Source organism: Ostrinia nubilalis, chromosome 13 (genome assembly GCF_963855985.1).
Source record: "Ostrinia nubilalis chromosome 13, ilOstNubi1.1, whole genome shotgun sequence".
NCBI lineage: Eukaryota > Metazoa > Arthropoda > Insecta > Lepidoptera > Crambidae > Ostrinia > Ostrinia nubilalis.
This window is the reverse complement of record NC_087100.1, coordinates 9,445,146-9,569,451: the sequence shown is the minus strand read 5'-3', so window position 1 is coordinate 9,569,451 and position 124,306 is coordinate 9,445,146. Positions and strand designations below refer to the sequence as shown.

The 124,306-nt window shown below is 37.1% G+C and overlaps 4 protein-coding genes across 5 annotated transcripts; 1 reads left to right on the top strand and 3 right to left on the bottom strand.

Moving 5' to 3' along the window:
• Nucleotides 1-21,957: 21,957 nt before the first annotated feature.
• On the bottom strand, nucleotides 21,958-35,433 carry LOC135077614 (ethanolamine-phosphate cytidylyltransferase). 2 transcript variants are annotated; one of them, XM_063972166.1, is made up of 8 exons: nucleotides 35,271-35,433; nucleotides 34,555-34,805; nucleotides 34,408-34,474; nucleotides 34,251-34,328; nucleotides 33,446-33,605; nucleotides 28,410-28,598; nucleotides 26,341-26,499; nucleotides 21,958-24,805 (listed from the first exon to the last, which is right to left on the bottom strand). In XM_063972166.1, exons 1-8 carry the CDS (start codon nucleotides 35,321-35,323, stop codon nucleotides 24,605-24,607), a joined length of 1,158 nt encoding a protein of 385 aa, XP_063828236.1. In that variant the 5' UTR covers nucleotides 35,324-35,433; the 3' UTR covers nucleotides 21,958-24,604. The 2 variants fall into 2 exon arrangements, with proteins under 2 accessions (XP_063828236.1, XP_063828237.1); XM_063972167.1 differs by having other exon boundaries at nucleotides 33,446-33,602.
• Nucleotides 35,434-36,469: 1,036 nt separating this feature from the next.
• Nucleotides 36,470-40,296, bottom strand: LOC135077179 (meiotic recombination protein DMC1/LIM15 homolog). The gene is made up of 5 exons (XM_063971728.1): nucleotides 39,902-40,296; nucleotides 39,613-39,780; nucleotides 38,914-39,016; nucleotides 37,762-37,929; nucleotides 36,470-36,769 (listed from the first exon to the last, which is right to left on the bottom strand). Exons 1-5 carry the CDS (start codon nucleotides 40,222-40,224, stop codon nucleotides 36,512-36,514), a joined length of 1,020 nt encoding a protein of 339 aa, XP_063827798.1. The 5' UTR covers nucleotides 40,225-40,296; the 3' UTR covers nucleotides 36,470-36,511.
• Nucleotides 40,297-43,192: 2,896 nt separating this feature from the next.
• LOC135077311 (zinc finger CCCH domain-containing protein 18-like) lies at nucleotides 43,193-57,933 on the top strand. Its single transcript, XM_063971842.1, has 17 exons — nucleotides 43,193-43,548; nucleotides 44,310-45,092; nucleotides 45,176-45,333; nucleotides 45,539-45,682; nucleotides 45,935-46,070; nucleotides 46,907-47,057; nucleotides 47,390-47,542; nucleotides 48,225-48,378; nucleotides 48,892-49,073; nucleotides 51,366-51,531; nucleotides 52,207-52,424; nucleotides 53,481-53,546; nucleotides 55,347-55,500; nucleotides 56,151-56,238; nucleotides 56,710-56,827; nucleotides 57,107-57,189; nucleotides 57,310-57,933. The coding sequence occupies exons 2-17, from the start codon at nucleotides 44,312-44,314 to the stop codon at nucleotides 57,447-57,449; spliced, it is 2,892 nt and encodes a 963-aa protein (XP_063827912.1). The 5' UTR covers nucleotides 43,193-43,548; nucleotides 44,310-44,311; the 3' UTR covers nucleotides 57,450-57,933.
• Nucleotides 57,934-57,944: 11 nt separating this feature from the next.
• Nucleotides 57,945-61,279, bottom strand: LOC135077613 (ribonucleases P/MRP protein subunit POP1). The gene is made up of 4 exons (XM_063972165.1): nucleotides 59,751-61,279; nucleotides 59,308-59,669; nucleotides 58,902-59,180; nucleotides 57,945-58,255 (listed from the first exon to the last, which is right to left on the bottom strand). Exons 1-4 carry the CDS (start codon nucleotides 61,138-61,140, stop codon nucleotides 57,947-57,949), a joined length of 2,340 nt encoding a protein of 779 aa, XP_063828235.1. The 5' UTR covers nucleotides 61,141-61,279; the 3' UTR covers nucleotides 57,945-57,946.
• Nucleotides 61,280-124,306: the final 63,027 nt, after the last annotated feature.

Sequence of the window (124,306 nt, the reverse complement as noted above, 5' to 3'; positions counted from 1 at the left end):
ATGAGTTGAAGAGTTAGGTAAGTACTAAAGTTTAGTATTTGCCTAAATCTAACTAAAGTATAATATTGTTTGCAAGTATACATTGTGACAGTATTCAATGGTGAATCACAATCTTACTGCTTCAATAATTATGACATGGAATGTTAGACTTATTTTGCCAGGAAAACAAGCCAATGTGATAAGTATAGACATGATGATGTATCTATGCACAGGCTACAAACGCCGTCAGTGGGTCTTTTTTTTCATGGTAAGCAGTATAGACTTATCTAATCTCTATAACACAAAGTTAGCTAAGAAGTTCAAGATAAAGAAAGTTATCATAAAAATGAATTACCCAAAAGTATAGAAATAAGGGTTTACCTGCATAACCCTCAACAAATGCAGTTCAGAGTTGATCAACATGTTTAATAATAGATATCTTTTTAATGCGTAGTGTCTGGTTACCGCATAAACCGTGACAGTTGAAACCACTCGAGAAATTAATTATCATAGTTAAATTAACGGGCACACATTCACAGGCACATGAAATAATATTAAATTTAACTTCTATCTACACAAAAGAGAGCTGATAAATGTTGTGACATTTCAATTGAAATGTTAAAAGAAACAAAACGAAACAGATTGAAATTTAGAGTGGGCGGCTGCACAAAAAACTTACCTTTGTACACAATAATGTTGGTGTTAAATCGATTCACCAGGTAATCCAACTTCTTTAATTATGTCCAATATTTCACTATAATTCCGTTACACCACGTCACTTCTATAATTGATGCACAAATGTAGAAATAAATAGACGATCTTTGCATACTTTTCTTTCTGCCATTTTGAATTTTGCTCGAGTGAGAAGGATCTGTCGACTCCACAGATATGGATTAGAGTAGATACAGCAAGTTGATCGTCAAAGCGTGCCATTCCGATATGTCCAAATGGACATACATGGTCGAGTGATGTTCATGTAATCCGATTACAACAATCGGTTACGATGATTTTACGAGGACAGTAGTACGAACACGGTAGAAAGAAGAAATTATTTACGGATTGAGAATTGTAATTAACAGCACAAGTAACAAATAATTGATTAGAATAAAGTAGCAGTAGAAGAAGTATAAAGTAGCATTGTTTTTAATACATATCCTGCGATGTACTCTTAAGAGTTAAAACCATGGTCCCTGTATGTGGTGCACTCATACCGATCCCAAGGAATCGTACTTACTCATAACAATAAGACACACACTGATGCATGTATTCATGCACTTGACAAATTTATGTCTTGAAACGCTGGTAGGGTAAAAAAAATAACGAGATTTGATGATTTGTAAAAATTAATTTATTTTAAAAAGGTAAATAAAGATGTTTTTGGTTTTGTATTTAACAAATTATCAGTTTTATCGGAATTAATTAATTTTCGAATCGAGTCGCACGATATCATTCGATGACTTTGCAAATGCAATACGATGATACGATTACTTTTACGTTGCGGCAATCACTAAAATTCGCTAAAATGACACTAATGACGTTTAAAAAGTGGCACGCTCGGCTTCATACAATTTTTGACACATGCTGCATCTATCCATATCTGTGGTCGACTCAAAACAATATGAACAATTTGACAGCTTTTAAACCAATTACGATGATTCATGTGTGCCAGTGCCATGAAGCTACAGATAAAAATGGAGGCCAGACTCCCAATACCTACTTGAAGCACAAACTAAGTATCAGTATCTCGCTCTCTGTGGGCAGACTTGCTCTTTCTAAATAAACAAAAAATATAAAATTGCTCAAATTCTATGAAACCAATGTATATTTCTTGACATAGGTATCATTAAAAATGATAAGTGTAGTTACTGGTAAAACGTTTTAGGAAGAAATTACTGTAAAAAATGTGAAAAATGTTTACAATGATCCAATGTCGGAAATCACGAAATAAACACTTACGCGTGGAATCTTATGTCACTTCCAGGACAGCACGTACTACCGCAACCACGCACTACAAAATTTTGCACCAATTCTTGTGATAAAACAATGATTATTTCCTGTAAACAATCTCAAACGAAATTAACTGCTTAATAAACAAAATAGTAAACAACCGCCATGATGGGCCGGATTGGGCCGATGTTGCCACATGGTACCGATTACCCAGGAATTGGGATTGTAATTCCCTGATTCGCCAACACATTAAGCCTAAATGGCCGACAATTTTGTGATTTTTTATTTAACTAGGTAATCTTAGTTTCAAATATTAATTATTTATTTGTTTAACTTCTGATTTGGTTAGTGTATTGGCTATTTCGAAGAATTTACAAGGAGATTTAAATCAGAAGATAGCAATACTACAGTTCACACTAAAAAGAGAGGTAGGGCCGCAGAGAGCGAGATAGATATAAGTAGGTATTTGACTCAAGTTTTGTTCCAAACTCTGCCCTCCATTTTTATCTGTAGCTTCATGGCCAGTGCTAAGCGTTTTTTTTTTTTTTTTTTTTTTTTTTTTTCTGGCACGCACGGCTTGTGCATTTGCCAATGACGAGGTGTAAAGGTTGGGAAACGGATTTTAAAGGAAAATACCCGGGAAGAGCGAAAATTTTGAAGGATCAGGCAGGAATGGTGTTATTGTTTACAGGATAATAATAATTAATAACTAATCATATTACTATGTACATTAGACAGAAAATATGTTTATGACATAAAAAGGATAAAATATAGCCGTATCAGGCTATATTTTAATATCATAAGTAATAATAAACATAGAAATACATTTATATATATTTACATCATTAGAGGATAACAGACAAATTATGGATGTAGGTAGTTGGACACGGAGGGATATTAATGACTGGATAAAGGAAGAGGAATCATATTTTTGGCAGGCAAAGAAGATATGATTTAAATCGCCCACTTCATCTCCACATTCACAAGTATCATCAGAGATAATGTGAATTCGTGCCAAATGTTGAGGTGTACACACATGTCCCAGTCTCATACGAATAAGAATCGTAGTAGAAATTTTAGGTAAATAGGATTTGAAAAACCACGGTTTAATTGGGACAGTTGGTTGTATCTGTTTATAATGTTTTCCTTTGGTCTGACTACTAATGCTCCAGTCCTGTTCCCAGGATTGACGAAGATACACTTTAGGTAGAGCTACTAGATCGTGACAGTAATTTTTGTATGGGAAATTGTCACCACTAGACACCGCATCATTCGCAAATTTATCAGCCTTGACATTTCCCGTTATGTTGCAATGGCTTGGAATCCATACGAAAGCTACTTGTAATCCCAACGAAATACATTTATTATACAAGCTCCTACATTTCATAATTACTGGATAAAAAATATTAGATTTAAAAGGGTACTTAGCTAAGGCCTGAAGGGCACTTTTGGAATCTGAGAAAATTACGGACTTTTTAAGTTTCATCAAAAGAATATATTCTAAAGATTTGAGTATACCAACGCATTCCCCAGTAAATACTGAAGACTCAGGAGTTAATTTTATCATTTGATGAATTTTATACTGATGGTGAAAAACACCTACTCCAACAGGACCATCCTGGTGATGTTTTGAAGCATCGCAATATAAATGATGCCAATCAAACCAGTTATTTTCTAATACTAGATTGAACTTTGTATTAGCATATCTGTCCATCTTAGATATATTAATATCGAAGTAAATATTAAGGGATAATACTAATGAATCATAATCTGAAGAGAATATTGGGAGATAAAGTGAGTAGATGAAGATTAGGGTATCTGGATCCAACCATTCAGGATCCAGATACCCTAATCTTCATCTTTTCAACATCGTATATTTTATGATCAGACCTAGATTACTAGATTATCTAGACAATAAAAATCTCTATAATGTATACTCGAATCGAGAGTTTGACAAGCTTGCATTCAATTTCACTATCGTCATTTCGTTATTTGATCTACATTCTGCATCGACTCTAAGAATGTAAAGGTTGAACGATGGGTTGAAGTTTCTTCCTATTCGATGGTATTCTATTCGAATTATCTACTGCATTGCATTATCATAAAATAAAATCACCTTTTCTAATTAACTGTTTATTAAATTACATTATATTCATTCTTATTATTTATAAAATTACATACATTCATAAAAACATGTTATGTACTAGAAAAAAAATTAAAAAGGTTGAGACACAAAAATAGTTCCTATACTTTTGATAATATCTTTAACTCGAGCATAAATGTTATCATTGAACACGTTTTCCACAACGTGTTGAGCACAAATTTCTGCATTACACTGACACACAGATTTGGTAGAGTTTTCAAACTGTTCCGCATCGTAAATTTCTATTCGAATCACTTTTGCTCCATGCGATACCGTTCGAATACTCGAATACAATTTCTTCTGTTGGTTAATGATGATATCACCATATCGTTGATTTTCATTTTCCATATTGTTTATTATTCTTTGCACACTCGTAGGACTCATCCTTCCAGATGCTGGTGGTGAGAGCGGTGTATATGATGGTGAATAAGACCAATTTTCGTGCTGAAACAAATAAGTAATATGATTAGACATTTTTTTTACAAGTGTAAGAAAAAACATTTGTAAATAAATATTTTATAACTTACCGCCATTATTGCTAGCAATTATTCGTTCGTTATGCTTTAGGTACTAAAAAATACTAATTAATTCCACATCTCAGAACCCTTCCTTTATATTAAAAAGAGTGCTTACGAAATAGTTTAAACACCCGAGGTAATTGGTCTATATTACGTTATAAGCAGTTTTTAATAATAGACCTAACTTTACACTTTTCTATAAAGAATATTACGTTAGTAGTTTAGTGCTATGTAGAGCTTTTCTGTATTTGGTGCTGTCCAAATACGTACGCTGACGTCTGTTCAGTTGCTAGTCTATTAATGTTTGATCATGATACTAACTAATGTCTACGACTTTGTCCGGTATATTAAAAACTAATTTTTAGTTTACATGTTGAACATACTTCCGTATCCTACAGTTATACGTAAATACGAAACTTTGTATGTATAAAAGTTTTGTTACTCTTTTATAAAAATAACTGAACGGATTCTGATAAAACTTAACAGTTTTATAATAACAATATAGGTTATTAAATAAATATTTTAATAATGATAATTATATCCTTCTAATATTTTATACGTAAAGGTTTGCAGGTAAGTATAGATGTTTGTTAATCTCTCATACAAAAAAAAATACTGAACAGATTATGATAAAATTTTACATTATTATTATTGTTTTATATATCAGAATAACCTAAAGGCTATAATTCAATACAATCAACAACATATGGTAACGATCTATGACAAACTGAATTTTATATGGGTAAAGCCGCGAGAAAAAAGCTACTGCCTCTTAATCTTTTAGGATTAATCTATTTCCATACAAGTTTAATTTTGATCAGTAAATTTTTATAATGGTGTACAGACGTAAGAAACAAACAAACCCTTTGATATAATATTATAGACGACTAACTTTTGCTTGCGACTTCATCCACATGCATCACACAAACTGTATGACTTACTCCAACCCCCTTCAAATGTTATTTTATTAAGATAAAAAGTAGCTCGATCCTTACCCAAGCTCTATTCCATCTATCTTTATACCAAATTTCATCAAAATCGGTTTAATGGTTTAGCGTAATTAACAGATAAAGTTACTTATGCATAAAATATTATCTATAGTGATATTATAAATACGAAAGTTTGTATGTTTATATCAAGTTGTTAGGTACAATCATGCAGCAATCGTTGGATGGATTTGTATGTTTTTATATACATATATAGACTATGATCTGAACTAACACGTGTTGTTACTCTACGAATAATCGTGATCGAAACCATGTGATGATAGTTAGTTTACCAATATACTTATAGGAGAAGGTTAATAAATTAATAATGTAACCAAGTAAACATAGGGTGTAAGCATTGTTTAGATATTCTTCACTTGTCAACACTTTACATATTTAGAAAACTGCAGATTGCTACTTTTTAACATACGAACTTAACTAATAAGGAAAGGATCCACGTCACAAATCTTTTATTTAAATAGCTCAAGTGCTGAGTGAAAATCACACAGATCGATTGTTATCCTACGGGAAGCTAGTCATTTGAAGATCTCTAGTACCAGCCAGCCTCAGAAGAACCTAAAGGTTTTCTCAATAATAAAAAATGTAAGTACCAACTATTATTATCTACTCTGTATTGTTATTTTACTTACTGAATTGAATATACTTTTTAAAGCTACTACAAGACTCTTAGGTTCGATTCCTAGACTGAACATTCGTTTTCTGATCTATTCATGTTTTCTATTCTGATCTATTCATGTCTTCATTCATTTTGTATATTCAATTCATGCTATCTATTCTATTTATTGTCTTTATTCGTTTTCTCTATTCTAAGACTATGTCTTAATTAAATTTCTTTATTCGATTCATGTTCTCTATTCTTTTTTATTGTTTTAATTAATTTTCTGAATTCCATTCATGTCCTCTGTTCCGCTCATATTATCTATTTATTGTTTTTTGTTCATTTTCTGTATTCAATGAATATTCTCTTATATTCGTATTAAACTGTTTTTTTTTATTGTTTACAGGTCGAAATTGTTGACGAAGGATCTATTCCTCTCCAGTGACGACTCTGAAGTTGAGTCAAAACCTATAGAAAAGAAGTCTAATAAGCGCAGAAGCTCAAGCAAACCGAGAGAAGAGTCGAAGGTGAAAAAAACGAAGACAGCCATCACACCGTACACCCCACCACCTCGACTTACAGCGAACGATCTATTCGGTGAAGACAGCGATGAGGAACATCGGGTGAAACCGTCTACATCCAGCAAAAGCGGTAATATACCACCTCTACTTTCTTCTTTTACAAGAAGAGAATCAAGAGGGTTCTCCAAGCAAATAAGTGAGACAAAGGAGGGAAAGTATTATGTGGAATTAAAGATATATAACACGGAGGAGGTACAGAAAATAGCGCCAATGAATAGATGGCGATACGCCATCACAACTATTAAAATGAAACTTGATGAACATAAAGATTCATGGCATACTTTAAAGGAGTTCGTAAATCTAATAAAAAAGGACTTTAGGAATTGTCCAGTCTCATTGCTTGGGTCATACGAAAGTATCATATAATACGTTATAATATTACCTACTTACATTATTATTATATACTTACCTAAATAACTATGCTATTTACCTACTATAATCTAACCGAATAAGTTATGTGACAGATATTGTAATCTTTGTTCACTGTTATTTTAATTTATAGAATTAGTGTCTTCAATAAATATCAGTATTATTATTTATTTTTTCTTTTCACAGTTACTGTTGCACACCCTTACGAGACAGCAAGAGCTCAAAATTCTATATACTGTGACAAATGCAAAGTTCTAGTACTGAAAAGACAATATCCATATCATATGAAAACGAATATACATAAAGCTAATTCTTTATTGAATACACAGATTGAAAATATTAATATTGTTGCAACTGCATTCAGAAACAGAATTGTTACATACAGATTAAATGTCGATCAGCAAGTCGAGTACCTCGGCTTAGAGGCGATGCTGTATGACAACCAAGAACAATTAATAGATTTGATCAATTTATCGTTAAATAAACATGACTGCATTAAACTAAATTTTGAATTGTTTGCCTATTTTATGTTGCCAAAATCTGATGAAACACAATTAAAGTCGTTTAATACAAAATATATGATTGTATATAAGAATACTGATTTGAAAATGTTAATAACGAATATGATGAATACATTTAATGAAAAGTTAACCGAATTTCAACATTGTCAATCTGGGTGGACCTTTGTTTCGTTTAGTCATATCGAAATTAATATTAATAAATATTCTCCTATGAGAGGATACTGATAGCTTATAATATTTAATATACACACACGATTTTTATCATGAGATGCATAATGATATTCAAATGTATGATACTAGCAATTTTGACATAGATAACCCTTTTCACATACCACAAGTTAACCCCTAAAATATCCGGATTATGGAAACATGAAATGGGTGGACGAGTTGATTACAGAATTTACTGGTTTACGTGCAAAGTTATATTTTATAAATAAATAGTGTTAAAACTCAAATAAAAAAGCGAAAGGCGTGTCTAAGTCAGTAACTAAAAATCTTGAATCTATTGAACTAAAAGTCTTTCAGACTAAAAATGAAGTACTCAGAAGTAAAATGAATATGATAAAATCAATTAAGCATGTTTTATACTCTCAACAAGTAGATAAACAAGTTTTAGAGGGAAATGATGATAAAGTTCAAGTATTACAAGATCAGATTCACACCATACCATGGGGTCATTGTGATTCAATTCTTATGGATTAGTAACGATGTGAGAAAAGAATTGTATGAATAAATTAAGATTGTCAATGGAATAATAACCTGTTTCATAAATAAATTTCCTATATTAATAGATATTGTAACTAAATTATATTATAATTGATTATTTAATTTTAAGAATTATTATATTTTGAATAAAATGTGATGAATAAATGATTAAATGAAATACCATTGGTGTTTTTTTAACCGTAATCTTTTGTTTTCTGCTCATAGTAAAAACCACTACACCATTGCGATCGATGTCAGTTCATTAAAATCTATCAAACAATACAGTCATATATCAAACCTGTTATGAAATTTCTTAAACAAAAAGAATCACTTAAATTACAATGTATCGATCCTACATCAAGAAACGAGGTTAAACGTCATGGAAACTTACTACCAAACACTATACGCAGTATTGTCTGTGGTCCATCGAATTGTGGAAAAACTAACTTAGTTATCAGTTTATTGTTACACCAGAATGGACCACGTTTCCGTAACCTTTATGTATATTCAAAGTCTTTATATCAACCTAAATACTTATTTTTAGAAAAAGTATTGCAGAAGGTATCAGGCACATCTTATTACACGTATAATAATAATAGTGAAATTTTGAGTCCACACGAAGCTTCACCTAACTCAATTATAATATTTGACGATGTAGCTTGTGAAAATCAGAACAACATACGTGATTATTTCGCTATGGGTCGACATAAGAACATTGACTGTTTTTATATTAATCAAACTTATACTAAGATACCTAAGCAACTAGTAAGAGATAATGCAAACCTGATCATATTGTTTAAGCAAGATGATATAAATCTGAGACATATTTATGATGAACATGTAGGGTCTGATATGACATGGTCTCAGTTCCGTGAAATGTGCTCAACCGTATGGAGTAAACCTTTCAATTATGTTGTTATAAATAAAGACTGTGAACGAAATAAAGGCTGTTACAGAATGAAGTTTGATACATTTATACTAGTAGACTAAACCTTTTAAATAGCTGCTATATCACAAAGCCATCAGTTTAATTTGATTAGTTGAACAGAGTAGAATCAAACAATGGAACGAGATCTCAAGAAACAAATTGTAAAATCTGCTACAGCTGTAAAAAGAAAGGTAGAAATGATAAAAGATGCAAGAAATACAAAAGATCTGGCTTTGAAAACAATATTTAAGCCTATCGTTGATCCGCTTAATATGCTAACTAGAAAAACTAAAGAAAATAATAATTTAAATGAAGATCCAGAGCAAAATCGTCTTATAAAAAAAATTAAGTGCAGCGAAAGTGAGTCATCAATTACTTCAAGTGATGAATTTGAGGATCTTGTTAATAATGAAGAAAACTCTGATAACGATGTTTACACAACATCCAACAAAACCCTCACTACCTCGCTTTCTAAGGATGATTACGATGCGAATGATTTTTCGTTTAAATCACTTCAGTCATCACCAAGTATTCCAAATGATTCTTTATCATGGTCTATATCATCTGAAGTACTAAAAGATGTACCCTATGGTGTTCGAAATGAACATGGGAAACTTATGCTTGGTACAACTCGCGTCTATGACGATGATGACATCCTAAAAATCGGGAATCATAGTTTAAAAAAAACTCTTGGCTTAAAAGAGTTATTGTTTAAAAAGTTACCAAATTTAGATATCATAACAGAAGAGGACTTACACAATTATAAGTTAGTACTTATGGATACCAATGCCCACAAACGTAATTACGATCCATCTAAACCTATAAATAGTAACAAAGGATTTAAATATATGAATGTGATCAAACCTTTGTTTAAGTTCTCGAGAAATACAAGCGGTGTAGAAAGTCGAAGTAAAGGTGAAGGAATTGATATTTTGAAAGAAGTTAAGAAGGATACTGATTTGGTTTATTGGGATGATCCAAATGAATTAGTGGAAAGGTTAAAATTACTACTCGGATCATGGGCAGCTGGTAACACTGGAGTACAAAATGAAATTTATGCAATAATAGAGGAATTGTATGAAGCTGGTATCATAAAAGATATGAAATATAAAAAGCTTCCAACAGGAGGTTTTGGCAGTACCATTACACTACAGAAGCCGAGCAGACGGTAATGAATATAGATAAATTCGGTCACCATGTTCATAAGCGTTTAAGACTATCTGAATTTACTAATATTCTTACTGACACATTAGTAAAGTCAGATTCAGGTGATTTTGATTTAAAATCATCGAGATTAAAAGGACTATTAACTCCAGAAAAGGATAATGAAGCTGTAAACAAACAGTATGTGGATAAATGTGTCCAAGAACTTAAAAATGAATTGAAAATCATACAAAGTAATATAAAAAAATATCTTAATAATTTGGAAAAATCAACTACTAATAATTTGACTACATTTTATTACACGAAACAAGAAATTGATGTGATGATTGCTGCTAAATCTAACAAGAATGAGTAAACAAGATCTGGTAAACGAGCTTCATAAAGCAGTGAGAAGAAACTTCATCCGTCGACATACAATTATCAAAGGAATAGATGATTTATGGCAAGCTGACCTCATGGATTTTCAGAAATACTCAGCATTTAATAAAGGATATAAATTTATGTTCTAGTCGTAATTGATGCTTTGTCAAAATACGTATGGGTTAGACCATTGAAGTCTAAATCCAAACAAAATGTTACTAATGCAATGCATAGTATATTAATCGAATCGAGTCGAAAACCTAAAAATTTGCAAACCGATTTTGGTACTGAGTTTTATAACGATTCTTTCAAACAGTTAACTAAAAGTTATAACATAAATCATTATTCCACATACTCGATTAAAAAGGCAGCCATTGTGGAACGAGTAATAAGAACGATAAAATCTTATCTCTATAAACTATTTAGTTTATGTGGTCGATATCAATGGTTTAAAAATAATTTAGACACCGTTGTACAGCAATATAACAGCACTATACATCGCGTTACAAAATTTGAACCAATAGATGTCAACCACTCCAACGAGATTGTTGTTAGATCTAATATTATTAAAAATCAAAGGCCACAAACACGTCAACGATCAAATTTTCAAGTTGGTAACTTTGTTCGAATAAGTAAATTCAAAGGAGATTTTTATAAAGGTTATACGCCTAATTGGTCTACAGAAATTTTTCGTATTGTAAAAGTTAATCAAACAGTTCCTCAAACATATCAAATAGAAGACAAGCATAATCAAATTATTCTTGGTTCTTTTTATGGATATGAATTACAAAAAACTAAATTGACTGACCTTTATCTTATTGAGAAAGTTATAAGGAAGAAAGGAAACAAACTTTTTGTAAAATGGCTGGGTTTAAGTGATAAGGAAAACAGTTGGGTGGATAAAAGTGAAATTGTGGTGTAGTTATATAAATAACATAATTTTCACTCTTTAACTCACTTTATGATTATCGATGAAGGAAGGTAGTGGTATAATTGATACCTTGATAGATCATTTACCGTTTGAGTTACATTTACCTGGATATCAATATTGTGGTCCTGGAACTAAACTCGAGAAACGAATACTTAAAGGCGATCGAGGGATTAACAAATTGGATGAGGCTTGTATGCATCACGATATTGCTTACTCGAATAAAGATTCTAGTTCTCGACATAAGGCAGACTTAGAACTGTTAAATATGGCTAAAAGAAGGCTTAAATCAAAAGATACTGGAAAAGGAGAAAAAATTGCTTCATGGATAGTTAAAAATGCTATGAAAGCAAAAATCAAAGCAGGTCGAGGTATAACATCATTTAGGAAAGGGATACAGAAAATAAAATCAGAATTAAAAAGAAATAAATGTAAAGATAACCATTCTGCTATAAAATATGCATATGCAGCTGCAAAGAAACTTTTTGTTAATAAAAAAGGAATACGTTTACCTCGATGTATTCCTCTTCCAAAAAGTGGAGGGTTTTTACCACTTATTCCTATATTTGCGGGGCTATCGGCTTTAGGTTCTCTTGCTGGAGGAGCAGCTGGTATAGCAAAAGCTGTTAATGATTCTAAAGCTGCCCAAAAGAGTCTAAAGGAATCAGAAAGACATAACAGAATGATGGAAGCGATGGCTCTCGGTAAAGGGTTGTATATAAAACCACATAAAAATGGAGCAGGGCTATATCTGAATCCTTCAAAAAACTAATTATGCGGCTACCTAGACGTGCGCTCACCGATGTGGATATAATAGAACATGGAAGTAATATTCCATTCTTTCGTGGTGTATTCATGAGAGATACATTACCTGCAAAACCCAAGAAGACAGAATGTGCAATCATGAATTTGGATAGTAACAAAAATCCTGGTACACATTGGGTAGCCTTTGTAAAGCAAAATGATTATGTTGAATATTATGACAGTTTTGGTAATTTAAAACCACCGTTGGAATGAGTTCAATATTTGCGTAACTTACCTATAAAATATAATTATGTGCGACATCAAGCCTTTGGTACGATAAACTGTGGTCATTTGTGTCTGAAATTTTTAAGGAATTATTGGAAAAAGCATTTAAATAATGAAAATTATTAATAAAATTGTCAGTATAATAATGTCTTTCACTGTGTCTATAACGGGGACAGGAGCCTCATTAACAACCAATTATTCACCGACTTTAGAACTTCGGGGAGACTATGAATGTGGTCTTTTATATTTTTCAACCTTCAATTCTATTCCCAACATAGATGAAAGAAACAACAAGTTTTACTATGGTGAAAATGAAATCATTGAAATTCCAGAAGGATCTTACGAGCTTCAGGATATTTGTGATTATTTAAAAAATAACATCAAGAACACTGCATTACAACTAACTTGCAATAATAATACATTGAAAACAAATATCTATTGTTCTAAAGACATTCATTTCAATAAAAGTAAATCAATTGGTAAAATTTTAGGATTTGGAATGGAGACAATAAATGCAAATATAAGTACTGAATCACAGTATCCTGTAAGCATTCTATCAACGACTATTGTGCGGATCGAATGCGATGTAGTTAGTGGTTCATTTGTAAACGGGAAAGCTAGCCATATAATTTATGAATTCGTGCCTAATGTACCACCTGGTTATCGAATAATTGAAATACCTAAAAATTTAATTTATTTTCCTGTCAACCAAAGTTCTATAGTCGCTATTAATATAAGGCTCTTGGACGCTGAAAACAAAGAGATTAACTTAAGGGGTGAAGAAGTACAGCTGTATTTACATTTCAGAAAAAAATGATCAATTTCAATAAAAGCTCTTCTACATTGAGTACTTCAGTCAGTTCTAAAAGATCATTTCACAAAGACAGACCGCTTCAGCTAAAAAAGAAGCTAACCAAGACTAATAAAGAATTTCTAAAGTTAATTGGTTTGATAAAATGAATATTTTAAATATATCTCAGCAAACATCATACGATAACAGCATTGAAAGTTTTGAGTATCATTCATACAAACCATACGTGACAAGTTTTAACAAGAATGATGAAATACGAATACCTATCAACCAACAAGACTTGTACGTGTTACCTTCACTTAGTAATCTTTATATCGAAGGAAAAGTAATTGTGTATAACAGCACCACCAAAGAAAAAGTATCAAATGTACATTTCATAAATAATCCAGCTCTTTTTCTCTTCCAAGATATTAGATATGAACTAAATGGAGTAGAAATAGACAAAATTAAGAATGCAGGCATTACTACAACAATGAAGTCTTACCTATCGTTAAATGACAATGAATCTAAATGTAGTCGAGTTTGGGGCTGGTCAACCATAGGAACAAACAATGCCAACGGTGGATCATTTTCTGCATCTATACCGTTAAATAGGATACTAGGATTTGCCGAAGACTATGAAAAAATTATTATTAACTGTAAACATGAGTTAGTGTTACTAAGAAGTAATACTAATCTTAATGCGGTGAAGTTAAATGCAGGCGAAGTTGTGGATGACATTATAATCAATAAAATTATATGGCGAGTTCCACACATAAAAGTTTCGGACCGTGAAAGGATTAACCTATTGAAACACTTGGAGAAAGATCGAGCTATTCCATTAGCGTTCCGTAATTGGGATCTGTATGAATATCCATTACTACCTAAAACACGTAAGCATACTTGGTCTATAAAAACTTCTTCGCAAATAGAGAAACCACGATTTGTTGTCATTGCCTTACAAACCAACCGTAAACATAATGTTGCAATGTCAATGGCAGAGTTTGATCATTGTCATGTGCGTGATGTAAGAGTGTTTTTAAATTCATCATATTATCCGTATGAAGGACTAAATGTTAGTTTTTCAGAAGATAGGTATTCTTTATTATATGATCAGTATGCAAGATTTCAACAGTCGTATTACGGACGTCGGTCAGAGCCGTTGTTAAGTTTGAAAGAATTTAGAGACATAGCTCCTTTAATTGTTATCGACTGTTCGAGACAACACGAAACGTTAAAAGGTTCAATCGACGTGAGAGTTGAAATCGAAACAGACCAAGAAATACCAGATCAGACATCTGCTTATTGTTTGATTTTAAACGATTGTATATTCGAATACAAACCTTTGAGTAACATCGTTAAGAAAATATCATGAATAGCAATATAGTCATCGATCTGCAAGGATTTAAAAATAATAGAAATGAATTTATAATAAAAGAATTTGCTATAGCTACTCAAGAGCATACCCATCTATTTTTAGTCAAGCCTCCATACCCATTCTATTCATTAACTGTTGAAGAGAAAAGACAAGTTTGCTGGATTGAAAAGAACAGAGGGTATCGGTGGAACGAAGGACATATTGACTACAGAGAGTTTCAAAGAATTATCGTACCTTATTTAAAAGGTAAACATATTCTTGTGAAAGGAGATGAAAAGATTAAATGGGTGCATAATTTATGTGATCAAAATAGTGTAATGGACGTAACTTATCTAGGTGCTCCTAGTTTTAATACTCTTTACAATCTTTATTGTTTAGATAATCCTAAATTATTTAACTGTGTTATTCATGAAAAAATATGTGCATTAAAAAATGTAATATGTATAAAGAAATGGTGTGATGAAAAAAATGTAGCAATATGATTGTACTGTAGGTACTTATTATTATTCTAGTGTTACTTTAATTATTGTGTAAATAATGAGACCTAATTACTGTTTTATGAATATTTTAAATGATAAATAAATGTGTTTAATCAATAATAAACTGTTTCATTTTAGCTAAATCTAAATTATTTAATTAAAAAAAGTTTAATGTATTCAATTTTATTAAGAACTTAACTAAACACAAACCTCTTATTTAAGCTGAATTGTATTACTATTAACAAATACCCAGATATTATATCTTACTAGCTGACCCGGCGAACTTCGTACCGCCTTAGCGTAGAGATTTTCTTAATATTTTTTTCCGTAAGAACCATCCTTGGACTTCCACAAACATTTAAAAAAAAGAATTATCGAAATCGGTTCAGCCGTTCACACGTGATGCCGTGACAACGCGAAACGGGTTTCATTTTTATATATATAGATAGATTAATCAGTTTCATATACGTAATAAAAGTCTAAAGGTTTAGATATGATTTTATGATTTTTTTACACATTTACAGTTAAACGGATAGTTATATGGATGAAATTTCATAAATATAGAAAATAGTCTAAAACAACACATAGGGTACTTTAACAACATTTAGCTGACTCAATTACGTTAGAACGGGTGAACGGATATGAATAAAAATTTAATGAATTGAATTGTTATACATATGAAACTTTGAATGTTTAGTTTTTTATTATTATATTTTGTTTACTTTAATCGTATCAGAATAGCTGAACACTGAAATTTCACTAGCTCTCGCTTCGCTAGAGTTGCGTGCCATAGAGGCTCTCCTACTTATCGTAGATGAATTCTTTTAGCAAGTGATCAAGTCTCACAAATGAATGCAAGCTAGTCAAAACTCATGATTCAAGTATACATTTAAAAAGAGATTTTAATTTTCTAATCTAGTCTGATCATAAAATATATGCTATTGTAGTCTGATCATAAAATAAGTATATGCTGTTGAAAAGATGAGGATTAGGGTATCTGGATCCGTTCAACCTTTACATTCTTAGAGTCGATGCAGAATGTAGATCAAATAACGAAATGACGATGGTGAAATTGAATGTAAGCTTGTCAAACTCTCGATTCGAGTATACATTATAGAGATTTTTATTGTATGATCTAGATAATATGTAATAGTCTAGATAATCTAGTATCTAGGTCTGATCATAAAATATACGGTGTTGAAAAGATGAAGATTAGGGTATCTGGATCCTGAATGGTTGGATCCAGATGCCCTAATCTTCATCTACTAAAGTGATCTATGAGTAGGTGCTTGAAGAGATTTAAATTTTTGAAAGCTAATTATCAGACACGGAGGATTTTTATGTGTCCAATACGGAGAAGATTGAATATATTCGGATAAAGTTAGTAATCTGTGATAAAGGGGGTGTTGGGATAATTGCAAAGCACGAAATAAAAATTTATCACTAAGAAACTGTCGCCGGAGTCTTAAAGGAGGATCCACGCATTCTAGTTGTAAAGCATTATTGGGACTTGATTTCATTGCACCTACTACAGTGCGTAGTGCTTTTGTTTGAATGACGTCTAGTTTTCGTAGACCAACAACGCTGCATGGTTCCAGGAATTGCGTTCCATAATCAAGAATGCTTCTGATAATTGCATTATAGAGAAGTTTTAGTGAAAACGGATGAGCTCCCCACCATACTCCCCGCAGACATCTTAGAATATTAAGTAAGCGTTCGCATTTTGCACTAATATAATAGAAATGTGAAAGTCCTGTCAACTTTGAATCTAAAATAACACCCAAGAATTTGGCTTCGTTACTTATCGGTATTTGAATATTATCATAAAAAATTGTAATTGGTGGTGGGCATCTCATTCGTGAGAAAAGAACAACCGAACTTTTGGGCACGGATAGAGTCATGCCATTATTATCTAACCACAATTTTAGGACAGTAAGATTATAGTTCAATGTATTACATAAGATTTCAGTATTCTTTCCAGATACATACAAAAGTAAATCGTCAGCGTATTGGAGTACGTTAATGCCATTACCAAAGGAAGATTCCAGATCATGAGAGTAAATATTAAAAAGAAGAGGACTTAGAACGGAACCTTGAGGGAGCCCATTCCATAATAACCTCGTTCTCTTTTCCAAGTCTTCATTAAAAATATGTACACTTCTACCGACTAAGATATTTACAATAAAATTTATTAAAATCACGGGAACCTCTAATTTGTACAATTTTTCTACAAGTAGGGACAACACTACGTTATCGTACGCGGCGGAAATATCTAGAAAAGCTGCTAACAAATGTTCATTAATCGAAAACGCTAGTCTTATGTCAGTGGTGAATATTGCAATGCTGTCTGACGTGCTCCTACCTTTTCGAAATCCAAACTGACTATAGCTTAAAAATCCTTTACTCTCCACATACCACTCAAGTCGATTTTTAACTAAGTGCTCCGCAATTTTAGCCATAACCGAAGAAAGAGCTATAGGGCGATATGATTCTGCCTCTGAGGGGGATTTATTTGGTTTTAGTATAGGTAAAACTTCTTGAACTTTCCATGAAGGGGGTATATTTCCATTAAAAATTATTGAGTTAATTAAATTCAAAAAATAATTCAAAGAGGAATCCGAAAGCTGAGCAAGAAAAGAGTAAGGGATTCCATCAGGACCAGGTGATGAGTCCTTGACGTAAGTAAGAACACCTTTAAGTTCAGTTAAAGTGAAAGGAGCATTTAATCCGGATTGTACGTTTTCTGACATGGACATGAGCAAGGGAGTAATTAATTCCGGGACTGACGATGGAGCCAGTCTGTCTAAAAAATTATCAGTTAATGATGTAGGGAGAACTTTTGGGGTGGATTCCTTAAAAGCTGACCTAAATCGTCTAATGTTCGACCAAATTGCAGATGAAGGAGTATCCGGAGAGATGGAAAAGCAAAAATTCTTCCAACTATCCCATTTCTTTTGCTTAAAGAGTTTTCTAGTACTAGCGGTAACTTGCGAAAGATATTCAAAATTTTCTTCAGTCGAGTCCGAAACATACTTTTTCTCAGCTGCCTTTCTTTCTTTGATAGCGTCAGAGCATTCAGAGTCCCACCAAGGGGGAGCAGGTAATTTATTACGAGCAGGATTTTTCGAGGGGAAAGTTTCGTCAGCTGTCTCTAATAATAACGAAGCTAAAGCCTCTGCACATTCGTTATGATTGGAATTTATTATAGAAGGCAAAGACGAAATCTTTTCTTGAACTCTTTCTTTAAATAAATTCCAATCAGCGTTTTGCAATTTATGCTTTAGTCGAGGAGGGCGAGTGGGAGATATTTTTTGGTCAGTTGGAAAGGTAATTGTTATCGGATAGTGATCGCTTCCGTATGTAGAAGGTAAGGTCGACCACGTTAGAGAGGACGCAAGGCTGGGATTGCAGATTGTGAGGTCAGGAGCACTTACCCCCTCGTCAGGAAGGGTGCGCCGTGTAGGATTTCCAGTATTTAAGAAACATAAATTATTTCTATCCAAAAAGTCAAGAATGCGATTTCCATAGTGATTAGAAGTAGTGCTTCCCCAAGATTGGTGTTGAGCGTTAAAATCCCCCATTATTACAACAGGTTTAGGTATTACACTCAAAATTGGTTCGATTTCATCATAAATAGAAGTTGAGGGATGTGGAACATATATAGAAACAAAAGATATATTATTTACAGAAGCAGCGATAATCGAAAAATCATTACTATGCTGCGGAATAGGAATATGTACAAATGGCATTGGGTGCCTTATAAGTAAGGCAACCCCACCGTAGTTATCAAAGCGGTCTTCTCGAATACAAGAGAAACCGGAAATTTTAAAAATAGAGTCAGGCCGAAGCCAAGTTTCTTGTAGAGCTATTATAAACGGATTTAAAGAATTTATTATATAATTTAGGTCGCTTTTCTTATGATTAATGCTCCTGCAATTCCACTGCACTATTAGGGACTTTTTCCCCATAAACAGTAGAAATATTATTAACTAGTACATCATTTTTCGGTATGGCAACGTTGGACGGTAATATGTTGTTGTTATGTGTCAAAGATGTGATAAGCGCAATGATAAGGTCTCGAATAGAGAGGTTAGAAAGTGAACTATTTGAATCATGAGTTGAATCATTATCATTATTAAGAATGCTTCTACTGGGGGAGATAGGAGTACTGTAGTCTTTAGTTAGTGTTTCGTGTTCATGACGATCATAACCTTTACCAGGCCTATGCGGTGTTCTAGGCTTTATGAGAACTGTTTTTTTATATGAGGTGTTTAAAGTGTTTTGTTTATTAGTATGCGGTTGCTGTGGGCTGAGAGGAATCAAGGAATTTTGTTGGCCAGAACGCCCCGATACCAAAACATCAGCAAATGACTTTGATATCGGAGGATGTAATTTTAGTGCCTCTGAATAAGTTATGCAGCTTTTAGCCATGGATTCTTTGATACTTCTTTGCCTAACATATTCAGGACATTTCCTGCTCGTGGCCATATGAAGACCAGAGCACAAGAAGCAGGTTATGTTTTCTTCGTCAACATCACAAGTGTCACCAGTGTGTCCCATTCCGCATTTAAAACACCTCGCTAACGAACGGCATTGACTCCTAACATGTCCATATCGGCAGCACTGAAAACATTGTACTGTGGGGTAAATATACAGGTCCACAGGAAGAGAGTTGTAGCAAAGGAATATTCTTTTTGGCAAAATTTGACCATCAAATGTCACTACGACAGTTTCAATTGGCAAAAATTCAGTTTTGCCAATAGAAGTTGTCTTTTTCTTTAAGCGCCTTACCTTGATTATATTTCCACATCCTGTAGGAACACTAATATTATTCATAATATCCTCATCACTCCAGCTAACAGGTACACCTCTGATGACTCCCATCCGTGTCACATTGAATGTGGGTATGAATGCTTTGTAAGTATTTGATTTCAGCAAGTTACTGTTAAGGAAAGCGTTGGCATCCTCAAATTTAGAGAATGCAATTGAAATTCTATTCCTACCTATCCTTTTAAGACTGCCATTGACAATGTTTTTAATATTGTTTCTTTTGAGAAAATGCCCAAATGATACGGGGTGTAAGGTGCAATTTTCGTTTGGAGAGGATTGTTCTTTTTGCACATGAACTGTGTAAGGGGCTAAGTCAGTAGCTACATAAAGGTCTCTTCCTACAGGAGTACGTGTTTCACTAGCACCTAAAATTTCACTAGTCTTTTGACCTGGTACAAGTGTATCACCTACTTGTGAAGAATCAATAGGAGTTGAAGTGGTTTGCGTTAGAGTAGTAAGTTCATTAATACATTGGCATTCAAATTCACTAGCAGTGCCGCCTAAATTAGATTTTCGATTCCTTCTCCGTTTTTTGTTGCAGTGTTTACAAACTTTTTGCACAGAGGAACGTTTACGTTTATTCTTTGAATTTACATTCTTTCCAGACCCATCCGTGTCAAATAATGATCCATCGGTTTCCATATCGGTTAAATTATTAGAAATCGTAACAAAATTGGACGCCTGGGGGACTACGCCTCCCCCAGGGTCGTCAGGTTCACACATCACGAAAAAATCAAAATGCAATGACTTACCGAATAACTGATGAAATTACACAAGAACTACGTAAATACAGATAAAAAGTAACAAAATATATACAATACACCACTTATTTGATCCTTAATTCAAATTAATTTTACAAAAGCCAAAAAAAGACGCCTACTCAGTTCGCCGTTTCCCGCGCTTTTTTTCGTGCTAAGCGTTGATTGGCAGAAAGAGCTATCATTTTTCTTTTTTTATAAATTGAGCACTGAAAAGATATAGATGTTGCCAGATTAAAAAAAAAAAATATAACAGTGATGAATTGATATGATATGCGCCAACCTTAATTATTCTGACACTCGAGATTCGAGAAACAGCCCCCAAACAAACGTGACGTGAAGAGGAGACATCATTCTTCATGGCCATGACCATAATGACTTATTGCGAACAATTTAATGGTCTTCTTAACAGGCAAAAACAAATACTGATAATAACGGAATGATATTAATGTAGTGTAGAGATTTTAGTTTTGGAAGATTTGAACTTCCTTCTCTTGGGGAAAGTTGTGGCATTTAAGCCGTAGAATCAATCCATACAATCCAATCACACATTTTGTTTCATTTATCCATATTTGCAGGGACACCCTATATTCTGTCATAATAAAAAATAATAGTGGTTTAGCCACAGATATGGATTAGAGTGGTTGGTTAGCCGCCTAGGCGCAGACCGCCGATTTTTAGTCGGCCGATAGTTGAGCCCGATTATATTTTGTATGAAGAATCAATCGATGTAATGTGCGCACTTCCATACATGCACAATGCCAATACTGATTAACTGCCCGACTAAACTATCGGCTGACAAAAAATCGGCGGTCTGCGCCTTATAGTGAACCTTGAAAGGTTTAGGTTAATCTTCAAGGATTTTAAAATACCGAAAGCTGTTCGGAATTTATGTTTGAGGACTTGTGAACAAAAACTACAATAAAAATGAAAGTAAATAAAAGCTTGTAATAAAACCAAAATATTGTATTCTTCTATTTTTATTAAAAAGCTATAATCATCATTATTCCATTTAAAGTATGTTTTAATGCATATTAATATGTAAAAATATTTGAATACAAGAATAAGTTATGTAGTAGTAGTTCAAATTGTTTTGATTAAAATAGATAACACGCTACTTCTGCAAAGGCGAATCATTGAAATCCCATAATAAAGGCATAACGCATAACTGAGTAGGTTCCTACAACAGGATTATTCCCACCTCTCGTTCCCACCACTGGAACTCCTGTGTAGCCAGGATCTACAGCTTGACTGCCAATAAAAACTCAACCAGTGAAGGTCAAGTTTGTCCCGGTTCTACAGTAGTAGTTGTAGGTTCCTACAGTAGTGGAGCAGTGCAAGAGTGACACGTGACGTATTAGAGAGCTGGCCCTAAATCTCGCAGCATTTGACATAAAAAACACACACACTCCTCCCATACTATTCCACTAATGCTGGAACCTACTCAGATGTGCGTTATGCCTGTAACATGAATAACATTAAAACTTTTTAAATACATTTGAATTGAAAAATTTGTGACTGTCGGCCTATTACGACATATTGTGTATACAAAATATATTACATATTTAACTTTTCTATTTATTTATCATGATAATAGTATGCAGTATGGTTACTATGCGAGTTAGGTAGTCGAAAATTAGGCATTCAATACTTACATATTTTTATGCATTAGTGTAATAAAAATAAAATCTAGCGACAACAATATTTAATAACATTATACTACAAAACAAAGGCATATTTTCTATAAATAAATTGTATGATTATACTGGCCGAGACAATTAAAAATATTCCTTTGGGCCTGTATTAAACTATATCACTGTAAATGCATTGCACGGTGCTTATCAGCTAAAAGTATTACGCTGATTGAAGCCACGTACTGATGTGAATCTTCAGTTTATATCATACATAAACAGCCGCTTTTGGTTTGGTAAGTTACATCTAAAACGACATGCAATCATTATGGAATAGGGCTCAAAATTACAGTCATTTAGATCTATATCCATAATTATCCATTTACCAAAAGTTATCAAAAAATCTCTCAATTTCGAATCGAGCCCATATTTCCAATACTTTTCCAAACAAGTTTATACCCAGCACATTTGCTCGTTTCAATTACGTGGTGGATAAACACCTACTAAATTAAACAAAATTTAACATTCTAAAATAATAATTAATAGGCGGGCGGGCACGGAAAATGTTAATTAATAAAATATGATGGTACATTATTACTACTTAATATTATGAGAATTTTCTAATTTCAATTTGTCATCTTATAGAATAAAGGAGATATTTCATTTTTGTATGATGCTCTAGCCATTTCTACATTATCTTGAGAAAGAGAAATCTTTCACAGTACGCTAATGAGATATTTCTTTACTTTTAATGAGTATAGTTGTAATCGGGCCCTTAGGCCCGAAACGATCAGACCGAAAATGAAACATCTCTTTTACATGAAGAAAACTATCATTTTAAGAGATTACAGCGATTCTATATGTAATTGTGTTTTTTTTTTACTATCTCAAGTTTGAAAATATATAAATATGTAGATAATATTTTTTGTTGCTGATCTAGCCTATGCCCGCGGCTCCGCACGCGTTTATTTTAACACGAAATATTTTAGAGTTAAAAACATAACATAGTAAATACATCCATGAAACTAGGTAAGAGTGTATATTTCATTTAACTCAGAAGTTACAGAAGTTTCTCTTTCAACATATTATTTACAATCAAACAATCAGTACTCATTCCATCTTGAAACAGATTTCAAACCTACACACAAAATATTTTGACTAGATGTTGCATGGAAATTGCAATTAGGCAAAATGACAACTGAGATATACGATACTACGAAAAGCCGTACCCTCCACTTTGAATAAATCCTGTATTTATCTAGTATGCGCAAAGCTTAAAATTGTCATATTGACATTTCGTTTTACGCATTAAATATTTCGTTTAAGAAACGATAGCCATGAGTATTCTATCTTATGTGTCCCAAAAAGTAGATAATTAAGCATTACAGTGGAGGAGGTAGCCTTTCGTTCACACGATTAATTAAAAAGCGATAAATACATTGTTGAGATGCGTGGAATAAATCTTAGCAGGGATCTTTAAATATTTTGTTCAAAGGATTTAAATCGCCCTTTAAATCTATCGATTTCAAGGACGAGTCAATCTTTTGTACAGATTTACTTAAAAATCACTCGAGTAAATATATTTTGAAGAACGTGCGAGCCGCCGGTAGCTCCAGACAATTAATTTCCTATTTAGTCTGCTTACACGCATGTCGAAGTATTAAAATGGCAAGTGTGATCCATTCTAGAGTAAAAGACCTACTGAAGAATCCAACTAAAAATCCAATTACATAGTTGTATAATATTTCGATTTCATTTCAATTAATTCTAAAAGCAACGGTGTTAGTTCTGAGGGGCCAAATACTTATTGAAACTGTCCATCTGCTATTTTAAGTCCTCAGAATTAACAACGTTGTGTTTTGCAACAACACAAATAAATTTAATTCAATAAATACATTAATATTAAATGTCTAGATAGCACATTGAATCTATACATTATTACACATATATTTTTGGTTACACTAGTTATGAACTTCCGTCGCATTATTTTTGTGTTCGCCGTTTAAGGTACCGTTTTGCTTGACGTGGTCTTTCTGTATGGTTTTCATCATGTTTACCTCTTTTTGTTCTTTGCGGGAGTTCCGAAGTTCAAATTCAAGTCTGTGGCGGATTATTCGTTGAACTATGTCATCTGTGGTCATGGTGTTGCCAGAGTTTAAGATCTGAAAATAAAATTTTGCAATGCTATAAAAATCTTTTGATTGCTGCTGGTATTCAAGGGTTAAAGTATAGTTAAGTTTGGACATGTAGTCCACGATTATTATTCTTTTCACAAAATGTTATTTATGTATTTTCGTAAGTCTCATCTGATTCGTTTCACATTTGGTTTGTTCATCCGTTGCATTATTTGGCGCTTTCTTATCAATCCAAAATTACATAAATAATCATACCTCTTTTATCAATGCCATAAGGATGTAAATGTTCTTTTATCAATACGATAAAACATTATAGATATACTTATTATATCAACGTCGCATGTTATGATTACTTGATAACGGTTCAATTACGATATCAGTAGTAGAAGTGAGTACAGTAAATGCTCCCCCATACATTGTTAGTGCGAATATTCGTCCGATGAGTAATTAATAGCGTGTCACGCAATGACCAACGTAATCAAAACATTGTTTTCTAAAAGCGCACGTGTTTGATACGAATTTATTTATACACGAGTCGTAATTGCGATATATTTGACGCATTATACAAGTATAGTTCGTATCTAAACACGTTTCATGACTCGTTTTTTAGAAGAGGATCTCAATTTGACTGTTTGCAATAATTATTAAATTTAATGTTAATTTTTTGCATTTTGAACAAGTTTAATCTACTCATCATTCTACGAAAACAAACACATGAAATAAACCGAATTTATTGCGTAAGACGAACAGAGCATATCTGCATGATATTTAAGTGATAATAAAAATAATAATATGTAGGTATTATTCATATTTAAAAAATGAATGTATGTTGACCATTATAAAGAAGTTAATTTGACAAGTTTTCAGTTTGAAAGCATTCAGAATCTTTCTTTCTCATCCGAAAGACGTTCATTACCTACTGTATAAAAGCCCCCCAGTATTTTCACAAAACCACAAATCATATTGAGAAAAGAGAATTACCCCAGAGATGAGAAGTGACTGAGATAAAATTAAAAGTTAAGCGTCAAATAGTTCGTGACATCGAAAGTAGCCAAAAAGTTCGCACTCCATAAGATTGTGTTGTCAACTTTTTGTCCACATTGGGTACTTATCAAGAACTATTTGACGCTACTATTTAAAAACCCATAGAGAAAGAGAGAGGGGGACAGCACGAAATGGAGATGGAAAAAGAGATAGTTATGCATATTGTAATAACTGTGGGAAATGGGAGTTCTCCAATGAATAACACAGGAGTAAATATGATAACTGGTTGTATTTCTCTCACTAGAATAATTACACGTCTTAAACTATAATAGTTACACAACTGGTTCGTCTTCCGTCTTACCGCTTACGTCTTTCGTCTTACGTCGTCCACAACACCCTCTCTGCTTAGCAACAGGCTCCTCTTTTTTTTAACATTTAAACCACTATTCCTCGTTCCTCATTCATCACTTCCGTTTCCTGCATAGACCACCATTCAGCGTTCAAATCATAAACTATTTTTCATCCGTCATCCCACTGTTCCGTTACACACCAAACTCGTTAATCCTACATAACCGTACCTTAAAGCACCCCCGTTGCTTTGGCACCTTGTAAGGGTCGACGCCGCTTGCACCGGGCGCGATGGCGGTGAGCCCGTGGCAGACCAGCTTCACGCGGAAATGATCCATCAGCTCTACTGTCACGTCGTAGGGCGCGCCGATCACCACCTCGTGTACGTACTAGAATTTGAACATTGAGATGTAGGTTATAGGGTCTATTTTTATTTAAAATAGATAAAGTAATAAATAAATTGATCCAGTGAGAGCTATCGTTTCTGTGCTCAACAGTTAGCACCACTATCTTAGCGAGTGACATGACTTTTCTCTACAGAGGTCCACACCAATGAGGGCTATCGTTTTAGCGCTCACCAGTTAGCGCCACTGTAGAGTAAGGTCCTGTCACTTGCTAGCAGCGAAGACAGTGGCACAAACTGGTGAGAGCTAAAGTGGTAGGAGGACTATCGCATTTGCACTCATCAAGATGGCGCCACTGTAGAGTAAGGTCCTGTCAATAGCCAGGGGTGCCAACTGTTAAGTATAAAAACGATAGCCCTCATTAACTAGCCCCAAACTAACAAAACTCTTCAACTGCTTTTAACTTTAAACCAATGACATAAGAAAATTAAATGACCGTTGGGGAAATTCGTCATTCTACTCATATGTTAGGTTGACGCACTATTGATTGATACGGCGTCTAGAACTAGATAACGGATAAATTGGTAAAAGAAACCGCATTTGCTGCTCATGTTTATTTTATAAGCTAAAGTAATAGCTAAAAATGACCAATAAAAACATTTATAGCTGTAAAGATTAGCTTTAAATTAACGTTTAATTCGAAGTCGATTGACAGAATGTGACATTTCCGAGAAAATGCATCGGCATGCGTGTGTTCCGGCCATTGCGGGTGCTTGTGTTACTTTCTATACCAACTATTCAAAACCCGTTTGACACGATCTGTCCCATGTAAATATATGAACGCATACCTTATTAGATTATGGAGGTATCTGATCTACTTATAGTTCTTAATAGAGATGAGACGTATTTACTAGAACAGATCCACACACTAGGTATTTTACAGTACTAGGCGGCACCTATTCCATTTTTTAAAATACTTGATCCACCTAGTATTTTATAAATTACACGATTTCCGACCCTAACCTGAAAGTAATAGAGGTTATTATTGCGTAATCCGTAGTCGTGTATTACGCGCACCTAGTATTTCTCGCTAAGCTTATGTGCGAACGTAGAGATTCACTCCGTATCTGTCTGACCAAACAAATTTGAGCGCGACGAAGCAAACGCACACCAACGTAGTCAAACCATATTAATGTAAATAAGAAAAAAGTATGTAAATATTTTTATGAAATTGATATCTTTTAATTACGCCAACTTTTAAGTTGACAGTCCAAAGCCTGTTGAAGTATGAAGGGAGGAATTATTATTCAATTTCAAATTGCATTATTCATACTACGGTTGTATCTTTTCAAAGAAAATTGTATTTTAAAGTCATATTACTTGGATTAGTCCGCACTAGTCGCGTCAAGTATGCTAAATTACTACGTACTAGGTGGAACAGGTATTTGGATCGAGTATTAATAAATACTTGGAATAGGTGCACCTAGTATCAAATTTACCTAGTATAACCCATCTCTAGTTCTTAACTTATACTTCTACTGAGAAATTGATCTACTTATAGTTCTTATACTTCTATTGAGAAATTACGTGTGCGTGAAGTTCAAAACTTTGTTAATGTGAAAGGGTAAAGTTTTATTAAAAACTAGAATACTGTATGCCTAAGATGCGCGCCGCGATAAGCTTTTATCGTGCAAAATTAACGTTTTTTTTGTCACATTTGTCGTCTCCAATTATTTCATGGCGTGCATCCTACCCAAGCTGGACTGTAAATGCTTCGTACAAAAACTCTATGACGCTGAAATTAGCCGATTCTCTTTCGAATGGTCGATGTGAATTGTGAAATATTTACCCTCGGGTACTGCACACATTTTACATAAAAGAGAAACAACATCCATATTCTCATCTTTCGCATTTAACTATGTGACCTAGTTAGTAATTTAGTAAGATTGAATTACCTTGCAAGCCAGCACCGACAGCACCCGTTCATGGAGGTTCATAATTGGGTAGTTGGAGCCCTTGTACCGGTTGACTTCGAGATCAGTGTGGAGCCCCACGATCAGGAAGTCTCCCTGCTTGTGCGCCTGCTCCAGGAAATCCAAGTGTCCCACATGGAATAGATCGAACGCGCCCGCTACGTACACCACCTGTAGATTGGGAGTGGTTAAAGAAAGCAGGAAGAGAAGACCTTAAAGTGCTAATTATAAGTACTATTTTTAGTTTCACGAAAAATGCAAATTCATTTAACACCTTCAAATTAGACGCGTGAGTAGCGCTGTAGTGGCGCCTTAGTTTTTAATTTCATACAATTTCTAGAAATGTAATGGCCGCACGTCTTTTTCACGGTGTCACTTTGGTAGTAGCGCTGCAACTGCGCTTCTAAAAATTATATGAAAACTATTAGGTACAGTGTTGCCACTGCAGCGCTTCCTCACGTCTAAATTGAAGGCGCCCTAAGTAGTCAGAGGTTTCGATAACCCTAGACTTTTAGCAGTGGTTTTCACACGTGCGACACGCATGTTGACTCAAGATACCGTCACACATTGTTGAAAAAGCCTTCTGCCCGTTTTCACCACCAATTCATAATTTTTAAGGGACCCCTATGGTAACACAGAATTATGTTTTCATAGGGGTCACTTAAAAATTGGGGATTGATGGTGAAAACGGGCATTAGTTTTTTATTTGATTCTATTAAATTTAGAGGTTAAATGCAGTTTGAAAATTATAATAACTTGAAAAAATTGAACCCACGACCTTGAACCTTAAATGCAGTTGTTTGGAAAAACAATGGTTTGAGCGACTCATGAGCGAATTTCACTGACATGGTAACACAAACTCTATCAAACTCTATCCCCCTTACTAATAAAAAGTTACACAGTTGTTGATCACTGTTTTAAAATGACATTTCCATACTAAACGTCACTTTAAAACACTGATCACCGAGCGTGTAAGTTTTATTAAAAAGGGAGTATAAATCTAGCACCGCTGTAGGTCAAATTTAATGAAATAATAATTGTCGTACGCCATGAAAAGGTATAATTACACCTACACTGAAAAACCTATACCCACTGAAGAGCTCTGTAAATAAATTACAAATCGTTTTATCCATTTATCCACATGATTCACGATTTTAATCGTCAAAAGGAATTACATTCACTGCTTTGTATTGAAATCAAATAAGCGTATCAATAGATTGCTGACATACAGCGTGGGAACTGAAGAGGCATTCTGTTGTAATCAAAAGATAATAATGTGTATATTTTTATACTGAACATAATGTAATGAGATTTAAACATGAAGAATGAACATGAAGAATGAAAGTGTTAGCGAAAATAAAATTAGAATATATTTCTTTGCATTTTGTGGCTACTACGGCAAGCCTATTTCAAATTGAGGATTACCAGTAGGTATTACGCTGGCTTTGGCGTTTTCGATGCTAAATCAATAAATTGTTATTTTATTTATGCTATAACTAGCTTTTGCCAGCGGCTTCACCCGCGTGAAATTTAGTTTGTCACAGATCGTCATAAATTATATTCTGGGCTATAAACAATAAAACTGTAAAGTTTCATCAAAATCCGTTCATTAGTTTTTGAGTGAAAAAGTATAACAAACATCCTCCATACAAACTTTCGAATTTATAATAGTTTTATAGATTTTAACATTATGATCGTCAAAATTGTCTTAGTAATAAGCAAAGTATTGATAATATCAAGTTTATCACAAAAAATGCTTACAGAGGTCATCATACTTGTAAGAACTATAAATTAATTTGCGCGCAATTAGTTTTAAATCAAATGTACTGTTACGATAATAAATACTTATGTAGATAGAAATCGGTTTAGCAAGTATAATATATTTTAAACTAGCTTTCCGCCCGCGGCTTCGCCCGCGTGGAATTTTGTCTGTCACAGAAAAACTTTATCGCGCGCGTCCCTGTTTCAAAAACCGGGATAAAAACTATCCTATGTTCTTTCCCGGGACTCAAACTATCTCTATGCCAAATTTCATCAAAATCGGTTGCGAGGTTTAAGCGGGAAAGCGTAACAGACAGACAGACAGACAGACAGAGTTACTTTCGCATTTATAATACTAGCTTTCCGCCCGCGGCTTCGCCCGCGTGGAATTTTGTCTGTCACAGAAAAACTTTATCGCGCGCGTCCCTGTTTCAAAAACCGGGATAAAAACTATCCTATGTTCTTTCCCGGGACTCAAACTATCTCTATGCCAAATTTCATCAAAATCGGTTGCGAGGTTTAAGCGGGAAAGCGTAACAGACAGACAGACAGACAGACAGACAGACAGACAGACAGACAGACAGAGTTACTTTCGCATTTATAATATTAGTTGGGATAAACAAACGGACTAACTACGTTTTTGCATTAGTATAGAGAGTCAGTCAGGAACTCAGGAACATTAGCAGGTTTAGGTAATGTTTGTCTAGAATCCTACTAACTAATATTATAAATGCAAAAGTTTGTATGGATGTCTGGATGTTTGTTACTCTTTCACGCAAAAACTACTGAACGGATTTTGATGAAACTTTACAGTATTAACACGTTGGACGCCACGCGGCTCACCGGTGAGCCTCGAACAATACAATTTCCATTGTGTCTAGCGTCTCGGCGTTCAATGACTTAATGTTTATTACCCAGAATAACATAATAATATAGGCTTTAATTTATGACGATCTGAGACAAACTAAATTTCACGCGGGTGAAGCCGCGGGAAAAAGCTAGTACCTAATAATCGTAGACATAAAAGAAATAATAGGATTTCGGTATTTAATAAATTTGCATAACAGATTCAATAATAAACGAGTTTTTGATGTAAAACGTAGGCACTCATTTTGGATTCAAATAATGACGGTAAAATGAGTTCGTATTAAAAAAAAAATGGGGATATAGGTGCAGGCAATAATAATTCTAACAAATAGGTAGGTATACTTATTAAGTACGGTCATGGCCGCTGTATTAAATACTACTTACTACATGTCATGTGGCTTAAGGTCGAAGCATATTTAATTTTAATGTCTAAAAAAATAAACAACAACATGCGCACAATATTACCTTTGGTGTTTTTGTAGAGTCTACATTGTTGTGTTTATGTTCACAGTAATAATATACCACAACAAAACAACTATAGGAAAACGGATAATAAATCGCGGATTCAATTTACCTAGCTGTATTTTAGTTATTTATCATTTTTTTCCTAAAAGAAATAATGTTAAAAAAAATTTGTAATCTATACTAATATTATAAATGCGAAAGTAACTCTGTTTGTCTGTCTGTCTTGCTTTCACGCCTAAACCATTGAACCGATTTTGATGAAATTTGGCATAGAGATAGTTTGAGTCCCGGGAAAGGACATAGGATAGTTTTAATCCCGGTTTTTTAATCAGGGACGCGCGTGATAAAGTTTTTCTGTGACAGACAAAATTCCACGCGGGCGGAAAGCTAGTATTTAATAAAACTACACATAACACTAACAAGGAAAATAGAAGTACCTAATGTACCTTATACAAGTACATAATTTATCTTGTCTAATGACCAGAAAAATATATTTACATGAATGTGTTTGTATATTAACTTATCTCTAGCTTACATTCTTTTCTTCTCATTAAAAAATCGTAAGTTACTTATCATACCGGGATAATACCCAACCTTCTACGAAACTCATATTATGTAAGCAGAATCACGGGAATAGTTGATTGATGTTGGTGATAGTGATGATGGAGGAGGAGTTTTTGAAATTAATAAAAATCTAAGTAACACCACAGAATTATAATGTAGGCACGTAATAGAAAAATCTCGAAATAATACTAAAGTTCACACTGGGTATGACTATCACATTAGCATAATTACATCGTGTTTTTGTTTTTTAGAATCTCAAAATAAATTCCTAGTTAATAAAACACTTTCTAATGCTACAGGCGTTATATTAATAGCAAATTATGTAATATTACGTCAGACGTATTTCTTTCATGAAAATATTTTTTTAATGATTAGATTTTAGTCGAAGTACATGCAGCCTACTCGTAATTCATAATCGTCATCACTGAGAGATAATAAATGCATTTCCATAATATTTTTACTGACGTAACATACCTACTTGTAAATATTATGTTATTTAGCTAAGGTGTGAAGTTCACATATTCATAAATATGCATGTAAATCCATTGTAATTTATTTGGGAATTCTTGGAGTCATGTCAATGCGTACAAACATGGTAGGTATTCGTATAATAATATTACCTACAAATTAATAAGCCTACACGATCGCAGGACTGCTTACTGATAGTCAATAATAATTTAAAAATACTGCCATTATTAGATGCTTTGGCCGTACTAACTAATTAAAGGGCAATAATTTATTGAAGGCAGACGGTACTTTTACATTTTGTGTAGGACGTTATTAATTAGTACGGAGGTCCTTAAATAGCCTAAGAATTTACTTCGCGCACCTGACTAACTCTGGCAGTGGCTGGGAAAAATACATAGGTAAATGTCCTTAAGTATCTGGTTTCAAAATTAATGAATGCTGCAACCAGTGGCTATCCCATACACAATATACTATCAATATCTACTCGTAGCGGCCGACCGCTTATCTCGATCGATTGTGCAGTAGGAAGTTCGTATTGTTATACAATCCATTCACATTTCTATTGAAGGTTTGAAAAAACAGGAACAGTATTAAGGTCATGAATGTGAATGTGTATGGTTGCCTGTCTGTCACAGGCAATTTCGTCAGACATACTTCATGAACAAACTTGAAAAGTTTGATTTCATTTTTATAAATATTTATGTACACTAATAATCTAGTAAACATTTGAATGTAATTAATAATTTACATAATAACGCGACAAAAATAAACAAGATCCTATGCTAGCAACTTGGCTCAATATTTATGGCATTTAATACTCTATTAAACTGTACAAATAAAGTGAAATGCATTTTGGTTCATGTGATGTTAAAATACAAATTTTGTAAACATACCTTATCTGTAGGTTTCGGCGACAAGCCGCTGCTGAACTGAATGATCTTCTGTGTTGTGGGCAGGAACTGAGAGCATCCCGTGTACGGCGACCGCGCCGTCGAGTCTGTCCCAAGGTTGTTGGAGTGTTCAAGCGCCACTGAGTATTCTTTGTCACCTCTCCTGGAAACGACAAATGCCTTAAGTGCAGTTAAAAAGATAATGATCAATGATTTTCACGAGATTACATAAAGGCCTTCTAATGATATCAATGAACGTACAAGGTCTTTATTAATTAGTGACACTAGCAAAATAAAATAAATCTCATTACCAATACTACGTCTAATGAATAGAACTTAAATAGTTTATCCAATTAACAATATACAAACAAACAATCATCATTATGTGTCTGATAATTTTGGAATGATTAAAATGGGCAAGATGATAACATAATGTCTAACACAAATAAACTTCATTTATTAATGATCAGATAAACAAAAACATAGTATGTAGGTACCACAAATTAGATGTTGATTAAACTTGTGAGTTATGGTGAACAATTGCAAGATATTATATTTTCAATACATAATCATAAGTGTATTTTATTAACACTTTACCAGTTCATTACGTTTCTATTGTTTCTGGACGATGGATGATGATTTGCTTGTGCACTGTTTGATGTTAAAAATGACTAGCATTAACATAAAAAATTACAATAATGTTGAAAGTACTTTTCTAATTTACTGAACAATAGTCATGTAAAATCAAAGACTGCATGTTATCCATTGAAACCAAATATGTAAAAATGTTTAACAAATGAAATATTACTTGAAATGTTCTCTTGTAAGAAGCAGCATTCGGCCAACCAAGTCTGTCGTAGAAACGCCTGCTGTCCTTAGCACCTCTCTGAAAATTTATGTAAATTGTATTGATGTGATTTCACTCATTCATGTTAAATAGAGTAGAAACCCAATGAATAATTTACCTGTATCTTCCAGCTTTCTTAACCAAATGATATGTGTCAATTCCATCAGCTGTGACTGTGATATCATCTGAAACCAATCATTTGGAAGTGAGTTTTTAATTTGAATTTTGGTTTTATATGAGAAACTCATTAAAAATGATTGTTTACCTCCATGTACACAGAAATCACACTGATATTTGTCTAATGTTTCTAAAGTAGTGACATAGGGTGCTCCTTCTACGACTTGGTCAACCCATTTGATTGCTTTGACCATTTTGTATCGCTCTTCTTGTGTGAACACTGGTGGGCCTTTGTGCTTCGCAATCTCTTCATCAGTATGGACTCCTACTATCAATACATCTCCTAATGCTTTAGCTTGCCTGAGTGAGTTTGCATGTCCAAAATGGACCATGTCATAGCTGAAATAATAAATAAGCAAATTATAATAGAAGCTTAGTAGTCTTAGTATGAAAACTTAATACTTTATTTAGAATTAATCGAGAATTAACGATTAGAGTTTAATTTATTTGTGATTTGTTTGATTGCATTCAACTATTTTTAAACTAAGAGAGTGAAATTTTGTCCTTATAGAAAATTGGTAGAAATAACCATTGTTTACTGAAATGAGTAAAATAAGAAATATCGCAACAGTTAGAAGAAATATCGTAGTTTATGTTCCTGCACCACAGTAGGCGTGTACTAAAATAAAACCTTGATACGCCGGATGTTTTATGTTATTAGTTTTTCCCTACGCAGTCATTCGATTGTATGCACTTTATCGATTATAGTAATTTACGATCATGTACTCTTATGGCATTACCCACAACAGCTTTGAAATAGAAGGGCTAGCCAATAATTCAGAATAGAATAAAATCATTACGCACCATCCATCACACCACACACGAATTTGCTTCTTTTCTTCGTTTTTGCCATCCATATTGTAGGAAATAGATTTAAAAATATACCAGGTTCAATGTATCAAACTTTCATAAAAACGAAATTGTATAATTAAACGATAATTAAATTAATAAATCGAAAATACACGAACACGCAACTCTTCCGAAACAGTTTCACTAAAAGACTGACATCCAAAGAGCATAAAAGAGTCTGACATCTGTCAAATGATTAGGGCCGTACCGTGCCGGCGCATGACGTCAGTTGACGTCAAACGACATCGCGTCAAATTCGAATCCACTGACGAACACTTTTTTTGATAAAATTCCCAAGTATTTGCATAAAATATGCAGGTATAATATTAATAGTTATTTATGCTTGCGATTATAATAAAATAGCAGCCCACAATACAATTAAAATAAGACCGTTAGTAGAAAATGAAAATATGACCACCTTTTTGTTCAGTGTACACTGTAAGTACAGCATGTAGTATTTCTGGAGTATTTTATGGAAATAAATAAGTTATTGTCCTTTATAGCATTTGAAAATACCTAGTTAGAAAATGAATAAAAATAAGGTACCTATTGCAGCAGCGTAAACTCTGAAAGTAGGTATTTTAACCTGATAAACTTGTGTAGTCATTCAAACTGTTACTTATCTCTTTTTACGTGCTTACTAGACATATTAATATACCTACCTACAGATATGACGACATAGGTGAGTACTCGCATAAGTATGTATTGTATTTGAATGTGCTCTAAATACGTGTTAGTAGAAGTTGTAAGTTCAAATAGCTCGTATATGATTTGTTTATCTGATAATAGTGTCGAGAATATAATTGGTTCAATCGAGTCACGCCACCACGCCACATTGAAAATGACGAATGCGAAACAACTTCAATGAACTAGTGGACTTTAGGCTGTCTCCGTCTGGCGTTGCTACCCGGGCCAAGGGGCTAGGGGTTAACGATGTTGATAACTGCTGAATCCTATTGGGTCAATAACTCATTCATGTGTTTAGTTGACGAGACATGTATTGCGCAGCGTCTTCGCGTAAAGTAAGTGAAGTGCCTGCCTACCCACGTAACGGGTCGACTACTTATTTGTTTGCTGATTTTTAAATCATGATAGCGACCTATTGGCTGAGTTTAGGGACTTGGTAGAGGTAGTTTTAATTTCAAATAATGAAATAAGAAAACAAAATCAAAGTTTATTTTAATCACAATAATAAATTAATCTTTTGCATCGGCAACTCCTCCGTTGGTTATGGCAAAAGTAGCTTCACTTTCAGGCAAATCTGGGGAGTCGTATATCTTAGCAATTCGGTTCTCTCCACGCCCTTTCCTCAAAGCTATTCTGGTTGTCGAAGCATGCGCAAGTATATTCCCGCCAATGGGTTTTTTTGGGTCAGCTTGAAAGGTCAGAGTCGCTCCAGGATCAGCCGTCATTTGATTTGTTATGAACACAGCAACGTTGTATTCTTCAGAGATCTGAGGAAAAAACGTTCTTATTTTAGAAAAATTGCATGGTGATTATGTCAGGTAGGTAAATGCTATTTAAGAGAACCTGATATTTAAAGATGTAGTTTTTCCTGGTTGCCATCCATTTTGTCCATAATTACGATGGAACAAGCTAAATAAAATAAAACCGTATCTACACTTCTAGTAGTGTTCGGAAAGGTCAAAACCACTTAATTACCTATTTATGGAGGAGTAAAGTAATTATTAATCAATTTAAGAGTACCTAAGTAATAATATGTATAACTTTTAGTAGTTTGTTATTTTGTAGTTCCCTAGTGAATATTATTATCTAGCGTCTCAGTCAGTCACCTCATGTGGGCTGACTTGTGTTATAGCCGGATGTTTCATAACTACTATCTCATACCCAGTGATCTTGAACTCTCAAATCGACACGAAATGCAGCGCGGCAGCGTGGCCGCGTGGGTTCGATTTCGGCGTAAGCCTTATCGATGTTTTGTTTGAAGTATGCGGGACAGGCCATCTCAAAAAAAATGTACAAAGACAAGTGACAGTCAAAAAACTAAAAAACGGGAAAGAGACTGATAAGATAAGAAAGGAGATTGAGTATGTATTTATAACTTCCTGCAAAATGGTTACAATAAGCATTCTGGCCATCAAAATTCTATGGCATTAATGGATTTTTATTGCATAGTTAAGAAATGAAATAGCCAGATTTTTTTTTGTAAGTCAAACAATTAATGTTTACGAGCGTTACCTAAAATAACTTTATAAGTATACTATTTTTGAATCGGTTCGTTATTCTACTGAATGTGCGTTTTACGGCTGAAAATGTTTAGCATGCCTTCTCAGTTCAGAGTATTAGGAATTAAAACTCCAGAATTTAAGGTGGGTTATTTCGTAGGTACGTAAGCCAAACTAAACTGAAAATTAAGCAAATACTTATGCTTATTAAATATTATTAAAGATAATAGCATAAACAGATGGAAGAATTAGCAACCTACCTTCTGCAGCCTAGACAGAACTTGAGCCAGCTTCTGCTGTCTGTCAGCGAGCTCACCTCGGCCCGAGAAGTCAACCCTGAAGAGAGCCATGACGGAGTCGATGATGAGCAGTTTGAACACTCCTGCTTCTTCGTGGAACTTCGCTGCTACATAGTCTAAAAGTTCTGCCTAGAAATCAATATACCAAGAATTCATAAGCAGGTAGAACCTTTAGCTTTCGCCTCCGTGGGTGTCAATAAATAGCCCTGTTAGGTATGTGGGATTGTGGGTTAGTTAAGTATGTCATTGTGATGAACTAGACATGCTATAAGTATGGGTGTTTCAATACAGAAATAGAAAACATTTCTTTTAATAACAGAAGTTAAGAAGATTGTTGTTACACTAAGTTCCAAAACAATTAACTAAGTAATTAGTTAAGTACTTCAAAGTGGACCTTCGCTTATACGATAAATATTACTTAACGAGTACGTAGGCGCCTATCTGGGCTTTAAAATAAAATATTTAAGACGCAGAATCATCTGTAATGTACAGAACCATTGCGTGTCACGAATTTATAATCGTTTTACTGCTTTACATAAGTACTCGGAGAGCATTCATTATATTTACTCAACGGCGTATTGCGCGTAGTAGAACAAGTTTGATTTTTAACTAGCTTTAAATAGGTACATTGTTGATGGTTATACGGAAGTCAACGGACACTGGGTCCGTCACGGTATTGGTGCTTTAATTATAGGTCTGATAGTTGATACACAAAGTAGGTCAGCCTTTACGCAACACGAACTTTGAATTATAGTCCTTGGATTCAAGAACAGTTATCTCGGGTGATGTTTTTTATTTAATATCACTTTGGAATATTATTATAAAGTTTTGTGATTGGTGTATAAAACACATTATACCTAAATATTTCATTAAATATCAGAAATTCAAAAGGTAAAGATATTTTTGGGAACCGGCGCCGGCAGCGGAGGCACTAATGCAGGATTGAAAGTAACGAGTTAACTTACAGTAAGCGCCATCTATATTTAGTATGTAAAACTAATGGCACCTGTCGTCAATAGCTGCCTGGCGTGATCGATGGATGGGTTAAGTATCGAAAAAATCTCAGTCGTTTACTCGGTATTCCGAAAAAAATCAATTAGTTCATTAATTTACCTGGTGCTCAGAAGTGTAGGCTCTAGCGTAGAGTACGTTATCCAAAACAGCATTCTGGTCCAAGTTAAATCTGTCGGCAATCGGTCTCAATCTGTCTGGTCGGCTGATTACGGTGTTGAGGAAATTATCAATTATCTCTAATACAACTCAGAAATCAAACCCGTTACTCAATGCTCTCGAGTAGCAAACCGCTCCATTACGTAGGTATGTCTCATAGTTCCCCGGAAAATCTTGTAGCGTAGGTATTTGTTTACTCTGTTTTGTATCCAAAATTTGTTTATTAATAACAAATGACGAAGACGAAGCAAATGGTTAGTCGGGAAGGAAATATTTGCGATAAATAAACCCATGATAAAGTGGGTTCTTGGATGACTCAACAAAACAATAAAAACGATTGTTTTCAGCGCCATTGAGCTCGATCCTTGGCTAAGTATTCGTTTTCTATTCGTTGCCAGCCACCTTGGTCATATCGTCGCCCCATCTTGTTGGAGCGGGTCCAGCCCCCATTAGCCGTGAAGAAAGTTCCTTACTTCGAGTTCATTACGCATAAATGACGATAGATACGAAATGAACAATGCCCGAATACCAAAGAAATTACGAGTTTTCGATGTAAGTAGGTATGGTTAAAATTAAGGTAAAAATTATCTATGATGAATGACATTCGATTTTGTATCTAGACTTATCATTATAAAAGGATACAAAGTGTGTTCTGTATCGAGAAACATGACTTTTCCTCCGTGGTAGCCGGAGGAATTTGGTATTTGTGTAGTAACGCACAATGTGTGAGAAATCTGGGTTTTCCCTGTCCGAAATTCACCAAATACTTCAGTGATCGCCATTGATTCGATGCCACCAGCTAGTAGTCTACTGTAAGATAAATGAGCACTTTATGTAACATGCTAAGTACCTACCTAGTTGCATTCATGGCATGTAATTGAAAGTCGCGAGATCCAGTGGTTACTAGCAATGAAGGGATGTTACTACTTACTCTAATTCGTTGCTTCCAGTCCTTATTTTGAATACTTGTTTTCTTCGGTCACTTACTTCTAGAGCAGTCATGAAACCTAAAGCAGCAACTTTTTGACACGCCTCTTTTATTTTTTCTACTTTTGTTTCAGAAAAACCTTTAATATTATTTAATTTTTTCTTTGTGGACATTTGGATACCTTTGATGGTACATATTCCTGCAGCTTTTAATTTTTTTATGTCCGCAACGTTTATGCCATGTTTTTGTAAAATATCAACATCTTGAAAGAAACTTTCCTCTTCGTCGTTTTCCGAAATATTATCATCTAAAGCTTGTTCAAGCATAATGCTTACGAATTTTATTATAACACTACGTAAGTACTAGTAGTTTTTATAAATTAATAGCAGTTTTTTGTATAAATCGCGAATCAAATTAAAAGTTTACAACAATCAATTTTAAAAAATTGGGCGGCAAAGTTTTTTTTTAAATAATTTTAGGCTTGAATAAAAGATACAGCCAGATGCTGATTAAGGCCTGCTCTCACTGCGTTTCTCTATTAGATTGTTTTACAAATTTTAACACTTTACCTTCGGACTCTTTCGGATTAATTGCAAGAAACACAGTATTTTTATGAAGATACTTTTATTAACAAATTACTTGGGGACAGAAAGACAAAAAATGAAAGTAGATAGTATACAGAGCAGTGCACGTAAACCTTTATTATAAGGTTATAAAATTTCTTTTGCCTTGGTTACTTTAAAAAAAAAACTAAGTAGCCAATATTTGTCTATGATTTTAGGGATGTTGTGTGCTCATGTATATTGAGTTAATTGAATGTTCAATTGACCAATTATTAAATAATATAAAGGCACTGGGTCTCTATCAGAAGGAACTCTAAGGGTGGAATCTCCATTGGCGTGGGTTAACGGGCAAGGAGATAATATCTTGGATGGTTGACAATCACTTTTCCTACAATTTAACGTTCCACCAAACTCAACACGCTTTCAAAGATAACCTCGCAGCCGCCTGCTCACACTTGACATGACATAACTGATTTGACAGTTATCTTTTTCTGCGCATCAGTGGGGTGTTACGTTTAGGAATCACAAACCTTCCGCTCTACAGATGTATACAGATAACATAATATTAAGATTGGTACTATTAATCATCAATAATAATTTGCAGCATCTGTGTCCGGCGCCGACACGGCCAGCCTGACTATCGCACGGCCTCGTGCGCTTAGTCCAGGGTTTGTCCATCTGTAAACATTCAATTTCTCATTATCACAGCTCGTCCATTCCTGACTACAGAGCGTGCGAATATCATATCGTAGAATCACAATAAATACAGCTGATCAGGGCGTGATGACCCTCGATCAGGAAACCAAACCATTACAGCTGGCCCGGGCGCGAAGCCCGACCAGGAAACCAAAACATTACAGCTGGCCCGGGCGTGAGGCCCCTTCGACCAGGAAACCGGGGTTTAGGTAACATGGCCCGACGCGCAAGGCTTAAGCCAAGGCTCCTTCAACCATTTACCTCAAACCGCACCACTACTACTGCTGATCCAGGCATGCAGCCATGCGACCAGGAAACCAGGGTTTAGGTAACATGGCCCGACGCGCAAGGCATAAGCCAAGGCTCCTTCAACCATTTACCTCAAACCGCACCACTACTACTGCTGATCCAGGCATGCAGCCGTGCGACCAGGAAACCAACATTACACCAGCGTGGCCCGGGCGTAAACAGCCCCTTCAACCACGGCAACAGGGCGGCCCGGGCGCCCTTGGCCCGGCCCCCTCAACTCACTCACTCACAAAGGCCCTTCCAGTTTACGTCAATCACAATAGTTTCCGTCAACCTGCCCCAACTCTCAACGTCTGAGTCAGCATCCTCCATGTAAAACTTGATGAGTTGCGTAGCGTAGGTGTGCATGCTGAAAGATTTATCTCCTTTGAATAGTGCCCTTCGAATCCCACTTCTGATAAAGGCACTGGGTCTCTATCAGAAGGAACTCTAAGGGTGGAATCTCCATTGGCGTGGGTTAACGGGCAAGGAGATAATATCTTGGATGGTTGACAATCACTTTTCCTACAATTTAACGTTCCACCAAACTCAACACGCTTTCAAAGATAACCTCGCAGCCGCCTGCTCACACTTGACATGACATAACTGATTTGACAGTTATCTTTTTCTGCGCATCAGTGGGGTGTTACGTTTAGGAATCACAAACCTTCCGCTCTACAGATGTATACAGATAACATAATATTAAGATTGGTACTATTAATCATCAATAATAATTTGCAGCATCTGTGTCCGGCGCCGACAAATATAATTTATTGGAGTGATTGCAGAAGTTTAAAACTTTTGATTTTTAATTATTATCAATAAATGGTTAAACAGCAATGAAAAAAAATATTTATTTATTTCATTAATAATCATTTTTCCATTATTTCAGTGGGTCTAGACAAAGTGCACATTATAATCGCAAACCAGCCGTAAAATGGTTGAAAAGCCTTTTTTTGTATGGGGTTTTGACGGATTTGATTTTCAATTTGATCAAAATGTGCAACTTTAGACAAGTTGCAAGGGGGCAGGTTATCCCAATGCGATAGATAAGAGTAAGTAGAAAAGTAGATTAAAAATTCACTATGAGTGTAAAGCATAATTTTATTTGTACTTTATTTTTGCAAGTTGAATTGTTTCGATGTGTGATCGTTCTGCAACCCTTGACAAGTGGCTAAACGTAATTGGTAATTTCAAAATGGGTCCTTTTGCGCTTTGTTGCACCTGCACCACTAAATTAATGTTAATGTTGTCTAAGAAAATTTAACTTTGAATTTTATAATCTTATTATATTTTTCATTCAATCAATCAATCAAAATTGAAGATTCATTAGAATCTCATCTCAATAGTCAGCGCAGTTCAGGAAAAAGTTTAAACGGAATGCAGATTAATGTCAAGATCCAAACAGTAGAATGTCATTATTATGCCAATTTGTTGGTTTAAAAATCCACAAAACAACTCAAGAGCACAATGGAAAAATATAAATAGGTGACGTGGCAATGTTCCTTACTAAACACCTCAATAAAAAATACAGATGATTTTAAAAGTAATTTATTAAATTACAGCAGAATGTACGAAGCTGATGCGGGCCGCTAGTAATGATTAAACGAGCTACTAGAAATTGAACAGAGCTCAACTTCAATTGAATGAAATATAGACATCCCTATGTGTAAACTTTTGACGGCTCCTCCCTTCTTTTTTTGATGCGCGTACTCTTTAGTTTATGGAATTTGATGACTTCGCTTCGATGAGAAAAGCTCTCTTGCGGCGCATTTTTAAGGATTTTTTTGTTAATTATTTGAATCAGCAAGAAAGTTACCGTCTAATCCATCTCGTTTAAGGTAAGGGCGTAAGTTAACCCTCCGGAAGTACTGGAAAGTGATTATTTATTATGTTCATATATTTCCTTCTGTATCACAGCCATGTTGAAGTAGTGTTGATTTTACTAAGTTTTCGTCAGTTATCGTTGTAAGAAGTTGTTCACAAGTAAATGTGACAGACCCAAGTTTCGTTTGTGTTGTGATTATAAAGTTGAAAAGTCTTTGCAATATGAAAAGTGTTCTAAAGTGCCACCGATTCTGGCGTCGAGGCGTCATCTGCAAGGTAAGGCTGGATGTCTTCAATATACATCTGAACGTAGCAATAAATCAGAGACTTCGTTCACATCAAACAATTTGCCTAATAAATTTTAAAAACATTGATCAATAATGGCCAATTTTGATCCAGGTAACATGCAGTGATTTTCCCAGATCATTTGCATAATTATTTGCGTTTATTACACCAGGTCTATGCAGTAAAAGTTGTACTTTGTTATTAATTTATAAGTTTTTTCATAATAAATTGTAATTTCATTGAATGTAAAACTATGGCAATGAAATTCTCGTAAAATAAAAAAAAATATTTTAGATTTATCAATTCCTTGTATTTACACGCTTAATTTTTTGTATGATTTCAATTTAGATAACAATGCAAAAGATAATGCAAGTTTAATTGCTTTTTTCTGAGAAAGTTTGTGTGCATTTATCTACTAACAAAAATGTATTCAGGTGATTGAAACTGATTTTGCAATTAAATACCCCATTTTAGAGACTTAACTATTTGGCACAAAATTATTCTATTTTATTACCTTGAGGATTTGTTAGTTGAAGCATTAAAATTTTCAGATGTAACAGATTTGCATTATGTGAAGTTAGATTACATGACATGGAAATCTTCTTTGTTCACAATCAATAATTTCTTTTTTTGCTAAGTCTCTGTATTGGTGTCTCAAAGTGCAAGTGTAAAACAATAAAATTAAATATGCTTCGGGTTGGGTGTTAAACAATTATTAACAACCATCATCATGCAATCATGTCTGATTTCAGGAATGGATTCTGAAGACTCTCGAGATGGTAGTGGGGAAGCCCAATCATCTTCGAGTAGTAGCAGTTCCAGTTCAAGAAGTAGACGAAGTTCTTCTTCAGATAGAAGTGAAAGCTCTAAAAAAGGTCCAAAGTCACCTCCCAAATCGCCACCATCGCCGAGATCCAATGGACCCCGCTCTCCTTCCCCAGAAAGTAGATCGCCATCACCATCTATGCGATCCACGTCCAAACCACCGCAATCTCCCGGCAACTTGAGCGGTGCTCATTCAGACATTAACTCCCCTGAGAATTCCATGCCAGCATCACCAGCTGCCCCAAAATCTCCTGATGCTCCAAAATCCCCAAGTGACGTAGGTTCAAATATTGGCTCACCGGAGAGGCCTCATGACTACACATCTCCTCCTCCAACTGGTGGAGGCCCCAAATCTCCTCGCAGCCCTGCCAGTTCTGCCCCTGGCTCACCTGTCAATACGTCCCGTCCTGTATCCCCTGATTCTGTATCACAACCCACACAGCCTTTAAGGAAGAGAGAGCCTCGGACACCATCGTCTAGTCCATCACCAGATAGGTCATCGGTGAGATCATCACCTCGTAGATCTCCAGTAGCTAATAAAAATGCCTGGAGTCCAAAAGATAAATGGAGGAGGCATACCAAAGCAGAGCAGAAGATGGTTTCAATGCCTCGAGCACGTAGTAGGTCAGAGTCAAGTCAATCAAGTAGGAGTTCTTCGTACAACAAGCGTGCTAGTACAAAGGATCCTGCTACTGAAGAAATTTCTGATGGTGAGAAAGTAATGTTATATTGCAGAAAGATGAGCAATGAAATATATTTTTTTAAAACATTAAATGCATCAATTTATTTTTAGGTGAGATGGAATCTGATCAAGATGACAGAAAATCTCAGAGTAAATCAGTTGCAAGTGAAAAGAATGAGGGGAAGGATCTTAATATTAGTCATGAAGACCTCTCTGATGTATCAGATTTGGATTCTGTAGGACCAGACGATTCAGAAAAGGAACCAAAGGTGAGACTTAACAGCTTATCTAATGCTTCAACGCTTGCAGATCGCCATCGCCGGCGCGATCACGGCGCGATCATAGGGAAATGACAGGTCGCATGAACTGTCATGGGTCGTGCGACCTGTCATTGGCCTTTGATCGGGTATATTAGGCATATTATGTACTTATTTTGTAATTGTTACTTAATTTTATTGATTTCCTTTGTTACAGCGAAAATTACCTCAATCATCACCTGAAAGAAAGTCAGATAGTAGAAATAATATAAATGGAAATGCAAACAATAAAACCAGTACACAATCATCTCCTAAATCTGATAGTGGGAGTGTAAAACTGGATCATCCAAAACTGGAAAAAGTAAGCAAATTAATTTAATTATGCAACTAACAGGACATCTTAGCCTTTTCACAAAATAAAATTTTTGAAACCACTAGTTTTTTTTATAAGGGTACAGAGCAAGAAACTGGCATCAATGTAAACAGAAGCACCCCTTATATTATTTAGAAATTACTTTCTAAAACTTCACCAAGTTACTTGCTTCATTTGGTCCTACAGTCAGTGGCTTGTGCAGTATAGTGTTTCATTTTAGAAATATTATTTTTGAATTAGGTGCCTCAAGAAAAAACAAGTAATACAGAAGATGGGGAGGAACAACTAGACTTTGAAGCAGAGGAAGGAGAATGTATAGAGCCCAAACAGAATGAGCAGCCAAATGGAGATGCAAGTGCTAAAGGATCTGAAAGAGGTAACATGGGTTTTATGAACTGTATAAACAGCTCTTCCTTAAGATTTTGTACATGCCAAAGACAAGCTGACGTCACTTTTTAAGCAACTTATGCCTGTTTTTACGATCAATCCCTAATTTTTAAAGGAATTTTGTTTTCATTGAGGTTACTTAATAACTTTTAAAAAAAATAAAACCGACTTCAAATGCGTGAACACAAAAAAAAACTAAAAATTGAAAATATTGCGTATAAAAAAGTTTATCCCCAATTTTCCACCCTTGGGGGTGAAATATTTTCTTCAAATTCGCATGAAACCACCCTTTTGATAATACCTATTCAACAAAAAAATAATCGTTCAAATTGATTTATAATCGGCGGAGATATTGCGTATAAAAAAGTTCATCCCCAATTTTCCACCCTTGGGGGTTGTTTTTTCTATTATTAAATTTAAATGGGACCACCCTTGAGGTATTACCTATACGCAGAAAAAAGATTTGTTCAAATCGGTTCATAATTGGCGGAGTTATCGCGTAACAAACATAGAAAAAAAAAAAAAAAAAAAACATACGGGTCGAATTGAGAACCTCCTCCTTTTTTTGAAGTCGGTTGAAAATTAGGGATAGATCGAGCATTAGTCGACAATTGATTGATTATGATTTTATGATGGTATCAAAGGTGCTAAAAATAGTATTTTAACATTAAACTCAAATAATTAGGTCTTCAAGGATAGAATTGTGTTTTCTTTTTTTAACTGTGCGCCTTGGTTTATAATGTCAACAACCCAATTTTGGTTGTTGTTGGTCCACCATCACCGAGCATGAATGAATGAATGTCACCTCAAATGGCATATTTGCAGAAGAAATAAAAGCCGGTCGCAGATCGCGCGGCTCCTCGCTGGAAGAGGGCGAAGTCTCGGACGAGGCGGAGCGGCGCCCCGAGGAGAGCGAGCCGCGCCCCGTGTGCCGATTCTTCTCAAGGGGCGCCTGTACTTGGGGCGTCAGCTGCAGGTAATAATACCATAGCGTTTGGTTAGAATCAGATTAAGCTCCTCGCTAGAAGAGGGCGAAGTCTCGGACGAGTCGGAGCGGCGCCCCGAGGAGAGCGAGCCGCGCCCCGTGTGCCGATTCTTCTCAAGGGGCGCCTGCACTTGGGGCGTCAGCTGCAGGTAATAACATCCATAGCGTTTGGTTAGAATCAGATTAAGCTCCTCGCTAGAAGAGGGTGAAGTCTCGGACGAGTCGGAGCGGCGCCCCGAGGAGAACGAGCCGCGCCCCGTGTGCCGATTCTTCTCAAGGGGCGCCTGTATTTGGGGCGTCAGCTGCAGGTGATAAATTTATAGCGTTTGGTTAGAATACAGCCGGGACAGGTCAAGCTTCTCGCTGGAAGAGGGCGAAGTCTCGGACGAGGCGGAGCGGCGCCCCGAGGAGAGCGAGCCGCGCCCCGTGTGCCGATTCTTCTCAAGGGGCGCCTGTACTTGGGGCGTCAGCTGCAGGTAATAATATTCATAGCTTTTGGTTACCATACCTCAATACCCTCAAACACATTTTACTTTGTGTATTTCATTTATCGATTTCAGTTTGAATTTCTATAATTAATCTATGTAGACTAATAGTGTACCTGAGAACGAGAAACACATTGCTATGTGCTGTGTAAGCATAAAACTAAATGTACTACTAGTTTATCGACATCAATACGTGACCTTTTCTAATAAGTCTTTTTACTATTTCTTGTTATGAATTAAATATGTTAATTATAACTTACGACTCTTGATCGCGATTCTAGCATGATCTAAACCTACTAATTTGTGCTGTTCGGACACGTTTAGCTACTAAAATTACTCACCACTCGCCTAAATTACTCAACTAAAGCCCGGTCTGTGAGCACGTAGAATTTTGTCCAATGACCCCAAGCTACCCATCCTTATCGGTCGCGCGTAATTATATTGCTGTCGCGACTGTGCGACCGGCGCCCGCAGTGAGTGTGCGAGGGCGACAGCAATATAATTACGCGCGTCATTAGACAAAATTCTATGTGCACACAGACCAGACTTATAGTGGGAACAAGTAGGTTGGCTATTCAGAACCATTTGACAACTAATTCAAATTCGAAGCTTGTGATGTCATTTGTAAGGTTCCAAATCGCCTAGCGTTTACAACACTATCATTTCCCCTCAGATTCCTCCACCCGGGCGTGACGGACAAAGGCAACTACAACATGTTCGACGTGGTCCGCGGCGTGCCGGCCAGCGGGCCCTACCCCGCCGCGCCGCCACGAGACGTGGCCCCGCCCGAGTCAGCCTGGGAGCGCGGCCTGCGGACAGCTAAAGAGGTATTTTTCTTTTTTTTCTGGCTCGAATAAAAGGTCACAAGTTGTGACCTTTTATTCGAGCGGGGCGTCGTCACAGGGCGATACGACGCGGCGCAGACCAATTAGACCAATTTGTGACGTCGCCCCGCTCGAGTCAGCCTGGGAGCGCGGCCTGCGGACAGCTAAAGACGTCATTATTTATTTCTTTTTTAAATATTTTTGACACGGATTAAAGAGGTCAACACACTGTGCGTTGTTGGACATAATTTAAACTTGGTCCGCGTCGCGTCGTGTCGCCCCAAGACGTCGCCTATCCCGAGTCCGCTTGGGAGCGCGGCCTGCGGACAGCTAAAGAGGTCACTGCACTACCATTTAATAAGTCACGTCATTAGCCTATCGATCTCAATAGAGCGTAAAATTGTGACGTCATAAGTCTTTTACGACGTCACAACTAAAAGTTGGTAACCAAACTAACCAACATAATGTTTTATAGAATGTCCTGTGATTAAATTGAACTTATGTTTTCCCCAACAGATGCTCCGGATAGCGAACAAGCGTAAAGAGCAAGACATGGACTTCGAGGAGAAGAAGCTCCATCTATCAGTGGGCGGCGTGGTGCATGACCCTGATGCGGAGCTGGCGTACGCAGCCGCTGCCGTGGGAGCCTCGCCGCCGCGTGCTCACGACGCCGCGCATAGGGACCCTGATGTGTATAGGTAGGTGTAGGACCCTATTTTTGAACAATCGATTATTAATCGATATACACCGCGCTCAGAGACCTGATGTGTAATGGTGAGTGCCGCTAGCTGAATGTAGGAGCTGGTGTATGCCACTGCCGGCGTCCGTGCAGCATCAAAAGTTAAAGTATGTAGCTATATCTATAACCCTTATTGACCTACAATAGGTTACGCTAATAAGGTCCCCATGCCTCACACGGGGCTGGTGTATTGCGCCGCCGTGTGTAACATCAAAAGTTAAAGAAACTCCATCTATCCGTGGGCGTTGTGGTGCATGACCCCGACGAGGAGCTGGCTTACGCAGCCGCCGCCGCATGCGCATGATGCCGCGCATAGAGACCCTGATATGTACAGGTACGTAGCTAGCAATCGATATTGTCTTAGCAACCAATGCTGTCGATTAATAATCGATACACTCGATCGTGCAGCACATCGCGGACAGGTTATCGGATACGAGCATGTATTGCTGCCAATTAAACCTAGGGCTATACGTTGCACTAATAGAGGCTCATGCCCCACGCGGGCTGGTGTATGCTCGTGAGTGCAACATCAAAAGCTGAAGAAGCTCCATCTATCAGTGGGCGGCGTGGTGCATGACCCTGATGCGGAGCTGGCGTACGCAGCCGCCGCCGTGGGAGCCTCGCCGCCGCGTGCGCATGATGCCGCGCATAGAGACCCTGATGTCTATAGGTACGTGCCTGCTGCTAAACGTAGGTATAGGCCTACTTTACCTATAGAGGTACCGCGTCAATAGCGTCACACGCCCCAAGCACAAAATATAACAGAAGGTAAACTCATGTATGTACCTCGCTTTGCATACCTCTCTCCCTCGCACGCTCGGCCGTCGCGCTAGGGTTGTCTTGTCATGTGTTGCGTTTATTTCGTTATGATAGAAAAATGTTACTCTTAATACTATGCAAGAAAGACAATAACAGATATCCACGTATACTTATTTATATTTAGTACGTTATTATAGTAATAGTTTGCAAACAAATACACGAGAAGGAATTAGTATTTAGTTGAGTGGTTGACACTATTATCCAACTATATAATATTATAAATGCGAAAGTTTGGATGTCTGGATGTTTGTTGCTCTTTCACGCAAAAACTACTGAACGGATTTTGATGTAACTTTACAGTATTATTGTTTATCCAACTAATATTATAAATGCGAAAGTAACTCTGTCTGTCTGTCTGTCTGTCTGTCTGTCTGTCTGTTACGCTTTCCCGCTTAAACCTCGCAACCGATTTTGATGAAATTTGGCATAGAGATAGTTTGAGTCCCGGGAAAGAACATAGGATAGTTTTTATCCCGGTTTTTGAAACAGGGACGCGCGCGATAAAGTTTTTCTGTGACAGACAAAATTCCACGCGGGCGAAGCCGCGGGCGGAAAGCTAGTTGTTTATAACCCTGAATAACATAGGCTATAATTTATGACGATCTGTGACAAACTAAATTTCACGCGGGTGAAGCCGCGGGCAAAAGCTAGTTATCCAATAATTCCTAAAACCTCTCTAAAACAATTCGATATTCCTAATAATTGAGTTGGCTTTCAATTTCAATTGAAATTCAAATAAATAACTTACTTACCTCCCCGAATCAACTGGTAATTTAAAAAATGAAAATTCGGTATTTAATGATGAGTTTAAGCATAATACCGAACAATTATAATACGACTTTTTTGGTTCACTCATTTTCGTCAATTTCGCAAAACAAAATAATAATATCACAGGCGGTTGACCGGCGCGTGACTCAAGCGAACCACAGCGAACGTGTGGCGAACGTCTGTCGCGCCACGTCGCGCTCGCATTCGTCCAAGACAGTCTTGCTAGAGCGGTGTCTATGTGTGCGTGGCTCGAGCGCGTTTAGTATGGAGTTTGTCTTCTGTTATATTTTGTGCCCCAAGCGGAACTGGTGTGGTGTACGCCGACGTCTCTGTGAGTGCGTAGCCGCCACGCGAACACGCGTCACGTTGCTGAATGTAAGCTTTGTCACGCCACTAGGGACCCACGCCCCTACGCGAAGCTGGTCTATTCCGTTGGTTATATTGGGCCCCATATTTTTTAAACTTCATTAATCGATACAATATCCAATCGCGCACGCGTACCCTTATGTATACAGCTCTACGTAGGCCTATACACGCCACTAGCAACCCACGTCAGAACCTAGCTAAAACATGTGCCATTTTCTAAGCAACAAACATAAACTGCATCTACTGGAAAATCATCTACTTACGAATGATGATTTTTAAAATATACCTTATCCAGTAGGGCATACGGCGCGCCGCCGATGTACCGCGGCCGGTACCCGCGGCCGGCGGACGAGCGCGAGCGTTACTACGAGCACGAGCGAGGCTACGAGCGCGAGCGCGCGTACGAGCGCCCGCCGCACTACGACGAGCGCGCGCAAATGCAGGACCCCAATGCATATCACAAGGTAAATATACTACTTTGTTACCAACTGGTACAAAGTCCTAGTAAAAAATCTCAACCATTGTAAGGCAAGCCAAACTGTTGATTTCCAATCGTTGTAACTATGCAGGTGCATTATCCTTCTTTCTTGCGCTCGCCACTCTGACAGATATGTCAAAATCCACCAATCACGCAGCAGTAAGACCCCACACGTGACGTGGAGTCCCGCCATCTAGCGGATCTTTCAAACGCGAAAACCCTCATTCACTCAAATTAAAATGAAAAATTGACTTACACTTACAGATATGTACCATTCTAGACTGCATCCCACTTAACATCAGGTGCGGTTGTGGTCAAATACCTGCCTTGTTATGCATAACAAAAACAAAAACTTTTAGAGTAGGCGCACACTGTTGATTTTTCGTCGGCCGATAGTTTAGTCGGGCAGTTGATCAGTATGGGCATGTATGGGAGTGCGCACGCTACGCCGATTCCATTTGGCCGATTCATCATACAATTTAAAATCGTGCACAACTATCGGCCAACTAAAAATCAACGGTGTGCGCCTACTCTTATGTCCTTTTTAGAAACTAGTTATGACGTCACGTACTCACGTCTTTGATTTCAAACTTATTGAAAACTTATTTCACCAATAAAGTAATTGGTTGTTTTACATTTTATTTCATATTTATCATAACAGAGACGTCTGCGCTCCTCCCGCGAAGTGATAGTCCAACGGGCCGAAGTAGAGCGACGGGAAGGTCGCGAGCCGCGAGACACTCGCGAGGGGAGAGAGGGGCGAGACGGGCGCGGGCGGGAGGGCCGCGGCGACGAGTGGGCCGACCCGTGGATGCGGCAGGAGCCCGCCGCGCGACGACGTCGCCCGCCCTCCTCTGATGATTCGTACTCGTCTACAAGGTACGTTTGGGAATGTGAGGAGCATCGGATCGGCGGTTGAGATTGGGTTGCACGGATAGATTTTGTTTTTTTATTTCTGGGACATGTCATTTTGTTGTTGAATTGGGCGCGTGATGTGCCTTTGGTTGGAGAAAAATAGATTGTCATATTTGAACCATATTGAATTTGGGCGAAAATGCAAAACCAAACGATAGTATGCGGTTTGAAGGAGTGATTATGTGTACTCGCTGTCGTGATAATTATTATGAATCAGATGTTAATTTTAAAGTTCTATCTGTGTGAAACCTAATCTAAATCGCCATGTGTCAGATGAAAAGATTACCCAGTAGATCGAGCAATTTGTTCACTTTTCATTTTTTCACGATTGGTGTCTCAATAGTTATCATGATTTTACAAGCTTTACGCTCGATTTGCCGGATTTTGATCAAATTTTTCACTGTAGAAAAATATTGACCACTTAATGCACTAAAATAAAAAGTTTTTGAAAATGGATAATGATTGCTCAGTTATTATTGGTTAAGCCGTGAATGAACATTGAAAATTATTTATTGCATAGCCTGTTTTTTTTTATTTTGCCACTTGATTATTTAAGTACATATTTTGAAAACCGCAACATTCCCATTTGTATGTTATTTAGTATATTTTACATAAATACAAGATAAATTTTATTAGTAAAAATAGACTGAGAAAATGTTTATAGATTTATCCTGTCAAAATTATTATTTGATTAATTCTATATTTATTAATTTTGAGTTTTCTCCCCGTCTCCCTCCCGTCCCCGCCGTTGGGTTTCGCTTTCATAACTAACGTGTTTCGGTGTTCGGACTCTGATCTCATCTGAACTGTCATTAACATGCATGTTATTCACTGGGTTTCGCTTTATGCCTGTTGTGTGTGTGCGTGAGTGATCGCGGACCGCGTACGACGTAAAATGGGCGTTATTTGTACATACACCATTGGTGATAATCCCGTGTATGGTCGTGTCATACGTTTGCGTCCGTTGCATGGAGTGCGTGTGCCCCCGTCCCGTTGACCCTACAGCTCTTCAAATTCCAGCTCCCGAAGTTCGAGGTCTCCCGGAGCACGACGCAAGCGAAGGGCATCCTCTTCGTCGAGACAGAGGTGGGTTTTTGTTTTTCTGCGTACAATTTTGTTTGTTAGATAGCCAGATTGCAGTTTGAGGTTTTGGGTGCAACTATTTTTCCAAATTATTTGTGTATGAATATATTTTTTTTAGTGATTTCATTGGTCCTGTTTTGGCCAGTAATTTGATTTTAATTTACCAATATGGACCTAACCCTCTTACTGATTGATTTTTTATGAAAAACTTTATTGAAAATATTTTTTTTTTTCAATTTAGACCAATATTTGGCATTTCTCAATTTCATATTGAATATGACTATGATTTTGATTGATTTACATGTGATAAATTTTAAACGTTAGAATAGGACTATTCGTTTTTTCAGTTAGGCCATTAATTAGTTATAGACAACCCCTTGACTTTCATCAATCACTATGCCAGATACGCACTGCCTAACTGCGCATACGCACGTCACGCCCAAAATTCCCCTCGGTATACAGACTGTCGCCATCGGTGATAGTTCGCGAGACACGCATGGTATCTGCGCGCGCTACCGACTTTATATTCTATCAAATAGAGTCCACAATAAAACAATAATTCCCCTCGGTATACAGACTGTCGCCATCGGTGATAGTTCACGAGACACTCATGTTATCTGCGCGCGCTACGACTCTTATCTTCTATCAAACAGAGTCGACAATAAAGCAATAATTCCCCTCGGTATACAGACTGTCGCCATCGGTGATAGTTCACGAGACACGCATGGTATCTGCGCGCGCTACGACTCTTATCTTCTATCAAATAAGAGTCGAGAATAAAACAATTATTCCTCTCGGTATACAGACTGTCGCCATCGGTGGTAGTCCGCACGCGCTACGTACTCGTGTCTTCTATCAAATAGAGTTCAGCGTTTGCGCAGACTCTATCTTCTATCAAATAGAGTCCACAATAAAACCTAACTCCTCGCTATACAGACTGTCGCCATCGGTGATAGTGCGCGAGCGGCGCATGGCGTCTGCGCGCGCTACGTTTCTGTCTTCTATCAAATATAGTTTAGCGTTTGCTAGACTCTATCTTCTATCAAAAATAGAGTCCACAATGAAACAATATTCCTCTCGGTATACAGACTGTCGCCATCGGTGGTAGTCCGCACGCGCTACGTACTCGTGTCTTCTATCAAATAGAGTTCAGCGTTTGCGCAGACTCTATCTTCTATCAAATAGAGTCCACAATAAAACCTAACTCCTCGCTATACAGACTGTCGCCATCGGTGATAGTGCGCGAGCGGCGCATGGCGTCTGCGCGCGCTACGTTTCTGTCTTCTATCAAATATAGTTTAGCGTTTGCTAGACTCTATCTTCTATCAAAAATAGAGTCCACAATGAAACAATATTCCTCTCGGTATACAGACTGTCGCCATCGGTGGTAGTCCGCACGCGCTACGTACTCGTGTCTTCTATCAAATAGAGTTCAGCGTTTGCGCAGACTCTATCTTCTATCAAATAGAGTCCACAATAAAACCTAACTCCTCGCTATACAGACTGTCGCCATCGGTGATAGTGCGCGAGCGGCGCATGGCGTCTGCGCGCGCTACGTTTCTGTCTTCTATCAAATATAGTTTAGCGTTTGCTAGACTCTATCTTCTATCAAAAATAGAGTCCACAATGAAACAATATTCCTCTCGGTATACAGACTGTCGCCATCGGTGATAGTGCGCGAGCGGCGCATGGCGTCTGCGCGCGCTACGTTTCTGTCTTCTATCAAATAGAGTTCAGCGTTTGCGCAGACTCTATCTTCTATCAAATAGAGTCCACAATAAAACCTAACTCCTCGCTATACAGACTGTCGCCATCGGTGATAGTGCGCGAGCGGCGCATGGCGTCTGCGCGCGCGACTGCTATGAATCCGCCCGCGCCGCGACGTCGCGCGCCCTCGCCCGCTGCTGCGAGGCAGCTGTCTGCTAACCCACCGCCACCTGCCTCACATAGGCATAAGGTAAATGAATAGAATAGAATAGAATACCTTTATTCAGCATTAACATTTATGTGCATACATGTACAGAGGTTAAATATTACTGAGCCATGCTGAAAAGGCGCCAGCTCAGCGAAAATCGTGACATGACACACACAAGTCGTCAAGTCACGAAGCTGGTTTTCAGCGGGTACCAACATGGGGGTTATTACGCCAATTAAGCGCCCATTTGACAGTGACGGTTTATCAATATAAAATATTATACAATTCGTGTCGATTCGTATGACTTCCTGGCAAAAAGGCGCGCAACAGAGGACGCTGCAGTTAAAATAAAATATCAATTTATTTACATAAATACAAAATAAAATATAAAAAAAGGTAGAGACTTTGCAGGATACACCATGAGACGGAAGAAACGCCACTTCATACAAGTTATGATGTGCAAACATTATCTTACACCTGGGAATTTAGAAGACGGATTCGGCCTCCTGTTATTTTTGCACTTCTTTCTTCTGTAAAAGTTCAAGTTCAGTCAAGGTCTTGTCGCGATTCACCCGATCAAAATGACTTGATTTGTTACCAAAAACATCCATGGCTCCATCTATTTGCAAACTAAGCAAAGGTCTGCTATGAGTGTAAGTACAATCGTATTTACAATCTTCTTTTTTGCACAGAATGAAGTGGATCCATACGGACGTAGCAAAGCATCCAGCCGAAATAGAGATAGGAAGAAATACTCAAGGTCATCATCATCAGGTTCAGGTAATTGTTTGCTTTTAACTATAAATCTAATTGACGACAATGTCAAGTCATCTAGGGCATTAGCCAAGGCGCAGACCATCGATTTTTCGTCGGCCGATAGTTTAGTCGGGCAGTTGATCAGTATGGAAGTGCGCACATTACACCGATTTGATTTGGCCGATTCTTCATACAAATTAAAATCGGGCCCTACTATCGGCCAACTAAAAATCGGTGGTCTGCGCCTAGTCTTAGTCTCAACTTTCGATATAGCTAACCCAACTAACTTTTTAGGGCTGCTATAATATTGTAGTTGTTGCAATTCACGAAGGCAAGTGAGCTTTACATGTGTGGTGGCTCGCTACTGTACGTTTTTCAAAAGTTTTGATAGACATTATACTATCGTTATGTGCATGTGCACGTACACACACACAAGTAAAGTACACTCGCCTTCGTAAGTTGCAAGAACTATAATTAATTAACTTCATTTCACAGAATCATCGTCATCGTCGAGCGAGTCCGAGAGCGAATCGCACTCGTCGTCATCGTCTGGCAGTTCGGGAGCAAGGCGAGCGCGGCACGCGAGGCTTCTGAATGCTGCCGCTAGACCTAGGTAAGTTCTTACAAATAGTGATAATCACTAGTTTTACATATTATAACCTAACTCCTTTCCCTCTTCATTCAATTCGTTAATTTATTTATATGCACAATTTGTTAACTCGGCCACACTTTGAAATTAAAAAGTAAATAAAAGTCGTTTTAACATTGATTTTTTCAAAATTAAACTATTGAAATCCGGATATTATACCCGAAAGAATTCGTTCTGTGCGCAAACGCCACGAGAAGAGTGAAGCCATTCAAGTTGAAGATTTAGCAGTCAATTGTTTTACAGATTAAATGCGAAAGCAAGTGCTGCTGGGTTAGCTGCTGCAGTCTCGACAGTCACAAGTAAAAACGAAGCAGTTGATGATAAAGGTAAGAACATGTTGGGAACTATCAATATAATCACGTTCATTATCATCTAAACTCGTACAAACAAATAAATTAAGTAACTTTATCATATTTTTTTGTTTACGAATATTGTTTTTATTTCAGATATTTCTGGCAAGAAACGAGGAGCCACTTCGCCAATAAACCCAGCGCCGGCTAAGAAATCGGTGTCGAGAAGAGAAGAACTGCTCAAACAACTCAAAGCTGTAGAAGACGCAATAGCGAGAAAGCGATCAAAGATATAACATTTCGCTTCAGAAAGTAATTTGTGTGTAATCCAAAATAAACTGATGACTATTTACATAGTCTTATGGCTACAAGACCCAATAGGTCTTCCATATTCAATTAAACTCACGGCTGCTAGTTTACTCAGTCGGGAAGGCTTCTTGTCACGTAGAATCGAGGTCGTACAAATAAGCATTTAAGTTGTAAATACATGGACATGTTAAAAATTTGATCTGGATCCAATATTTAATAAGCATCGCTTATAATATGAATGAATTGTGCCTATCATGGTTATTTTTACATCTATAATTTTGTATACGATAGTTTGACTTACAGTAATACATATACTAACACCAATTTACATAGACTGGAAAATATTTTTGGTATTGTTTGTTCATCACAATGTACGGAATAGAACCTAGGTTGTAGGTTTTATGGTGGATTGACAATTAGAAATGTAATATTCATGTGCAAAATGAATAATAAACGCATTATTTTGTAGAATTTAATGTTTTATTCATGGAACCTTTATAATATTTATATTGGCCAACCTATACTTTCTTGATGAAGTGTTTCGAACTAATACCTGATTTTGTTTGGTTTTGAGAAGCGCATTTAAAGCATTGAATGCTATGTAACCTACGCCACAACTTTGGGATTCAGAAAAGCTGAATGCGCCGTGTGTCAGGTATCCCATGATTTGACGCGCACACGAGTGGCGGACTGATTTTACATCTGATGGTACCCAGAGCTCCCTGATGCTTTTGACATATTCAGATGGTTCTGACTTAGCTTTGTTTTTAGGCCTTGTAGTGGTAGTGTTCACCTGGAAATAAAATTGAAATTATATCAAAATATTTTTACATTCACAATATGGGTACTATTTTTGGGCTAAATGAGTCTAAATAAGTTTGTTTTGAAACAGATGTAGGTATCTCGGGTCCGTGGCCGAGTCCCCCTGTGTTCGACGCACCCGTGGTCGACGCCCCCGGTCAGATAGAAGCAATTTTTAATCAAATGTACAGTCAGTCACAAAAATATTTATAAACGAATAAATATTTATACTGATCGTACAAATAAATGTTTAATATTATTTTACCATAGTGATACCTAAAAATATAATAGGTTTTATTTTAACCTATCATATTTTATCATAGGTTTTATTTACCTATAATAACATGTAAATCGTTTTACTTAATCAAAATAATTGTAACAATCAGTCTTTAAAATAACTCTACTCTCTCTATATTTAATTAACTACAAATAAAAGTTTTAATTATAAAAGTTTTAAGTATTTTTAACAAAAAACTAAATACATAATTTTAAATTGCGTCAAACATGCATGGTTTTCGTTGACTGTACTTAGTGTAAAAGCCGAAAAAAATATGATATTAAATTTATTTAAATCGGGGGCTTCAACCACGGGTGCGTCGAATACTGGGGGACTCGACCACGGACCCGGTATCTCATACCTGGCCATATTGTCCTTTCTTTAGTATTGAAGCTTTTTTCTTCAGTCTTCTAATATTAGCCTTGTGTTCCTTTCGCTTCTTTTTACGCAACACTTCATTTGGATCCTCATGGTGCGGTTCAAATAGTGAATTAACATTGGAAACATCATCTTTTTCTGGCAAACAGATCAGTGCATTTCGTTTTAGGTTTCCTTTATTGACCATTTTCAGATAAATTGGCACTAAACAAGATGATGATTTTTCGATAGCAGGAAATTCTTTCTTTTGCTGAATGCAGTCCTGTAAATAGGAAGTTGGATATTAGTAGTGAAGGAAGTGTAATAAGATACTTTCATAATAAAATATGAGTATCTTGACAAAACTGGGGAAAATTTATCATGGAAGTATTACAATTTTTGTTATTTACCTGTAGGTTACACAGGAGCTGTTTATCACGTAATACATAAAAGGATTCAACAGATCCACTGCTCCAGTCAGTTAAAAGTATTTTCCATGGGCAAATAAATGGAGAAACAATAGCAAGTTTAATATAATTGACCCTTTTACTGGGTGGTAGTCTGAAATACTTTTCTTTTAACTCTGCTGATATTCTCTCTTCCTCTTCTTTGCCAGATTCAGAATCAGGAGGAAAATAGCACTCCCCCATTTCAAATGTTAAGTGCTCAGATTCACGAAGTCCTCCTGACCGTGCTCCAAACATAATGAATGTTTGCCAGAACGGCAGACCATAACCAGGTGGAATTATGATATCCCAGCCACTTCCATATCCTGAAAATATAATTATTTATTTAATAGAAAGTAGGTACTCAACATTATAACAAGAATTTACGTCTTGTCATAATTTCTTACCAATCTTTTTAAAATCCGGATCTTGTGATCCTGGCCTCTGTACCAAAACGACTGGTACACTTTGTAAAACTGGATCATTCTCATTAATTTCTCCAGGAACTAATCGTGTTTTTGTCACATGTTGTACGAATTTGGCACAACATAATTTTTCTTTTTTTATTACATCATGTAAGTTTGTATTCCATAGATGTGATGTTGATATACTCGGTGGTATGTTTAGGAGATATTGAAGATTTCTTTCTTTCATACTGTTCACTGCTTTTGTGCGAATTTTAGGCCTACTGAGACGAGGATCTTTTACCACTAACCCGATGATCATTCTTTGAGACAATTCTGAAGGAGAAGCCACAGAACTAATATTCTGCCAATATTGTTCTTTTTCTTTAAGATTTGAGAATTCAGAATCACTTGTATTAGATACCCATTTATTCTGTTTGATAGTTTCTAGATTTTGGATACATTTTAGACTGTGAGTAAGTACAGCATGACTTTTAGGACCAGTTAATCGGAACCTGTTGTAAGTTCCAGGGAATAATTTCACTTTTATATTTTCTGAATAATTATTTGTGAGTTTCCTTTTTTTCTCAGGAACTTCATTTATGCTATTTTGTGTATTGCAAAGCAAATCTGTAAATAATGATTCCACTTGCTTGATTTGGGCAGGGTGAACAAATAACCATAAACATTTGTTTGATTCAGTATTGTGCCAAATGAAGGTAACTTTACCAATATACCCAAAAGGATATGACTTGGCTTCATATAAATGGATGGAACCCTCTCTTTTACCATCTACAAAAGCTTTGGCACATACACCAAGCCCACATGAGCTATTTGTTATGTTGCTAAACATTTCTTTTAAAATTTCTACAGGTCCAGTTATTTGGATTGGTGTGTAATAAGAGATATCCTGTAAAAGACAATGGGCAGAGCTTGCTCTGTAACAAGCTCTAAAAGCTTTATCACATGGAGCATATGCAATGCTATAGCTCCAGCGCTTTATCATGTGAAACCTCTTTGCATGCCAAATGTGTGTTTCCAACCAAACATTATTTCTTTGTCGCCTAGTGTATTCCTCTAATAAGTTGCCAGGTCGTCTCCTGTATTTTCGGGATGGCCGTTTTTGCTTTGGAGGTAAGCCACTTTTAGTCAGTTGTTCTAAATGGCCCTCTCTGTGCCTTCTCGGCAATCTCTTCGCGTTATGGCTCATGACTCGACGACGCATGTGAACAGGCAAGGATTGGAAAATTAACTTCGTTTTGCTGGGGCGAAGGATACTTTCAGTCATGGCAGCAATTTCTATGCTTCGGGAAGCTGCAAATTTCAAACTATTCACAGAAAAGGGCAGATGTTCATCGCCACCTAAAGTGGCGTCAAACTCGGAAGATCCCATTTTTGTTACAATTATTTGAATGGTAGGGAAAGGTTGATATTCCTTGAATCACTCGATCGTATTTCTTCGCACAAAAACCATTTAAATTGTAAAAAACAACAAAGCGTGCACTTTTGTGTATAAAATAACCTCTTCGATTTGTTGTTTGTCAATGTCAGTGTCACCTGTGACTGTCAAAAATGACAAATGGTTATTTCCGTTTCGTTTCAGCCATACACTGCCATACACTACTATTTAATTTTTAACTAAGAAAATTTTATAGCCCTTAAAAAATTACAAAAAAGCGAAATTAATTCATCTCTAAGTTAACCTTTGAGTCAAACCGATTTTTAAACTTACTGGACGCCTAGTGAATTTAATTCCAAAGTACCTATATTCCAACTCGATATTGTTTGAATGTGGGTCGTTAAAAACTTGTCCGCTTCCACTGGGAGGTGTACCACAAGTAACCACCTACTGGGCATTAATTTCAATCTGGAAAACGTGTAGCTTTAAGCTTTAAGAATGATTTATACGGTAGGGCAGGTAGGTATGGGCATGTAGGTATGGGCATGTTATTGAGTCGTTACAGGTTCTATTTATTTTCTACAATGGCAGATAATGCTTTATTGCATTAAGTTCGCCTTATGTAATTAAGTACTGATAAATGAGGCAACACAGTCATTAAACAATTTATGCTCTGATTATGATGTCCACTAATGGTCAAGAATTTGCTTTGGTAGTTTCTTTAGGACATTACTTGGGTAACAGGATTTTTGTCGTATTAAATTGGATACCTACCCTGTAGAGATAGAATAAGTAGATTATGTGAAGCTAATCAAGCAAGAAGGACAAGGCTTACCTACTAAACGACTTCTGTGCTCCGTCATTCGCCAAAAATGAGAATCGATCTTATTCATTAAGTAATTTCATTAGTAAACATACTTCAATGTATACTAGTAGTTATTAGTAGTTATTTCATTCCTATTTAGTATGTTGAGATAGGCGCGAAACAGAATGAATCAAGGGCACAATTAACTAACTATCACAAGTGTACAAAATGATGCGTGATAAAAACGCTGTTATATTGTTGTAGACAACTTTTAGATAGGCTACATTATTTAAGCCACAGGACGTTCCACTGCTGAACATAGGCCTCCCTCAATGATTTATATTTTGACAGCAGCCTGCATCTAGCGCCTTCTTGCTACCTTTATGATGTCGTCGGTCCACCATATAGGTCGGTCCACCATATAGGTGGACGTCTCACGCTGCGTTTCCCGGTACATGGCCTCCTCTCCAGATCCTTACTGCCCCATCGGCCGTCAGTTCTGTATAGGGACTATGTGCCCTGCCATTTCAGCTTGCTAAGCCGTTGGACTAATAAGGGATTACGGGTAAAATGCCGCACAGCAAGTAACTTAATCAAGTCTTATTTTTAAACACTTATAGGAATCCAGGGATGCATAGGGAAAGAGCGCCATCTCGATCGATCACCAAATAACCGCCTTGACGATGTTGAACGACATCTTTTTCTCAGGTTTCGAGTAGGTAAACTAATTTATTGAAATTTTTAAACAATTGTTAAAGAAACATACCTGTTCTATTAGTGTTTTAGACATTCGTAGTCATTAAAAAAATTTCACCGCCAATATTATACTTAACCCAAGCGTTAGCTAATCAGTTTTCAGCGCTCTTTTCCTCCAACTCCAATCAATACAGGGCAAGGTGTTTTAAATATTACAGCATTAATTATAATAAAATCCTACCCATTCAAATACCTAACGGTATATCGAAATATTGCTTTGTGCTCCGTGATGTTTTCCTTCCGTGTATTTTGCATGAAGGGGAAAAACGTGGTTGATATGGAAAGTTTCAGCAGGAGATTGCGTGATCTTAATTCCGAAAGGACTGATATTTTTTAAAATATCGTATAATATTATTTGCTGTAAAAGTTTATAATTAAGCGTTTGTGCTAATAGTGGTTCACACAATAATCTACCCAGCCTAGATTAGTACAAACACTACAGAACCACTTTCAGGTACAGGTACGAGTACACGACTAATAACAATTACTTAATAGTACTTACAGTTAGAATAATCCTGAAACTAGTTTCTTGAATTACATTAAATAAATTATTTGAATTACATGAAAGTTCTTTATTAAACTTTTGATTCTTTTCACGGCTTTTATACATTTTTCAGGGCACGAAAATGTAGGGCTGACTACCGTGTTTAATTTACGGTTGTTACAAAACACCTTAGGGTAGCTATTTTTCTTAGTGGTGGTCAAAATTACCTAGGCCAGACACAAAAGATTAATTGGCAGATTAGGTGTTAGGAGCAGCTACAAATGATAAGAGTGCATGGACGTTAACTGCCTAGCTTGCACTTGTTTTATATCTAGTTAATGGTATGGTTGGAGACACTACACTCGAAGTTGTTGACAATTATGTATACCTGGGACAAACAGTCCAGTTAGGTAGGTCCAACTTTGAGAAAGAGGTTAATCGTCGAATCCAACTCGGCTGGGCAGCGTTCGGGAAGCTTCGCGAAATTCTCACGTCCGAAATACCGCAGTGTCTCAAGTCAAAAGTATTTGACCAGTGTGTGTTGCCAGTGATGGTGTACGGATCTGAGACGTGGTCGCTTACTATGGGCCTCATAAGAAGGCTCAAGGTCACCCAAAGAGCGATGGAGCGTGCTATGCTCGGAGTTTCCCTGCGTGATCGAATCAGAAATGAGGAGATCCGTAGGAGAACCAGAGTGACTGACATAGCCCGCAGAATCGATAAAATCAAGTGGCAGTAGGCGGGGCACATAGCTCGAAGAGCTGATGGCCGCTGGGGCAGGAAAGTTCTTGAGTGGCGACCACGAGCCGGAAGACGTAGCGTGGGCAGGCCTCCCACTAGGTGGACCGACGATCTGGTGAAGGTCGCGGGAGGTACCTGGATGCAAGCGGCGCAGGACCGGTCTTTGTGGAAATCCTTGGGGGAGGCCTTTGTCCAGCAGTTGACGTCTTTCGGCTAAAACGAACGAACGAAATAGTATTTCCTGTAATAGGTACCTAAATAAGAGCCAGAGACAAAGGTGTCTGGGTTTCTTCTGCCATTTCTTCCCAATGCCTTCATACTTTATCCTACTAACTAGCTTTCCGCCCGCGGCTTCACCCGCGTGTACTACATATTTTTTTCCAAAATAAAATGTAGCCTATGTTACTCGTGGATAATATAGCTTTCGAATGGTGAAAGAATTTTTAAAAACGGTCCAGTAGTTTTTGAGCCTATTCATTACAACCAAACAAACAAACAAAGTTTTCCTCTGTATAATATTAGTGTAGATAAAGAATTTTAATTTGAACATGAATTGAGCTTAATCCTTCAGTTACCATTAATAGGACACAAGTAGACTTAACACACTTGCAAATAAATAAGCCCGACTACATGCAGTTCATGGGGAATTGTCATGCCACTAATGATTTCATCATCCTTACTTTAGCCATTTTTTAAAATTAATTATTTGTATTTTACAAACTATTAATAGTCCCATTAACACCCTCGTGGCAATATACCTGTGTTCACCACAGTAGTCCAGTGCGGCGGGGTTCGAACCCGCGTTCCTCGAATATCCAGTCGGCAAGCCCGACCCCTATCGTGGCTTAGAACGTCTAAGGGCCCTCAACCATGGCGACTTTTTCGTAAACGCGCGACAGCATCGCTACTAACGCACGTTAGTTGTATTTGCAACGCACTACAGTACGGCTAGCACGAAAAACTCGTTACGAATCGTTTGCGTATTCGAATCGCCATCAAGAGATTTAGTACGAAAACTACAACAGCGCCCTTGTAAACGTGTCGTAAAGTGAACTTAATATGAGAAAGGTTGCACGAAACTTATTTTGATTTGATGAAGAAGTGATGCTAACGCGCTACTAAGGCGCTACAGCAGCGCGACTGCATCGATACAAAAAGTCGTCGTGGGCGAGGGCAATCCGAACCGGAGAGGTGATGTGGAATTAACGAAATCTGATTGGTATTTCAAAACACATCTGTAGTCTCCTCTCTTCTCCGCTTTGATGGAAACTGGGCTTAATGCTGAACATGAGTTTGCCTGATTTCCAAATTGGCCTTATTATGCATCCATAAGAGTTAAGATTGGTTCTGAACATTTGGTCTTAGTAGATTCTCCTTTCAATTTGTTTCAATATAATTTTGTTATTAGCTAGTTCACTTAAAATGAAATAAATGTTACATTATAATGTAATTTAACATTTTGACAGTGTAGCAGCCTTAAATTATAATACTATGATAGAATAATGCAAAAACAACACAACCTTTCTTATATATTTAAGTTTAACCTCGCACATAGCAATATCTATTCCCAAAACTACTTAACCCGACATTCCCCGTCCGTTACTTTTACGAAGCTACCGTCATTCCGTACAATACAAGCGGCTATTTAAAATATTACAATCTATTGGCGCGGACTACACCTATAACATCATCTAAATCAAAATTTAAGTTAGTCTTTTAAATTGCTGAAATGACGGTATTAACAAAAAATAAGGCAGATGAAGAAGGTAGAAGCGCGGGATTGGCGTCCTTATTATTCGTTAATTTATAGATTCGATAGTCCTATGCCTAAACATGTTTTGTACGTAAGCGATCGTGAATTCGGTTGGAAATCGATAATCACACTGTCTAAAAGACTGAATAACGCATTATGATGATACAAAGTTTGAATGTTCTTTGATTCAAGCTTCGACGAAAGGCTACTTGAATCTCAACTCAATTTCCAGACTTATTTCGATGCAACGTTATTGATTGATTACCTATAAGATCCCATGGTTAGTTAAACTAAACTAAAATCAAAAAAGCGGATAATTTTACTCTGAAAACACTCAGATTATTATGACGAACCATTGCTTCTGTGCTTAACGCCCGTATCCACAAACATTACTATGAGGTCTCACAGTGCGCGTGGACGCACAGGTTGACACACGAACCAATAACAGAGCTCTATTCAGCGCTGTGCGTTCGATTTTCTGCTTCACTTAAGCAAGTATCGTTTGTGAATACCGGCGTAAATACAAGGCAATTGTTTAGTTGATAGAACAGAGCTTTATTTTACCAAGGGAATCTATTCAGTACACCTATTTCTTATTCTATCGGTCACAGCACATACTAAGGTTAAGACCTAACTTAAGAAAGAACGCTCAAATCCGAATTCAATCTCAGTCGTAGAACTCGCAGACTGTGTTCTGTATTGGTCTAATATTGAAAATCAGCAAACGAAACCTTTTTCAGATACCTCAGATTAAATCGACTTTTGAGCTTCGTTCTGTAACAGACCTTACTGAAGCGCTAAGTCGTCTGTTTGTCAGTAATTTGTAAAATACAATACCAGTTTATAACTAAGCAGATGCAATATTTTGAGGCGACAATAGCCCAGCAACGGTGTCGGTGTCAGACTAGCCGATTCGAAAACCGAGGTATTGTGGTGAACACACTCCTAACATGAGCATAATTATTATCTATACTAATAATAATAATATTATAAAGCTGAAGAGTTTGTTTACTTGAACGAGCTAATCTCCGGAACTACTGGTCCGATTTGAAAAGTTCTTTCAGTGTTAGATAGCCCATTTATCGAGGAAGGCAATAGGAGCAGAGCAAAAATGAAAAATGTTTGGAAAACGGGTTTTCAGGCGTACGAAGTCGCGGGCACGGCTATAATTTTATAATTTACTTAACTGTAGGGGTTAACGGGTTAATATTCTTATATTAGTTAAAAGTATATTATGTACGAGTATATTACAATGGAATGACATATTGCATAATATTGCATTGCAAATTTTGTTCATAAAATTCCACATTTTCATACTTACATTTTCTTTAGGAAAGAATTCCCTAATAAACCGACAAGTAGGTATTTCTAAACTAACTTTCAAAAAGATCCCAGACAGAGACAATCGTTACATTCAAATAATCCCAACTAATATTATAAATGCGAAAGTAACTCTGTCTGTCTGTCTGTCTGTTACGCTTTCCCGCTTAAACCTCGCAACCGATTTCGATGAAATTTGGCAGGGACATAGTTTGAGTCCCGGGAATGGACATAGGATAGTTTTTATCCCGGTTTTTGAAACAGGGACGCGCGCGATAAAGTTTTTCTGTGACAGACAAAATTCCACGCGGGCGAAGCCGCGGGCAGAAAGCTAGTTAACCATAAAATAATATAATCAGTAAATAAATAACAAAAATATTACAATTTTAGGTCGATTTAATCTTGTTCTGTTAACGTTGATGAGGGTTACATACATAGTTAAATATTTGCAGATTACATTGTTGTTACAAAAATCTTGAACATTATTTTGGTCCCTTTATTCATACTGGTGCTACCATAAAAATAATTATTTATTCTTTAAAAACGAAACATTATAAAGCGAAATGTAATTTACGATGATAGGCACCTACTTATTTGAGTTACATTTACAAGTATTTTACAATGCATCATCATTTTGATATTAATGAATGGGTTGACTAATAAATAATAAGGGAAAATTTATCACTGTTATTCATATATTAGCTTTGTCATTCTAAACTGTACATATTTATATTAATACTTTTATGTCACGTTTCACACTCATGGCATAAACAATGAATGATTGAATGAATAAAATATAATTAATTAGATCCCACACACATTTAGCAAAGGTTGGTGGCGAGATTAATACTTTGATGTTGTTTTGTGTCGCTGAATAAAACATTTAATTGTATTTAATTTTTTCATTTTTTTAATGAAATGATCAATGATCCAATGATCCAATTATAAAACATTCATTTTCACCATTATTAATATTTCAAAAGAGCGATAGCTTGCTAGTTTATTTCATTTCATTTAAAGCTTACAATGTAAATAAAAACAAGTAAGACAAGGCTTATATCCTGAGACAGTTTTATCCCTAATTTATACTAAGTACCTATGTTATCGAAAAGTTTTATAAAAAAAAATAAAGAAAAAATTTTAGGTTGGGATTTTGTAATGTTAGTAACACGTAAATACCAAAATTTTTCTGTTAGTTTACATAATGTAAAAAAAAATCATCTTCACCAAACTTTATGAGATTCATACATACTCTAGTTGAGCTTTCTTATGAACAATAAATTAGTGTGTTTTAGGTATAATCGATTTAGTTTATTCGGTGAAGTTGACTTTTTTATACTTGCAAAATATTAGATGTAAACTTTAACCATGTTTCTTGAAATTCTTGATGTTACAATAAAAGCTTCTTTCTTCAGCGATTTTTCTTCTTCTTTCGATGTAAGTATACTGATGACTTAGGAACAAAATCAGCTTTCACAATGATCTCAGAATAGTAACCAATCTGTCAAATCATTATGAAAACCAGTTTCGTAATTCCTTTTATCTTCTTAGGCGTTGAAATTTCTTCATTCTTGATATATTCCGTCGTCGTAGTAGTTTGTCTTCTTCTTTCTTCTCTGCTTTTACAATAGATACAAATACATCAGAACAAAACAAATAAATGGAGCTGTGTTTTGGGAAGTAACAATTGGACTGGTCGTGTTTATCAGCGCTAATTGGGCTGGAATCGCAAGAATCTAGCCTCTAACACAACGAGCCACAAAGGAGGAGTATGAATGGATTTGTCATCGCTCGATTGGTTGAGGTATGCGCCGGGAATGGGATGTGACGTGCGCGCGCGCCGGGACGCTCCCATTAGCCGCATCATCGCGTACCACATGACATCATGCTGACTCAGCCCTGTTAGCGAACTAGTAACGCTTCTTCTCTTCTGCTAATTGCTCGACGCCATCTGTAATACATAAAATATCGATATGTAATACCAATTCGCTCGCCAGCCCAGCGTCCGCGAGGAGTAGGAGTCGATCATGGTCGCACGTTAATAAATTCATTAGAACTCATTCGGCCACAATTATTGCGGTTACTTATTATTTCCATTGACTAAAATAGTAATAAACGAAGGCGGAGGGCGTTCGTACTCTTGCGTGCCGGAGCAATGCGGGTTCACCCACACCGGAGTTGGCACTAATTAGGTAAGACGGAGAGTGCGGAGCGCGGCCGCCACAAATGGTGCGGATAAGCGCCTCCGGCCTTGTTGGGCGCTGCGCGGGAGACGCGGCGCCGCTACAATTATTTCGCCAATTTATCGGCAACAATAACCGAGGATTCGTGACACAATGACATCGAGGTTTGGCGAAATCTTTGAAGCGACATAACGAGCATCGCCTATTCTGTAGCAAATTGAGAAATACGGATGAAATCATTCGTGGATGGAGTAAGACTGCGACCTTCTGAGGTTAGGTTATGGACTGATTGGCTGTGGGTGGTGACAGATCAGCAGCGGAGTGCTGCGTGCGAGGGCGCAGGTGCGCGGTGACGCTGACGTCACGTCCGGCGGGCGCGGGAGCCCCGCTCAATGAGCCCGCGCTATGTGGGCCACACGCCACACGTGTCGCCCCCCGCCACCCCCGAGCCCTCCCGCACCCCTCACCCGCACCCACAAAGTAACGCCGTTCTAATTGCTGACAACTATGGGAAATAGCGCAAATGTGTTACTTTTTATCGCGAAACATGTTTACACTTGTGATAATGACGAATGGTGTCGTCCTCCGCTTTTTTATCAGAGTTGCCCAAGACTGTTAGAAACTGTATTTGTTCGTCGTCATGTACAAGACAATAAAGTAAATAATAGACAATGGCAACATAATTATTTCCGAGACCCAAATTGAAAGTGTTACGGCCGGGGTGCCCTAATAAGATTGAGACGCGCCGAGCGGAAGCATTATACTTGAACGTTTTTGACAGATTTAGATCGTGTGAATAATAAACATTGGGTCGGCGGCTCAGCATTGTCGTATCGAGCTTCGATGAGCGCGCGTGACGTCACGTATGGGGCGTCCCAAATTTTCGGGATGCCGTGAGTGGGCAGGCGTCGCAGATGGAGTAGTCGTGGAACAATGGGAATAAATACAGAATTTAGCGCGTGAGGTGACGAAACCCGTTCCCGGTGTCGGCGACAAGTATGTAGGGCGGGTGACGCGCTCACTATTGATAGTGCGCCGGCGCAGCGCCTGCGGCATTATTCGGTTAACAAACCGCTGCTCTAGAATGCAACTGCACCGCTCATGCATACGAATTTATAATATCATTGTTCATTTACGCACGAGCCGTGTGCCTGTGGTCTCGCAGATTTGCCGTTACAGTTACAAAGCTGTTGCAAGAACTCGCGCCGCAAACTTTATTAAAAGCTATATTGAGCTTTTCAGCTCACAGTACATTCAAATAAGTGATCGGTTTATAAATTAAAGGAAGTAAAAAGCTTGCAAAACACAGCGTAGCAAATCTTTTACTTTAAGCACATAGAAAGCTCATGATAGTGCTACGAAAAATCGTAGCGTCGTAGTAATCCCAATAAATCATAAAAATTCAAGTGTTAGTTTTACAAAACGGAATTTAAATTAAGATCAAACCAAGCTTAACTCTAAATAACACTACAAAACATTTCGCTCTACATTACACTGATGAAACTATAAGACAAGAACTCTACAAGTGACACGTGAAGCGGAGTAAGGACGAGTTCAATTGAGATCTCGTTCGTTATCAGCGTATCGCTCTGGTATGGTATGTCGTAAAGTGGATGCGCAAGCGCAGGTATAGAGATAGAGCGAGCATTCCGCGGCTCTAACGGTGAGTTATTTCGCCGACCACACAGCGGCCGCGGCGTGAATGGCCGCGAGATGCAGCGGAGGCTGCAGCGCGCCCCGCAGCCTGCGCCCCCCGCCCCGCCCGCGCCCGCCGCGTTGCGCAACGCGCCGCATTCCATTCATACCCGCGCACGACTCAATAAAGTCGCAGCTCCTCCGGCTGCCCGGCCGCCCTCACCTTCCCGGAATGGGAAAACGAGCGCGGTTTTTGAGATTTTAGAGCGTTACGCCACATTTCTTCGTAAACGTCACGCCGGTGGGCCCGGTGTGAATTCCGTCGGACGTTGACCCACGCCGTCACTGCTTTCTCCGACTCGCTGTTTGCTATTGGAACGAATCTATTAATTGGAGAAACTCAGTTCACACATGAGCGTGGAAAGTAGACCAGTGAGCTTTAACCGTTGAGCCACAGATATAGGTAGGATCACAATTTTGTTAGAAATTATTAAAAATCATCAGCTCAGCTTCGACTTTCTTTATCTTAAAAAGCTTTTAAGTGCTTTTGTATCGTTTTCATAAGTTCCGGATACGGCTGGACATCGCGCCGATGTCGAACAGTGATTAGGATATTTGCGAGTGCACATGCGTATGGGGCACGCGTGGCGGCGCAGCGAAGGCTCCGCCGCAGAGCACAGCGCGCAGCCGAGTGTCGGAGGCTGCATTCCGCTCCCCGCCGCCCGCAGGTGAAATGTCACCAAACAGCATTCCGAAATATTTGAAACGACCTTTATGGCGCGAAAGAAAGTGGCCGGGGCGCGGGGCGCGGGGCCGCGCGACCGTGGGACAGCGGCGCGCGCGCCAGTCGCACGGGCCCCCCGCCCGCGCGCGCCGCCTCCCGCATTCCAGCGCGCCTCCCTCCGAATTTATTCAGCCGCGACCCGCGCCTGCCGCCGCCGTGCGGTACACGACCCACTGCGACTACCCGCTCCTCAAGACGCTAGTCTCATGACTCTCAAGTATTCCGACCGGTGTAATAGATAAGTACCGTTGTTATTTATTAAGCGAGCATCACATTTTACACCGACCAATGAGCTACTTATGCAGTCGCACGCTGCCAATCGTGGCGGACGGCACTCTCAAATCGCCAATGAGATATCGAATAGGCAAAAGATAGGCATTGCTGGACTTTTTTATCTGATAATAATGTAACCGGACAAAAGTACCTATCGCAATGATATTTTGTGCAAAAGATTTCAACGCTTTATTTAGTAGCGTTCTCAGCAGTGTAAATTAATCGGGATTTTCAGCTTTACAATCAAAAGCTAATTAACTGGGCTTTTTGACTGAGCTTTTTCTTGAAGAAAACAAGTTCAATATTGTTATCGAAGATAATGAACAAATTAACGCGGCACATGATAAGTTTATTTCCGTCGGTATTGCTGTCGAACGGAGTACATTTGGAGCATGTGACAGCCAGGTTGTTACTTTTGAAACGATTAGGTAATAGAGCTGTCGCGGCAGTCATCAGGGCGCGAGTGCGGCGAGCTGCGAGCGGTTGCGGAGGCGGAGGCGGCGTCGCAAATAGCCCGTGACGCGACGGGCGCTGCACTTTCGCGCGGTCATATGCCCGGCGCCGCGGCCAGACGCTCGTAATCGGCCCTCTATTTAAAAACGTCGCCGCGACGCCGGAGAATGCCGGCGACAATGCGCGCGTCAACGACCGCTTGCAGCGGAAGCGACACACTTCCAGCCCGGAAACGTGCACCCGCGCCTTAAGGGACCGCGGCTATTTATAACCGCCGCAGGGCGAGCGTCCGTGGGGGAGCGTGATGTAATACACTTATTTCGGAATCGCTCCCTTCGACGCGCGGAACTTACGAAGGGCTGATACACGAACGAGTTTGTGCGCCGGAGATGCAATTTATTCATCAATTGGATTGCTTCTGCCGGAAATTGGTCTCATAATACAAGAAGGCTCTACTTGAACGAGGGATGCAACATATTCGTAACATCGACGTAAGTGATAAAGGTGATAAGAGGGCAACAATCATTATTAAACATAAACTCATTGTCAAGCACTTAAATTGTTATCTGATGTCGTGGGAGACACCTGTATAATGTATTGAAACGTTGAGATCAACTCGTGCATTCACACAATCGCGTCGAAATTTCTTTCATCACCGCGTTACATGATTGGGGTACGTTATTGAATCGCACAAAAGGAGTAATAAAATAAGTCAATTGACGGCGTATTCGGTGCCGGTTCCCACCGCGCTCCGTTCCGCTGTAGCGCACTCCGCTCATTAACGAATAAGCAGGCAAAGAAAGCGCAAGGGCTCACCGGAGATAAGGTCAATAAATGCGCGGTTCTGTGCTTCATAATTAATACGCGCGCGATAGTATCTCGGGGCAATTACCGAAATACATCTGGTGTGTGCACATCGCATCGAAAACTCGTTACGTATTCAATTACTGTAGTCCGCCTTAACCCAGTTGTTACGGATATGCCTTTTTTCTTACGATTCCTGTGATTTTGCATATATCGGCTATTTAATGCATCAAGGCAACAGGAAAAATAAAATAAAAAATATTGGTCTTACGGAAACGCTGGAAAATGGTGTTTGATATACGGAACGCTAGTAATATGTACGGCCACTTGTATGAACTAAGAGATAATACCTACTCTTTGCGACTTGCGTAAGTTATTAAAGTATTTGCATGAAATATGGAATATTCATTGATAAAAAAATATTCAGAGTTAAATTTATTATTTTTCAAATTTAATTCCAGTAGTGTGAACTGTATATTATGCCCAAAAAATTTTCTGGGATCAAGGGTACTATTATATTTCTTGCAAAAAACATTGCATTTGTATCAAAGCGTGAGTTTTATAAAACCTGTGTGTTGTAACTGAATTTGAGATGTTAAAATACTTCTTCTCTGTTTATGTGGCGGAGAAAATCTCTTAGTTTTGACAGTTGGCGCAATTTTCAATGCATTTGAAGCAACTGTAACCACACTAAATCACCTCATTTACAAACAATAATTTCTTCATATCTTCAAACTTGACTGACCCTGTCTAGGGCATAACTGGATATCTAAGCTAACAGGATGCAGTCTTCTTCATCATCACTGGATGAAGAATTATCTAGTGATTTCTACGTGGGCTCTCATTTGTAAGCCAGACACTTTATTTTCATCACCAGAGATCTCTTTGGTTAAGTCACCATTACAATTTTCCCGATTTTCCGGCGGGAAAATTGTGATTTAGTTAGGGATACACTCATCTTCATTTTTCTCCAATTCTTCAATGATTTTATTTAAAGGAAAGGGCCTCGAATGCAGGCGCTAAAACAACAAAATACCGCAGTTCATATTACTAGCGTTCCTTATACGGATCACTAAGTTTAATGTTGAATTAGTAACAGTTACTATAAAAATGTTTATAATTTTGTTATCGATTTACAAAAAGTGGGCTACAAACTTTCATATTTCGGGAAGAAATACTTTAGAATAAATACTTATCATGTTTGTATTCACCTTGAATATGTCAACGTAAAATTTACGAAAACAACAAAACGCTTACTATTGAAATGTGACACCCAATGTAGAACAGAACACTTCTGATGGACAAAGGGACCCCTCAGGAATCGTTTAACATAAACAATGTTATCAGAAACCACCCTCATTGTTTATAATAATTTAATTTTTATGTTGATCCGTATATCAAACGCTAGTAACAAGTGGGTTAATGAGCAGCGTCGCGGTGTGCGCTCGCGGCCCTACGCGCGGAAGTGGCGTTACAACCATTTTTAGACCGTAGTACACACCGCCGATACTGTTTGCAGAGTGCTCGTTAACACGGGAAACATTTTAAGGGTAGTGTGTACTCATTACAAGTTGTTAAGAACACATTAGTGATGATTCATAAATCTTGTTTATTTTGTCTTCCCACAACTGTTAAGTGTTAAAGCGTCGATCTCGGCTGTTATCGGAATCGCAGCTTTGAGCGTAAGCCAATTTTGAGCAAATTGCAGTGCAATTACTTTGCACTTTTTTCGCAACCTTAAAGCTTTAGTGGTCACGGAAAATGTTAGTCTACATCTAGTGTATCGTCGTTTTAATATGTAGTAGAGGAAGCGTGTTAAGGCGGCGACATGAGTTCCCTCCAGCTAATAGCTTCTACGTGCCCATAGCGGCGCGTCCAGCATATTAATACTGGCAATTAAGCCCGACATTTTACATTTTTAAACGGTTAATCACGACCGTGCATTCGATGTAAATAGAACACGATTTTTGGGCCTGTTAAGTAGAATCAAACACACATTCTTAATATCGTTAGCGCTGTTTCTCACAGCGGGCCCGGGGCCCATGTAATGCAAATTAGAGCTTGCTACGAGATTGCTACGAAGTTGCTACGAAAGATATTTAATCGGTTTTCGAGATGATAAACTGTTTTTTCAGTGCGTACGCATGTATTATGCGCTCATTAATGTTGATTGATCATTATTTAATAAGTAATAATGTCATATTTCGATCTTTAAACGGCTAATTGTGAATGATTTTGAGAAAATATTGACAGATTTTCAATCTATTTTAATGATTAGATATTGGTATGAGTAGTATTCCAGTTATTTCTTTAGTATGATTTAGTTACATATTACAGCTAATTAATTAACGTTATTATCGAAGATTATTAAATCAATTAAAGATAATTACTAATTTAATGCAATTAATATGAAAACAAGACATTAGGGCATTTCAAGATACTGAGAGTATTCTGGATCTGGAAGTTGAATTAAAAGATGTTTTAAAAAGTGATGAAGATATAAGGTGACAAATAAAAATAACACGACAAGACGCGCAAAGCGATGGAGTACAATGTCGCCGGCACGAAGCGCGCATCCGTTTAATCTTCGCGGCTTGTATTCAACAAAAGCCTGCGCTTGCGCACAACAGAATGCTTTCACAACACATTATGTTGCACACACTTCACATTCCCGCTGATTGCGTACTTACTTACTGAATTTATTTACACAGAATAGACATTCTTGCGGCAGATCATATAACCGGTAAAGTATCGTTTACAAAACATAACTATACTACCGTGGAATGTCATGTTCGGCCTCTGTATGCATGTGATTAGTTTCGAGAGCCAAAAGATACAATGTTTATTAATTGAAATGTTTTGAACTAACCGCGCAATTGGTTGTGGCAAAGAGTTTTGCGTTATCGTTGCGTTCGGCTGTCGTTTCGCGTCCGGGTCTATTTCAGGGCGGCTATCGCTCGGTTTCAGTGCGTCTCGCGAGAGGCCGTCGTCGCCGGGCCTAGATCTATTGTTCTACACGGCGCGGGCGCGGCGGCTGGCGCCAGGCGCGTCGTGTGCGCAGCGCCATGTTTTATTCAACGCGCGATGGCCGCGACCCGCGCCGCCCCCCAAATTTTGTTAGCCTCGGCGCACCGCACGCCTCTAATTACACGGTATCATGACCGACTTCACAGTGTCACGTATACATTGATTATCGAGTAATAACCTGTGTCCAGAATTAACAGCAGATTCCAGAGAAATTTGGAAAGACCCACACACTGGGAACTCAAAAATTCGCGAAAATTTAACAAGCTAGCAGCATAATCTTCGTCGCGTGACCTCATTATTGTAATACCATTGGGCCAACTAAGAGGAATCTTCCTGTGAGAAAGATATTCGAAATCAAATGCTTCCTGAACAAAATAATCACGACTCGAAGTATTAAGGCTAGTAGCATATATGGAGATTGAGGCAAATATCACGGTGACAACAATAAGGTGTCAGATGCGACGCGAGAGGCAGAGGGACGGTGGAGGGTCCGGTGTCGCGGAATAGTCCATTGTGCGCGCGCGCCGCGGTATACAGGTCAAGGCCTCGCGGCGCCTACCTGGCCGTCCAGCCAGACCTCTGCCTACTTTCATATCGGCCAGTATCAAACGTTGTCTCAGATCCGGTCTTAAGGGCCACTGTATGTTATGTTATTATAAGATACACTTACTACTAGGGCTGACAGAGAACACGCGCTGTAAACTGGATCAGACAAAATGCTCCGAATTCGGGTTGGCCCGGTTACAAAACTGAAACGATAACCGTAATGCCTTTTTCCTCTTTCATGTAGGTAACTAGTAGTAGGTAGCGACTCCGCTCTCACGTCAGCGACACACGTCGTTATTCCGCCGATATAATTAGGCAATATGACACCATTTTTAGTAATTATTACAAGAAAAAGTATGATTAATAAAGTTTCAATCTTCTTCAAGGATTTTAACGCACTTAACATATTTGTTAAAAAATGTCCTAAATCCTATTTCTAGAAAAGATCTATCGATTTCGGGCATTAACTATACGCGGTAGTTATTTTAAACCTCGTTGCAGTACACGGAGTTCTAGTTCGGGCATGACGTAATTGTGTAGAAAAAAGGTCAAAAATAATTCGTTGAAACACGATGCAAACTCGTGAAATCTCTATGAAATTCAATCGGGTCGCAATCCCGGCGTGTTAGTTTGTTAATATAAAACGTTAGCGCGCAATGCTGTTCCTGAATTTTTTTATAAGTTGTACTTGTAAACGCGCGCACCGAACGAGATGTGAGGCTCGGTTTAGGTGCGAAGGTCAATGACCGATAAGGTTTGCGCCACGCCGACCTCTACTTCTCCCCTCACCTCGCTATCGCTAACCTACCGAAATGTGCCAAATGTGTACATAGCACATACACAGGCGGCATCACGTCTATGTAGGCCATGTACTTCAATAAACTTGTGCAAACACGGCCAGCCCGAGCTCAGTTGCAGATTAGATTGCCGTTTCTTTTCGCGATTGGTTATTCCAGAGCCAGACTGCTGCGAGAGGCCCCCAGCGGTCCTTGCGCAAGCGCGACGTCACAGACGTCTGATTGCAAAATGGCGTTGTCAAATTGTCAACATTGACGTCTTTGTCTGGAAACGGTAAATTTATATTTACTCAAAGAAGCTCAAATAGGGTTAACTGAACGTTAAATATTCGTAGTTTCTACAATCTGAAGACATTTGAAATTCATAAATATTCAATAATGGACAGATGAATTCTATACTTGTAGATAATTTCCTAGTTTCATTTGATTTGCATGTAAAGTTTAGTTGCAGAAAAAGCAACTACTGTGCTAAAATTACAATTTTGTTACCATTTTATTCAAAAGAATAGATTCTCATTCTCATAGAAAGTTACTTAAAATTTGATCTAAAAAAATAGAGTAGATTTTTTATGTAGAGCAAGTCGGAAAATAGAGACAGATTTGTAAACTTTCACTTTAAGTGCTTTTAATCCCAACTAATATTATAAATGCGAAAGTAACTCTGTCTGTCTGTCTGTCTGTCTGTCTGTCTGTCTGTCTGTCTGTCTGTTACGCTTTCCCGCTTAAACCTCGCAACCGATTTTGATGAAATTTGGCATAGAGATAGTTTGAGTCCCGGGAAAGAACATAGGATAGTTTTTATCCCGGTTTTTGAAACAGGGACGCGCGCGATAAAGTTTTTCTGTGACAGACAAAATTCCACGCGGGCGAAGCCGCGGGCGGAAAGCTAGTAAAATATAACTTTCAGTAGATTATTGAGACAATTTCAATATTATCTCACTGTTTAGTTACTAAAAAGAGCTTTCATGTTATCAATAGAATTTATTGGTTTTTCCATCAAAGAAAACTTCATAAACTTTATCCAAGATTAAGGTAAAAATTATCACGAATTTCAGTTTCAGTAAGAATCAGAACTAAGTACTTCCCGGTTTCCCTGAGTATAAGTTTTACAGTTCAACCGCTGGAATTGGTTCAAGTAACCAAACTTACAAGCCAATGTGGCATTTCAGGGCCTTAAATTGCCCTATATGTTGCACTACGTTATTGTTGTTGTCAACAAGGATTCTTGATTAGAGAATAGCTGAGTGTTTGCCTGCGGAGGTGCGGGGGGTGGGGCATATCGGCGCCGGCGCAAGGTGCACGTTATCGCGCCATTGTTCGCCGACAGATTTATAGCTTCCCTTTGCCCTGGATAAGGGCCCGTGACCTGGGTACACCTTTCCTAAACAACGCACTACTAGTAGGGCTGCCGAAACGAGAAAGGTGGGCGAGAACCCACCGTTTCTTTGCCGTTTCAATTATATTTAATCATGTATTATTGGTAAATATAAACAGTCCTATAATTAACCATCAAATAAAGCATGACATTCTTGAAAGCGTCGCAGTGTTATTCAAATTTCAAGCTTTTACATCTTATGGGGATTTTTACTGTAATTACGTTTTGCAATAGAAATATTGATTAAGTTAATATAAATTATTTATGAGAAGGACTTCAGATAAACTTATAATTACAAAGTTATAGCATTTGTTAACACAAATGCTAATAAAAGTGTACATACCAAAATAACAAGTCATTGTCCATCAGGCGGCGCGCCGCTGGCGCAAGCGCTGTTTCGCCACACCTGAAACGCAAGAAAACGCAGCTCTTAACACAATCACTGAATATAATTTAATACAATCAACGTTATTTATTTCTTATTGAATATCAGGATTGTTTTCCCAGCGCTGGCTGAACAATCTGTGAGAAACACAATTTGGTGTCATTCCGACTGAATAACTATTGCTGCATGAAAAAACATTCTCTTGTGTTTCAATCGCAAAATGACAACACTGTAAGATTTCAAAGTGTTCAATGGAAAACAAATATATGATAATAATGGTTCGGCTGTTGGGACAGAGCCAAGGCGATGTCTCTGCTGTCTGTCTAATCGTCCCGTCTGTGAAAGAGGTTATATACACGTAATAATAACAGCTTTGTGACATAAAACAGCAGTATCACACAATAGTCAGCCTACTAAACTGCTCATACTAACTGCTCGGTGCTCACCACAACAAAAGACAAAACACAATCGCAGCTGCAGATAAATAATACTGTAACATAGTTTTGTTCTGTCAAATTTTTGCGCGAACTTTGGTGCAACTTTTAGTGTAGCGCGCCGTAACCATCTTGATACTTTTAGGGCAGTTTTAGTAATGAAATGTTAGGCACATATAATAAACATAACTTGAAAGTAAGCTCTGTTGAAGATAAAAATGAATCGAGATGTAAAATACAAAAGGAACTTCTTAAAATATAATTTCAAATTGATATGTTTGTGTCATTAATGTCAGTACGATTATTGTAAATAATAAAAAAGTACCGGTGATGACATGCATCAGAGTATTCAGAGTAACTGGTATGCGGCATGTAACGGTGAACGAGATATGCGACGTGCATTCTCAGGCTGAGCGCGCCATCGATCGCCTCCTTGAGATAAACCCGGCTCCTATACGAAACCCAATAAGCCATTTCCTTGAAACTCTCACAAGGGAACCGCTCCCGTGAAAAAAATGACCAAAACTCTACAAAAAAGGCCATGAATAAGGCGGGAGCGCAAAATAAGAATGGGCCCAGTTCTGGGAAGGCCCGGCGCCGGTGCAGTCTTTACATCCTTTATAATGATCGCTTTTTGTCGAGCGACCCTTAATAGGTTATCGTGGGGCTGAGAAATGCTAGCGTGGCGAGCGACGTGCAAACTGATGCACCTCATCTCGCCGAGCGAATAATTTAGTCACACGGATATCGACAATCACCTGGAGGTTTATAGACGATACTGTAGCGTGACGGAAGCGTGGCGCGGTGAATACGGTCATGAATGACGGTCGGCGTAGTTATAGTGCGGATACAACAATGACTGACCAGTTTAGTAACTTGGCATTTGCATATCGCACTTGATATCGTCCTACACGCGGCCGAGACGAGTGTTGCAATTCGATTAATGAGTCGGCTGTGGACTGCCATTCTTGGGCGAGAGCCGCATATAGAGGGTATACCCTCGGTGGGAGGAAGCGACGAAGGAAATGCTTATGAAATGTGCGCCCACGCCGGTCGTGTTGCGCCGGAAGCGGAGGCGCACCACGCACTCTGTTCGCAGTTTGGCGGTTTGTAGGCGGCCGATGAAATGTGTCACAAGAGTGCTGGCACGGCACGGTGGTGTGCAGTGGGACGATGCAGTGATACAACACTGATAAACCGGGAGCAAAGGTTAGAGGAGCGAAGGGCGCGCAGTGCGCTGCGAGCGCATACGTCACCGAGAGATGCTGTGACTCAGCGCAGAGAGCACACGTGTTGCTGACGTCGCATTCACCTGACTCATCATCATGGACCATAATACCGCATAATTAGAGCAGACGCAATGAATTATCCTATGACCAATACAAATTTCATGCGATAAAAATACTGTTCTTATTTGAATTTAGTAATAAATATTACAATGTTCAAATAGTTTTTAGTTTCTACTATCATTATATTCGTATTATTATGATTATATTGAAATAATACATTTTAATATAAAAGAATAGGTAATAATATGTGGGTATTCAAAAACTATTTTATTTATCTGTTCCTTGAATTCTTATTACCCATGTTCAACGATAATATTCTAACAGTAAAGGCTTCAAATATCAATTAATTTGAAGCATTATAACTTGATAATATTAAATCAAATTCAATTTTTGTATCAATAACTTGTTACAAATGTAATTATTTCTGAGTGCTGTTGAAAAGTATTATCTTTACGTTTTTGCAATCGGCATCTAATGAATAAGATGAGGGTAGCGTAATAATTATGCACATGAACAATACATAGCGAACGGGGGTTAAGTGAAACGCAGACGAGCGAACGGGACGGCAGACGTCATGGTCGGGTGCCGTACTCCGTCTCGCCGCCACTAGACATTGTTTCAATTTATTACCCACGCCCGAGATTCATATCAGATACCCTTTCATACATACTCCTCAAATATTTATCAATGATTGCAAATCGCGTAATGATTGTACATTCAAATCATAATACCACAGACTGGTGAATGACACGGTTGACGTTAGATATTTGAAAGTCACCGTTTTTCAACTACCCACGTTTTTTAAAGATGTATTTTAACAGTTGCAAAATTTTAAAATGTTATTAACAAAAGTATTGAACTTATTTTAGCAATAAATGATTTAAATATATAATTTGTGGTAAAAATCATATAATTTAAATGTGCAGAAAATAATAAAACAAATATTATTTCTAATCTTACGCTAATATTGGTAACACTCCATGATACGTATCGCAAATCACTATTTTATTCACTATGCACCAAATTTTCACAGTTGAACAAATATCTTACAACGGTTGAACGGACACTAAACTTATGTTTCCAACACATCGCACGAAGTCCGGCCTCAGCTAGTTGCGTTCACTAAACAACGTGATAATACAAAAAGAAGTCAGAGGTTACGATGTTATCGAGGGAGACATGAATATTCGAAGACGCGAGGGTCACGAGTGAACGGTCGGCGTAGCATCGCGCCGCGGCGTGAATGGGACGACCGACATTTTATGAATCGAGAGCCGCCGCTCATTGACCTGGGCGCGCACCGAGCTGCGAGCGCACCAGCGTCGCCGCAGGGCCCGCAGCTCCACAGCTCGCGCCAGTTCCGGCCCCGGCGGAAGTGACGCTCCGCCCGAACATGGCGGCGCGCGCGCAGGAAGTGCGCAGCTTACCTACCGGGACTTCGCCGCCGGCGGCTGCCCGAGCGCCGAGCTGCGCCGCAGCGCCGCGGCCGCAGCACACGCGAGCCCGCATGTGCTGATATCGATATCCGCAAAAGTGCGCGCGATCACTACCTTGCAAATAAATTATTCGTGCTGTTATCTAAAAATATTCGTGTGCGACGCAAGGCGCTCGAGCCCGTAGCTGAGCCGACACGGAGTTGCACACGCGAACCGCTTCCCCGCCGCGGGGAGACTGATGAGGGCAGGCCGCGCCGGCGCTGGCGGAGGCTCCGGCGCACGCGCACAACGCCGGCCGTCCCTTTCCTCGGGTGCGCCGCACCGGCTGTGCGAAAGAGACCACGGCCGCTCATTATCACAGCGGCGAGTGTTGAACCAATAGACCGACGAGTAGGGACAAATATTCGACCTTCACGTGCACGCACACTAGCGCGCCCCGGTCGCGACGAGGATTCACACACTGACATGCGGTGCCTCGCAAATTGCTCGCCGACGCCGCGCCGCCGCCGTTGTGCTAGTTTTGAAAATTTTTCCAGAAAACTGACATGCACTGTCGCGATGGACGAGGCGCCCGCTGCCACGTGGCCGCTCCATGGCACTTCCACCGCCACTGGCACACTCACTTTGTGCTGTTTCAATGAGCGATAAACGCCATTATCACACTACTACAAATGAACTCGGAATTCAGCTTACTAATGTTACAATTAGGCAATTATTTCTACTTAGAACGTATGGTTATCAGAAAACTGTTTCATAAAAATTTCAGTTGATCATCACATGCATTTTACTATTTTTAAGGAACAAAATTTTAATGTGGGTAGATACTGTTCAGTTGCAGTCCCATTCAGTATGATGAACAAAGAAATTTTAAAATTCTAAGTTTATTTTTAAACAAGCAACGGTACAATGTTTTGCAAATTTTACAGTCAGTCAGTAAAAATACATAACAATCTATTTAGCTAAATATTATTATTTTGAGTAATTAACCTCTTACTTTATAATTATTTTGAAATAAAAATACCTAGGCTTCCATGTAGGTACTATTAAATAATAATGATGTAAGTTATAAACATTTAAAGTCAATTATATTATTACAAAATGTTTCTAAAACAAGTGTTAGCTAACTATATTTAGATTTATAAGCAGGCAAACAAAATAATTAGCAAGTTGTAATTTTAAATGGTATCACCAAAATTAGTTTGTAGAAGTAAATAAAAATTACTTTAAATAGTTTTAAGTTAATATTTGTGCCATATAATTATAATGCTAGGCATAGTTTTCTGTTAATTTTAATAACATAGTACATAGAAATATACATAGAAATTACTTTAATATTTCTATGAAATATCATGAAAGCTAACCATGAAAATATTAATTATAAATAAAAAATATTTAGTTAAGACATTCAATTAGTTATTTTTATTTCATATAACAAACATAATTTAAAAAATATATATGGAAATCTATGTGGATTTTAAATAGGGTTGTAAATGGTAAATTGACAAAAATCAGTCACTCAGTCGATATTAAACATAATACTTATTACACACATTAAAATTAAAAATCTACTTTTGACCCTTAATCCTAAAACGTTAACTTAAAACGTTATTAATAAATTATTAGTAATTATTTTAAAGAAGTATAGCTTAAATAAAATAAGACTGTATTTTAAATCTTATAAATTTATCATAAAATTGCAATAAATTGATAACCAATCAGTAATATTTATTAATTTAAATTTTTAAATAATACTATTTACATGTATTCATTTGTAAAGCTAGGAAAAAATGTGTTTTATCTAGCCGGCCTATGAAAAATTTAAATTTGCATATTTATTATTAAATAATTGCTTTTTATTAATTATTTGAATTTATTATCTAATGACATTTTTAAAAATAACAACTTAGTTCTACAAATTATTTAAAATATAAAATTTTATAAAAGCCCAAACTTCAGCCTTCATGCGGTTCAGTCTAGATTTTGCTGACTTAGCCGAACTGCCTATGTTTTGTCTTTTTTTCAAAAACCGGTGAAATATAATTTTAGTTTATTGTTGTTTATTTATCTACACACACTATAAAACACAAATAAGGAATTAAATTTGATATTAATCATTATTTATAGGGAATTTAGCAATATCTTCTGTGATTTTTAGATTTTAATGTAGATTTTACTTGCCGAATAAAAACTGATGATTTTTCATTAAAAATATTTATTACTGTGCATTTTTTTGTTAATATCTTATAGGCGCTAAGTTGTAGAGAGGGTAGGAACATAGAAAGGGCGCAGAAAGTGCGTGCCAGTGTTGCCATACGCAGCGGACAGTGTGCGCGTGAGTCGCGCAGGCCACGCGTTTGTCGCGCTCAAGTCTACCAACCAAGGAAAACAAATGCGTAGCTTGCCATTAATTATTGTAATATTTACGCGTTTTATTTTATTTAATCTAAATAATTAAATATTATTTTCATACTCTTAATTCAATTTATAATTATATGGATTTTGTAAAAATTATATTAAAATATAGCATGTCACTAAAGCAAATTTTAATTTAAGTAAGATATTATTTCGGCAACTTATTCTGTTTTTAAATTCTCTTACAAACCTAGCAGAATTACTTATATCAATCAGTATTATCAATTAATATCTATAAATTATATTATAAATGTTAAAATTATCACCTGAAAACAATATCTTTAACATTTAAACACTTCTATTTATTAATTTATTAAGTATTTAATCCAACTTCATTTCTTAAGTAATTAAAAAATTACTATTTATATTTTTTATTTACAAATATATTCTACTTAATGTTAAATATTAATCAATATAATATAACGCTTAGAATAATTATTTAAATAAATTAATATACAACTTTTAAAACTAATCTAAAGCATAAACAAAATTACAGGGAATATAGGGCGTGCAGTTCACGATGGAATTTACGTTCTTATCGTGTAGGGCTGTGCCTACATATCTAATCTTGGTCTCATGCTTAGCTCCTAGATAAAATGACACTTTCCAAAACAAATTTCAACAAAATTTACAAAACACGCTGGCGCCATCGTGATGCAATACAAGACAGTGTTGTCGCACTGAAAACAGATATTGTTTTACGTTGCATTTTATTCTAGAAATGTTAGATAGATAAGTAAATTAATGTTGTTATTTTGTAATTTTATTTTTGTTTAGTTAGACTTTAGCACTTATGATTTTAAAAATGGCAACACTAGCTGAGGCTTGCGATTTGACAGAGAATGACAGTGAAGGTAGAAGGCATGGTCGTCATTGAGCGAGCGAAGCGAGCGACAAATATCTCAAATTTTATGGGTCTACCCAAATTTCTCATGTGACTTTCAGAAAAAAATAAATAGACTGAAGCAAAGCGAGTGTAATACCTAATATTTTCAGGTATCAATTGAAAAATTACACATTAGTAAAATTATTATTTTTTAACTAAGGGAGTAATTTTAATGTGGGGTAAAATCCCTCAAAGGAAAATTGATGTCATTTATACGACATAATAATACTTATTATGTCGTATAAATTACATCAATTTGAGTAGTTACCAATTTTTGTCTCCAAATCCATCTATTTCCATTTCTTACTTAAGTAGGTAGTACTTATTCTACTACTATGTATCTTTTACTTAAATCGGTAATGATAAAGTCTGTTAATATTTTGGTAAAGGTAAATTAAATACACGAAACATTGCATTCGGTAAATGATTAAAGTAACCTGTTCAATTTGAAATCGCAAATGTAAACACTAATGTTGCCATTTCAATAAAAACAGTTTAGTTTTTAAAATATTGCGCAAAGCATAAACGATATTCGGACCACTCATTAAAATAGTAAAAGTATATTTTACAGGTAAAGAAATAAGCGTTATTTATTTTTCCGCTCGTTGGAAATACCATTACCTACTAATTTTGTATTAAATAAAATGTTCTTCATTATTAACGATATTATTTTATTTGAGTTATGGCACTGTTGCATGGACGTGATTTTTTTATTTTTCTGCAATAATTCCAATTATAATTGGTTGGTTTTACTGGCTCCTGCTATTTGTTCCATTTTAATTATTAGATATTTTTGTCTACTTTTAAAACATATACTAAACTAATTTTGTAAAATGATTGTTTAGTATTAAATGTTTGGCAAAAATTACCATTAAATTAACTAAGTAGGTACCTACTCATTTAAAAATGTAGATTACAATTTATATTTCTGAAATTTTAATGACTTACATATTTTATTGAGGTATAGTAATAAAATGTTGCCAGTGGTACGAAATGAAACAGAACTAAGCAATGTTTATTTTCAAACATTGAGGGATTTACCTTTTCAGAAGAAGAACTGAAATCAAACAGAAGAAAAACCCTTTTTAATAGTTAATTTAATAAAATCAATTTGCATCTGAAATTAATATTTTTGTTGTAACCTGTTTTGTACGTCTTAATAAATAAATAAATAAATAACCCCCACATTTTTATATTGTATCCCTGAAGATCATCAAGTATCAAAAATATTCAGAGAACTGTATTCTTAGGCTGAGTTGCACCACCTAACTTTGACCTTAATTATAACGATAACCGATGCTTTTTGTATGGAGTTTGATAGATTTTTGACGTTTGTCAAAGTTAAAGTAAGATGGTGCAAACCAGCCTTAGTACCTACTGTAGTATGAATCTGTAATAATGTGTCACTTAGAAATGAGATTAAGTGTCATTTATCATTTTAATTCAGTCCAAAGGCCGTTTCAAAATATGTAATGGAAAGATAAAGCTACAATTAATCAACTGTAAAATTTGGTGTATTCTTTAACTACTTCCAAAATTTTAACAAAGTACTTACCTATTTAAATAATTTATTAAATCTGTCGCAGGCAATTTGTATTATTCCCCATTTTACAAACGGCGTCGACCTTTTACAATCGCTCGCTGTTTTATGAAATGCCTAAGGCAAATTGGCGACTCGTTAAATTGATAAAATTTTGACTATGATTGTTGCAATAGAGTGACCAACGTAAAAGACTTGTTGGACAAATTAGACTTTATTTCAGGAACTAATTTAAACTGATGACGTACCTACGCGATGTAACAATAATGCAACTTTGATTAATAATATGACTAAAGACAAATGGATAGGTAGGAACATAAAATAAGCTTACGATAGTCAGTTGTTTCATTAAGTCTAATCTTTTATTTATTCCTAGAAGCCATAACACCAAATAATAATGAAAAAATATTCAATATAGGCAAAAAAAGTTACAAATTGAAAGTGTCATGTACTGTTATACCTATTTGTTATATTTCAGTGAGCAGCAGCAGTCCTCAGAGCAGCAGATTCCATGGACACCTTAGCGTTTTTACGTACCGGATAACCTCAAAAACTTTTTCATTTGTCCACGGCTGTTTTACTGCTCCTATTTGTGAATCGTAAAACGAATGTATTTAAAACTATACTTTTTTTTTGTGAAAATTCCTTTGAACACGTAGAATTTGCACTGTTTTCAATATTTTTCTGAGTCACAACACCACTACTCGCCATTTTTCTTGTTTTAATTAGCAGCGCCATGCGTGGTATGAAAAAGAACTAAATATTTCAATTTTCCGGGGCATTTGAAAACGGCGATTGATTGAATTGTCTATCAAATGTTGTGGCATATTATTATGAAGTGCCAAGGCAATTTACAATTTGCCTTCGGCATTTCATAAAACAGCGACCGTTTGTAAACGGTCAACGCCGTTTATAAAATGCGAAATCATACAAATTGCCTGCGACACCATTTCTATTTATTGTCATCAAATAACTAAATTACAGTCTTTCCTGTCTTCAAGTCAAAGTAATCCAACTTAAGAAACTCAAGTTTAAACTTGGAAGCGGCTTAACTGTTTAATTCAAGAGTAATGTGATCCGGGTATCTCGTGTGCATAGTTAGGGAGCAGTAGACGAGGGAGGGCAGACGGCGAGTGGCTGCACTCGTCTTCTCTCAGGCGTGACGGCCGCCGGGGTCAGCGAACGGAGGGCCGCATCGCTTTCTTGTGCCCGACAAACGTCCCTCCGAGATGTCATTCCCGTGCTTCATGCGTTCTACAGTAAACAATCCCGCGCGCAAAAATTCACAAACACAATACACACACACTTCCCGATTATTAATCGTCGGGCGATATCGTCGCGTCTTCGGCGCAAGCGCAGCCATCATCGTTAACAGATTAATCGCGGCAATGTATCACACGTGCAGCCGCTAGCGGCCCTTCTATTTGTAAACTGGCGCCGAGGGCAGCGCATTCCGAGCGTGCTGCCCGCCGCACACCACCCACGATCAACTTACAGTGCCACTAAACTAGATGCCACATTTCATTAGCCCTTCGTCTCCGCTGCAGCCAGCGGCCCAGCGCACCCGCCCGCTGCACTCGGCCCGACTGACGCTCTATTAGCGCAGGCCGCTGTCAAATACTGTCCAATTCTTCAATTGTGCTTCCAAACATTTTAACAGCGCACTTTAAATGTTTTCACTGATTTTACTTTTAATTAAAATTATACTGGCGCTACACTTACCAGTGTACAAGTTGTTAGGATGCAAATAGCAAGACATTAAATTAATCTGTAACAAACAAAAATTGTGTGTTGTTATTGTACTCATATTTTGCTACTTTAACAAAAAGCGATACATCTGATAAACAAAAAAATTATAATAAGTTCAATTATGCTAATAATTCGCAATTCAATAACAAATCATAAACATCAATATCAGATTTATAATGAGCGTTTTGTATTTTTTATTAATCATTTTGAAAATTGATAGACGAAGTGCAGGCCAATAAAGTAAATAAAAATAAATTAATTGCTAATTGTCAAGCAGTATGCAGTAAAGTATCTGTGTTGGTTAATTATTTGATTATTTTTCGCTTCATTTAACATTATTAGCTCCCGAAATTGCATTGAATGTGGCGCCGTGTGACGCGCACCAGACCACCCACTGCAGTCGGCCGCTCTAGCGTCGAAATAAAAACCACCCACCTACCGTTACCAAAGGTTTCCAATTCTAAAACCCAAGTAAGGTTAAATAGTGTGTACTGCTATTGAGGTGTACAAAAGTATAGTCCCTGCATTCTAATGAATGGTGTGAGCGCGCGGGGAGGGGGGCGCATACCAGCGCGTGCGACACCGACCAACACCGCTACACCGAACTAACAGGTGTCAACTCCACTCCATTTTGGGCCTTAGAACTATGGAATGTGTAGATGCCCTTTTAATCGCAGCAATTAGAAGATGAACCCTTTTTACGCGATTCCAATGAATTCCGTAAACAGGTGAAGCAGCATTTACGATAGAAAAGAGACTTCGAGGCTGATAAATAGGTTCTTAAAAGGCTTCTATGACAGAAATGCACTTTTGAAGAATAGTTGATGGATGGAATACGTTACGTTATTCGCCAGTTCAGAAACATTAAGGACTTAACTGTAAAATTAACCTGGAAACCATTTGATTTTGCAGTCAAGTACTAAATGGAGCTTTTTCAAAAACTTCAGAATGTTTTTCAGAATCACTGTAACTAAAGCTTATTATAAAACAAATCGTATGTTCAGGCCGACTCTCACAAAGACATGTCATGGTTTGAAAGTTAATGATCAGTTACTTGCGAAAGTTAAAAGCAATATAATTTATCAGCGAGTCTGATCAAAAAGTTAATAAGCTAAAATCTTACGGAAAAAAGAAAAACAACAATAAAGAAAAAATAAGGAAAAATAATCGTTAAACTGTATTCTTCTGAATGCAAATTCATGCACTCGTTCAGCCCATCAAACAATCAGTCGATTTGATAATTGTAACTCCTATGCAGTTTGTTTACGACTTATTTTGTGTACATGTTTACGAGGTCGTTGCCTCCAGTAATAATGCATGTTTACAAAGCGCGGGCACAACACGTGGTAGGTAACGTTTTTTGATGCAATTCGACGATGTTTCCTCGAACGAACGTAAATGTTTAAAGAGACGCGCTGAGAGCCAAGTTTATTTATTTTGCCGATCAGTTTTTGAGATTTGCCTATTTCCTTTTACCTACTGTTTCTTCACATTTTGCAAAGGATTAAATCCTTTTTATTATATTCGATTCACTTATGCCCGTTTTCACCATCAATCCCTAATTTTTAAGTTACCCCTATGGTAACACATAACAGGAATTTAGTTTTCATAAGGGTCACTTAAAAATTAGGAATTGGTGGTGAAAACGGGCATTAAACTCTTAAAGTAAGCCCAAAACATTTTAATTAAATTTAATTGTTAACTGATCTGAGGTTGTCCTTTAACCAGAAAACGGCGTCTTTTAGTTTTTTCAGCAATAGCTCTTTTCAAAGCAGATGCTCGGATAAACTTGGGCATAATATCTGTTCATTTCAGCCCCAGGACGTCCTCTGCTGAACATAGATAGACATAAATAGGAGAAAAAGTACCCCTTTTAGGTTTTCTTGAGTGCAGGAGCTATTCTAGCAGGACCATAAATAATGCTACCATTCCATTTATGCTATCATGCGACACATTCCTGTGAGTTCCTTCAAAAACTAAAGCGCCAAAATTGCAAAATTGTGAATAGGTTCCACCATCATACCTACCACATCTTTCAATAGAAAAAACTCATTCTGATTTACCTGCAGTCATAAAAATATCCAGCGACGAAAGTTTTTATATTATTGTAGGTATAATAAGATCATCGAATTCCTAGAACCACCTTAGCTTATATCAAAACAATGCATAACCAAGCTAGATTGCAATTTTGATGTATGATTAATCAATCAAGAATTTACTATGATGGTGACAGAGCGTAGGTACTTGTAGCATATAATTTTCAACATTTCCACCTTATTGCTGTAGCTATTAAGGCGATTGATGAATCAGAATCTCGGGAACCTTTAATTAACCTGTCCGTTGACTAACGCGAGCGTAATCGATCGGCGTGAACCGGTGGCGACTGATGTGTCGGGGTTTACTAGAATTTTAATGGCCCTAGTGCAGTGTCGCAAATGACTCACCTTCAGCTAGATATTAAGAACATGTTCTGATAGAATGCGGATGCTTCCGAGAATCAACAACTAGTGGACGATGGAATTTATGAGCTCTTGCCTCTTACTTCTTACCCATCTCGTGGGAGTCCGTTCGGAATTTGTTCAGCTGTCGCCGAAGCTGCTTCGCTGGTAGTTTCAATTAGAATTCTTCAACTTGATCGATTAAATTAAAGCAACTGGGTATTCAACTTTTATGCATTTTAGCTCTGGTAAAAGGCACAAGCTGCGTTAATGTAAAAATGTAGTTAAGGCTTGGAGATAAATGTCCCTGTATTTTGCAGAAGAAAACTTGGGGTACACTACAAGTAATATGAATTATAGAAAACTTAAAGAATTTAAATATGTTTTTGTAAATACGAAAGCTGAATGATTTAATCAACTTTCTCAGAATACATAAAAACAACCGTGTCTTGCAACAAGTCCCGTACGTGCACTAAAAAATGTTTCCCTTTTCAGAAACTTTCGTGTGTATCTAATTCAATAAAGATTTGAGATAAAAATTATAACTGGATGAGAGGTTTTACGATCGTTTTTACGAGACTCGTCCCAAACCGACAATATTTAAAGAAAGTTCACGCGCAGTTGCGCTATCGGTGTACAAACAAAAGTAATGATAGTTAGTTATCTTTAATGACAGTGCGTTGACACTCGCTTAAGAGGTATTTATGAGGGTATCAATGAAGGCATTCTTTGCTGTTAGCTCCGGCTTAGAGTGGGTCGCGAGGACAGGTTCCGGCTGGAAAAGGATGGCTTTCTTGGATGGATTAGGGACATTCTCACTTTAAGACGACGGGAAAGAGTCTTCAAAGAAGTTTGTTGAGAGATTGCTAGTGGATTTGCTTAATTTTTTTGAAATAATTAACGCATTTTAAACACGAACTCGAATATGAATGTCTATGGTTTCTTTGATTTTTGGTTCAGACTCCACCAGATACTCTGTATAGAGAAAAAGACTAAGCTTAGCCTCCGAAACCACATAGAGCTTTTGCCACTTATTGATATTGTAATGTAACGGTTATCTATGAACCACCCTACAGGTAGAAAATTCTCTTGATGCTTGATGATATATGAAATTCTGGCGAACTCACGATAAATTACTGAGAATTTCATGAGCTCACTAACGCCTAGGACTTCTTCGCTTGTGAATCACCTGTGACTCTACATGTGAACTTCCGGTTTGTGCAGTGTTCCTCTGAAATTGCGGAAATGCTAGAAGTGACTAATCCCGCAACTTATACACCGGCTAGTAAGATCCTAAGATACTAGTAAACTAGTAGGTCTGACATGACATGATCTAAGAATCCTATGTGTGTGCCAATCTGTGCTGTACTGCTGCCAATAGTAAAACAAAATTGAGTAGTTTTGCCTTATTAATAACATCAGCCAGGTGGTTTACATTCGCGATTAGCACCACATTATATTAAGTAAGTTACAAAACCAATCGCATCACTGCAGCGTAGGGGTGCAAAACGCAACCTCTAGAGCAGCTGTCAAGGATTGTGGATATAAAATTTCTGGACACCGTACTTATGTGATTTTATGCTTTGTTATTTAAAAATTCGTACGATTTCTTAAAACTGGAGTTAGTTGTTCATTTTTTTAAAATTGTTGTTGATATGACAGGTCTTTCATTAAAGGGATTCGGGGTAGCTAACTGCCTCAGAGGTTTTATAGATTACTTGGTGGCTGAAAGTCTGAGACTTTGGTCTTCCTGGATAGGTTTCACTGGTTGACAAACCAAAGCTACCACGTGAGTTTTAGTTAGTAGAATTGAAAGTGAGTATAGTTTCGTCTTAGCCGTTATGACTCCAGAAAACTTCGTGTCATTTTAAGGATCACATTCCCTGTTAGCGACCAGCGAATGAGATTAGAGTTATAGTTATAGAAATAGAGTTTGTTCCAAGAAAACAATAGGCAATTTGGCTAATTTGTTCTATGTTGACCAAAGCCTTATTGATTCATTTCTGATGATTCATGACATTACAAAAACGCAAGAGAGCGAAATGTAAATATTGATCAACATTTTAAGAAGTACCGAACATTATCAAGTCAATCACGTATCAAACCGCAACTCGAAACCGCTAAATCTAGTAATATAGAATTTGGATCATTGCTTTCCCTTTATATGGCGTAAATATAAGATTATATCAGCGGAAGATACATAAGTACTTTAGATTAACGGAACTTGCAACTTGTTTTTAAGCGCCTCTTGTTACGTTTAGTTCTGTTTGATTGTTTATACTTAAGTAATTTTCGTTGTTCATGGCACATGGGAGTTCTTCTTAAGAATATTGACATGCAACACATAGTTGCATTTATGCGTGTACTGTAATTGTATTTTATAGCTAAACAATCTCGCAAACGTAGAGTAAGGGTTTAAATTAGACCGATAGTAGACCGATGATCTGGTAAAGGTCGCGGGAAGAACCTGGATGCGGGCAGCGCAGGACCGTTCATTATGGAGAGCCTTGGGGGATGCCTTTGTCCGTTTGGAGTAAAAACGTAATTTGGCTGAAACGAAGACCTATTCTCAGATCAACAGAGTTTTGAATTTCCAAAAGCAGTAATCAAAAATGGTGTTCATCTAACGATTTATATCTGTGGTGCGCGTGTTGCCCGGCGCGTGCGCGGCAGGTGCGCGCGCAGCCGGCGCTCGCGCGAGAATTCTCCACCCGCCGCAATTACCGCCTTTAGGGGTCCACGGGATTTTCCGTGGCCAACGCCCGCCTGGAATGCAATTAATAAGCCCGTGGTTGAGGGTTGTCGTTAAGGGTTTGAGGTTAAAGGTCACGGGTCATTAGCTTCAGGTTGATACAGTTTGATAATACTGCAATTGCATTCCATCGGTGTTTCTGATAACACATTTAAACAATCCTGCTCTTTTTGCCAATCTTCGTGTTCGGGCAGAGCTTTTAGGTCATTTGCGATTAATCCATGTTGTATAATTAGCTTTAAAAAAAAATGTAAGAATGTCATTTTACCTGCTTGGGTTATGTCAGAATGTAAAGCTATTCTGAAATTCCATACAATATCTACAGCAAAATCTACAGAACCCGCCTTTATTTATAATTTTTGGACAACTTGCCTCTTGCTTGAGCTTAGAAATAAAAATATTGTCAAAAGCTGCGATGTTCGGTTAGGAATTAATTAAATTATATTCGATAATATCTTCATAGATGGACGAGTACCAGACACGACACCGCACTGCTAATTACCTTGTAAAATATTGATGCAAAATGTGAACGTTTACTGCGGTTCGCAATTTTCATAAAAAATACAGCTGGCTAACTCACCGTAGTGGGGCTAAGGGCCTTTATTAATGATCTTCAGTGGGGCTGCGCGCGCGCAAAAAGGGCTCACGTTCAATCACTAGGGTCCGTTTATGAAATGTCTTTTAAGCCCTCCTAAGTTTCCGAATGATTGTAATTAACGTCTAATCGTACCTATTGTTTATTTAAAACAAGAACTATACTTAATTTGCGCTTTCTTTAAATTTAAATAAATTCGATTATGGTTACACTTGTATGGCAATTGCAAAATAATTTGTAATCCATAATTAGTTATGAATCATCCTTAAAGATTAAAATTTTTCAACTAGTAGTCTGGATGAGCAAACCAATTTTCTCTACTTTATAAAGTAGTGATAGTAAATGGATAATTAATATTTTATTAATTAGTTCCAGTGAAATGATTACTCACCTCGGTTGAAAGTATGTAAGTGTTGGTATAATTAAAGCTACGCGCGATCACCTGCTTAAACTGGAAGAAATTATTAAAAGTCGACATGGATAGTAGTCTGTATGTCCCAGGACATTAGGAAAAAATGTCGCTCGTAATATCGCAACATTGTTGCTAACGATGCCGCTGATGGTCGCTACGAGTTCTCTGTGAATTAATTGGATAAACTTTTCAATAAGCTAAACCTTCTCGCATTACCAGATATAGGATGGAATATATTACACCTGATAGGTGCTACAATAATATACCCATTAAAAATCACCCACTGACCGTGCCAGGAATGGCAAGTTATAAAGGACTTTTGCACGACACCTGCCGCTTTGCTCGACCAGGCATTTAAACCGAGGTTCAAGAGTAGTTTCAATTGAAAGAAGCGGAAACGTGGCGTGGCATCTTGCACACAATGCATAAAGAGAATAAAAATTGAACGCAACAGCGCGCTGATGTTAAGGCGATTGATAAACCTAAGTCGACGGGCCGAACGAAAGTAGAACAGGGTTTGTCAACATGGACTCAGCTGGCCCCGACGATAGCGCTTATCGCCTTCGGGACACAGTCCGCTCATTCACAAGCCGGCCCATTCATGCGCCCGCTCCTGGCCCATGCTGCAGGCCATTGTAGTGTTTAAGTGTTGGACACGATAGTCCACAATCGCATGAGCTATTGCGGGGGCGGCGGGGCGAGGGGTAATGTAGATCGAGGATATCGCGGGGTCAGCGCGGATTGCAGGCGCCCCGATAAACGACGATGGCGTCCAACGACTCTACGACCAATAAATACTATGGGACCAATCTAAAAGAAATATAAGGCATTACATCCATTGTGAAATCGACCGCAGCACCCCTCGGATGGTGTCTTTGACACAATTGTACAAGTAAATGGCTTCTTCCATTCAGTTAACTCGTGTAGTAAACATGATAAGGAGTGACGTGACGAAAGCGACAACCGATACTTTATCACATTAGTTGAGTTAACAATTCCATCTTGAAAGTTTGATTTTATATTACATAGCTTTCTATAGTTATCCATTGATGGTTCGTTATGAAAATTGAGGGAGCAGGCATTATCTAGTTCAGTCTTACGGAATGGTGATGATGCTTGTCTTATCTTCCTAACATGATTTACTAGAGTCGCTGTTAATGAGCTAATATTTTATAGTTTTATGCTCTAACAAGGCACCACCATGTTATTGATTCGATACTAATCTAAACATTTCACGCACATCGTATAATTTATGGTAGAACAATTCTTAAATGGTTAATCGTGGTGCTTGCTATTTTGCGATGAAACTCTACTTGAAAAAGATGTCGATGGGGCATTTAACATTAGTCACACCATGCAAATGCCACTGCATAATTAGTAGCTCGAAGGGAAATTACCTCTAATGGGGCATTCCAGCAGGAACAATTACAAACACTTAAGAGGCTAACTAAACTAATTATGGGACTAACAGACGAGCATGCAGGCGCGACCGCTCGGAAGGTGCAGTCTTTTCGCTGAGTGCGACTTGTGAATCGTGATATCACTGTGATACGCGATTCATTGATAGCATGACGCATCCACGCCAATAATTTCCGGAAAACTCACAAGGAAACGACCCTGTGACATCTGACATCGACATCATGACTCACAAAAACACTGTTCCATTTAAATAGTAACGAATATCCGTTATTCTTAGAGTTTTATCATTCCAACCAATGTGTCATCGCGATGTTATAAACAATCGTTTCTTTGTATAGAAAAAATGCAATAGTATTCACGCTCGAGGATTATGATTTGGATGTCACAGCTCAGACGAAAATCTGTCGTATTTATCTTTGTGATGCATTTTATGGGTGGAATTGGGCGATCGAAAGTGAATCTTCGTGCTTGGAACCAAGATTGCAATTTACGCGTCAGAGCAGCTAACCGCACCTAATCAGTGTGCGCATATTGCTATATTATAAATTATTGTTTTGATCTGCCGCTGCGCAATAACACACGATATGCGCATAATATGCCAAATTAACTATGTATGAGAAACGTTCGTGTCGAAGGTGTATTGCGCTCATTCGGATTAACATTAAAAAGACACGCCTTGCTAAGATAATGGATTGGGACCATTAATTACCGCACTTAGAAAAGACTGAAAATACTAGTCTAGACTTGGGCATATCGATGTATTGCGGCTATTTTGTAATGTGCATGTATAATCGGCATACATTGTATGCATGATAAAAAAGTAGTAAACGGTGTTCGTATTTCTGATTTGTAAGGAATACAAGCAAATGTGTAAAAACTTCTTCATTCATAAACTTCCTTTAATTGCGCAAAATTATAGTTACAAGGTTGCCGTTAGTCAACTTGTGATAAAATATGTTCATTATTGTTCACTTATCTTACCTATTAATTTTAGTCAGGTCACCTAAATTATGCCACTGATGATAGCATCATCATCATCATCATCATACATAGGTATAGAAAAACAGATTACATTGATAAAATCGGAGGAGCTCTGTGCTCTACCTATTTAGGAGGGTAGTCTGTCAACGAAGCTTTGTCAACAATTGTGATCGTCATCTATGTACCATAAAGGTTTCAATAGTAAGACCTAACTACCCTAGTTCTTATCCGAAACCTGCATTAAATATCTTGCCTCTTACCTACTAGTTTCAGGATAAAGAATACTGAAAGCAGTCCGTGTAATGTCCCAAAGTATGCCCCAAGCTCGCGCTTTTGTTTTTAATGCTCAGCAAAAGACCATTGTCGAATTCTTTTAGACCAGCGCTCGCGTTGCGCCAGAACAATTCAAAACCCTTCGATAGCCGTCACGGGCGCCATCGCAGAAATGCTAACGAGTTATCAATGTAAACGGTTTGTTTACACAGTTAACCGTAATCTTATCCGGTGACCTCCTTAGACTCTCCCGTTTTGAAATTGTACCGGCGGTATCGCGTGTCCTTATTACTGGCGGAAGTGCGCGCTCGACGCGAGCAAACGTTCATTCATGTTGTTCGTATTTATTTAGTGGCTGGCCATACCTACCGCGCAGATAATGCCGAGACGTGGGCCCTGTGCCCACTGCTCGATCCGATAAAAAATCGGATCACGACTCTTTTGTCGATGCTCAATTCGATAACCTACTCAATGTGATAGTTAAGGTAGAGCTAGCATCACATGGAGTTAAGGATACGATGAAGCCTTAGGTGTTGTTCCATTAACCCTTTGAATCTTAAGTGGTCGCATGAGACCGCGTTAACAATTGATTTCTATTGTCTCGGTTTGCTGGTCTTGAAGGGTTATGTTAAGAAATAAGAAGAGATCTTTTGTAGCAGCAGCGCAGCGCAGTTAAAACTCTCAATGCATGGTTCAGGTATATCTGATGTCTGAAAACGTTTTAACCTGATGTCTGAGAATTCCTGCACAATCTTGGATTCGATCGTGTTCAGCTCTTGACTGCAATTCTAGGCTCAATCATTTTCTAGCGTTGAAAACTTCCACCACAACTTTGCAACTTAACACCGAGAAAAAAAGTCCAAGAATATGGGTCCTTTGGGCACATTTTGCGAATAAAGCCATTGCAACCTGATAATGTTATGGATAATAAATACCAGTTGATTTCAATCTGGGGTCAAACTGCAAGTCCTTTTGGCATACCATAGTAGTAGGTACCTATCGCATTCCAACCGTGCTTCGATATGATACGATTTATCATGTTACTCCCTTGAAAACGTCTATGTATCTGACACAAAGCAGTAAGTAAGTTACTTAGGGTTAACCACACATCTATTCTATAGTCTGCAAGACAGCCAAAGAAAAAGGTCTTTGCAATAATTTTTATTCAGAACAAAAGGCGACATAATATGGAATGTGATGGAATCTCACATTTAAAAACCTTTAGGATGCCCTGACACTTTTATATTGCCAGAGACAGCTTTAGTAATCGGATCAATAACTTCAAATTTAGAATCGGGAAAGGTTGAGAACCTCTGAGTGGAAGGAGTTGCGCCCGCGCAGCGGAAGCGGCCCAGGAGCGCAAGGGCCGCTCGCCATCTAATTGCCGGAGTTTCGGAGGTCGCCCGATAACCCGCGCCTGCGCCGGAAGTCGATAGTGCTTTGATGTGATGCGATGGCGTCCGCTCCCCTACATTATGTACGATAATAAACGGATACGACTTAAGTCCTACCCGCTCCGTGACTTCATTATCCGCAATGTAAACACGTGGTTTAACTGATATTACTGCAAATGTAAAGACAATTTTACTGTTGATATTGTTTAGCAGCAATATTTTATTGAGATCGTATTGTAAGAGTAAGAAAAAAATTGATTGCGTCAACTAAAAAAACTACTGTTATTAAATTTGATATATTAATTGTAAACTTATCATTACTGACATATTCATTCCATTTTTGTAGTCGTTAGTAAGAAAGGTTAACAAGAAAAGTTTAAAAAAGTTAACAACCGCAGTCGCATCTGAGCGTTGGTCGGGGAATCACCGCAACCTCTTTCAGTTGTTTCACAAACAATATTCGAAGAATCGTGCTCAGAGTGCGTACTGAACAAATCGCAAACAAAATTCCAGTCATAAATGCAGTAGGAACAAAATTATTAGTAGTAACTGTATGGCATAGGGTAGTGTGGATAGCGTTAAGGCATTGCCTATCCATTACTAGCAGTGTTTTTCTGGATTTAGATTTTTTTATACTCAATGAGGAACGAGGAGGAGGAGGAGGATGATTATTCTGAAAGTGGGAACGAGCTTCTACCGGAATCCTCAACAACAGAGGATCTCTATCTTTACCTCCAATATTAATTTTCATGAGAATCTGTATCTTGTCCACACATTTTAAATATTACGCACTTGTAAGTAGGCTTGAGGTATACATACTAAACTATTTTTTCAGGAATTATCTGACAGTAAATTACCTACTACATTTTCTCATATGGGTAAGAAAATAAAATAACTAAATTAAAAAATGACGTTCTTACGACAGTATTTTAGGAGTTGGAATGCTGAAACTTGATCAAATCATACATTTTTATGCAAAAATACCAGAATAATAATGTTTGAATGAATGCAAAAAAGATTTTTTAAAACGCGTGTGTTTTTTGGCCAAAATTTTGACTTAAGTCTATTTTAACCAATCAACCTGTATCAATTTAGGATTTCTGAGATTTGCATTGAAATCCGGTTTGTGTATTTTTACTCGCGATCAGTTAAAAAAACGTTTTTTTATTTCCTAATGGATCATCAGAATCACGTTTCAAATATATTTTTAAATGATTAAAACGTAGTGTAGTGCTGGCCTGGCCACCCCATAATGATATGAGGGGTGTTCAAAAGTAACAAGAATGGTAAAGAAAAATAACAGGTTTCAACCAAATTTTTTTAGATTTTTGTGATGGTTAAAAATAACCCATTCTCATTACTTTCTGAACAACCTTAGTATATTTAGGTAAGTACCTTAAATGTACAGACGTATACTTGTATATCAATACATATCGAATCATAGATGTAATCAAATAATGTTTCGATTGGATAAAGATATCGTCCTCCTCATAGTTTGATTTGAATTATTTGGCACTGAAGCAAAGTAGACACTCTGATATTGTATCTAACAAAAGATAATCACGAGCTTCTGTGTGTCAGTCACAAATTAAAAAAACTATGAAAGGAAAACATTTAAGTCATCTTATATCCTCCACCACTACGATTAGGACTTACCTATCCCATAATCATATCAAATATGTAGGCAGCCACGGAAGTGACTCATTGATCCAACAGTGGCTCGATTAGGTGATAGCCAGCAATCTTTCGCTGCTATCTTTTGATATCCTGCGAATAGAAATTGTTCCTATAATCTTGCTCGCATGGATTTTATGTACCTAATAGGTACCTATTATAAAGAGAGAATTCAGATTTTGTAGAATTAGGTACTCGTTAATGCTACTTTTAAAAGCTGGGTATGGAAATTGTTATAACAATTGATCCAGTAAATCTTTCAGGTCTGCTTAACCTATCTTTAGTTCTATATGAAAAAATTCTAAAGGTATGGTGGTTTATTCGGAAAGCTTTATGAAACTCAAAGAGTTTTTAAATCATTCCCTATTCAAAGTCATACAAACTACCTGATGTCTCGGTATCGAACTTTTGTCTTTATTTTATGACTCCCTACTGCGTTGTGCCCCCTTGTAATTACCATCCGACTAACAGGTGATTCTCCTGTATCAAATATTGGTCTCACATTATATCACGACACAAAAAGAGGTGTTAAACATAATGGCGAATCGACATCAGTTATTTTATAAAAGCTTTTCGTGTTTTGGGTACTTAATAAATATTCTCGAGCTGCTGCGGAATGCTGTAATGATGTGCTTGATATAATCGTTTCATAATTTAATCGATAATGTGACGTTTGGAAACATTATGCCGATATCGTGCAGTATAATAATTGTGATATAATGGCCGGAAGGGACTTTTAACCAAAATATTGACGCAAGCGCTTTGTAGTTGGAGCCAGTAGCACATCTACATTGACGTTAATGTCGCGATAAGAACGTTGTGAAACGGGCTCCAAAAATTTCGTCACGTTTTTAGATGATAAAAAATCAATTTGTGTCATCGGGAGTCATCTATTTAACCTTTGTTATCGCAGCCTCTTGTTTATGCCTTATTAGAGGAATCTGCCACTGCTTAAGATACTTGTAGAAATTCAGGAATGCAATTGCCCTAAATATTTTTTCGAATTGCGGTCAACATCATCTTACATGCTACTGGTCAATCTTAAAAGTTTGAAAGATAATAGTAGTCCAGATATCACCTCTGTGGTTTTGACTGAGGATTAATTTTGATGGGAAATGCAACGAGTAAAAATTAGCTACTTTATGTCCTTTTCTTCAGTTTTAGGATATTAAAGGCTTAAATCAGATTGGCCGAAATTTCTGTTCGGTTTGGTTCTAAGTCCGTCTGGCTAGCTACCACCATTTTACTTAAGTCCATCGCCATAACAACAATGTTAACAGCATTGTGTTCCGCAGTTGGAGGTAAGATGGCCAGTTCGTCTGTGGTCGAGGATTCCGGGTGAAGCTCGCTTCTACCTTTGACCAGATCATAACTTTCCATCAGGTGAGATGCAGGCTAAGAGATTTCTCATTGTGAGTAAAAAAGTATGACTGTGTTTGGGACTTTAACCCTGTTGACGGCTTGGCATCTCATAGTCCGACACCAGATAACATTCATCATACAAAACACACTCATTTGAAAAATATTTCACAACATGAGTCCACATTGAATATTGAAAGATGAATCAGTGGAGATACTAAAATACTTCATTGATTACAAGAATGATCTTAAATTGCTTCTGAGAAATGAATGAATCGGTGGTTTGAAATGTCAACCGAAATCTATGTTACATTATAACCGATATTTTCGGCGCTATCTCGAGTCTCGCACGTTGTAAACAAGCGTGATAAGGGCGGCCGATGACTTATGGGTAGGTAAAGTAAGATTTTATACCCGGATATGGGATCGTTCGTAGTTCACATTCCTGATAAGTGCCCGGATATTCACAAATAGTAACCCCTAATTGAACAACTTACTACAGCGCAACTCATTCACTGTGAGAGAAGTGGGCACTGGTATCGTTAAACAATAGAAATGTGTTTATGTTCGAATTTTGACTGGACAGGAAGACTTGTGTTTCCGTTTATCCCTTTCAATGGACTAAAGAATACCTACTTACTTCATGGGACTTGGTTTCAAGATTAGTAAACATACCATAAATGATCATAATAGTGACTCATGATCATGAATACCTCAACTAAAACATGATCACCTAAAAGTCAACACCTGTGTCAGTCAGTATCAATCTCTACAATTCATGTCTTTACCATTAATTTTTCAATTTTCAATGAAAAACCAAGAAACTGAAAATGGGCGGAATTATAGAAGTTTTGTCGCTAACGTTTTGAAGAGAGATGATATATGGGTGACCCTTTTCACTATTATCTTAAGGTTTTATAAGAGGCTAATCCTGGTTTCGGAATAGTGTAAAAAACTAAGTTGGTCCCGGTGAACAATTGGCGGGGTCAGCATTTAAAGTACATGTTTCTTAATCTCTTAAGATGTGTCTCAAGAGACATACACTTTTCCCTTCCCAACCTATTACACTGGGGAACAGTCATTTTGCGGCATGGTAGTTTAGAGTCAATTATGTATGCGACTAGTGTGCTGAATACTAGAAAAATATTAGATTTGTCAAATTGACTCTAGATCTTGAGATAAATACTATTAACTATTTATATGAAAAAAACCAAAATAAAAACACCAATCTGTATAAAAAAAATATTTACACTAAGATCCTATTTAAGAACGATATAAAAATTAAAATTATATTAGCTTTTCATTAAATAATAGAAAAAAAAACTACAAAAAGCTTTTTCTGTAAGCTTTTATGTTATGGTTTTGGTCAGGAAAATTCCATAATTATGGCAACAGTAATCAGCCATCATCTGGCGGTCCCATTGACCGTAGATATCATTCTTCCACTATTCTAATGTTCTGGTAGAACCGTTCTGCTTATTCCTCACTGTAATCACCCAGATTATGGGAGAACCTGTCCAAATGGCTATTGTTAAAAAAAAAATTAATACTCAAATTAGATCCTTGTGTTAAATTTTTAAAACAATTTAGCAACCAATTCTGAAAAGTCTGGTGCTCTATGACTCCCCAAATATTGTTTGACTACTAAAGCAAAGCTTAGCCATGCTTCAGATTCAATTTGTGTTATGTGGTTTACAAATACAGTGTCTTAATAAGAGTACGGATTTGCGGTCAATCGAATTTATTTTTTCCGTATTCAAACGGACTTTCAGGACGTAAAGGACTTTTATTTGGCTGACTTTTGATCATTTTAGTGATTAGAAAGCTCAGTTCATATCTTTGGCCTTCCAAATTGAAGTCCTTTACGTCCAGCTTGACTCCTGTATGGCAAAGAGTCTTCACGAGTCTTGCAGACGATATTGGACCCCCAATATTTATTATTTTATGGAAGTTTTATAAGAAAGTATGCTTGGTAGGTTTTTATCACTACCTCCGTGATCTTATTTCTTTGCTTTTGTAAGTTTAGAAGCCAAATATTAACAAAAACTGTTGGGATTGTAAACGCAAGGTTTTCATAATGAACTCATATTTTTGAGACAAAAAAGCTCTTTAAAAATTAATTTAAAAGACACAAACTGTTAATTTCAAGATCTAGTAGCTGATTACTAAATTGTTGTAACTACAACTACACTAATACATGAGTAGAAAATAAAACTTAGTGGGTATAATCAAAATAATATAAGTTTAGGGAGGGTCGTTTATTTTTTTTCATTGATTTCTTGTGTCTCGTTTATCTCAAGAACCAGAGTCAATCCAAAGAAAGTAAATGCACACCATTTATGTCTAATACAAGTATTTACAAAATCCATTAACAAAATAGATGCCGCAGATTTTTTTATTTTTTTTGTTCCGCAGTGTTATAGGTAAGTCCTCGATTTGCCTCTGTTAAATTAGAGAGAGTCCTTTGTTACTCCTGTCATCATCATCAACAGCCCTTTACAGTCCACTGCTGGACTATGGGGGTTTTGCCACTTTTGTGTTACTCCTGTAGTGGAGACTATTTGACCTGATGATGATGTAGATGTATTTGTCGGCCGTTTGGTGTAGTGGTTCGAAACGGACTACTATTCCGAAGGTAGCGGGTTCGATTCCCGCACAGTACAAACATTTGTGTGCATGAACATATTTGTTTGTACTGGACTGGGTGTTTTCTATGTATAATAAGTATGTATTTACAAAAAAAAGTATTTAAGTATGTTTATATCCGTTGTCTAATACCCATAGTACAAGCTTTGCTTAGTTTGGGACTAGAAGCGCAGTGTAAAATGTCTAAGGATATTTATTTATTATTATTTATCTTTTCGTCCAGCTAGTATACAAAACGAAAATAGTGAACACTAAAACAAACATTAAAACAATAAATAGTGTTAAACACCTAGTCCCAAAAATGCCACAAGCAAAGCAGGACAGTCGCTCAGCCTGGCGCGTGGTTCGTGTAGCGAACTACTTTGCGCAGTCGCAGGTTCGCATCTCACACAGTACCTATATATTTGTGTGCATGGACATCTACTGTTATTTGGGTGCTTTTTGTGTAATACTTTTTTTTTTGTAAAAACGTATTTTTATCGGATATATGGTGCCCATAGTACAATCAGCGTTTAATATGTAGTTCGTGACACCCTAGCCCTAGTGGCCAAAAAGTTGACGTGACAAAGACGTGTTACAAAATTTTTGCTACTCAGGGTGGCACGAACTATTTGACGCTGACTATACAAGCATTATCGAAGTACTTTTTGTGGTTGTTTGTGATTAAAGGTGCTGTGTAAAAATGTCCAAAGATATAAATATTTTTCAAAAACAAGATAAATACCTCAGATGTTGTAACGATTCAGAGGCGCTCACATAGGTTTCAGCAGCAGGAGACTTCAGCTTCAGTGATATGATCTGAAACAAATAAATAATTTATTATTTTTAATTCATAACACTCTCAAATGAAATACTTATGATCCCATTCCATAAGCCAGTACTGTAAATTAGAAATGCTACGACATAATAAGTTCACAATAGAACATCCAGAGCAGAGCCTGACAAAATGAGTATGGTAACTAAGTATTGAGTTAATTTACTCTTTTATAAATTGATATTATAACGAATCTATAAAGTCAAAGGCTCTCAAGTCCTATGACTCTACATTTCAAGAAATAGAATTTAACATAGCTGGCGCCACATTCAGCAAACACCGCACACATAACCTTCCTCAAATAAAAAAATACTGTCTGAATACTCGCACATACGCACGACACAATGAAAAGTGTTCGAGTATTCGTTTGTCCTTTCAGTTTCATAATTTGTGTACAACAATACAGAAACTGCGCACAAATTGGTGCTGCGAAACCTTGCGCCGGCGCAGAGGCGATCGGCTAAGGTGGTCAAGGATCGGCCCGTCCCAGTTTCGGCGTGGTGGCGAACGAGGCTGAGCCCCCATTTACTGATCTAGAAATAAGCGGGGCGCCGGGCAGACAGTTCGCAATTAATCGATTACAATAATTGAATTACGCGATGACGTAGCGGCAGCTGCGCAAGCGGTGTGCTCAGGTGGCGCGCGTCAAATCAAAGGAGACGCGCACACGACACGTTTCGCGAATTAGTGTTGCCATCCGACTGTAAAGCATGCTTTTGTAATAACAACTCTGTTCTTTATTCACCTACATTTTATTTCAATATAGCCTGAATTGCATATTTTGGATTTTTTTGATAAAATCTACCCATTAGTGTGAAAAGTGTTATTTTCCTGATTCAATTTCGCGGTTCTATCTTTGTAAATGACAGTGACACAACTGAAGATTATTTGATTTTTAATATTTAACTGAGTTTTATAAAGACAAGTCAACCTTGATACTGACGAATTGCTTGCTTTTGTGAGAACTTGAGATTACTGCGCAATAAACGCTTGTATTATGAAACGTCACTCAGCTCAAGTATGAATCTACTCTTAAGAATAGATTCAAGCCTACGATTGATCCAAGCCATGATTGACTGAAGGCTTCGATTGGTGGAATTTCAATACGTAGACCAATCACAGGACAGAAACTATGCTTGAGATGGAATGGAGTATTGAGTGCTATTTCATTATATGGGCCACTTTTTGGTAGTCATGCTACAAATAGTGACTGTTTCTTGCGCTGCGAAGAATCAGCACTGGCCCATTTATGGTCCTGAAGCAGTGGTAGGGTTAATACTGGGACGTATAAAATTGCTTTTTAAGAGCCTACTTGCATATAAATGAATGAGTTTTATGAGTTTTTAAAATATCCTTAAGAGGTAACATCAAACCTTGTCAAAATCACATCATGCGAATTTACTGAACATTACAATATAGAGATGATCTTTCAGTGCAAGTTATTTGTAAAAGGGTGATCCCCACCTTCTACACATAAATGATCTAGGGTTGCTTACATACTAATGGACAAACATTAATGGATAAACGGGGAAGCTGTTGGTCTGCGTTTTACAGTTCCTGGCAAGATTTTGACAGTAACTAATCTTTGTTTATTGATTTTTTATTGGGGAAAATCTCTCTACCTAGAATCAGACTACGAGTACTACTTTAGACTCAAACTTAGAAACGTTAACTTAGGTAATTTTACTGACACCTGCTGGTATCTTACCAGAACCTGATTAAATTTATACTTACTATTAAGTAAAGTACTTAGTACAATTTATTAGCCAGTTTTAGTAGGTAAACAAATTAAAATATTAACAAAAATATTTGGTTTAGTTATTTGTCAACCAAATAAGTATGAAGAAATGTATTTTTAATAAACGCATTTACCTATGTTAAGAACTCACAAGTTAATTAGATACATTAAAATGTTTTCCTTGTTTGTTTGTCCACTGGACATGATATCTCAAATAAATCGTTGTTAAACGACATATCGTTTAGTAAAATATCTCAATGTTGACGTAGACACCTAAATGATCTTGTTAATGTTCGTCATTACTGATCACCAGTTTTTCTTAGAACTCCTTTTAAAAGAAGACATTTTAATGATTAAACAAATAATATCATTTGATTGGCTATTAATATTGTTAGAATAAGGTAACAAAGCAATGTTAAGCAAGCTGAAATAATAACAAAACTAACTTTACTTTTTAAATTTTAAAATAGAGCACCCTGTGTTAGTGGGAAATCCAACTAGGGACAAGTTTAGAAGTTGGGTTGGGGTGCAATGTGTAGGTGTACCTTTATAGTATTTACTAATTTTGCTATTGATAGGGAAATGTGTGATTGTCACTTTAAGCCTAGGCACAGACCACCGATTTTTAGTCGGCCGATAGTTGGGTCGGGCTGTTGATCAGTATGGATGATAAAAGTGCGCACATTACACTGTTTTAGTATCGGCCGATTCTTCATACAAATTAGAATCGGGCCCAACTAGCGAACTAAAAGTCGGTGGTCTGCGCCTAGGTTTATTATTATTAACTAAATTAAAATGTGAACTTACATTCCATATGAACCTTCTAAGTATTTACTACGTTTGTATTAGGTAAATGTTACCTATTTATTTGTAGTTGTCCTTAATTATCCATCTTTATCTTTGTGATGGTATTTTGATAGAAATAATCAAGCTTTTGCACTAAAATTTTAAATCAATACAATGCTATTAATTTATATTATTTAGCTTTAAGCTTCCATAACTTCATGTCAACATGTCAATTGTCTTTGGAAAATATTACAAATATAAATGCTTTTAAATTGTTTTAAGCAACATTACATTGTTTAAATTTCCAATAAGAATTTCCAGAATTAAATGTTAGGCTACAGTCACATAATTATGTACCTAGGAAGCTCTATAATGGTAGTATTCAGATAATTATAGTTCTACCAGGAGGAAAAAGAGATTTTCAAGGTTCAGAAATGTTACTACTATTATTTATTCTTAATAATAATATCCTCTCAAAACAATCAAGTTACAAACAAGTTAAAAATATTTTTTAAATTACTATGAATGCTATTTGAATAATATGCGGTCTGACAAACCCATCTAACTATAATTATGTGCTATCTACAAAATAAATTATGATTAAATTAAAAATATTGGAATAATACTTAGTTTTAATAAAATAAAGTAATATTTGTTAAGTAAAACCAGTTTAATTTTATTCATTCTATTAAAACGATATTTATTTAAATTAAAAATTTAAATAAAGAGTATAAAAATCAATAATAATTAATTTTTTAATAAAAAAAATTTAAAAACCAAATTCTTAATTTTCAACTGAAAAATTTGTATCTTTTCCAGTAGATTCAAATTGATAATGTTTAAATAATAAATTAAGATAAAATATTTTTGGACGAGTGTATGGCGTATACGCGTAGCGGGTGTGCGCGGGCGCGGTAGGTATGGCGCGCGCGGGGCGGCCAATGGGCGCGCGCGCCGCCGCCGCCGAACACACGCGGCCACCGCCGAAAAACACCGGATTTTGTGCACGTTTATATCACGCACCACCCCGCGCAGCATACCCCCTCACACTACTAAGCTCCAACCAACCCCGACACCAACCGAAATCACCAAAAAAATTCACAAAAATTTACACCCCACGCCGCTCCGCCGACACTTCGACGAATTTTCGCCGCTTTTCACAAAATATTTTCCCGGCTTTCTTCCCATATTCGGGTAGCTCCTGAAATGCGCTATCTGATAAGAAGAATTTGAAACGCAAAAATGTAGAGACGGGGCCCACAAGCGGTACCAAAGATCGGGCTTCATCAAAGGCGCGTAGTTCATATTTTTGGAAAAAATCCTGAATTTTTATGTGATATCCTGTTAGGGGTGATTGTGTGGATTGGTTTTATGCATTAAAATTATTTGTGAAAGGAATAGTTTGCGCGCTAGAGGAGAGCGCCGGGGGCCCGCCCTGCGCGCGCGCCGGGGCGGCGGCTGCGCAGCGCCCCTCGCACTCACACGTCACTAGTAAAAAAAACAACCCCTCACCCGACGGCTTTTGCCACTGGCGTGCAGGCGCAAGCCTTTAGAACAATCTTACACTAATAAAACTAGAAAATACGATAACCCTTTTCGTGGAAAATTACTTGAAATTTTCCGACCGCATCGTAGCTCTGACGTCAGTGCTGCGGTTTAGGTCCATATGGGGTGCATATTTTTTTCATAAAATGATTATTTGATTACGCCTTTTATATTTGATGCGAAGAAAGTATATATTTATTTGTTAATACTCAGGCAAATAAGATGATATTCTTTTTTAAGATGCAAGCAGCCAACAATTAATTTTTTCATGCAATTAAAAATCAAATTCGTTAACATAATAAATCACAAAATTAAGTTAGTTTCATAAAACATAAGAAATAGGTGATTTTGAGGAGGAATTTTTAAAAATGAATTGAAGTAATGCGCATCCTTGCTCCAAAACACATCCTTGTACAGTTCCAGTTAGTAGAAATTATATGTTTTTGACCAAAAATATTTTACTAAAGTATGCTTTGTACCATAAAGTTTAAATATAAATTTTAAATCAGCGTTGCGTTATTAGAAATTTTCAGAAATTGATAATTGCAAAGAAAGCTGAATGAAATCTAAGTTCTTAAATACAATCCAAAAAATAATTAATATAAACAAATGCCTCGCGCAAAGATGACTTCTTGTCAAAATCTTGAAATTGATTTGACGTTTCCGAATGAAATGTCCCAGTCGGTGTGATATCGAGATAGCCCCGGGCCGTTATTCCCGTGTTATCGCGTAGAGCGCATTCCCGGCATTCCTGGAAGGCGCAGGCGCCAGCCCTCAACTCGTTTTTATGGCAGCTCCAAATCAAAGGCACCTTTCTAGTTAGTTTCTACATGAATATTAAGTAGTTGTCATTCAGTGTGCTTTGGTAAAAGGAAAGTCACACGGTCGGTGTTAAGTATTTTTAGTCCTGCATATTTGTATTAGGTGGAATTTTAAGACTTAACATAATAATTATAATTTTCAATAAGTAAATAATAGTTTAATTTAACACTTTAGTGTATAAAAACTTTTAAAATGATACAAATCCACAATTCGCATAGTTATTGTCTTGCAGAAATGTAAATAAAAGCAATTATTTCATTGAGTTAAACAGAAAAGGAAACGCTAAATAAACATTTTATCCTCCACTTCATAGTAATTTTCTAAGGGTGAATAGGGCGATAACCTCATAACGTAGAGCGCGGGCGCCGGTTGGGACCCAAACTCATTTGTGCCTGAATTTCATGACGATGAAACCTTTTAATCAATATTCACTAATATTTCACTTTAGGAAACATCATAAAATAATATCTATAAAATAATTTTAATGTTTTGAAAAAGCTTACTTTTTTCTAAAAGCTAAATATTCACAAAGTATTTGTTTTTTCTTTAATGCTTTCTTATTTCAGTTGACTGGGGAAAATAGAATAGAGAGCTGAGAGTACAATATTAACGAGTAGAAATGAATGGACTCCTCTTAGAGCTAGGTCTTCCGCCATTTGGCAATTAATTTGTAAATTTTTGTGAGTATCAGTTCGTTAGTAACTCTATTGTAGGGCTACCATCGTTTACATTTATTTGGAAATGTGAGCTTTTTGTAGTTTCCTTGATTTATACTATCTCGACTTTGTATCAGTCATTGTCAGAATAATAAGTAAAAAAATAGAGAAATAGAGTATTCATTTGATTAGATTAATGTCAGGTTCGTTGGCTAAAGGAAAAAGCTCACATTTGATTTCACTCCAATTTTCAGTCCAATTAATTTTCAGTAGCCGAATAAACTAGGTACTATTACTAATTTTAGTTGAATATTTCAGATGAAAATAAAATTCCGATCTGATAATACAAAAACTTAATGCATTATTTAAGGTATGTTACATTATTTATTGATACCGTGAATGTACAACCTAAAATGTAAGTTCCATTATAAGTTTTACATCGGAAAGCATTTCCTGTGTTTTGTTTTACAATTTTGGCAGTTAACTCTGAAATTTGGTAACCCTGTATATGTTAATTATTTGAGTAATTAAGTAGGGCTTTTATTGCCGACCTTGGGGGCGGGGGAAGAGCGGAAGCCGCACACGTGCGCCCCATGCGACGATAACCGAGCACCCACCGTGGAACAGTCAGCGTCAAATATCATTTGGCTGAAACGAACCCAAAGTGACCAAAACGTTGATAACACAACCTTATTCCAATTGTAACAAAGACGTGTTGCGAACTTTTTGGCTACCTTGGGTGTCACGAACTATTTGACGCTGACTGTACTGGTGTAATGTACCAATGTTGCTAGGACTCTACCAGAACTAAAAATAGGATGTACTTGGGCTATGAACCCGCGACACTATGAATAAAGCACTTTTTTTAATGAAGTGGAGTGAATGATCAAAATTGGCGGCGGGTTTTCAATATGGTATTTGAACACGTTGAAAGAATTTTACTGCAAAAGGAATAAAGTTAATTATTAATTTTATAGTTGATTTAAAAGTTGTTTTTGCTATATTAGAAGAAGAAAAAAGAGTTTCAAAGGTTAAAGTCCGCGTTAAACCCCTAAAAAGGATGATCGCCTAGTATCTTACTGTTAAACTGGCATCAGTTGCTAGCACATAATACTTCATATTATTGTGGCAAAATCGCACTAAATTCAACTAATATGATGCCACAATATATAACTTGACATACTTACCGCTGTGCTAACAATCAATACTTTAGTGTATTTTGATGTTAAATGATGATTTATCAATGATATACTGATTCTGAAAGGTAAGTAATTCCTGAAAAGTGTTTTTCAATCTTTTTACATTCATAATGGCACCCAAAGTAATTACAATGAACAGAACAATAAAAAACATAACCAACAAAATATGTAATCTAAAAATAGTGCTGCTTACGTGTATTCGGTATTAATTGATGGGTATTTCCATGCATAATTTGCATAGGAAATAATTGCAAATTCTTTCTCACAGAGTGTAGGAAAATGCTCGATCAGGTACTTTAGCTTGCACGTGGAAAGGACTTCCAAGTAATAGATGTACTGGTGCTACTCTTGATACGTAATAATAGATCTTATGTTGCGAGAATAAAGTTGTTTATGGTTAGTAGAGGGCGCCACAGCGGCCGATTATACCTACGAGGTGCTGACGCGGGCGCAATGGCCGCCATAGTGTTAAATTATTAGCCACGTCGATAACATACAATAGAAACTGTCATGTTTTCCTCATTGAATCCTAGCGTTTAAAACCGTATTTTTGGCATTTCCTTATTTATTTTAAATTTAATAATTGGCACTTTGAAAAAGCACGTGGTCTTTGGCAATAATATAGAGAATACAGTCAGTCATGATGACGATTCATCACATAAACTTTGAATATTTTTTGAACTTTTATAATTTTTATGAATTAATGCAATAACAAAAAGATTTATTGCATTATTTTGTTTATCATTAACTGATAAATAAACACATTGACAGTTCACCACTGAGAAAATAACTATATTCTAGACATGTGAGTGTGAAATGCCTAAGTGCACAGAGTAAAGGACTAAATTATGTATATCTACCTACGTTACATTATTTATCAATACAAAGAAAGATTTGGTTGGCTATTCAGATAATGTATAGGTATAGGACCTCTATCAGTGGCCTGATACACTGATAAAACTATAAAATACCTAAGTAAATGACAGGATATAATCGTATAAGTATTGTGGTTGGACATTTTCAGCCCGCCCACTTCCTTTTAAGATAAATATGTACCTATAGGTACCTAAAGGCACTTACCTAGTTTTATGCCACAAAATTGATCTATTGTTGGCAGCCTGAAGATCATAGATTTCTTATAGTAATTACCTTTAAAACATTTGTAATCACTTTGTTACACTGTGTATCGTGTTTCTGAAGCTCATAAGGTTAGGACCTCAGGTGTCACTGCAAACATCTTCGTGGCTCAATGATTAGAGAGTTGGATGCAGAGGTTTTGGGTTCCCAGATTGGACGCTTAGGCTACTGTAGCTTATAAAGTCAAATAAGTTTTGGCCTTAAATGTTTCAGCTTCAGGAGAAGTTCGTTACAGAGCACTTTTTCAGACCCTTATTGTGATACTGAAGTATTTGTACAATAATAAATTGAAAGTACTATTTAGACAAACTAAATTTTGATTATTGAATTTATTGAAATAGCTTGGGTAGAGTTTAGAGTTAGAGCTTTAAATAAATAAATAAAGTTACTATAAATTATTGAAAGTAGAGATTCCTGAACATAGAGTCAGTCGACTACATTTAGCTATCAAATAATCAAGCGTTATTTGATGACCAAGTGGCAAAATACCAATGAGGTTTCAATTTAAGCTCTACATTCTATACTCAAACTATCTATCAAAGAAACATCTTTAAACCAGTGTCTAAACTGATGGTGAAAGCATCAAGAGTCTGTTATAAATGAACATGGATATAAATAACAAGGGTGGAAAATTAAAGTGGCATTACTATTGCATGATGCATCTTAACAGGATTAATTTAGATCTGCAGCATTTTGAATAACAGTATAAAAATATACCTAAGCAGATGTTACACTTAAAACTGACTCTAGTAAAATATGCATTAAAAGCTTTAATCAAAGTAATAACGATAAACCAAGTAACCTCTGTCTAGACTCAATTATTGAAGTTGTTCTCATTTTCATAACAGAATCATCAACATGAATTTGGATGAAACATATGAATAACGTAAGATATTGCATAGATAGAGTCATTTCCCTGAGATATAATATTCTACTTCTTCCCTTTCATGTGTTCAATACTATTCAGAAATAACTAAAAGGACAGTGATCCTTTTAACAATACAAACCGACGAACTGTCTCTATTTCTCTATATTGATTGACATGTTCAATAAGATCAATTTCGTCGCTTTATCTATCCACTTTGTGCCGACAACTATTTGACATTAACTTCCATGGGACTAACCCCTGCATTTGTTTCTCAAGGAGTTAAGGCAGTTCCTGATTCATGTTGTTAAGGGGTATCTTATACAGCTATTATAGAGCTTTCAGTATACACTTAATTACTCGTACAACAAAACTTTCATGAAAAAAGGACATAAGTACTTTGACAAGTGAGTATATATCTAGTGTTATGTATCTTGAAACATAATGAACATGCTAATAACTCTACATAATAACATAAAATATGTAACATACATGGTCAACATAGAAAAAGATGTATTTATAAAGTACATAGAACAATAGTTTCAACACTACATTTCTTTTAGTTAATAATGAAAGAAAATTATAGAGTAAGAATTTTATTGTGATGTTAACATAAAATATACCTAGCTAGGTATATGTTTCAGGTGATGATAATTATGTAGGTATGAAATATTGTAATTAATTATGCAGATAAAACTACTATTTTACAAATTAATTGTAATATTTTGCTCATGGTTAATTTAACCACTTTGTTCAAATCAAATTAACGAATCATTGATGATTAATAAAATATTTAGCGCGGCTAATTGAACAAAAAGCTTAAACATTATTACTTGTAAAGGTATTAAGCCGTTTAGAATATCTTTGTCACAATTTTCGTAGTCACATTCTAAAAGACATCGACCTTGTCGTGTAATTAGCATTCTATATTGTGTCTCGCGTTTAAATAGAGGCAAATTTCGGTTCTAGGCGAGTGAGATAAGAAATAGAAAAAGTTATTGAGCAATGGCGGAACGGTTCGGTGTTATATTAATTAGGACAATGGATGTGGAAGGCGCGTAGTTGAATTTCCCTAATCGGCGGCGCGCGCTGCCTACTTGGGGCCGCGAGGGTGCCGTTAGCGCGCAGACACGCCTCCTCGCGCTCGCAGCACAACTCGCATCCATCCTCACGTATGCCGAACTAAAATCACACCTACCTTAAATATTTTGCCAGACACCCATTTTCCACGTGTTAATCGCTGAAATTTTTCCTTGAAAAGCTCCTCGACCCCAGCACACTGCCACGACGTGTACTCTGTCGTAATCGCACGCGCACGCACACATAAACGAAGGCGCTGCTAGTTTTGTCGAATATTGATAATGGGTGTGCTAAAAAATATACTGTTTTAAAAATATTTTCGAGGTGTGTAGGAAATGGTATGTAAAGGGCAATGTATTCCAGAAAATGGAGGACCAGTTTGGTAGTGTGCGTTGTGGCTTATTTAAGTGTGCGTGAGTTATGTTAGTGTGCGTACGAGTCGTTGCGCGCGGCCCACCAGCGAGGTTATCAATCTATGAATCGTTTAACGTTAAAGTTTTAAAATTGCGCATTTGCTTTTTGCGAATTGTATCGGAATAAATTCATACTATTATTTATTCCAATTTAGTATTTTATACTTGCTTATAGTTAATAGTTTACACGTTTAAAATGCATTAGTACCAATTAAAATGTGATTGCGACATTTATTTATAATAATTATTTGTATTATTTTTAAGACACAATTAAGCTTGCACAAAACGGTGCAATTAAAGTCAAGAAGTATTCTTCGACGGGCTACCAAGGGGTTAAGGTAGAAAAATACATTAATAATTTATGTCATTAACTTATTTTGATCATAATTAAAATTCCAATACGTGGAGTTGACTCGAATTATTCCGTTTCACTGGCAGAATTAAATGGCGTGTTCCGAAGTGTCAGAGCAGCAACATTGAATGCGACTTCGACAGGCATAACATTTTTCGTAAATGAAGTGGCCTGCGACACGCTAGCCCCGACCTTTACCAGCCAAAAGAATCCAGTTAGACATCGCAGCAGCGGCGCGAACAATGTTTCCGCCGATAAAATATAGTGCGCTGCAACGCTGGAGTGCGGTCGAAACGTATGGCGCAGCATACATTTCGCCCGCACTCTTGCTTTGTCGCTTTATATCGCTTCGCGATTAGAGCGGTGCATCGCTATGCAGCGGGGCCGGGGCCGCCACGACCGCCGGAGGAATGCGACAGGTATCCAATTCCTGGAAGGCCGCGGCCCGTTACCGCGCCGAATATCTCCCGGCAGTCAAACGCGCCGACAAGTGGCCAGCGCACTTGCGACAACACCGGCCGATGCGCCCCCCCGCCCCCCACCAAGAGCCCCTCACCCCCCACCAGCCCTCGCTGCATTCCAAACGACATTGAGTTAGAAACCAGTTGAGCGCATTCTATCTGATCCATGCACCCGGACCTTATTTGCCTAATATCGCTCATTCCGAGAATGCAAATCAATGTCATAGACTAAAGACCCGCGTTAATAAATCAATCTCACTTTTGAAAGCGATCTTAAGTCGTGTAAGGTTGTATTTACTGAGATAAATGGAGGGTCAATCGATGTAATATAAAGGCTGTTAATAAGTTGCAGTAATTTTGGGTTAATGTTTTGTATGAAATGTTCTTGGCAGGTACAAATATTGAATCTATTATAGAGCTTTTAGTTTATTATGATAATAACATGGGATTAGGCACTGAATTCACTGAAGTAAATATAACGAACTGATCTCTGAAATGTTCCCAAAAAAGAATGAACTCTTTAGTTGGCACATCCATGGAAAGGCGCTTAAGTTGCCAAAAAAACTGTTTCATTGCTTATAGCTCATACTGAGACGAAGAATTTCTCGCAGATTTACATTTTAAATGCTCAAAAATGCTGTTTTCTGGTGCCATTCCAAAGTTCTCTGAAGTCAGTTTCGAAGTAATGATATAATTTAGTTCACGTACGCTTTCATGGAAGAATTCGGCTGCCAACAGATATAAATGTTCATCTTTACTTCTGTTGATATCTAGTCCAGCGTGACATAAAATGGATTTTGTTTGATTCTTAAAATAAAATTATTCTTACAAAAAGGAAAATAATGATGTAACAAGATGCAATACATATTACATAATGAATAAATACATAATGCCAACATTTTTATACCAAAGCAGAAAATATTATTAAAGTTACTGTGCAAAAATTTTTAAATTCTAAGGGCATAGACACACCCTCTTTTCTATAAATAAACAGTTTTACGTTGGGGTTTATGATATGGACCCTCTGTCAATTTGAAACATATGTTGAGAAAGTGAACACGTGAAGGTATGTCAATATTTTTCGAAGTACCCTCTCATTTTCCCCTTAAAGGTTGTTGGACCAATACTGAAGGGCTTATCGAGTTAGCGCTGGAATTTTTATTTAATTACTACCTACCAAAGTTGTAAGAATTGTCGTAGCAAGAAAGTTCAAATTATAAGTCGCACTTACTCAAATAAATATAGTCAGAACTACCTGCCACTCCTAAGGCGTAGCTCCTAGAAATGATTGGGAAGAGACTGTTCTAATTCAAAACTAGATTTTTTCTAAATATTTTTCTACTAATTCCAGAAATGCCACAGGCTGTCAAGGATGGGGAATTACGATTGCGTCAATTTCGTCATTAGCGACAGGAAAACAGTGGCTCGTTAGTAGACGTAGTGAATGCATAGCACGTAATATGAGTAAATTGATAGGTATTGTCATCACGCCACGTGATATATTTGTAAAAGGAACTTGTTCCTGGCGACAATGTAAGTACTCACTATTTGCAAAATATTTTATGCAAATAATGTCTGTAATTGCTATTTAAATACTTCACAAACCAAACCCTTTTACGAGGATTTTATTCAGTCAAAAACATTTAACAAGTTATAGCTTAATCATTAAACGAATATTATGAGATAACATCGTAGCTTTAAAACGTTTCGTTTCCAAGAAAATCATTTGAGAGTAGATAAACCGTTTTTTATGCGTGGCGCGCTATCACGAATATAAATTTAGGTGGCGTCGAGAGGACGTGCGCGCAGGACCTCCGCCTCCATTTATAGATGATAATCATTCATAGCCGCAAGGACACGCCGAGGGACAATTCATTCACAAACTCGTGTTTGCTTAGCTCCATGCGGGCCTCCGACAGTTAAAACTCATGAACTTTACGACCAAATGTTCCTTAATTTTAAGAATGGGTGACTCTACATCACACGGGGGTATTGACAGACGAGCAAGACTCCGATCCGACTTGCCAGATGTATATCTTTCAAATATGTTTTCGTAGCATCGGTGCCACCGGGTGCGAAGTGGCTCCCATATGGTCCTCGAACAACAGGAAACGTCTATCTGTTTCCTGATTACATTAATTACCACCGTAATGAAAATGCTCGGCGTACGTATAGAGATTTTTCAGTGGCCTGTAACTACATACAAATGCACAATATCCTCGGTGAAGGGCGACTAAAAATAGTATAGTTATTACTGTCAAAGCGATGAATTCTCAGTTTGACGTGAGATGCGAAGCACCCTAAGGATTGTAATGACAAAAACAGAGCGTCGTCTGAGCGACACGTGGTGCGCCCCACCGGAAATATCAACGCGATATATTTCGAGGCGAGCGCCCCCTGCGACGCATTTCAATCATCCACTAATAAGCAGACGGAAGGAAAGTAATCTAGACAAAAGTTTAAAAATAAGATGGCCAGGAATAGATCGAAAGGTGAGCTTGAAGCGCGGCGGCCCCACGAGTTAAAAATACGCGCGCGTCGCGGTGCCCACGCGCGCCCTTCGCCGCCCGCCCCAGCGCCCCACGCCCCAGCCGCAACCACCGACTTATTGCAAGTACCTACTTTCTTAAGTAAGCAGATTAAGGCAACTTATTTTGGTATTAATACCTTAAACTTTATTATAATAACGTAGGTGAATTGTAAGAAGTGGTTGCAGTAGATGTTTCGAAGGGTTTTTTGAATTTACTTCAAGAAGGTAGCAGTATTAATCGCAAGCGTCGCTTTTGCAAGGCTGCGTTTTACTCCTGTTTTTTTATTAAATAAAACAACTTTTAGTATTCAAATTAAGTGGAAAGTTTCTTATTTACTTCAAATTGACTATGTAGAGTCACCAAATCGACACCTTATCTAATAGTGACTCTATAATAACGGTCTATAAATTTAAGGAAGTAAGTTAAGTAAGTACAGTTTAAATAGGGATATCAAACACTGCATTGAACAAAACCTGTACTAGTTTACCATAATGATTATGTTTGTATTTGGTAATTAACGATATCATCCTCTATCGCTGAGGGAAACAACGTAACAATTTATTGCGCCCATAAAAATATTGAGGTCATATTAAATTTATTGTATTGACCGGTAGCAAATACACCAAATAAATTCTCTTTTGTGCTCTAAATAAATAATAATGGTGTGTACAGCGTCATAATCAGAATGTGCTCATTCCGGAATTGGGGCATAGCTTTGATTATAGTGGTCAAGCTCGTTATTTATAAAGACGACCATACAATGTTTGAAATCACGTTCAACGTTATAAACGCTTGCATCCTTATAAGATTGAAGGATGACCCCACGGTGCATGTACTAGATGCATTATGGTTGCATAGCCACAGGCAGAGCGCAGATTGTGCTATAAATAAAAATATGTATAAAATATACTGCAGAAAGCATAATATAAAGCAGGGGTGGCCAACATGATTAGACATAAGATCTACTGTTCACTAACGAAACCCTGGGCGATCTATCACTTACATACTTCTTGAAATCTTAAATGAAACAGCATAGTTTAGTACACAATCATGTAGTATTTTTTGCCTTGCCACGATCGATCGGCTGGACTAATATTCGCGATCGACCGGTTGGCCACCCCTGATATAAAGGAATCAATATTGTTTTAAATCCGTACTAAACAAGTAGAGTTGCAGATTATGAGACCACATTAGTTTTATTGTGAAAAAGCAGTAGTAATTTTGCCAATGTCATGTAAGTTACTGCGTAAGCTTTACCCAAGAGAAGATCAGATGTTATTGAAGAAATACTCGTACAAATGCGTCTAAAAGTAGAAGTAACAGGGAATGAAAATTTAAGTATTACCTATTTGACGACTCTCCTTTTAAGGTATTATAGAACTTCCTTCTCTAATATCCCAGTTGCATTCGTGTTGCAGTAGAAAAAAAGTATAGAAATTAGTGCGTACTGTTTATTTATCTGTTTTCTGTTACGTGATGAACCGCATTTCTTAAAGTAAAAAGCTTTTTTTTTATCCACAACGACGAAGCTCTTGGCCTGTATCCCACCTGATGGTAAGTGACGCCAAATGTGGAAGCGAGCTTCACCCGGAATCCTCAACCACGGAGGAACTGGCTATCTTACCTCTAACTGCCGGAACACAACAATGCTGTTAACATTGTTGTTATGGCGACAGACTTAAGTAAGATAGTGGTAGCTAGCCAGGCGGACTTAGAACAACCAAACCGAACAGAAAAATCTGCCCCCACTGGGTATCGAACCCGGGACCACTGCGTCTGAAGCAGGTGGTCTTACCACTAGACCTCAGAAGCGGTTAAAAGCGCCGTTAAGCTTTAGCGCTTACTAAATAAACTTTTTTTTTTAAATCTATCCAAAGAACCTGGACGTCAATGGTGACAGAATGATATGAGACTTCACAATTTCACCTTTATAGGTAAACTTAAGTAGGTGTATTGTTGTTTCAGCGAGTCAATGGTAAAGGTAATCTTTTTTCAGTTCACAGCACAAAAGGTTCTCTTGAGTAGAGACTAAGTACTGACAGGCGTGTTCATCTCCGCGAGTTTACATCGAAAACAAAACACGCACGATGGCCCACCTACAGGATACTATTCGACAAGGCCTCACATACGAGCGAACATTGACTCATGCACGCGGATTCTTGTGTATGATGGAAGAAAATAAAGAGAATGGTGTACTAAATACTGTGCAGTATTTAACTGCCTAAATAATAATAAAAACACAGAATGTACTTTTTTAAGTTGCCTCAAGACACTGAGAGGTAAATAATAAGTAGTTAATATTATTCGTGATAATTCATGCTAAATCATGTATTTCCTCCGCCATTTTCCGCAGTTTGGCACCTCACGTCACATCATTTTACCGAAGTCAGCCCTATAGCTTCGGCGCAGTGCCGATCACTGACGTTTGTCAACAAAATGGTGCTTGACTCTTGAGACAGGCTAAATTACACCATATTGTTAATGACATTGAGCATACATTTTTTTAAATACCTTCGCGAAGTAAAACTTCTGTACGTAGTACTTATTATTATTCTGTGGTACTGATCCCAAGACTCAGATACATTACTAAATCTATTTACATGATTTATATGTATAAGGAATGGGATAAATATCTTTGATATCATTCAAGCTGATTTTCATGGTAGCTCATGTTTGGTTTAAGCTCTTTTTAAATAGCTGTTTTAAGACGATTTTTTTTATCTTTATCGCTTTCAGAAAATCACCTTATTCACATCTAAAAATATTTTTTTTGTCGCAATTTCGTCATTCACACTATAGGAAATAACATTCTGTAAAAGTGCATCCTAATAAAAAAAAAATTGCAGGAAAAGATACAACTTGATTTTCTAATTGGAAAGTTGAATAAAAAGAATTCCATTTCATTTCTGAAATTCGCAACTTAACGAATTCTCGGTTTGTTAAATTTCTGACGGAGGATTTATTGTATATCCGTATTTAGTGAATCTCGTAGCAGCCCTAATACTCGTACTGTAACCGTAGCACGACCGCTTCATGAAAAGCACAAGAACATCCATTTCACCTTCTTAAATTCGCATTTTCAAATAAGAAGATAAGTCTCGTTTTGCTGCTTTCGATTCGATTTCGTTTTGCGACCAAACTTTTATCCGAGAATAACACCTGGTATAACTGGCACATTGACAGTTTCAGTATGAGAAATATGTCAAAACTAACGATTTATTTTGAGATTAATATTACAGGTGCGATTGTGGTCAAATACCTGCCTTGTAATGCATAAAAAAACTCTTGTTTGGTCGAATCCATCCTTAATATTTCAAGTGTTTATTCTATTTATTCGTATTTGGTGAATATCTTGGCAGCCCTATGCTGTCACCGGAGCGGCGAGCGCGGCAGCTTCGTGGAAAGCGCGGTGTCGTCTTGCGCGCGCGTTTGATACTCGAGCCCCTCGTGTAAGGGAGCCCTATTGTTACACAAATATTACTTCGTTTAGATTTAATAGTTCTAAATTAGACACTGGATTGATGGTAGCTTACGACGGTTATTGACACAGAACAGACCAAGTACTGCTTGCTTGAAAAGAAATTGTTCGTAGCAGAATAATCGTTCAATGATATGAATGTACTTAATGTGTCCTGAAAATAGGGTATTATCATAAAAACTCTGAGAAAATCTGTTTTATTTAAGTAAATGGTAAATAAATACCCATGTTTTCAAACAATTTCTATTTGATGTTTGCTACATGCAGCAATGAGATGAAATCATTACATTATAACGTTAGGGCAATTTTTCACATGCTGCATTTGCGACATATGACACTAGTAGGTATCAGGGACTTAATGTTATTGCAATTTGTTTATAAATATCACGGTGGAAACGGTTAATTTGTAGTCTTTTTCAAGGTTTGGCACTTTAAAATGGGTAGTTCTGATTTAAATAATATTTAGGAGTGCCTAAGTATTTTGAATTTATAAAATAAATTAAAATTGGAGCTTTTAATCTTCAAGAAGGCGAAGTCGCGAGCATCCGCTTACTTTAATAAATTTTATCTTTATACTTACTATGAATGATTAAAATTGACGCACCCTACGTGCTTAAATGACCAAGGGTTCGGGAACTAAAATGTGTATGAATTGTATTTGTAAAAGTGAAATTAAAAAATAGCACAATTTCTGTTGAATTTATTTACAAGGTATGTAATTATTATAAAACACAGAGAAAGTTAAAGAAACATTCATAAGTAGCACTGAAAACATGTTTAGTTCAATAAAAATTGTTGAATCATAAGTAAAAATTATACTGAAATAAATTCAGGCAATGTGCTGAAGAGTAATGCTGCTACTTAATAATAATAATACATTGTAAATTGAAAAGACATCACGAAGGCGCCGGCGCTGCCACTTGTTCATAGCAAAATATGTATTAATGTCCGCGAGTGGCGCATGAAATCCGAACGGTTCCATTCTCACGACCACCGATTCCCGCACAAAAGGAATTTTCGGAAATGTAAGTCAAGGATGATTAGTGTTGTTCTGAGCCCACCGTGGGAGAGCCGGTCATCCTCGCTATGAGTAATGCTGACAGTCACACAGAAAAATGCTACCCAATAATTATTATGATCTTGTAAAAGAGAGATGTATGTCTCGGAATAAGTAATCGCTCGTCGAAGCCTGGGAAGACGCCGCGCGGCGCCTACGCACCGTTCATCAAATAAGTCACGCTGTTTTCAGCCGAGAAATAGGGACAACCATTTACACACTTCATACATTTCGACTCTACCAAAATGATATTCGGCCCGTCTTTATGTGCGGTCTAGGGTTTCTGATTTCTCGACTTATTTTTTTTCTCGAGTTTCGGGAATTCTCGAGGCCAAAGTCTCGAGTTTTCTCGGGTCTCGAGTCTTTTAATTAAAACTGTTGAAATCGGTTGAAATTTAATAAAAACACGGGTTTTT

Excerpts from the sequence above, each read along its gene's own strand:
- LOC135077613 (XM_063972165.1), bottom strand. The coding sequence starts at position 61,140 with ATGGGATCTTCCGAGTTTGACGCCACTTTAGGTGGCGATGAACATCTG. Across the intron at positions 59,670-59,750 it reads TCCGGATTTTAAAAAGATTG|GATATGGAAGTGGCTGGGAT; the intron begins GTAAGAAATTAT and ends TTATATTTTCAG. Across the intron at positions 59,181-59,307 it reads AGCTCCTGTGTAACCTACAG|GACTGCATTCAGCAAAAGAA; the intron begins GTAAATAACAAA and ends TCCTATTTACAG.
- LOC135077179 (XM_063971728.1), bottom strand. The coding sequence starts at position 40,224 with ATGCTTGAACAAGCTTTAGATGATAATATTTCGGAAAACGACGAAGAG. Across the intron at positions 37,930-38,913 it reads CCTACACTTCTGAGCACCAG|GCAGAACTTTTAGACTATGT; the intron begins GTAAATTAATGA and ends ATTGATTTCTAG. Across the intron at positions 36,770-37,761 it reads TTCTGTCTAGGCTGCAGAAG|ATCTCTGAAGAATACAACGT; the intron begins GTAGGTTGCTAA and ends TTTTTTCCTCAG.
- LOC135077311 (XM_063971842.1), top strand. The coding sequence starts at position 44,312 with ATGGATTCTGAAGACTCTCGAGATGGTAGTGGGGAAGCCCAATCATCT. Across the intron at positions 45,093-45,175 it reads TACTGAAGAAATTTCTGATG|GTGAGATGGAATCTGATCAA; the intron begins GTGAGAAAGTAA and ends ATTTATTTTTAG. Across the intron at positions 47,058-47,389 it reads ACTTGGGGCGTCAGCTGCAG|CGTTTGGTTAGAATACAGCC; the intron begins GTAATAATACCA and ends ATAAATTTATAG.
- LOC135077614 (XM_063972166.1), bottom strand. The coding sequence starts at position 35,323 with ATGGATGGCAAAAACGAAGAAAAGAAGCAAATTCGTGTGTGGTGTGAT. Across the intron at positions 34,806-35,270 it reads CGTGTGTGGTGTGATGGATG|CTATGACATGGTCCATTTTG; the intron begins GTGCGTAATGAT and ends TTATTATTTCAG. Across the intron at positions 33,606-34,250 it reads CTTACAAGAGAACATTTCAA|GAGAGGTGACAAAGAATACT; the intron begins GTAATATTTCAT and ends TGTCGTTTCCAG.